The sequence below is a fragment of the Vipera berus genome, assembly GCF_964194415.1.
Source record: "Vipera berus genome assembly, chromosome: 2".
NCBI lineage: Eukaryota > Metazoa > Chordata > Lepidosauria > Squamata > Viperidae > Vipera > Vipera berus.
Window position 1 is genome coordinate 115,073,623 of NC_138203.1, and position 144,179 is coordinate 115,217,801.

At 43.5% G+C, this 144,179-nt stretch overlaps 2 protein-coding genes across 8 annotated transcripts; both read left to right on the plus strand.

Annotated features, from left to right (window-relative positions):
* Positions 1–447: 447 nt before the first annotated feature.
* Positions 448–18,245, plus strand: PGLYRP2 (peptidoglycan recognition protein 2; the record flags this gene model as incomplete). The annotated part of the gene is made up of 5 exons (XM_081316211.1): positions 448–508; positions 2,704–2,805; positions 10,692–11,588; positions 12,350–12,560; positions 17,906–18,245. 5 exons carry the CDS (start codon positions 448–450, stop codon positions 18,243–18,245), a joined length of 1,611 nt encoding a protein of 536 aa, XP_081172337.1.
* Positions 18,246–21,794: 3,549 nt separating this feature from the next.
* Positions 21,795–68,481, plus strand: RASAL3 (RAS protein activator like 3). 7 transcript variants are annotated; one of them, XM_081317905.1, is made up of 19 exons: positions 21,795–21,865; positions 23,259–23,667; positions 34,699–34,814; positions 34,953–35,031; positions 42,684–42,766; positions 43,368–43,456; positions 45,149–45,254; positions 45,768–45,866; positions 51,653–52,195; positions 52,511–52,655; positions 53,050–53,194; positions 53,757–53,993; positions 55,614–55,815; positions 57,193–57,296; positions 61,681–61,987; positions 62,370–62,492; positions 63,535–63,734; positions 64,455–64,547; positions 68,247–68,481. In XM_081317905.1, exons 2-19 carry the CDS (start codon positions 23,259–23,261, stop codon positions 68,401–68,403), a joined length of 3,237 nt encoding a protein of 1,078 aa, XP_081174031.1. In that variant the 5' UTR covers positions 21,795–21,865; the 3' UTR covers positions 68,404–68,481. The 7 variants fall into 7 exon arrangements, with proteins under 7 accessions (XP_081174031.1, XP_081174033.1, XP_081174034.1 ...); XM_081317907.1 differs by having other exon boundaries at positions 42,687–42,766; XM_081317908.1 differs by having other exon boundaries at positions 64,455–64,530; positions 65,424–68,389.
* Positions 68,482–144,179: the final 75,698 nt, after the last annotated feature.

Below are 144,179 nucleotides of genomic sequence, written 5' to 3' on the forward strand. Positions count from 1 at the left end.
GGGGCTGCTGAAGTGGTAGCTGCTGTCTCAGCGGTCTTGGCAGATATCTCCGGGACTTCAGCTTCCTATTCCCCCTCAGTGTCTCTCTGGCTGCAGCCCAAGGTATTGGTGAAGCCGCAGGGTTCAGGTTTCTCATCCCAGAGAGAGCCAAGGGTTCTTTTCATCAGGTCAATAGCTTTCTCTAGGATCCAGTTCGAGTGCTGTGTGCAATCTCCTTCATCTTTGCTAAGGCGAAGGGATCTCTCCATTTCTTGCTTCCATCCCGGTTGGTGGCTGCCTTGACTCAAGGTCACCTTCCTCGATCTCTTCTCCCACTCGTCTTTCTTTCCAATGCCCATCAACCACCAAGGTTTGTGGCTGCACATTTCCACCACTTCTTCCGAGGAGTAGGATGTCTCGGATCCCGACAGCTGGCAGGGTCCTGGCCAGAGGGAGGGCTCCCCCTTCATGGTGGGTTCTTCCTTCCCTGCCCCATTGTCCAACATTGTAGATTTTACAAAGTCCCCTGGTAAGGGTCTTCCTTTCAGGTTGTCTATTACTGCAGATCCTGTCTAATGTCAGGACCCACTTCAATCCCAGATCTTAAGAAAATAGAACTCTTGGAAACAAATTCTTCTAACAGGAACTTTTATTAAGAGTAGTTGATAGCAGGCATACTAGACAGGATCTGAGATTTCCCATGCAGAATGATAGGTTAAGGTATCCCCAAGCAAGACCCCACCTGATAGTTCATCCGGCCAGTGTGGGATGGCCAATCCCCAGGTGTTAGGTCCATCATGGGAAAAGGGTAGATAACATCGGCCCGTGTCCATATCACACAGTGATGGTTGACGGCTCTTCACACCTTCCTCTGGGATCGTAGAAACAAATCAGGCATGGAGGTTGCATTCTTTATTCCTTCCCTTGTTCTAGCTGACAGTTTAGGGAGTTTAAGTTTGGAGAGAGATATAGTGCAGGGGAGCAAGATGTTATATTGTAGCAGATAGAGGAAGCAAAGGCAATAAACCCAGGGCATGTCCCCCCTCCCGCTTGGGAGTATGGCAGAACCCAGGGAAAGGTGATATTTACTTTTGGGTTCAAGGGGATAGATAAAAATGAAATAGGAATGGGTTCTGACATCAACTCCATCTTCTGTTGTGAGATCAGCTGTAGCCTGGTTTTTTCGGCAGCTTCCCCCACCTAAACCTCAGATTGAGCCTTTGTGAGCACTTACAGTGAATCAGAAAGGAATTGAAATCCATTCCCATAAAAATAAAAAATATGAACCAGCAGTGTGCTGCAGCTGTCAAAAGAGCCAGAGCAGTCCTAGGCTGCATCAACAGAGGGGACCACCATGATACAAAAAAGATGTTGAGACTCTAGAAAGAGTGCAGAAAAGAGCAAAAAAGAGGATTAGTGGACTGCAGGTTAAAACATATGATAAACAGTTACAGGAACTATGTGTGTCTAGTCTAACTAAGAGTATTAGGGATGACATGATAGCAGTTTTCAAATATGAGGGCTGTCACAGAGAATAAGGGATTGACCTATTCTCCAAAGTAGCTGAGGATAGGACAAGAAGTAATGGATGGAAACTAATCAAGGAGAGTTCCAACCTAGAACTAAAGAGAAATTTTCTGTCAGTGATAACATTTCATCAGTGGAATAGCTTGCCTTCAGGAGTTGTGGATGCTCCATGAATGGAGGTTTTTAAGAAGAGATTGGACATCTACTTATTTGGAATGGTATAGGGTCTCCTGACTGACAGGGTTGGACTAGAAGATATCCAAATCCCTTCAAACTCTGTTATTCTGTATTCTGTATTAACTAAGGAGTGGGAGGGGTAGCTGCTTCAGTTGGTATCTAATTCTAACAAAATGATGACTTTTCTGAAGCTCATCTAATCCACATTTGGCCAATGCAGCACATGTCAGTGATGTTGAATTATATTTCCTCTGATCCCTGACAGAAAACAAAAACAAAATGAAACTCCTTTGATGATCTCAAGGGACAATGTAGATCAAAAAGTGCAAGAGGAGGATTGTTCCACAACTGGAGTAAAAATAGCTGGATGTAGTCCCCTTGTAGCTGCAAGGAACTCATCAAGGGCAATCCTGTACCCAAAGTATTACAGGAGACTAATCTGAAATCAAAGTGTATATAAGAAAAGCCAACATTTTAAAGGAAATGGCACAGCTGCTATACTAATTTAAACTGATAACTGGCACTTTGGTCACAGTTGGCACTTTAATTTGAGGAGGCAAGGCTGAATTCAGTACAGATCTCACATAGAGAAGCAAATTGTTTAATACACAGGACTAAAGTTTAGCAATGAATGAACTCCCTGGCTGTGCATATATGCACTCAGGCAGTTGCGTGGATAACTGTGTGTATGTTGCAGCAGCACAAGTTATACCCCTGTCAAGATGGGAGGGAAAGGCTGATTTCCCTGTTTTCAATATGCAGCCTGGCTCAACCAGAGACATTGGCAGACTGCACAAAGTGAATGGGAACACCACCATTTAACAAACTCTCGGGAGTTGCAGCCCAAGCAAAGAGATGAACAGTCATGGCCTACCAGCTTTCTTAGCAGATTCCCAGCATGATGTGGGGCAGAGTCCAATGATCAGGCCTTCCTGATTGGCCTTTGAGCTATCTGTGTGGCCCAGCCCCCTAGCTTTTATTTATTTGTCCTTCCTCATTTTCCTTTTCTTTGCCTTGCAGGTGCCATAATCATAAGTTTCCTTCACACCACCAACAGGATGTTCTTGATATGGCTGGGACTTGTGCCAATGATGGGTTTTTGTGTCAGCACAGCCCATGCAGGTAAGATATGAAGCAGGTCACTTTCTCTTGCAGGCAACCACCATATTTAGACTATACAGTATTTTTACTAAGCTGTTTGGATAAAAGGCAACTCTAAGTTCTATAAGGGCTTAAAGACCTGGCTCTGCCAGTTGGCCTGAAGCCCCAACTGGGGTTCCCCCTTCTGGAGGTGGCAGTTGGATTAGGAAAGACCCAATTTCTCCCCTCATGTTTTGTGTTCCTCTCCTCCCTGTTTTTAACAGTATTTATTGTTGTTATTTATTTTATCATTTTAATGTGTATTAGTTTTAATGTTTTAATGTTAATACTGTGAGTTAAGGTGGGTGAGGAACAAAGTAGCTAAGCCCTTGCTGATTGGACCCTCTTTGCTTTTAAACTGCCAGAGGCTGCTGGGAAAAGCTACAATATTGTGAGTTAAGGTGGGTGAGGAGCAAAGTAGCTAAGCCCTTGCTAAGCCTCTTTGCTTTTAAACTGCCAGAGGCTGCTGGGAAAAGCTACAATACTGTGAGTTAAGGTGGGTGAGGAGCAAAGTAGTGTCCTGTGTGCCTAACGGCGCGTGAATCACATAACTAAAAATCAAAAATAGTGGTGGTACATTCAGGGCAAGTGCATCTGAGATTCCTTTCATCTCAGCATGTCTGGCTTAGTTCAGTACAACACTTGTTTTGCAGCTGTGTTTCGCAGCACTCTTTTCAAACTGGGAAAATGTCCTATCTGTACACAAATCACTAGTCTACAAGGACAGATTGTTTATCTAGGGTCTGTAATCTGTGCTCTTCAGGCAGAAATTAGGTGTTCAGCTCAGCCCTTCTACTCTACTGAGCCTCCGCACTATCAGCCCCCTCTACCACAAAGATCCTGCAGGAGAAGGGCAGTGTGGACAACCGTGGGATCTGGCAGGGTGAGAGCTGTGAACCATAAACCCAAAGCTTTCGCTGTGTCCCTGCATAACAGATACAGTGCCCTTGCTGACCTTAATAGGGACATTAAGGAAACAGGTCAAGGTAGTTGTGATGATAACTCAAATAAGCAGGGGACCATGGTCTGAGATGAATTTGTTTTTGACAGGGAGAAATGCGAATCAGGTATTACACATCAGTCATGCAAGAAAAGAAAGGTACCCAAAAAGAGAAGCCACCTTCTGGTTGGTGATTCAAATATAAGGGATGTAAATTTAGGAAAGGATACAGAGGTTTCAAAAGGGGTCAGGTGTCTTCCAGGTGCTACTGCCAGTAGGGACAAGAAGCGTATTTTCAAAATAGTCAACAATGCCAGCAATGACTGTGATGTGGATGCTATTGTACATCTTGGCACTAACGATATGTCCCAAAAGGATGTATTCTATGTGCAGAATGATTTCCAGAGTTTGGGGCAGGAACTCAGCAGAATAGGCTGTAGGCTCACTTTTTCAGAGGTCTTACCAGTGTATAAGGAGCAAAATGGAAAAGGCCAGCGTATAGCAGAATTTAATATGTGGCTAAAGGAGTGGTGTAAAGGAGAAGGCTTTGGTTATATTAGTCACGATGTCTGTAGCTGGTCCAGTGAAAAAATGTACAAAAGAGATGGTCTGCATCCATCCAAGAAAGGGACTGAGTTACTTGGCAATAAATTCACAGCTTTTCTGGAGGAACATTTAAACTAAACAACGGGAACAGTGAGTTAATTGATACATAACATCACTGTCCCTGGCAATCTAGGAAAATAGGGGAAGTCAGGTACCACACAAGTTATGTAGCAAGTAAACACAGGGTCAGTCATAAAGGACTCAAATGTCTATACACCAATGCACAGAGTATGAACAGTAAGCAGGGTGAACTAGAAATTCAGGTAAATGAATTTCATGGGGCTGCCCTTGAGGTCCACCCGGAGACTCCAGCTGGTGCAGAATGCAGCCGCGCGAGTTGTCTTGGGAGTATCTTTCCCGATACTCCCATGTTACACCTCTGCTCCGCGAGCTGCATTGGCTACCGGTTGCTCTCCGGGTGAGGTTCAAGGTGTTAGTTATGACGTACAAAGCCCTTCATGGCATGGGTCCGGATTACCTACGGCAACACCTGCGACCGGCGTCAACGTCCCTCCGTCCAGTGCGCTCCCACAGAGAGGGCCTCCTCAGGGTGCCGCCGACCAAAGAATGCCGATTGGCGACCCCCAGGGGGAGAGCGTTCTCTGTGGGCGCGCCAGACCTTTGGAACAGCTTACTGGTTGAGCTCCGGACGGCCCCCGACCTTCGCTCCTTCCGGCGCGATCTTAAAACATTCTTTTTCGAACAAGCTGGCCTGGTCTGACGGGGTGGGGTTGGGTTTTTTAAAATTAGTTTTTAACTTAATATGTATTGATTTTATGGGCATGATGTTTAATTGGTTTTTAATGGTTTTTTAATTTTTGTATCTGATTTTTATTGTGTATTGCCCTGTTCACCGCCCTGAGTCCTTCGGGAGAAGGGCGGTATAGAAATCAAATTATTAAATTAAATTAAATTAAATGAGGGCAGATATGATATTGTTGCCATTATGGAAACATGGTGGGAGGAAACCCACAAATGGAACACACAGCTAGAGGGATTTAAATTATTTAAAAGAAACAGGCTAAACAAAAGAGGAGGTGGAGTTGCTCTATATATAAGAAATAACTTTATCTCCACAGAAATAGAGCACAACAATGATGAAAACTGTAAACTTGAATGCATTTGGGTCAATATAAAAGGTGAAAAAATGACATTGCCCAACCAAGCAGGGGAAATAGATTAACTTTTTGCTAGTCAGCTAACTAAGGTATGTAGGAAGCACATCATAATAGTAATGGGGGACTTTAATTACCCTGATATCAACTGGGAGACAAACTCTGCACCAAGTGGAAGATCAAACAGATTCCTGACAAACCTAGCAGACAACTTTCTCTCCCAAAAAGTAGAGAAGGGAACTAGGGGATTAGCCATATTGGATTTAATTCTCACTAACAGAGATGAAATGATAGAAAGTGTCAAAGCCACAGGAACCTTGGGGGGAAGTGATCATGCAATATTGGAATTCAACATTCTGGAAGCACAAGCAATAGAACACAGCCAAACTGGAGTCTTGGATTTAAAAGAGCTAATTTCAATAAACTTAGAGAGACCTTGGGAAGAATTCCATGGATGAGAATCCTAAAGGGGAAAACAACTCAAGAAGCTTGGGAAATTTTGAAAAGTGAGATAATAAAAGCCCAGTCTAGCACAATACCAACAAAGAGGAAAAATAACAGCTCTCAAAAGAAACCAGCATGGTTGCATCAAGAACTCTCTGATAAATTTAAAGATAAAAAGGACAAGTATAAGAAGTGGAAAGAGGGGCACATAACTAAGGCAGAATATCAGCAAATAGCCCGTGCCTGCAAAGATGAAGTGAGGGAAGCTAAGGCTCAAAATGAACTAAGGCTTGCGACCAAAGTCAAAAATAACAAAAAAGCTTCTTTCAACATATAAAAAACAAGAAAAAAGTTAAGGAAATGATTGGTCCATTAGTGGGGGGAAAGTTAAGATAGGCAAGTTAAGATAGGCAAGAAAATGGTAAGTGAGCACCTGTCCAGCCTAGATGAGTTCAAATCACAAGGACCAGATGGATTACACCCCAAAGTTCTCAAGGAACTGGCAGACGTGATCTCAGAACCACTGAACTATATTTTTCAAAGATCCTGGAGAACTGGGGAACTACCAGAGGACTCGAAGAGAGCTGATGTAGTTCCCATCTTCAAAAAAAGGGGGAAAAATAGATCTAGGAAATTACAGACCTATCAGCCTGACCTCAATACCTGGGAAGATTCTGGAAAAGATAATCAAACAACAAATCAGCGAATACCTAGATGCAAACAAAGTCATCACTAAAAGTCAACATGGGTTTGTCAAAAACAGATCATGCCAGACAAATCTCATTGCATTCTTTGACCAAGTGACAAAATTGGTGGAATGCTGTGGATATAATTTACTTGGACTTCAGTAAGGCATTTGATAAAGTAGATCACAACCTACTACTTGATAAGATAGAAAAATGTAGGTTAGATAGGATCACCACCAGATGGCTTCGTAGCTGGCTGATAGGCCATACTCAGCATGTGGTCCTCAATGGAACTGCATCTACATGGAAGGAAGTGTGTAGTGGGGTGTCCCAGGGCTCTGTTCTGGGCCCAGTGCTCTTCAACATCTTCATCAACGATTTGGATGAGGGGATAGATGGGGAACCCATCAAATTTTCAAACAACACCAAGCTGGCAGGAATAGCCAATACTCCACAATATAGACTTAAAATACAGGAGGATCTGGTCAGACTTGAATACTGGGCACTATCTAACAAAATGAAATTCAATGGTGAAAAAAGTAAGGTTCCACACTTAGGCAGGAAAAAATCAAATGCACAGGTATAGTATAGGTGGTACCTTGCTCAATAATAGTAACTGTGAGAGGGATCTCGGAGTCCTAGTAGACAATCACTTCAATATGAGCCAGCAGTGTGCTGGAGCTGCCAAAAAAGCCAACACAGTGCTAGGCTGCAGTAACAGAGGGATAGAACCAAGATCAAGTGAAGTACTAATACCACTTTACAATGCTTTGGTAAGGCCACACCTGGAATACTGCATCCAGTTTTGGTCACCACGATGTAAAAAAGATGTTGAGACTCTAGAAAGGGTACAGAGAAGGGCAACAAAGATGATTAGGGGGCTGGAGGCTAAAACATATAGGGAATGGTTGCTGGAATTGGATATGTGTAGTTTAACAAAGAAAAGGGTGAGGGGTGACATGATAGCAGTGTTCCAATATCTCAGGGGCTGCCACAAAGAAGAGGGAGTCAAGCTATTCTCCAAAGCACCTGAAAGCAGGACAAGAAGCAACGGATGGAAACTAGTCAAGGAGAGAAGCAACCTAGAACTAAGAAGAAACTTCCTGACAGTTAGAACAATTAACCAGTGGAACAACCTGCCTCCAGAGGTGGTAAATGCTCCAACACTGGAAGTTTTTAAGAGACTGGACAGCCATTTGCCTGAAATGGTATAGGGTTTCCTGCCTGAGCAAGGGGTTGGACTAGATGACCTCCAAGGTCCCTTCCAACCACTTCTTCTTCTTCTTCTTCTTCTTCTTCTTCTTCTTCTTCTTCTTCTTCTTCTTCTTCTTCTTCTTCTTCTTCTTCTTCTTCTTCTTCTTCTTCTTCTTCTTCTTCTTCTTTCCCAGCTATTTTTTTAATGTACTGGCCATGTAGTGCTTTGTCTTCCCATGCCTGTATTCTGTTTATTATTATTATTATTATTATTATTATTATTATTATTATTATTATTATTATTATTATTATTATTATTATTATTATTATTATTATTATGTTTGTTAGCTGTTCAATATCATCTCTGATGAAATGGGTGGCACATAAATTTAATTAAAAAACAAAGTAAATAAATAAATTTAGTTGGAAAACGGCAGAAGTAGTAGGGAGTGGGGGGGACTACAGATGAGTCCAACCATGGTTCCACATGCATATTAAGAAAATGGAAATGTATCATTTTCTTCTTTATCATTATCTATCCATTTATCAGCTTTTCCCCTCAAGATATGCTGACTCTTATATCTAAAAAAAACCCATGCTATCTAGAGAAAAGGTGTTTGTAATCAGATAGAACAACTGGATTGGGAAAGCCTGGCCTAAGCTGCCTCTTACCCTGTGGATTCAGGTCAGTCTTTCTATCCCACCCAGCAGAGGACATTTGGGAAGTTTACTGTTTTGTGATCAGCTCCTCCCTTTCCGCTAATTTAATTCCACATGGCTGAATGGAATAACAATAACCAGGGCTTTTTTTCCTCATTGAACGCTCAGAACGGAGTTCCGATACCTTTTTGGGATGGAACCTTGTAGGGTAGGCAAGGCGGTTTGTATAACGTGTGAGTTCTGGCACCTTTATCTTTTACAAAAAAGCACTGACAATAACCCATTGTTACATGGAAAAAAAGGAACTGCTGTATAGCTTACTGAGTTGATACATAAGACAATGAGCCATAAATAATGCCGCTTGGGGGGGCCCAAAAGCCCTAATAAGCAGGCATATACATAGAATGAAGGCTGCTGCTAAGCTTGTAAGCCGCCCTGAGTCTTCAGAGAAGGGTGGGGTATAAATGGAATAAAAATAAATAAAAATAAATTAAAATAAATTAAATTGAACAGGCTAGATTTGCAGAACATGCTAGGCTAAAATATGGCTGGCTGTTTTGTTGTTACTATTTGTTTTGTATATACCTTTTGTCTAGGAGCTCAAAACAGGTCTTATATGGAGGGAGGGGGTATCTCCTTTCATTTTATTGCTCATATCAACAATCCTGTAAGGTAGGTTGAATATGACTGGCCCAAAGTCCCCCAGTAAGGCTGATAAACCTTATCAGTAAAGCTAATAAACCTTGGATGTTAGATTTGTACTTTTTAACTCCTACACCATATTTAATAATAACTTAGAATACAATAGAGCTGGAAGGGACCTTGGAGGTCTTCTAGTCCAGGCCCCTGCTCAAGCAGGAGAACCTATACCATTTCAGACAAGTGACTGTCTAGCCTCTTTTTAAAAAATTCCAGTGATGGAGCGCCCACGATTTCTAGGGGCAAGCTATTCCACTGGTTGATTGTCCTCACTGTCAGAAAGTTTCTCCTTAATTCCAGGTTGCTTCTCTCTTTGATCAGTTTCCAACCATTGTTTCTTGTCCTGCCCTCTGGTGCTTTGGTGAATAACGTAACCCCCTCTTCTTAGTGGCAGCCCCTCAAATACTGGAATACTGCTATCATGTCTCCCCTATTTCTTCTTTTCTTTAGACTAGCCAAACCCAAGTCCCGCAGCCATTCTTCGTATGTTTTAGTCTCCAGGCCTTTGATCATCTTAGTTGCTCTTCTCTGAATTTTTTCCAATCTCTTAACATCTTTTTTTGTGATATGGTGACCAAAATTGGCTGCAATATTACCTTCCATAACCATGCAGTGGTTAAAACACATTTTGGGAGTGCACAGTATCCAGAAACACATTGCTTAAAAAAAAGATGTATCTCCTATGACTGGAGTATTTGATGGTTCAGATAGGTCCTACCCATAATTGGACCCCCAAAAGGATAATTCATAGTCTGGTATAATTAGGCACATGGAGTAAATTCTACTTAGTTCAATAAGATTTTTTCTCCTCCATTTAATAATACCAACTGAACCACAGAGGTTTTGAGCGAAGTAATGTAGCATAATTTGGCAATAGCCATCCAATATGTAAACAGGTTTAGGGTAAAATATCATATTGTCATTTGAGAATATGCACTACTCCTTTTTTTAAAGAAAACAAACATTTTCTTTCACAAAAAACCCATTTATGGTCTCTTGTGTGCTGAACATGTTTTGGTTTTAGCAGGTGAAGTTCAATTTATTGGTTAATTTAATCAAAGAAATGTACAACAAAGTAATTCCAGTTTGGGTGGAGAAATGTTAATTGCAGAAATGTTCATTACCAAGAACATATTTTCTTATTTTATGAAAGTGTGTGGTGGAATGGAAATTAAAGTTGGTTGCTGCCTAGGCATTAATTTTTGTCTTTCAGAGAAGTAATTTTCAGTAATTTAATCCACATGCAGACACAAATGGCTGTTTCCCAAGAAAATAATGCACTTCTTTCTATTCCACAGTCCACCATATAATCAGCCTTAGCTTCATTTTGACATAACAAAACACCTGGATCCATTTCAGATAATGCTTCCCTCTGTGTTATTGGCCAGATATTCCATCTATTTGTGCAACTACAATTTCATTCAGAATGTTCGATCCAAGAGTGCATAACCCATGTACTTTGGTTGCCCCTTCTCACTCACTGCTTGCTACTCTAATTATGATATCTCAATCCTACTGTTTCAGGCAACTTGATACTCCATATGGACACTGTGATTGAAATTCTGAACGATGTGGAATTCCACTTGAATGGGACCCCAGACCTAACTATAGCAGAGCTGTACCAGGAATTGGAGTTTTGTAATAGTAAAATTTGCCAGTTTGTTCTTGGTCCAGTGACTTCCAAGACCTTTGACTTGCCTTACCTGAGTAAGGCAAAGAGAACATTCTTAAAAAATCTAGTGAATCATACATTTGATGGCTCCCAAGTGGAACACGGGGTAGTCTTAACTCCTGATGGAACCACAGTTTCAGTTAGTCCTTTACTTGCTGGAATAGCTGCTGGATTCAAAATGAAAAATGAGTTGACTCTGTACGAGAAACCTTTGACCACTGGTCCTCCAAACAGTTCTGGAGAAGAATCACAGCTTTCTTTGGATCCCCTTATTTCCACCACTATTTCAACGGACCTTGGAATGACTTTTCTCTTCTTTTACTCTAAGCAGAGCCAGGTAGCCCTGGGACCAAATGGCTGTTGGGATAGTATCTCTGAACCCTGTACTTTTACCTTAATGGGTCCTCCCTCATATATGCCTGATGCTGTTATCAATGGTGCAATGGATGGTTTTATTTTGGGCACTTACTTGGTAGAGAAGATTGATCCACCATCCAATATCAGTGTTTTGCTGAATGACTATTATGGCTCTAAGGGCCTGGATGGGAGAGAAAAGATGCGGAGCAACTTCCGCAGAAAACTTTTTGCAGCACTGCTGAGTAAAGAAAAGCTACTGGAGCAGGTAGAAAATGCTCTGTGCCTTCTCTGGAAGATGAATGAAGCCAGCTCCCTCTTTGAAGGAATCACAGACAAGGAATTGACATTTCTGGCAAAACAAGCTGTTGATGAGTTCATGATGATGTATGTAGGTATGTTATTTGTTAGAAAAATAGACATCCTGATAGGATCATTTCATTTATTGCTGATGTTTAATCCTCTAAGTTGCTGAGATACTGCATTACTGGTAATTAGTTCAAGTGAGGACATTTATTTTACTTATTTGCAATACTTACATACTCCTTACAGTCCATTCTAAGCAAACATCTCATGACATGTGAAGTACAGTACCCGCAGTGTCAACAGACACTAGTTAAATGAACCCTCTTCTCAGCTTCATAAACCATCTATGTAGACATTGTGGAACTAATGAAAAGATCCTGGCATTCAGCCCACCCCCTGTCACAATATGCTTTTTAGGCCAATCATGCTATCCTACTATTATTTCCTGGCACAGTAACTCAGTCTAGCATATTGTGTCTCACTGAGGGTTATACAAACAATCACTTGGGGGTTTGAGGTTGGCTAATTGACAGAAGATGCTCAAGAATGTCTTCATTCTGTTGCAGGTGGAATCCCAATGGGAACTTGCAAACAGAACATGAGAGCAAGCATGTCTCTTCCTATGCATACTTATGGCATTTAGAGACACATTGTTCCTGATACTGTATATACTGCTTAGCAAGAAGGAACAGGTGCCACTGACACCTTCACTTCCCTGGATTTGTCAGGTTTCACTTTAAGCTGTCTCAAGTTTAGAAGCCAGATGTTGGGATAATGATATCCATAGTTTGACTATGTGTTGGGCCTTTTGTCCTTCAGCTCTGATGTTTTTCTGCCTACTCCCCTACAGAATGTCCTGCCATAATTCCACGGTGCATATGGGGGGCCCGTCCTTATAAAGGAACACCTACTCAACTTAAGCTGCCCTTGGGATTTGTCTACATCCACCACACCAGCACCCCTTCTAAGCCATGCCGAACCTTCTCCTCATGTGCAGCTGACATGCGAAACATGCAGCGATTCCACCAAGATGACCGTGGTTGGGATGACATTGGCTACAGGTATGAGTGTCTTTATGCAATTTATATTTCTAATTAACAAATCAGCTGGACATTTTAATAGCATTTTTATCAAATCATATTATAAAATGTATTTTATATTTAACTATTAAAAGTTGTTTACTGCATTTACAGTAGGGCAAAATGTGGGGAAGAGCAAAATTCCAATTAACCAATGGAAAAAAATCTTCCCTGTTCAAATTACATTGGGGAGCTGTACATTTGAACAAACTTTATTAGATCAAACATGAGCATAGATCAGCCATCTGCATGTTCTCTTGCATTCCTCTATCAATGTTTGGTTTGAAGCAGAAATCCTATATATTAGGTTCCTGTAGTGTATGCCTTTAAAGCATACACGGAAATGTCAGCACAGCAGGGGGCTGGACAGCTCCAGGCTATAACCGCTTTGGCAGGAAAGCCTGAATAGAGCGAGTCGTTGACAGCCCCAGGGCATGGTCAGCTCTGGCGGGAAGCCAGGGTTTAAATCCATTGGCCACCTGCACTGGTGGGAAGCCCAGGTTTAAATCTATTGGTCACCATTCACCTGGGCAGGTATAAGAGACGCCAGGTAACCCCTTTGCTCCAGCTTGATTTCTGACTCAATAAAGAAATACTACCCAGCTCAAGTGTCCGTCTCTCCGTTCAACCACGCGACATTGCACTGGCGACGAAGGTGGGATCCTGCACCGGACAACGCTAGCCGCGGACGGAATCCAATCGGCAGCCCCGGACCAAGACGCAGGACGACCGAGACGGCGGAATAGCACAACTGGGTCAGTATCCCCTTTTCAATAGCAACCGCCCAGAGGTGTGGGAAGTCTTCGTGGGGCAGCTCGAGTGCTACCTACGGGCAAACGGGGTGAAAGATGACCGGCAGAGAGCGGCGGTGCTACTCTGCAGCTGCGGCATGGAAACGTACCAGCTGGCGGTCGGTTTCTGCGCACCCGACGACATCCACTCCGTCAGGTACAACGAGTTGCTGGCAAAGCTGACCGAGCACTTCAAGCCCGAGACGTCCAAGATCGCCTGGCGGTATCGTTTCGAGAAGCGGGACCAGCGGCCGGGTGAGTCTGCCAAGCAATACATGGCCGCCCTGAGGCAGGCAGCTCACCTCTGTAATTTTGAGAATTTAGAGATCTGGCTGCGGGATTGGATCGTCTGCGGGTTGAGGGACAGGAAGCTGCGCCAGAAAATTTTTGCAAAGCAGAAACTGACCCTGAGGGATGTCCAAGAGGAATTCCTAGCCTGGGACGCAGCCGAGGAGTCCGACGTGAGGGAAGGCGGATCCGTCCACCAGCTGAGCGGTTGCGGTGACGCGGACGGGGAAGAGCTGGAAGTGGACGCCATCCACCGACAACAGCAACCCGTCAACTCCAACCGAGACAACGTGAAGGAGCTGAGACCACCTGCGGTGGACACAAGATACCAGGAGTGCAGGTGCGGAGCGAATGGCCCCCGGTCTACCCAACTCCATGGCTACAGCGCGAATTGCCCCCGGTCTACCCAGCACAGCGGCTGCGGACAACCCCTGTCTACCCAGTGTTCCGGCTGTGGCACAAACAGCTCCCGGTCTACCCGTTGTGCCAGCTGCAGAGGACAGCATCCCCGGTCTACCTGCCGTTTCAAGTCGGCCAAGTGTTGGCCGTGCGGGAAGACCGGGCACATCGCGGCGGTCTGCAGGAGCAAACAGCGGGATAGCCTGCACGAGGTGGAGGCAGAGTTCCAGTTCGCTACAGGTACCGGGGAGCGGTTGCCGGGACAAACGGTTAGCCACATGGTGGGACGGCCGAACGTTTATCTAACAGGGGCCCCTGCGGCGCTAATCCCGAAAATAAAATTGAGGGTGAAGCTGCAAGGGGTCCCCTGCACGATGGAGCTGGACTCAGGGTCAGCCGTGTCCATCATCTCCGCCAGAATGTTTAAGGAGATTTGCAAGCGGAGTGGCCAACGGGTTCCCTTGAGGCCATCCAGACTGACCCTCTCTGACTTCCAAAATTCACCCATTAACATCAGGGGGTGCTAACGCCAGTCGATGGAGCGGAATGGGAAACTCCCATCGTAACGCCGCTCAAGGCAAACGGCGAAATTAGAATTTGTGCCAACTATAAGGGGACAATCAATCGGGCTCTGAGCGCTCATTCATACCTGGTTCCTGCGGTAAACAGCATTCTGGCATCCCTGCAAGGCGGGTCGGTGTTCGCTAAACTGGATCTTGCCCAAGCTTATCAGCAGCTGCCAGTAGACCCAGGGGCTGCTAGAGCACAAACAATCATCACACACAAAGGGGCGTTCCGGGTAGACCGGTTGCAGTTCGGGGTCAGCGTGGCTCCTGGAATATTCCAGGAGGTGATGGAAAGGACCCTCAAGGGAATACCAGGGGTTTGCTCTTATTTCGATGACCTTCTGTTCGCAGCCAATTCCGAGGACGTACTGGCAGCCCGATTGAGGGCAGTACTTGAGAGGTGCAGGGGTGCAGGATTAAAGCTCAAAAGGGAGAAATGCAAGATTGGGGTAACTGAGACAGAGTTCCTGGGGTTCAGGATTGATGCTCAAGGCATCCACCCATCTGCATCCAAAGTCAGGGCAATCAAGGAAGCCCCCACTCCCCAAAACAAGTCTGAGTTGCAGGCATTCCTGGGCCTCCTCAATTTTTATCACGCATTCCTGCCACACAAGGCTACAATTGCAGAACCCCTACACAGGCTGCTTGACAAGCAAGCATCCTGGGACTGGACTGACAAACACGCTAACGCATTCAAAACACTGAAGAACCTGTTAGCAGGCAATGCCACAGTCACCCATTTCAGGGAGGACAAGCCAATCTGCCTTGCATGCGATGCATCCCCTTATGGGATTGGGGCAGTTCTCAGCCATTTAAGGGAGGATGGAACTCAGGCCCCCATCGCCTACTACTCCAGGACCCTGTCAGCTGCAGAGCAGAACTATGCCCAGATAGACAAGGAGGCACTGGCAGTGGTTGCAGGGGTAAAGAAATTTCATGACTACCTTTATGGTAGGGAATTTCTAATTTATACAGACCATAAGCCATTATTGGGGTTATTTACAACAGAGAAGCAGACACCACAGATCCTGTCACCCCAGATGTTACGCTGGTCCATATTCCAGTCTGCATACTCATGCAAACTGGTACACAGGCCGGGCAAATAGATGGGGCATGCCGATGGCCTCAGCAGACTTCCCCTAAGGGACACTGAGCCGGACCCAGCACTGGCTGGCCAAATACTGGCAATACAGGAACTGCCAGAATGCCCCCTCAACGCAAGGGACATAGCCACAGAGACCCCCAAGGACAAGGTTCTGAGCAGGGTACAATCATGGGTGAGCAGTGGGTGGCAGGACAAATCACCAGGGCAAGAGTTCACTGCTTGCTTCTCCAGAAGGCATGAACTGTCCACACACAAGGGATGTCTCTTGTGGCGAAGTAGAGTAATCATCCCCACAAGGCTCAGAGAAAGAGTCCTCCAGTCATTACACGAGGGCCACCCAGGAATAGTAAGGATGAAGGCCCTGGCAAGGAGCTACCTGTGGTGGCCAGGGTTGGACAAGGAGATAGAAGAACTAGTAGCGGGATGTTACACATGCCAGAGGACATGGCCAGAACAACCACATGTACCAGTTCACAAGTGGGAGGAAACACACTAACCATGGTCAAGGGTGCACATAGATTATGCAGGCCCATTCCAAGGACACACATTTCTGGTAGCAGTAGACAGCCATTCTAAATGGCTGGAGGTGGTACCTGTAGGCAACATGACCTCAGCAGGAACCATTCAAGCATTGAGGGGAATATTTGCTACACATGGTCTGCCTGATGTAATCGTGTCAGATAATGGAACACAATTTACCTCCTCGGATTTCCAGGTGTTCCTGAGGACCTTGGGGATTAGACACGCCACTTCAGCTCCCTTCCACCCTGCCAGTAATGGATTGGCAGAACGATTCGTGCGGACAACAAAGGATGCTCTCAAGCGCATAGTACAGGGTAATTGGAAGCAAAGACTGGCCACATTCCTCCTACACCAACATGCAACTCCCTGCACCACCACAGGCAAAAGCCCAGCGGAACTCAGATGGGGCAGACACCTCATAACAACACTGGACAGGCTTCACCCAGACAGGGTAGCAGCAGACGCCGGGACCCCCAACATCAAAACAAGTTTCAACACAGGAGATCCCATCTGGGCTAGGAATTACAGCACAGGTCACCCATGGGTTCCAGGGGAGATATTAGAGCAGACAGGACCCCTTTCTTACAGAGTAAGGGTGGAGGGGGGACTCCTTTGGAAAAGGCACCTGGATCAGCTGAGGAAAAGGGCTCCTGAGAGGGTTGTTGAGGACACACTGGGGACAAAGGAGGAAGAGCCAACACAAACACCCAGGAGAGCCACCAGAGGGGCACAGTGGCAACCCCACCCCAGACAGGAGACTGACAGCAAAGCCAGGCAAACAATAGAACCCAGCAGAACACAAAACCCAGGCACCGCAACACACACACACACACACACCACAACCCACAACAACAATCACGACAAGGAAGAGAGTCTAGTCACAGCACCACACCACCAGGGGAACCAGTCCCAAGAAGATCAAGCAGGCAGCACAAGGCTCCAAGCTACCTCGCGGACTATGTGCGTTCTTAGGGGGGTGGAGAAGCAACCAAGGAACAAGAAATGTAAACTCGTGTGTATGTAAATTTTGTGTATAGTGTAAATAAGTGTATATAGTTATAGAGACAGAATGACAGAGGGTAATTTAAAGCATACACGGAAATGTCAGCAGAGCAGGGGGCTGGACAGCTCCAGGCTATAACCGCTTTGGCGGGAAAGCCTGAATAGAGCTTTCAGCCCCAGGGCATGGTCAGCTCTGGCGGGAAGCCAGGGTTCAAATCCATTGGCCACCTGCACTGGCAGGAAGCCCAGGTTTGAATCTATTGGTCACCATTCACCTGGGCAGGTATAAAGAGACGCCAGGTAACCCCTTTGCTCCAGCTTCATTTCTGACTCAATAAAGAAATACTACCCAGCTCAAGTGTCTGTCTCTCCGTTCAACCACGCGACATTGCAGTTCCCATTTTAGCTACTCTGGAATATAAATCATATTACTTTTTATTTCTAGGCAGGCTTATTTAAATAGTATTCACTTCCACATCCTTTTGGTTTTGAAAGTATCTTTCTACTCATTCAGTAAATCTATACATCCTTACATGATTTTTATTTTTCCTAGAAGTGTTTTTAAAGTGCATTTCTCTTTATGTATGAAATAGGAAAAATTCCACAAGCTGTTTCCATTGTTTTTCGTGATACTTTTCTTCTGTTCCTGCACAGCTTTGTTTTTGGCAGTGATGGCTACCTCTACCAAGGCCGGGGCTGGCACTGGGTAGGAGCTCACACCCGGGGCTACAACAGCAAAGGGTACGGCATCAGTTTCATTGGAGACTACATGAAGGTCCTCCCAGACTCCTATGAGCTGGAGCTGATGAAGAACAACTTCATTCAGTGCTCATTGAAGGGTGCCAGACTGCAGGCCAACTACACCATCCATGGACACCGACAGATGGTGCTCACCTTATGCCCAGGAGACAGACTTTTCCAGGAGATACAAACATGGAAAGGCTTCAAAACAAGATGCTTTATAGGCAAGGATGGCAATAAGCTTTGTATCTAATATGCAGCCTGGAACTAAAGTACAAGAGACCTTTATCTCAGTACCCTTCTCACACACTAGGGGACAATCTTTCACACTAGCAATGACTCAATGGCCCAATGCAAATTCCTCAATTAAAATACAAATTCATCCATTTCCATTCTTTATTTAAATGTTTGGGGTGGGAGCTGTAATGTGAATATTCTGGGACAACAGTAGCAGGTTTGGGGTGGAGAAGGCATGAAATAAATGAAGAAATATTGCAAAAACAGCAGAAAATCCCAAATCTGGCTTAATTAAATTAAGCAGCCAGTCCTCTGAGGACCGTGATGCTTCTATACTTTTGAACCCCAATTTACAAGGATTCTCTTATCAGGAAGCAACAATCCAGAGTCTATAAAATGGTTAATTCTGGAAAAAGTTAAAATGTTAAAAGCCAACAATTACATTGAGAGAATTCCGAATAAAATAAATTTTTGCCTGTTTCGTGATTGGGACCTAGGATTTGAACACACACTTGAGTTCCTTATAAATGAGATTACTAATATATTAGCTAACATAATGTTCTTATTATTAGATGTTCATTTCCCCTCTTTATATATATAATTCAAGACGATGAGGATATTTAATACTCCTCTGTGGGAAGAATCCAGAGAAAGAACTATTTTGGGGAATATTAAAAAGGCAGAATATATTTCCCCAAAGGAATAATGGAGATCTTTAAAAAGACAGAAACCAGCCCCCAGAAATCAGCCCAGCCCCTAGGCAGAAGCCAGTTTTTAGAAATGCAAATTAAATAATCCTTTAAGAAAGGTTGGAGCCTTCCAGCTAGAAACTGAAAAAAATAGGAAGACAAAGACCCTTAAAATCTACATACCCCACACAAACTCTAAGATAGGATATAATAGGATTAACCCACCAATACCAAAAAGGGACACTCAGACTCAGGTCAAAGTACATGACACAGGAAATGCAAAGCCTCAAACAGGAAACAACCTCAAAAGCCCCAGAAGGTTTAAAAGCCCACCACTCTGCTCCATGTGGTCAGTTGTTTTTCCAGAGCCATATTTCTGTCTGGCTCTCCTCTTCAATAAACTACAACCTTCTTTCTAAAGCAGTCTCCATGCTGTTTATTTTCAGCTTGGACTGGACCCTGATGAAGATTTTTCTTTCAAGGCATCCTACTGCCTATTTTTTTCCCACAGCAACATCCCTGTGAAGTGGGCTGGGCTGAAGTAACTTCCTTGCCTAAGGCAGGCCTAGTTTCCTGGTTTCTATGCTAGCAGCTTAACCACTATACAAAATTCGTTCTTAAATATTTTAATATAATTAAAATGTATATAACAAATATATACTGCTCAAAAAAATAAAGGGAACACTTAAACTACACAATGTACTGTATTTAATAGTAGGATGTCTTATCTTGTGTTCCCTTTATTTTTTTGAGCAGTATATAATATTGTAGTATATTGTAATTATATTATTTTGAAATAATTATAATATTTTAATAAATACAATGCCTATATAAAATAAACAATCTTAATATTATTTAAATTATTTAAGACAACATTTAATTTAGTTAAATACATGTTAAGTAATGTTACACATTTAATATGACTTTTATGTGGCTTCAGATTTTGAATTGCACAAAAGTCATTCCAGAAGTACATATTCCTTCTTGGAACTGCATATAATGGATATAAATTCCCAAGCTACAGGATACATGCACTTTTGAAGCCGCCTATTTTTTTAGCCTGCCAAAAATTGTACCCTTGCCACTAATTTATCACTATCCACCATTATTTCTGTCTGAACTATACTGGTTATGACACCACCATAAGGGATTAAATCTCCCTTATATCAAACTCCTTGTGACTTATGGACAGATCCATATTGTCTCAATGAGTACAAAATGGAAATGATTTGCCACTGCTTTTTTCTAGGATTCTATGATTTCCACCCCCCTCAATCTGGCTTGCAGCCCTGGAATCTCCTTGTGGTCTCCCATCCGACCACTAAACAGATCTGACAAACTTTTCAAGATCAATCAAGACAAAACTGCTAGTGCTGCTTAGCAGAGCCACAGGATTATAGACCCTCTGTCAGGATCCCTGGCAAATGCACATGATAATAAACTCTCCTTTGTTCCCAGAGCAATCTAAGGCTGCTATTTCCTGAGTAGTCACATACAGTATATATGTATACTGTATGTATGAATGAATGTGCTCCTATGAATGTATGTGACTCCACTTCATTAAAGTACTTGCTACATCCCATCCTGCTCTCCAGACAAAATCTGTTGGTCCCCTCCACCTTCCCTCATGTAGAGCAACCAGCACAACACATCTTATTAACTTTTTGCTCAGAGATTTTTTTTTAATTTTAAGCTTACTTCAAGTACACCAGGTCAGCAATTAAATGGAATTTGCTTCTGTTACCAGGAAGCTCAGGACCTTTTATTTTAGGAATAAGCATATTTTTGTTGATGTAGTTGTTTTAAAGTCAAGATAATAAAAGTCCCAAATGGTTGTTCCCTGGCCACAGAACACATAAAATGTTCTTTGGAAATAAGAAAGAATATTATGGTGTGAATAAGCATCCACCTCTTGCAAGGCCTGTTTTCCATTGCTGACATCTCCCATGGTTCTGTGGGCTTCAGGATTGTGGGACCTTAGGCATTACCCCAGAAGCCCTTCCTGGCAACACCACTTATGGGGTTACTGACTGAAGCCAGCTTATGAATCTCCTGCTCTTGATATCATGTCATCTTCAACTCACTTTTGCCCCCAAGGCACTCATAAGTGATTTGAAAGTGACCTGCCATCGTCTTCACTTGTGCTACCTTCAAAATGCTAAGAACAAGAGAGATCACTGGTCCCACAAACACCAAACGTCTTCCCTCCCACAATCCTATACAAAAGAGAAAGAAAAGAAAAGAAATAAGACATCTGAACAGATTGCCACGTTGCTCCTGGTCCTCTGCAAAAGAGAAATATTTTGGTCTTTCTGGCTTGTCTGAATGACAGAAGAAATTATGTGAGGCTGTCAACCAGCTTTCCCCTTCCATTCCCTGTTAAAGTAGCTGAAGCTTATAAGTTGGGAGTAGGGAGAAGTTAGAGTTCCTTTTGATGGAGAAATGACACCCACCCACCCCAATTCCCTTTGAAAACCAGCTTCAGGGAGTTCTTTTTGCACAGCTGCTGAACTGCCCTAAAGAGGACAGGATGGGGCCCAGCTGTAGAACTGATCCAGGACCTGTCCAAACTTGTGTGGAATTCTTAAGTGCAATATGGTAAGACAGGCTCAACTAATTTTGTCACAGATCCACTCTGAATGGGGCTATTAAGGGAGTTCTTATGGAAGGGAGGATGGATAGGAAATGTGGCATCTGCTTTTGGGTGGCAGCAGAGCTCAACTAGGTGAGCAGTCTGGCTTAAGCATAACCAAGCAAAGGATGGCTTCAGCCACTCACACAGCACAAGGCAGCCTCGGGTTTATTCAAACAGGATGAAGTGAGATTATTATCATGTCACTGAAGATCACATGGGGATTTGCAGAGCTGAGGGAGCAGGAGAGGAAACCAGTCATTCAGAGAGATGATGAAGAAAGGCTAGGCTGAGGATGGACAGCTAGAAGCCAAGGTAATTAGAGAAAGGAGTTTGTGCCATAGCAAGGGGAGGAATCTGGGTAAAAGCTTAACACTGAAATACTAAAAACAGAATATTTCCATACTCCTTCTGATAATTAGACAGGAACATGGCAATGGTGGTAGTAGTGGCAGTGATGGTAGAGTTGGGAAATAAAAGCATGTGGGTACAAAGGGAGTGGTGGGGTTAAGCATGAGCCCAAGGGGGTAGAGTGTTAGGTTCACTGCTGTCTGCCTCTTGTCTATCTTTGTTTTATCAGAGTCTAAGTTCATTTTTACTGCTGGGGCTGCAAGATACTTTCCATTCCTCTCTATTCAGCAAGGATTAATGGCTCCCTTATTTATCAAGCAGCATAAGATCACTCTAAGAATCCCTACATAAAGATGCTGTAGATAAATCTGCTGTGCAGGCATATTTAAGCCAAATTTCCCTTTCTTTGTTCAAAAGAACCTGCTCTCATTCTCTTTCTCCTCTAAAATTTAGTTCTACTAAAGCTGGACTACTCTGCAGCACACACACACACACACATACACACGCAGACACACAAAACCAACCTAGAGATGTGGGAAACCATCACTTCCTTAGTCAGAAGAGCAGGAAATGAAATGTTGACCCACAACTTCTCTCTTCTCTGTGTTCCCCACAGCAGCGTCCCTTCTGGGCAGTTTGCACTTTTCAAGGAGGTTGGGCCATGTGACTTCACAGTGTGCAAGGGACATGTTCAGACAGGTTCTGTGGCTTGGGGAAAAGCTGGTTGATCAAGATGCACTCATTGCCATGCTCCGCCCATCATTTTTACAGTTAGGTCATGGACTTCACAGGGTTGCCAACAAGGGCAGGCTGAGTTTCTTGGGATGATCTCAAGTAAGTGGACTCCAAGACTGCCTCACATCAAGGGTCTGCAAAACTGACTTGCAAGGCATAACAGTTCTGCAGTGCAAGCTCTTTCATCACAGGAAGTGTCTGAGTCAGCTAAGAGCAATGCAGGATGTGGTGGGGCTGCTAGTTTTTTGCTTCCTGCCATGGCAGCACAAAATTATTCTTTGCAAAAAAGTGAGCAGTAGCAACCCTGCACCTTGGAGTGAGAAGGGTGGAATGGCACTGTGCTCACCTTCCCTTAGCAAGGACTATTCATTGACAGAAACTCCCCTCTTTTAAGGGCTTGAAATTGAAAGCAACTGAATCTTTCCATTGTCTGTGCAGACTGGTAACTGTTTGCTTCTGACTGCTCAGGGGAGGGATCCAAACTATGTGTCCTTGGAGAAATGGTCAAGTTGGAAGAGATAATTTTGGTTTAGAAGTATGAATGTACCTTGACTTTGGCAATGGAGGCTCTAGTACTGTTGCTTTTGTGAAATGGCTCTTCTTTCCCTTTTTTGTTTGACAGATGGCAGTTCAGCCTGAAACAGAGGGCTCATCTTTACTTAAGGCCTACCTATGGCAGACAGTACTGCCAACTGGGGTGAAGGTGCCAGAACTGGGACCTATTCACTACGGATCAGAAAGCAGCAGGCGCAGGGGCAAAATACAGAAATGGAAGCGAGTACAAAGCCAGCCTGAAAGAGAAGTCCCTGAGCCTGGCCATGACGATCTCCCACCATTGGTTTCCCAAGACAGCAGAGCAGCCACCAAGAGATCTGTCTTCCAGAGAGCTTTCTCTCTGCCAGGCAGGATGAGCAAGGCCCAAAATAGAAGCAGTAAGCTTAGCATGAGGAAGTACCTGTGCTCCATGTCTCATTGGAAGAACCAAGAGAGCCCCTCTCAAATAGTGAGGGAGACCAAGGAAACAAGCAAAGGTAAGGGAGGCTACATTGTCCTGCCAAATATTTGATGGGTCCAGCTGGGCTTCTGCATTGCTTGGGATTGGAGAGAAGGAGGCAGTGTAGAGCAGACATGTCAAACTCGCGATGTCACATGATGTCGCATGACATATCGGAACTTTTTCCCTTTGCCAGCAATAGGATGGGCACGGTTTCTCCGTGATGCTCCGGCCCACGGGCCGGCAGTTTGATACCCCTGGTGTAGAGGAATAGTTAGTAAAATTAGGTCATGATCCAAGGCCAGATGTATACTTTCTGATTTCCTCATCACCAGTACCTGCCAGCTACCATTTTCTGACTGCAGGAAAAGACAACAATGTCCTCTGTTCATTGCCATCCCTCTGTAAATGTACTCCCCATCTGTTCTTTGAAGCTCAGCTTTGAAAGTTCCGTTTTCTGTCCTAAGCGTCTTAAGCTTCATTACAATCTAGTGACATCCCCAATTAGCTACAGTGCCTGGCATACCTCCCCCCTGCAATGGCAGGTTGCTCCTCTGTATGATAATTTCATGCTGACGTGCAAAAAAAAAAGCCCTCCAGTGGCTTCTAAAGAAGCTGTTGGGTGACAAAAGGAGGATGAAGACAGCTCCTCCATAATAGTTCACAGAACATATGGTAGATGCAGTAGTAGACTGCTCAATCTGGGAAGATTCTGTGTATAGGTCTGGAAACAATAAAGAACTCAGCCTGGGTGAATCACCACATGTCATTCTTGGATTTTTGGCCTGGCATCATGTATGCAAACATCTGGGAAAGCAAAGGAAAAGAACAAGAACTTGTGAGAAGGTTATAATCCCTTAAAGGAAAAAGGGGGTTGCCTATACAGAGACCAGCCACTGAGGCTTATCTTTCCTGAACTGAAGAGCAAGAAGCAGGGGAATGACCAGCCAGGCATTGTGGCAGCCATGCAACACTGCAATCTGGACAGAAATTTGTTAAGCCAGTTTCAGGAACCCCTTAAAGCAGCCCAGAGTACAAGCACCTGCTATCTGAATTACCCTACATTTCCCCCACATATGCTCCATTCTATCTGATGCCTCTACCCCTTTACAGATCTATAGGTCTCATTCTGTGTTTTTTATCCAAAATTCATGCAGGCATGCCTAGTGCAATTTCTAGAACAGAAAAAAAGTAGCGGTGATGGTGGGCTTCACCACTGGGTTGTAGGCAGAGCAAGGAGGTCATGCTCTTGAATTGGTATGCTTCATTCATGCCACAGAATTTGGATTGCTTGAGCTAAGTTGGCACAAGCCTGAGTGAGTTATTATACAACAGATTTCAGGACTTTATTCTTGTATGTGGGATTCCTAATCCTCCATCCAATTCTTAGGGGACTATCTTCCTCTTCTGTCCAGGAATTTACCTCTCCTTGACCATTTGGGGGAATAATAATGCTTGCTTTTAGCCACATTTTAGAAAGTATTGTGCAATAAAATAGCCAATTGTTTTTCAAGCTTCTGTGCAAAAGGAAATGTTGTGGTTATTGACTAAGTAGGTAGCAAAGTTCTCTGCAAGTCGGCAGAAACCACACTTGTACTTTGTGAAAATGGAGTGTCAGGACATCTCAGTGATACGGCTCAGTTTTGATTTCTGCTTGAGCTTAACAAGAGCCACAATGAAATCTGTCCTAGTTAAATGATCAGTAGAAGAGCTATTTTTTAATTTGTCAAAAGGCATTTTCTCTTTGATACTCTGTGAACCTGCTTGTAATGTGCTGCCTGCCTGCTTCCCAGACAGTAGCCCTTTTGTGGAATGTGAAGGGGTGAAAGCTGGGTATGACAATGGGGTATGAACATGGATCAGGCTCTGTGTATTGTTAAGATGCAGCCAGGTTTGATTGCAGTGTGCTTTAGAATACATTGCTGATCTCTAGGAGTTTCTTTTTAAATCTTGGGGAACTTATGTTACATTGTGGGTACAATCTGAACAAAGTGGTAAGAACTTTTGGCAGCTATTTCTAATAAAACTAAACTTTTTTTCTTTTTTTCTTTTTTAAAAATCATTTACTAAAACTTTCTCCCTGTCCATTTCTTCTGAAACCTCAGCCTGCCATGCCCCCCCTTTGCAGCCCATTTAACAGCTGAGCTGAACATGGAAGGACTTGTTTGTCTTGTTTCTTCTTTTCTTTAGACTAGCCAGACCCAAGTCCTGCAGTCGTTCTTCATATGTTTTAGTCTCCGGGCCTTTGATCATCTTAGTTGCTCTTCTCTGATTTTTTCCCAAACTCTCAACATCTTTTTTGTGATATGGTGACCAAAATTGATTGCAGTATTTCAAATGTGGTCTTACTAGGGATTTATAAAGCGATACTAATACTTCATGTGATCTTGATTCTATGCCTCTGTTTCTACAACCCAGGATTGTATTAGCTTTTTCAGCTGCTGCTGCAAACTGTTGGTTCATGGTTAAGTGATCGTCCACTAGGACTCCAAGGTCCCTCTCACAGTTACTGATTTTAGGCCAGGTCTTGCCCAATCTGTACTTGTACTTTTAATTTTTCCTACCTAAATGTAAAACTTTGCTTTTCTCCACATTAAAATTAATTTTGTTGGATAGGGCCCATTGTTCAAGTTTGTCAAGATCTTTTTGGATCCTGAGTTTGTCTTCTGGGATGTTGGCTGTTCCTGCCAATTTGGTGTCATCTGCAAATTTGATGAGTTCCCCTTCAATTCCCTCTTCTAAGTCATTGATGAAGATATTGAAGAGTACTGGGCCTAAGACTTCCCTGGTACTCCAGGAGTTTTGAAGAATGTGGTACAATGGTTCTGAGATAATATCTGCCAGCTCTTTCAGAACTCTAGGATGTAATCTGTCAGGCCCCGGTGATTTATGTTCATCAAGGTTGGATAGGTGTTCTCTTACCATTTTCTTGCTTATTTTAATTTTTGTTTCTAATTTGTCTTTTGCAGTGGTTTTTTTGGTATGTTGGGCTATAGTTTCTTTTTGTGTGAAGAATGATGCATAGTATGATTTAAGAAGCTCTGCTTTCTCCCTGTTGCCTATTATTTCCTTGCTATCTTCTCTCTTTAGTGGACCTACAGTTTCCTTGACTTTTTTCTTGTTGGTAATATGTTGGAAGAAACTTTTTTTTATTATCCATGATTTCTGTTGCAAGTCTTTGTTCGTTCTGAGCCTTTGCTTTCCTGACTTCATCTTTGCATGTTCTGGCTGTCTGCTGATAATCGGCCATAGCTATATGCCCCTCTTTCCATTTTTGTATTTGTCCTTTTTGTCTTTCAGTTTGTCAGAGAGATCTTTGTGCAGCCATGCTGGTTGCACAAAGCATGCACAAACAACTCAAGAAGCTTGAGAAATTTTGAAAAATAAGATTATAAAAGCCCATTCTAGCACAGTACCAATGAAGAAGAAAAATAACAGCTCTCAAAAAAACCCCAGCATGACTGCATAAAGAAATCTCTGATAAATTGAAAGACAAAAAAGACAAGTATAAAAAGTGGAAAGAGGGGCACATAACTAAGGCAGAATATCAGCAAATAGCCCAAGCCTGCAAAAATGAAGTGAGGAAAGCTAAGGCTCAAAATGAACTAAGGCTTGCGACAAAAGTCAAAAATAACAAAAAAGGGCTTCTTTCAACATGTAAAAAACAAAAAAAAATTAAGGAAATGATTGGTCCATTAGTGGGAGAAAGTGGCAAGAAGATGACAAGCAACAGGGAGAAAGCAGAACTACTTAACTTGTTTTTGCATCCATCTTTACACAAAGGAAAAAACAGTCCAACTTATCTAAAACAGTACCATAAAAAACAGATTAGAAACACAAGTTAAAATAGGGATGAAAATGGTAAGTGAGCATCTGTCCAACCTAGACTAGTTCAGATCACCAGGACCAGATAGATTACACTCCAAGGTTCTGAAGGAACTGGCAGATGTGATCTCAGAACCACTGAACTCTATCTTTCAAAGATCCTGGAGCACTGGGGAACTACCAAAGGACTGGAAAAGAGCTGATGTAGTTTCCATCTTCAAAGAAGGGGAAAAATTGATCCAGGAAACTACAGACCTATCAGCCTGACCTCAATACCTGGGAAGATTCTGGAAAAGATAATTAAGCAACAAATCAGCGAACACCTACAGGCAAACAAAGTCATAACCAAAAGCCAACATGGGTTTGTCAAAAACAGATCATGCCAGACAAATCTTCTTGCATTCTTTGACCAAGTGACAAAATTAGTTGCCCACAGGAATGCTGTGGATATAATTTACTGGGACTTCAGCAAGGCATTTGATAAAGTAGATCACAGCCTACCTACTTGATAAGATAGAAAAATGTGGGTTAAGACAGCATCACCACCAGATGGATTCGTAGCTGGCTCCTCAATGGAACTGCATCTACATGGAGGGAAGTGTGTAGTGGGATGCCCCAGGACTCTGTTCTGGGCCCAGTGTTCTTCAGCAACTTCATCAATGATTTGGATGAGAGGATAGATGGGGAACTTATCAAATTTGCAGACGACATCAAGCTGGCAGGAATAGGCAACACTCCAGAAGATAGGTTTAAGATACAGAAGGATCTTGACATACTTGAACAATGGGCGCTATCTAGCATAATGAAATTCAGTGATGAAAAAAGTAAGGTTCTACATTTATTCAAGAAAAGCCAAATGCTCAGGTACAGTATAGGTGATATATTGCTCAATAGTAGTAAATGTGAGAGGGATCTCAAAGTCCCAGTGGACAATCACTTAAATATGAGCCAGCAGTATGCTGCAGCTGCCAAAAAAGTCAACACGGTGCTAAGCTGCATTAACAAAGGGATAGCATCAAGATCACGTGAAGTGTTAATACCACTTTATATCACCTTGGTGAGGCCATACTTGGAATACTGCATCCAGTTTTGGTCACCAAGGTATAAAAAAGATGTTGAGACTCTAGAAAGAGTATAGAAAAGAGCAACAAAAATTATTAGGGGACTGGAGGCTAAAACATATAAAGAACATTTGTTGGAATTGGGTACGTCTAGTTTAATGAAGAGAAGGACTAGGGGTGACATGATAGCAGTGTTGCAATATCTCAGGGGTTGCCACAAAGAAGAGGGAGTCGAGCTATTCCCCAAAGCACCTGAAGGCAGGACACAAAGTAATGGATGGAAACTAATCAAAGAGAGAAGCAACCTAGAACTAAGGAGAAATTTCCTGACAGAACAATTAATCAGTGGAACAATCTGCCTCCAGAAGTTGTGAATGCTCCAACACTGGAAGTTTCTAAAAAGAGAATGGACAAACGTTTGTCTGAAATGGTTTAGGGTTTCCTGTCCGAGCAGAAGGTTGGACTAGAAGACCTCCAATGTCCCTTCCAAGTCGATGATGATGATGATGTTACAAGGGCCCTATCATTGTTCTCTGTGTGCAACTTCCAGAGTCCTCAGCATGATAGGGCCAAAATTTTTGGACCTTTTATTTGTCAGAAAATAGAGTTCAAAGAGCAAAGTGTATTATTTAACCTTTGTATGATCTCAAGGTACTCTATTTCTTCTTAAACAAGCACAGAAGACTAGAAATGGAAAAGAAAAGAGAGCTTTGGCTTTCACCTACTTCAATAATTTCATTATTTTATTTGTTCTTCCATCTGTTAAAGAGATAAAAGTCTGCAGTATTTTTGTTTATTAATATTGGAGTTATAACACTGAAAAAAGTGAGTGTTGTATGCCCACTGCTGATTAAAAAGCAGCTTAATTGGGAAATCACAATTTTGCTATTATAAAAAAATTAAAAAAACAGAAAAAATATCCTACCAACTGTGGTATAGCTCTCAAGCCAATAAGTTGCAGTAGAAATTCAGTAGTAAATATTCTTCAAATACATATCTTTCTACTGAGTTCTAAAAAGATATTACTGTTTTTATGGTGAAATCATTGGAAGTCCCTTATTCTGATTAATTTGCATGATGTACCACAAAATAAACACACGCATACATGTGCACACTCCAGATTACTTATCCCCCAATCAGCAGTTTGTCACTGGTGGGGACAAACTGGGACTGGGGATTATGATATATTGGAGGAAAGGAGGCCAAAAAAGTATAAGGAAGGGGGAATGGAGACTGTATTCAATCCATAGATCACATTTCTTTCCCAAGTTATTCAAACTTATCGGCAATTTTCTCCTGCATGGGAAAATATTTGTGCTGCAATCTTTTAATAAAGACTGTTGCCATATCCAATAAGGTGATACCCTCCATTTTTGATGTCATTTGTTTAGCTATAAGTTTTTAAAAGTTTATTTGCATTTTTTGTGCCTTCAAGTCATTTGTTGGCAAGTTTTCAGGAACAGTTTACTGTTGTCTCTAGGGCTGAATATTTGACCCAAGATGACCGAACTGGTCTTACGTATAAAATAGGAGTAGAACTCACAGTCCCCCAATTTCTACTTGGATGCCTTAATCGCTACTTCAAACTTTATTGTTTAAACTCATCTTAATGAGTTAAATTATAAAAGATGGATTTCCCAGGTAATGGATTATGCATATACATTTTCAGTATAAATAGTAAAAAAATAAGTAAGATTAGGTTTATACAATTTGATCCCCAAACACAGACATCCTAATTATTCATTTATATCAGAGTGTAAGAGGTGGTTCAGACTTGCATGTATGATGAGTCAACTGTATCCTGTTGACTCAAATTCTTTACTAAAACTGAAAGCAATCACAGATGTAACTAAAGATACTATACAGTGTCTTTATTCAGCAACTAGCTGCTAGCCTTGTTTTCCTACAAAAGGTAGCTCAATATTTGAATCAACATTAATTTTGATTGGAAAGATAATCATATAAAAACATGAGTAGGTTTTTATGTATTATGTAAATGCTCCCGTTCCTCACTGTCTGCAGTGGTTACACAGGAAGCCCCATGCTTAGAAAGAAATGAAGGAGGCAGTCAGCTGAGCAAAGTATCACCACTCCTATGCTGCTTCTGTTGCATCTGATGGATGCTACAAAGTTGCTCTAATTAGAAAGACTTCTAAACTGTAGGCCCACTAAAGAGAGAACATGGCAAGGAAATTACAGGCAACAGGGAGAAAGCAGAGCTGCTTAACTCTAAAATCAGTTATCTCAGTTCTCAAATTTGTCAAAACTGTAGCTTTATATTACTTCCACTTCAATATTGTATGTTTCTGTCCCCAATAAAATTAAAACACCACATGTTTAGCTTCTTGGGAGCCTTTCCCAAGAAATGGTTGTAAAATAGTAAAGAAAGGATCAATAATCTCACCCAGTTCCAAACATGCTGTTTACAATGTATTAAGTAGTGCTTTTTTCTTTGTCGGTTGTAAGCAGCTAATGGCTGGCCACAAGAATGTAGCCGGTCTTTCCTCTGCCAGTTTGGGGGGCTTTCCTTGGATCGAACGGAAAGACTGCCGTCTCTCTGTGATCAACAAGGCACTACTCCTCTTCATCGCCTCTTTGGGGCAATTTTAGCCCCTTTTTAGGGCCCCCAGCAGGGCAAAATCAGGTGTGGAATGCAGAGCCCTGCCTTCCTGCATCCCGTTTGTCCATGACACAAACCCGAAGTCCCTGCTGCATCCTATCTTAATGTCATCTTTTTTCTCTGTTAAAAGTCAATGATTCCGTAAGTGGGAGCATGTGGGAAAAATCACACTAATGAAAATAACTTTAGGATTAAATTATGATTGACTTGTTTATAGAGCTTTGTAAAATCTTATTGCTGTAAAAGTCTAGGTAGGGCAGCGGTCTGCAATCTTTGCTGCTTGGGGGGCCCAGCTTGGGGGAGAGGGGAATTGGGCCACGCAAGCCACATAGAATGTTTAATTTCACACATGGAAAATAACTTATAATTATGTACATACATACATACATACATACATACATACATACATACTCCATCCTCTGGAGAGTGCTAGTAGCAAAGTAAAAAAAGTTTTTAGTAGTACATCAATACACATGCACAGAACTTCACACGTGGGGCTAGAGTATTTTAATATGGACAAGAGTAATTTAATTTAATTTAATTTAATAACATTTATATACCGCCCTTCTCCCTGAGGACTCAGGGCGGTTCACAGGGCAGAATAAAATACCAAATACAAACATTAAAAAAAGATTAAACAGTTGCCCTAGTTAAAACAATAGAAGTACAATTCTAAAAACCCCAAGATAAAATTAAGAGACCAAAGATAAAACAACCCCACCGATCCCCATCAGGCTAGGCCAGCTTGTACCTTGTATATGCCAACAGTGTGTGTGTGTGTGTGTGTAGATGCACAAAAATAAAATGCATAAAGCCCTTTTTCAGCTGCTTTTAACATTGGTTGCAGTTGGAGATAATCTGGAGGTGGTAACAGAAGCTTTCCCCACCGACTTATTGGTTTCTTCATCTGACAAGGACACGGCCAGCCCATTTTTTAAAAAAAAAATCCCATTTATATCCCGCCCTTCTCCAAAGACTCAGGGCGGCTTACAATCTAAGCACAAATCAATTTTGCTCCTGATCTCTGTTGTTACACAGCAAATACAAGTTCAGGCAAGAGTCTCCTTGGGGCCAGGAGCGTGTCAGTCACTCCTTTTCCCTCTGCTCCTCCCTGAGCTTGAGCCTGAATATCAAGCAATATCTTCTACTCTGTTTCCTTCTGGATGCTTCATCTATAAAACCCTTTGTTCCAGTCATTATGGTGTTCCAAGGGTGATGGGAGTTGTTTTCCAATGCATTTGTGTGCCAAGTTTAGAGAAAGTGCCATCCACAGAAGGGCTGCAGCACACAAGGAAGACTAAAGACATTCCAGCTTACTTTGTTCTTCTCTTCTAACCCCCACAGTTAGCTCCTCCATCTTCAATGTCTGTCCAGCACTGTGATCTTATAATGGCAAATCATAAGCGTTCTATTCTTATCAGTATCCTTTCAGCCCAGTGCATTGAGAGGCCTTGCTGCTGGCTCCAGGAGACTAGAGGTCCCTCTAGTCTAGCTCTTCCTGCTTCACTAGCCATGCATGGTTCAGTTCTGATAAACCAGACTAAATGGAGCATCATATACAAGGATGGGAAGTATGTGAGGGAAGGGGATAAAACCCCATATCCTGGGCTGGTTCTGCTTTAGAAATGCAACTTCATTTTATACCAAAACTTAATGTATCTCTGGGGCTTGTTTGCTCCTTCCTCATTTTGACTGAATGAGTCATTGACAAGCATATTGTACCCTACACCCAACATCTTTCAGTAACTCAGATTTCTTGTTTCAAGGGTGCCATCTTCTGGTTTTTTTCCAAGACAAATAAGTGACTGAAGAGCAGAACATATCCATTACCTGAACATCTGGCACATGTAAACCAAAGATCTGAAAGGGAAGAGAACAAAGATCACTTTGGCCACTGTGAAAAGGCTCCATGATGAGCTGTACAGTGTAGTTATTTATTTGAATAGAATAGAGCTGGAAGAGATCTTGGAGGTCTTCTAGTCCAGCCCCTCATTCAAGCAGGAGAATGAATAGTATCTCAGACAAGTCACTGTCTAGCCTCTTCTTAAAAATCTCCAGTGATGGAGCACCTACAATTTCTGGAGGCCAGCTGTTCCACTGGTTAATTGTCCTCACTGTCAGGAAGTTTCTCCTTAATTTTAGGTTGCTTCTTTCTTCGTTCAGTTTCCAGCCATTGTTTCTTGTCCTGCCATCTGGTGCTTTGGTGAATAACATGACCCCCTCTTCTTTGTGGCAGCCCCTCAAGTACTGGAACACTGTTATCATGTCTCCCCTATTTCTTCTTTTCTTTAGACTAGCCAAACCCAAGTCCTGAAGCCATTCTTCGTATGTTTTAGTCTCTCCCAACATCTTTGTGATATGGTGACCAAAATTGGCTGCAGTATTCCAGGTGTGGTCTTACTAGGGTTTTATAAAGCAGTACTAATACCTTGCGTGATCTTGATTCTATGCCTCTGTTTATACAACCCAGGATTGTATTAGCTTTTTTGGTGGCTGCTGCACTGTAGGCTCATGATCAAGTGATCATCCACTAGGACTCCAAGGTCCCTCTCACAGTTACTGTTTTTAAAGCCAGGTCTCGCCCAATCTGTATTTGTACCTTTGGTTTTTCCTGCCTAAATGTAAACCTTTGCTTTTCTTCACATTGAATCTCATTTTGTTGGACAGGGCCTATTGTTCAAGTTTGTCAAGATCTTTTTGGATCCTGAGTTTGTCTTCTGGGGTGTTAGCTACTCCTGCCAGTTTGGTGTCATCTGCAAATTTGATGAGTTCCCCTTCAATTCCCTCATCTAACCCATTGATGAATATATTGAAGAATACTGGGCCTAAGGCGGAACCTTGTGGTACCCCACAGCTTACTTCTCTCCATGTGGATGTAGTGCCATTGAGGATTACTCGTTGAGTACAGTTTGCCAGCCAGCTACAGATCCATCTGGTGGTGATGTTGTCTAGTCCACCTTTTTTCTAGCTTACCAAGGAGTAGGTTGTGGTCTATCTTCTCAAATGCCTTACTGAAGTCTAAGTATACTACGTTCACAGTATTTCGCTGGTCTATTAGTTTAGTCACTTTATTGAAGAATGAAATAAGATTGGTTTGTCATGATCTGTTTTTGACAAACCTGTGCTGGCTACTAATTATAACTTTGTGTGCTTCTAGTTGTTCGCAGATCTGTTTTTTGATTATCTTTTCCAGGATCTTCCCAAGTATTGATGTTACTGACTGGTCTGTATTTTCTTGGGTCTGTTTTTCCCCCACTTTCTTGAAGATGAAAACCACATCAGCCCTTTTCCAATCCTCATTTATTTCCCTGGTACTCCAGGATTTTTGAAAGATGTGGTGCAATGGTTCTGAGATAACATCTGCCAGCTCCTTCAGAACTCTGGGTTGTAAACTGTCGGGTCCTGATGATTTATATTTGTCAAAGTCAGATAGGTGTTTTAGTGGGAAGGAAAATGTGAGAAGTACTCACTCTTCTATATCATATGCTGGGGATTTGATCTTGGTAAGCTTAGAGACATATTTCTGCTCATTCACACATTATATCCATATTTCTCCCTACAGGTGATGATTCTGTTGTCCAGTTGATTCAAAGCATGAGTCCTGGTGTTCCTCCTTGGGATGTGGCTAACGTATCTCTACAGGATGGACGGCTGGTGTTGTGGGGCAGAGATGAGGAGGTGGGAGCATTTCTGTCTTTTAGAACTTAAGAAGGGGCAGGAGTGGAATCTGAGCATGCTTAGAGGTTATGTGAGGGTAGATTGATAATAATATATCAAAATAGTGGATCTGCCTAAAAGTTCTCTTTTCTATTTTAGAATCTGCTTGCAAAGTGGAAACGAACCAGCAGTTCTGTTTCAGAGAATAACTCAATATTCCGACGAGATAAGGAGAATAGTGAGTGTTGTCTCTCTCTTACATGCACACACACAAACACACACACACACACACACACACACATAGGCTAAATGTGTGACCAGATGACTGGAAATAAAGAAGGGGTGGCTGGATTTATTTTCAGCTTGTTCTCTCTCATCCACCCTATTATTGATATCAGGTATTTCTTAAGCATATTAATTATTTCCTTGGAGTTGAATGGTGGGCAGTAGGACTGCTGGGCACTGTGATGCTTTTGTCATTTTGTCTTGTCTACAAGAATGACTAGACATTTAACTGGGATTAGCACCTTAATCCACACAGCTAGTCCTTTTAGACCCTCATTTTCCCTTTCTTTTTTGATATGACAACTTACTGGGAGATAGACCCATTGGTCTTCTGGTAGATCATCATATCTCAGATGTAAATAATTTACTGGTTCTTCAAACAGGGGTTTCTTGTGGATGGGATGGCAAAAGCCAAAGTTTCCATCCAAGGCTTGGATGTTAGTAACTTGCACACCAGTTAAAAACCAAAGAGGTGGGAAATTGCAAAGGAGTTTAATGCACAGGGATTTCCATGTCTTCTAGAGGATTGAAAGATCGATATTCCTATGGCTTGAAACTTTACAAAGCAAAAAACTCTGCTATTTGACCACCCCTCTCTTCCCTCCATCTCCTACCACCAATCCAACTAGCACTCTGTGGGGTTTGATGGGATGCCTACTCCTAAGGTGCTCAGGTTTGGGTTTCATGGGGCTTAAATCTTCTGTTGGTCTCAGTGAAATCTGAGTCCTTTTCTGGAAGAATGGATAGCCCCCCAGGATTAAAGGAACCAAAGATTTAGCTACTGAGTACAAAAAGGGGAAAAGTAGACTCAAGAAACCACAAGCTAGTCAGCCTGATATTGGTACCTAAAAAATCCTAGAAAAGATAATCAAGCAATGAATTTTCAAGCACTTTGAAAGGAACAAGGCATGAGTTTGTTAAAAATAGGTTGTGCCAGATAAATCTTTCTGCTTTTGTTTACTTATTTATTTTTACAAAATGATAAGATTAGTAATCCAAGAAAATGCTGTGGATACAGCTAATCCTTACAACCATAACTGAGTCCATTCACTAATACAGATTTAATTCCTAATCCTTTATTCTTTTCTCTAACCATTGATAAAATAAGTCCCAAGTTTGATAATATTTTGTTTCTTCTTTTTCTTTCAACCTCAAAGTCAGGCTGTCCATCTCCACACATTCTAGTATTTTTTAAATTATTTCTTCATCCAATGGTATTTCTTCATTTTTCCAATATTGTGCGAATATAATTCTTGCCACTGTTATTACATGTAAAATCAATATATGCTTTGTTTATCAGTCTTTTCTGGCATTATACCTAATAAAAAAAGTTCAGGTTTAAAATCTACATGTTTTCCCAACATCTTTTCTAGCCACGTATGTATTTTTTTCCAATAACTCTTTGCTTTGGCACATCTCCACCAAACATAGCAATAAGTACTTGACGTGTTTACATTTCCAACATCTATCTGACATGTTTTTAAACATTTTTGCTAATCTTGCTGATGGCAAGTGCCATCTATAAAACATTTTATATAAGTTTTCTTTTATAAGGAGTTGACATTGTCAATTTATAATTTCTTTCCCACAAGTTTTGCCATTTTTCTAATTCTATATTATATCCAAATTTTTTTGGCCATATTATCATTGTTTCTTTAACTCGTTCGCTTTCCATTTTCAAATTCAATAGAAAATTATAAATTTTCTTAATTAATTTCTCATCAGGGATTAATAATATCAAACAAGGTTTACTCCTTATAAAATCCATACAGTTTAACATCTTTATCATATCTAACTTGCATTTGTAAGTATGCCCACCATGATAGATTTATACCCTGATTTTCCATTTCTTGTTTTGATTTTAAATTCCCTTCAGAATTTAGAATATGTATGTCCAATTTTTTTCAAAATTAACTAAATTTGGATGTACAAATGCTTCCATTGTTGAAAGCCATCCTGGAATTTTCAAGTATATTTTACATTTTATTTTTTCCTATGTTAATGATAATGTGTTTCTTATATAGTGGTTCTGAAGGTACTAATGGATTTTATTTTTCCCATACCATAAAAAGTGTGCCAACTGTAAATCATGTCCCTCCAAATAAAACAACCTTTTGTTTCTAAGAGTTATCCATTCTTTTACCTATGTTAATACCGATGCTTAATAATATAAGACCCACCCTGGCAAACCAAAACCTCCATTTTCCTTGGCTTCTTGTAACATTTTCATCTTAATTCTAGCTTTCTTTCCTTGCTAAATGAATTTCAAAATTAATGAATTTAAATCTTAAAAGAATTTTTTCTCAAGTTTTATAGGTATTGTTTGGAATAGAAACAAAAATTTTGATAATATATTCATTTTCGCTGTAGCAATTCTTCCTAACATCAACAGTTGCAGGTTTTTTCCATTTTTCCAAGTCCAGTCTTATTTGATTCAATAATTTTGTATAATTATCATCTTTTATCGTTGAACATCTTGCTGTTAAGTATATTCCCAAGTATTTAACCTTTTTAACTATTTGTAGTTCTTTTTTTCTGGCACTTGTTTTTTTTTTTTTTTTTTTGCTTATCTGAGAGATTTTTAACTATTACTTTAATTTTTTCTCTGTTTATTTTCAGTCCTGCTATTTCTCCATACTGTTCTATCTTCTCCAGTAGTTTAGGGATCGTCTCCAAAGGTTCTTCTAGAATAAATACCAAATCATCTGCAAATGCTTGCAATTTGTATATTTCACCTTTTATTTCTAGTCCTTTAATTTCTGTATCTTGTCTAATATTTCTGTTTAAAACTTCCAAAGTTAAGACAAATAACAATGGAGATAATGGACATCCTTGTCTTGTACCTTTTCTTATCTCAAAGTGCTCTGTGTAGTCTCCATTTACAATCACTTTCGCTGTTTGTTTATTATATATTGTTTTAGTCATATTTATAAAGTTTTGTCTAAAGTCCATTATTTTTAATTGTTGGATCATAAATTGCCAGGAAACATTATCAAATGCCTTTTGAGCATCTAAAAATATTAGTGCCAATTGTTTCCCTGGATGCAGTTCATAATATTCCAATATATCCATTATAACTCTTAGATTATTTTTAATTTGGCTCTTTGGTAAAAATCCATTTTGGTCTGAATGTATAAATTCAGTTAAAAATCTTTTCAGTCCCTCCATTATTATTGAAGTAAAATTTTTATAATCCACATTTAGTAATGATATTGGTCTGTAATTTTTGTATCTGTGTCAAATCTGAATCTTCTTTTGGTATTAAAGTAATATTTGCTTCCGTCCATGTATTTGGGAGCTTAGCCTCCAACAAAAGTTCATTACATACATTTTTCAATGGTACAATTAATGTATCTTGTAAACATTTATATAGCTCGACCAGTAGTCCAGCTGGTCCTGGCATTTTCTCATATATATTTTTTGTCTTCTTATAGCTGTCAATGCTGCTAACATCGAATGTTATTGCTTGACAAGAGATGAAGAAGTAGCTATTTCATATGTTAAACTTGTGTATTGGTTTAGTTTAAAAGTTGGGAGGAGGGAAGAGTAGGAATGCACTTTCAAGGCCATTTGTCTCTCTAAAGAAGATATGGTTTTGGCGGTTCTTCTAACAGAAGGGAAACTGATTCTTTAAATTAATTGGAGAATATGATTAATGACAAAATTAGAAAGGTGGAGAATTGTGTTTTAATATATTGTGCAAGGGGCGGAGATTTCAGATTCCAGCTTCCTTTGAGCAAGCATTTGCCAGTGTATTAGGCTAATAAAGGACTTTTAAGGTAAACAGAGTCACTTGAAAATTCCATACATCAGAAACTTGAAATTAGCCTCTGTTAGTTCCATTATTGTTATTTTTTCTTCTAACATAGTTTTAAAGTTTTCTGAAATTTTTGGTAATTTTTTTTCTTCCAGATATTGAATCATTTTCTCCCATGAAATTTCTTCTATATCGTACAATTTCTTATAGTATTCTTTAATTATCTTTTTTATTTCTTAATTTTTAAATTGTAAACAGCCTTTTTCATCTACTAAGTTATTTATCAGTTTTTTCTCCTTCTGTTTTTTAAGTTTGTAAGATAGCAATCTTCCTGGTTTGTTTGCATTTTCAAAAAAAAATTGTTTTGCTCTTTAAATTTGCTGTGCCAATTTTTCTGATTCCATCAAATTTAATTTATGTTTTATTGATTCCATTTGTCTTTTCAGTATTTTCTTTTGTGGATTTATTTGCAGTTCTAATTCTAATCTTTCAAATTCTTCCCTTAATAATATATATTGTTGTCTTTTTTCTTTGTTTTTTTTTGCCGTATATATTATAGCAATACCTCTAAAAATATGCTTTGGCTGTATCCCATACATTTTGTAGTGTTGTATCTTCTTTTTTGTTTTCTTTAAAGAAAAACTGCATTTCTTTTGTTACTAATTCTATAAATTCTTTTTTTAATATAGATTGATTCAAAGTCCATCTTAATTTTTTTGGTATTCCCTTCCATGACATTTTTAAAGGGTTGTGGTCTGCCCATGTACCTAATTCTATCTCAATATCCTGCATAATTGTCCTTAATTCAGGTGTTATCCAAATCATGTCAATTCTGGACCAGGATTTATGACTGTTTGAATAAAATGTGTATTGTAGTTTTTCTGGATTAGTTTCCCTCCAGACATCTTGTACCCCAGTTTCCTCTATCATATTAAAAAAAAGTCTTAGGTAATCTTTTTCTTCCACTTTTTCTTGTTTTGCTACTTTTATAATCTAATGTCCCATCCACTATTGCGTTGAAATCTCCTACTAAACAAATATTTTGATACTCCATTTCTGGGGATTTTGGTAGAATTCTTCTTGTTTATTATTTGGTGCATATATTACTACCAACAGTGTTTGTTTGTGATGTAAAAATATTTCTACCATCACAATTCTTCCTTCTTCATCTGAATAAATCACTTTAGAATCTATTGTCTCTTTAATATATACAGCTACTCCTCTTTTTTTCTGTTGTGCTGATGTGTGATAAAGTTTCCCAATTTTTGGGTATTCCAACAGTTTGTACTATTGTCTTTTTATGTGTGTCTCTTGCAAACAAATTACAGTATATCTATATTTAGTTTCTGTAGTTTTCTGAAAATTTTATTTCTTTTTGATGGGGAATTTAGTCCATTTATGTTCAGTGAAAAAATTCCATTTTCTTTCTCCATTTTAATTACATATATTTTGGTCTTGTCGATCTCATAGTCCTCTATTCTCTTGCCATTCCCTCATCCTCTTGGACAGGCTTCTCTTTCGGTTCTTGTTTATAGAGTTGTTTCCTCAGTTGTTTCTTTTGTTTGTTTCTGGCCTTTTCTCTCCTCTTGTTAATGTTGTACTCTTTCATTTAGGAATGCTTGATTTCTTTCATCAAAGTCTTGTGCCTTCCAAACTGGATCCAGTCGATATCTTGTATTATTCCAGTTGATTAGGATCCCTTCTGGCATCAGCCATCTGAGGTTTATACCTTTTGCACTTAGCTTTGTAGTTAGAAAGTGATATTGTCTTTGGGTGTCTCTTATTCTCTTAGGGATCTCCTTTAACGCCACAATTTCTTTATTCTTATATTGTAATGGTTCATCTCTGACTCTTCTCAGTATCTCATCTCTTATTGTTTTCTTTATAAATCTTACATGGACTTCTCTGGGTAGTTTATATTTCTTTGCATAGCTTGAATTCATTTGAAATATTTAATCTGTCTCCATTTGTATCTCTGCTCGGTCTGTTTTTAAAGCCTCTGCCAGTAAATTAATAATCACTTCTGCTATATCTTCTTCTCTGTCTTCAGGAATATTTTGAAAAGCTGCAAATGTTCCTTCTAAGCTTTGATTTGCTTGTTCTAATTTTTCATTTTCTTGCATTAGTGCTTCCATTTTTTGTCAATGTCATCTGATTTATTTTCCATTCTCTGAATTTTTTGTTCATTTTTAACAATCATTTGCTGATGAGCCTCAAACTGTGTCTTTATGCCCAGCATTTGTTTGTTTAATTTATCAAAGTTACTTTTTGTCTCTTCATGATTTCTCTCTATTGATACTTGAATTAATTTTAATGTAGTTTGCATCTCAGTTTGAGCAGTATTTATTTTTTCTCACTGCAACATTGTTTCAATAGATCCCTGGCTTGTTGGGCTAGATGTTCCAACTGAGGGTACCGAGGAAGTTTTTTTCATAAGTCTGGTGAAATTTGGTGCACTCATTTTTCAATTAAGTGAGTTTATAAATTCACAAGGAGAAAAAACAATTTTTTAAAAAAAAGGAAAAGTCCCTTTGGGAGAAGGGCGGTATAGAAATCTCAATAAATTAAATTAAATTAAATTAAAAGGAAAAAAGGCAACTACCTTAGGCTAAAATCCAACCATAAAATGAGCCAACTACTTTAGGCTAAATCCAGATGCTCCAATCAGTTCAAAGATGTAAAAAGCCCTCTGTCTTCAAATAATTCCTGTTTTAGTTATATCCAGGGTCAAAAGATATGATTGTGGAGAGTCTTTTCTAGTATAAGTCATATAAAGCTCTTTGTTTACACCAGGTGTTATTTCAAGGTCAAGAGCTTTTCAAGTTCTTTTAGTATTTGGTATTGCTGTAGTATATCCTTTCACCATTAGATGTCGTTATTCACTATATTGTCTATATCCAGGTTTAGAAGGTTTTTTGAAAAGTTTTCTTTTAAAGTTCTTTTAAAATTATTTCTCATAAAAATTGAATATAAAAAGATTGTCCACAAACTAGGAGGTTAAGTAGTTTTTCTTTAAGTCAGTCTGAATTCCATTTTTAAGTATTCTTTTATATTCTTTAATTTCCTTCCCCTTTTTGTAATTTCTCATCACTTTTAACTCCCTTCTTCCCTGCTCTTTCCAGGGTCTTTGCTTCAGAATTTTTTTCCGATCAGGGGATCTCTATTTCCAAGTCCATAAGGAAGAGGAATAAAACAATCTCACCCAGTTTCAGCACATTGTTGACAGTCAGATGTTCGCTGGTGCACTGTGGCTCCTCGCTTTTTTTTCCAGCTGACGATGACTTGGACTGCCTGTGCTTACAGGCAGTCTTTCTTCCATCCGTATGAAGAGGTTCCTCGGTTCGTTTGGACTGACCACCATCTGGTCCAGACTCCCAAAGCTTCCCTTCTTCTTTGTTGTCCTTCTAGGGCAACTTTCCGACCCCTTGGGGTTGCCAGACCAAATGAAATCAGACTAAGAAGCTGGAGCTCTGATTTCTTCCACACGTCTCATCATAGCATCAGACCAGAAGTCAGTAGAGTCTCAATTTATTCTCTGTAGTACCCAAGATAGGACAAAGGGTAATGGGTTGAAGCTTTAAAGAGGGAAGTTCAAATCTGAAGTAAGGAAGAATTTCCTGAGTATGAGAGCTATTAAGTAGTGGAACAATCTCTTTCCTGTAATTATAGGTGCTTTATCAATGGAGTTTTCAAGAAACGTTTAGGAAACGTCTCTGAGATGATACCAGGATTAAGAGGTTGGGATTAGAAAAGCTTCAAAAGTGCCTTTCAACTCTTTGATTCTATAATTCATTTGTCCCCCAGCTGTTTCACTGTGTTTGACTTCTATTTAATTTATTTTGTTTCAGCAGAGTTTTCCCTAGGTGGAGAGGCTTCGGAGAAAAAGGCTTCCCAGGATGCTTCTTCAGGCACACAGCTTGGCAATGTGAAGGTACAACTGGGGGGGGGAGGGCAAGAAAGTCAAGTAAAGGCAATCTCTTGATGACACCCTAGCTTCTTGGGGTTCCCCTGTGGCCCTGCTTTCCCCAGTTTAGTGTTCCCCAAGTGTTCCAGAATCTGGAATAAAAATCCTATTGTAGGAATGTTACTTCAGAGTTGTAGCAGCTTCCCATATTATTCTTGTCCTCCTTAAGTCATTGCAGATCATTCCACTGCTTCATCTCACCTCCAATTCTCAGTCATTTGTTGTCTAGCTGCATTAACTCCAAACTTCTCACATTAAAATCAAAATCAACACATGAGGCCTTGAGGGACACATATTTGGGGAGGGGTGCTGTCCTTGGCTATGATATGTTGTTTGGATCAATTGGTCTTAACTGCTTCACAAGTATCTTGCTAAGGCATAGCCCATTCATTCTTGCTCTCTGGTGTGGGAGACATTGCCTGGGTTGGCTTGGGAAAGGCTGAGAATCTTGGAAGAACCTTGGACCAAAACATCTCTAGATTTCTTTCAGCTGTGCCCCTTCAGCTTCCTACTCTTCAAGGGGTAGGAAAATCCTCATAATTATTCCTTTTTCTCTTCCTATTTCCAGGGCATGCTTTGGAGACGTTTCAGAGATCGGAAGGGATGGCTCCATCCTAAGAATGATTCCTCAGGTGAATCTGCTGTGAATGGCAATAGGTAGGCTCTAACAGGAATTCTCATTGCCTTATCTTGTGTGCCTCTTTCTGGATTCACTTTGTTTTCCTGAATATATTGGTTTAGGTGTGATGAGCTCATCCTATTCTTTATGTTTCAGCTGGAATCCTGGCAAACAGTTTAAGATATGGTCCCAAAATGTTATTTGTCTGTTCTCTGAACTTCCATTCATTTAATCCAGATTTCCCCAAACCAGGTGCTTTCTAGATGGGCCATACTTTTGGGGGAGGGGGAGAGAGAGGGGTTCGTGTGAAATGAACCAGTTGGGGGAGACTGATAGTCCAACCCAAAATTAAAGTTCTGAATATTTTATAACAGAAAAAAATATTGGAGGATTGTGCAAGAGAAAATAAAAATTTTAAGAATGAAAGCATCTTTATAATGTAGTGTGACTATTATGGCATATAAAAGGTTGCTAGGTCAATGTCTTCCTGATAGCTTAAAAGGATGCTATGTTTATTATCAACAATTTACTGCATATGGCAGTAGCAGTCACAGCTGTCCCCAGACCCCTGATATTCCAGCAGTGGAACAAAAGGCTTCTCATACCTAGCAAACAAACTGAGCACTATCCAGACATAATAAAAGTGCTGCTGGCAGAAGATTATTAGGTTCAAAATACAATTGAGAAACACTGAGAATCAGCGTTACCTCTCAAAGACTGATAAATTCCCAGGTACCCCTACACTCTCCACTATTGAATTTTTTTAAAAAGTATTTTATCCTGCAGCACTCATAGTTTCAAGAGCATATATAACTGATTGGACACATGGTATAACTCATTTTATCGTGATTTTTTTTGCCAGCATGTCTCATTCTTCCTACCTTCTGATATTTGGCCAAAAATTCAGCTATATGAAAAAACCAAAGAACTAGCTGGTAAAGGTAAAGATGCCCTTGAATCAAGCTGACTCCATTTGTGCAGTTTTGGGGGCAGCATTATGGAAGCACTTTACCATCCTAGTCCTCCAAGATATTTTTCCAATTTTCCCAGTCTAGATAATAGCCCTCACATTCCAGATGGTCAACCAAGTCATTTCTAACTTGGGCCAAACCTGCTTAGTTCTAAGAAGTTAGCTAAATGTCTCTACTTTCTAAGAAACTGTCTGGTACGGCAGTCCAGAAAGCAGGTGCACTGTTAACAAAATGGCGCTTGGAGCACAGCAAGCTTATCTGTTACTTGAGCTCTGGCTTGAGCCCAAACAATCATTTTCACAGTTTGCTTCATTTGTGACTTATCATCAGGGCCTTGTTCTGGAATACATTTCCCATTTCCTCATCCTGAATAGGCTTCTGGGTTTAAAGTCTTTGGACTTTGCTCAGGTATGTCTTCACCATTGCTTCTAAAAATGATCCTGGCAGGTCTACAAGAGAATGGGTCACTGACTCCCTGAATTCTGAAGCAAAGTCTCCTTTCCAGGATATGGGTTTGGGAAGGTTGAGGGTTGACTGTAGTAGAATTTTTGGAGTCTTTGGACAAGGCTATTCATCTTCTCATGTCTCACTCAATTCTAGTCTAATCTTAGCAGGAAAAGCAGGCCTGCAATGATTTCCTCAATTAACTGATGATCTGAAAATAATTTCTGAATAGCAGCAAGTCTTTGCAAATGCACAGGAGTTTGTGGACACATTCTATTTCTTATTCTGGCCTGGCCTTTCCGTTGCTTCCTACAGGGAGACCTTGCCTGGCCCAGCTCTCACCCTGGACTTGAGCAATGAGAAAGATGTCTTGATCAGACCACTTCATAGCAGCCTTGTGGGAGAGCAGCACTGCTTTGAGGTATAGAATAACCATATATTATTTCATAAATTGATTCAGTAATGAAATAATTCTATATTCTGCAAGTGGTCCTGGAGATTCAGCTACCTTCAGATTGAAACTCAATTTCCTGTTAATACTCCATTCATCCATAAAGTTGTTTTGGCTAGATGCAGGACTTCAGGAAGTTCTTGGCTACCATGATCTATAAAAGAGGCAGAAGGCTTAACTTATACACCCTTTGTCACAGGGCAGCTGCAGCCCAAACATTTTGCAGCCTGAGCAGCATAAACATAAGTGTCCTCTGCTCTTTGATAGTCATGGCAAACCAGCTTAGTCTGGTATCTCAAGATGAATATATTATATGAACCCCTGCCCTTTTGGCAGTCATGAATCATGCAGTGTCATAAACCCCACTTCATCTACTTACTGCTTCCTCACTTTGTTAATCCTAACAAAGGGACTGTTACCCCAGAATGAGAGAAGAGACCAGATTGGCCCAGGGCATGTCTTAACCAGAGTTCTCCTCTTTAGGTCCTGAGTGCTGGGAAACGCTACTGCTTTAGCTGTTCATCTGCTGCTGAGAGAACCCATTGGATGGAGAACTTACGTCAAGCTGTCCAGCCCAGTATGGTAAAGCAGTTATGACTTGTACTGTTCAGAAAATGGGCATATTTCTCCAAAGGAAATTTCTTTCACCAATACCACTTTCTTTCTCCCCGTATCTTCTCCTTATAAAAATCTTCCTTACTTGTCTTCTGCCATGGTCTCTGTTCTTGTCTCTGTCATTTATCCAAAGCAGAAATTCTAGTCTTTATGACCAAGAAGTCATAAAAGTTGGCAGTGCTTATAAGCACTGATAGGCCCCTCCAGTCTCTCCCACATATGTCTTCTACCCTCTGCTCTCACCACCAAATCCTTAATCTTGATCTTTCAGCTGCTTTAGACCTAATCCTGTTCATTTCTTGCCTTTTCTTTGTGAATTCACCTTTATATTTAAAAGTTTCATGTATTACCACATAGCTGTAGGAGATGACCAGGTTGAGCCCAAGGGAAGGTAAAACACATCATCGGTCTCAAGTCCCTTCATGCCCATCAGAGATCCTTGAATTCCATTGATTCTGATCTACCATTGTTAGTAGTTCAGATTCTTAGAGAGCTTTAGTGTACAATAAACTTATATATATTCATTTGAACTGTCTGGACTCCTGATTTCCTGCACTTGACAACAGTTTTCTTCAGTACTTATGGTAGAAATATGGGTTTCATAGGAATTACAGTCCAACACATCAAAAAGGTGCCACACTGGGCAAGTTTCAGCACATCTTTTTTTGGTATATATATTTTTAACAGAACATACAGTAAATCATTCAGTAATTTGTAAACAATATGTTGTCTGGGTAACATTTATAAAGCAATCTTTAACAATTGATTTCTATAATCTATATTCCATATGTTAATTTCAGTTGATTTCCCTTTTCCCCAAAGTATCCTTCTTTGCAAACATTAGATTAAAACAATTCTCATTATTTTGATAAACAATTAAGTATATAGTTTTTCCAATATTCCTATTAATCATTTTAGTTGCCTTATCATAAATCCTCTTACGTGTCTATTTCAGTTTATTTCTCCCCACCCAAATTCTAAATATTCTTACTAGTGACAGTTTTCTCAACAATTAATTACATTTACATTGGTGGATTTAATTCTATTTTTTTCCATATAAGCCCTCTCATACTTTTATATTTCTTAAGCAATGGATAAAAAAGTAGAAAGAGAAAAGAAGAGAAGAGAAAGACAAAAAAGAGGGGAAAAAAGAGAAAAAAGACAAAAAGACTGAAATACAAAAAATAACATACTACTTAAAATATGTATCCCTCCTAATTTAGGGAATGGCAGCAGGTGTAAGATCAGAGGGCCGTATCGACCTCCGGGAGGGCCTCTCCGCTATGTACAAGCGGTGAGGCGCTCCAACCCTCTGTCTTCGACCCAAGGTTCTGGGAGCGGGGATGTGCAGCCACCTGAGCTCCGGCTGGTGTACCTGAATGCCAGGTCCGTTGCTAACAAGGCTCCTCTCGTCCGGGATCTGGTCGAGGGTGAGCATGCGGACCTGGCCTGCATCACGGAAACCTGGTTGGGCCCAGAGGGTGGTACCCCCCTGGTTGATCTTTGCCCACCAGGCTTCCGGGTGCTACACCGGCCTCGGACTCAGGGTAGGGGTGGGGGAGTGGCTGTGGTTATGAGGGAGACCTTATGTCCGCAGGAGGCCACCGTTCCTCAGATAGTCGGGTGTGAATCTCTCTTATTGAGGTTTGGTCCTAGGGCGCAGTTGGGCTTGCTGCTGGTGTACCTTTCGCCTAGTCGCGCAGCAGCAGCCCTGCCTGAGCTTCTCGATATCCTCTCAGGGCTGGTGATTGAGTTTCCCAAACTTATGGTTTTGGGAGACTTCAATCTACCATCCCTGGGAGGAGCATCTGAGTTAGCTCGGGAGTTCATGGCTTCCATGACGGCCATGGACCTGACACAGGTAATTCATGGACCGACTCATGAGGGAGGCCACACCCTTGACTTGGTTTTCTTATCTGGTCGGTGGTTAGATGATCTTGGTGGGGGCTCCCCAATTGTTATGCCCCTGTCATGGACCGATCATCATCTCCTGCGGCTGGTCTTCCGTTTTGCCACTCCCCACCGTGGGGTTGTTGAGCCAACTAGATGGTTCCGCCCCAGGCGCTTAATGGACCCTGAGAGGTTCCAGGCAACACTGGGGTCCCCACCTGCCTCCTCAGCTCACAGCTCGGCAGATGCCTTAGTGGAAGCCTGGGAAAGGACGGCCACGGAGGCACTTGACCGAGTTGTACCCTTGCGGCCCCTGACCCGGCGCAGATCCCAATGGGCTCCATGGTTCTCCGCGGAGCTCTGGGAGATAAAGCGTCGGAGACGGGGCCTAGAGAGCGTTTGGAGGTCCAGCCGATCTGAATCCGACCGATTGCGACTAAGAACCCATATTAGGTCTTATCTCGCAGCGATGAGGGTGGCGAGGTCTAACTACTTCGCTGCCCTCATCGCGTCCGCAGATAATCGCCCGGCCGCCCTGTTTAGGGTGACCCGCTCCCTCCTTAATCAGGAGGTGAGTGAGGAACCCTTGCAGGGGCGTGCCGAGGAATTTAGTCAACATCTGTCGGACAAAATCGCTCGGATTCGGACCGGTTTGGACTCCGACTGGGCAGTATCGGACGATCAGGACACGAGCGGTCTTGTCAATGTCACCTGGGAGGAGTTCGATCCTGTAACTCCGGAGGAAGTGGACAAGATCATGGGGAAGCTGAGCTCCACCACATGTTTATTGGACCCGTGCCCTTCCTGGCTGGTTTATGCAGCCCGGGAGGGGACACGAGGCTGGTTCCAGGCGGTTATATCTGCCTCTCTGAGTGAGGGTAGTTTTCCCGCCGCCTTGAAAGAGGCGGTGGTAAGACCTCTCCTCAAGAAGCCTGCCTTGGACCCGGCTGTTTTGAATAACTTTCGTCCGGTCTCCAACCTTCGCTTTCTTGTGAAAGTTGTTGAGAGTGTGGTGGCGCATCAGCTCCCTCTGGTCCTGGATGAAGCGGATTATCTAGACCCGTACCAATCGGGCTTCAGGCCCGGGTACAGCATGGAGACGGCATTGGTCGCGCTGGTGAATGATCTCTGGAGGGCTCGGGACAAGGGATATTCCTCTGTCCTAGTCCTATTAGACCTCTCAGCGGCTTTCGATACCATCGACCATGGTATCCTGCTGCGGCGTCTCAGGGGATTGGGAGTGGGAGGCACGGTTCTTCAGTGGTTCTCCTCCTATCTCCTGGGACGCTCGCAGTTGGTGTTGGCAGGGGGGCAGAGGTCGACCGCGAGGCCTCTCGTTTGTGGAGTCCCTCAGGGGTCGGTCCTCTCGCCTCTCCTGTTCAACATCTACATGAAACCGCTGGGTGAGATCATTCGTGGTTTTGGAGTTGGGTATCATCAGTATGCCGATGATACCCAACTTTTCATTTCGACCCCAAACCACCCCAGTGATGCCCTCGACGTGATGTCCCGGTGCCTGGAGGCGGTCCAGGTCTGGATGGGGAGGAACAGGCTTCGACTCAACCCTGACAAGACTGAGTGGCTGTGCGTACCGGCATCTCGGGATATTCAGGATATCCCACCCCTCACTATGGGGGGTGAGTCATTACCTCCTGTAGATAGGGCTCGCAACTTGGGAGTCCTCCTAGATTCACAACTCTCCTTAGAAGACCAGATTGTAGCTGTGACTAGGGGGGCCTTCGCCCAGGTTCGCCTGGTGCGCCAGTTGCGGCCCTATCTAGACCGGGATGCCTTACGTACGGTCACTCATGCGCTCGTGACCTCTCGTCTTGATTACTGCAACGCTGTCTACATGGGGCTACCCTTGAAGACCACTCGGAGGCTCCAACTGGTACAGAATGCAGCCGCAAGAGTTGTACTGGGAGTTTCCCGATACTCCCATGTCACACCTTTGCTCCGCGAGCTGCATTGGCTACCAGTTGTCTTCCGGGTGAGGTTCAAGGTGTTGGTAATGACCTACAAAGCCCTTCATGGCATGGGTCCGGAATACCTTGGGGAGCACCTGCAGCCGGCGTCAACTTCCCTCCGCCCAGTACGCTCCCACAGAGAGGGCCTCCTCAGGGTGCCACCGGTCAAAGAATGCCGACTGGTGGCCCCCAGGGGGAGGGCGTTCTCTGTGGGTGCACCGGATTTATGGAACCATCTTCCGGTTGAGCTCCAGATGGCGCCCGATCTCCGCTCCTTCCGGCGCGATCTTAAAACCCATCTCTTTAAACAAGCTGGCCTGGCCTGATGGGACGGGGTGGGATTTTTTATTAATGAATTTTAATTTTAAATTTGTATTAATTTTATGGGCATTGTTTAATTATGTTTTAATAATTTTAATTTTTTGTATCTAGTTTTTTATGTATTGCCCTGTTCACCGCCCTGAGTCCCCTGGGAGAAGGGCGGTATATAAATTAAATTAATAAATAATAAATAAATAAATAATTTAATATATACTTATTCCCTCAATTTCTTATTCTTTTTAACCATAGCTGAGAATATATTTAATCTATATAAACTTTAAGCATTCCATTCAATAGATCTAATCATCTAATCCTTTAACTCTAATTCAAAACACTTTTTTATGCTTTTCTTATCGTCACATTTAAATAACTAAAATATTTGCTATGTTTAAATCATTTCAGCTTTTTTTTTATAGAAAGGGAAAAAAACATATTGTATTAGTTTAAAAAATCATCTCTCTAAGAGTAGTATATTCCATTCCAAGTTTTTCCATTTCTTTAGCCATATTCAAACAAATGTTTCTTTTTAAAGTATTCTCTCTGATAAGTCCCATCATCTATTTTCTTGGTTTCCATTTTAATCTTTTTTCTCTGGCCTTTGCCTTTCTTAATCATTGTATTTTGCTGCATCATTCGTTTCTCTGTAAATTATTTTTCTCATTCTTTTTCTTATCTTCAAAGTTGTTTGGATGCATTAAAATATCTCCCACTTGAATTAAATCATGATTTTTTATTTTATACAGTTCCATCTTTAAGTCTCTATCCTCAGAATTATGTTTAGTCATCTCTGCTGTATTTTCCTGAGAAATTTCTTGGAGTGAAATTAAATTGGAGATAAGTTGATTCATGCTCTCAAAGTTGTTCTGTATTTCTTTGTAGTTTAAAATCATTGTCCTTTGAAATGGTTGACGCTTATCATATATTTCCTTTTGTGAAGTATTCATTGCTTCAGGTTTGTTAGTCTCACTTTATTTACACAGCTGTACTTATTACGAACTTTGAAGGTCAGAGACAAAAACCCACCAGGAGGTATCAGCGTTTGCTCATTTTTCAGATCTTTCTAGTCTTTTTTTCTCTCTAAAGGGTAGGTTTCAGCCAAAGGGAGGGAGTAGAAACACCCTCCTCTCTTTTTTTCTGGAGATCTCTTATTTTTGGGACTTTCTTCTTCAGGAAAATAGGTAGGATAGAGAAAATTAATATTCTTACCCAGATTCAAGCATACTGTTTAAAATCAGCTTAATATAAAGCTTGTGACTTACGTTGTTTTCAGCTATGGCTAGACAATGGAATTAGCTAGCCTTTTCTTCTGTTGGTTTCTGGAAGGCTTCTCCTGGACCGTTCAGGGAGACCGCCGTCTCTCCTAAGTCCCTGGGACTTTCTTCCTTCATTCCACCTCTTTGGGGTGGGTTCTGGCCCCTTTAGGGTCCCCAACAGAAAGAAATTTCAGCCGAAGGGTTTGGCATTCCGAATCTTCTGACTGCTTCGCTGTAAACAGGAACAGGAAGTCAAGTTGTAGCACATCTTGTTTGCATCCAGTCCAAGTTCTTAACATTGTCCCATACATCCATTTTCTAGGATAACTGCCAACGGATGGAATACAGGTTAAGTCTTTGGGTATATGAAGCCCGAGACTTGTCTCCCAGGAAGCAATACTACTGTGAAATCCAATTGGATGGGGTCCCATATGCCCGCACAACAACCAAGCAAGCTAGCACCATAGGAACTCTTTTCTGGGGTGAGCACTTTAACCTCAAGACACTTCCACCAGCTGTGGAACTCCAGGTCTACCTGGTACAAGAAGAAGAAGGGCTGTGGCCAAAGGAGAGCCCCATTGCCTGTATGTCTGTTCCCCTAAAGGAGCTGGCTGCTGTGCGCCAGCCCTTGGAGAGATGGTACCCACTGGGCAAAGACAAGCCAAACATGCCCACCCTTCGACTCCGAGGACAATACTGCAATATCAGAGTGTTGCCCATCGTACAGTACAAAGAATTTGCTGAATATCTCACTTTCCACTATCGGGAATTATGTGCTTCATTGGAGCCCAGCCTTAGTGCCAGAGACAAGGAAGAGCTGATGAGTGTCCTAGTGCAAGTCTTGCAAAGCACAGGCAAAGCCAAGGTATCATTTATTTTACTAACATACAGACTGGCGTTGAGATCTTGGGAAACAACCTGATACACAGATTCATCATCGGAATTTTCTTCCTACTGCTATGCTGATTTTTCCCTCATGGGCTGTTTTATTGCTAGATCACCTGGTGTTGTGGGATTATTGTTTTAGCTGCCAAAGCAGCTCCCAGGTCCACAGGATAAAAACCTAGTATCATTTTACCCTTTCCCTAACATCCTGAATCTGGTTGAAAGTGGCCTTTAAATGTGAACACAGAACAGGATGGGATTTATCCTACTGACTCTCTTCCTATCTTTACTGCAGGATTTTCTCATTGACTTAGGCATAGCCGAGCTGGACCGTTTTGATGAACGGGAAGATTTAATTTTTCGTGAAAACACGCTAGCCACCAAGGCTATTGATGAGTACATGAAGCTGGTGGGAAGCCCGTATCTGATGGCCACATTAAGTAAGTTAATTTAGAAAGTCTGCTTTATAATACTAAGAAAAATGCACCAAGTGTTAGTGCCTATAATTGTTACATAGCACATAAGGTTAACTGTGATTCAAGATGGTAAGAGAAATTTATATCTGATAGTAACCATCTCCCACTGCTTTGGCGGTACCCTGAAAAACTAGCTAAAATCATCATTGGCATTGCTAGAATATGATTATCATCATTCCTTATGTCTTTAATAAGCAATTATAGGTTTGTCAAAGAATCTGTGTTTTTAGTTGGAGGCAAGGAACTAAATTAGAAATACCATTGTGGATTGTGACCCAGCACTGTCTCTGCCAGCAACAGAGCTGCATCTATGCCATCCCAGTCACCTAATAAAAACCTATGGGGAAATGTCTCACAGGTGACATTGTAATCCAGCCAAACATTTTGGAGAATTGCTGTGAAGTGGACCCAAGCAAATGCCCTCCCCGTGACCTGGCTGACAATCGCAACCATCTGCAGCAACTCTGTGAAGAGGTCTTCCTAAGGATTGCTATGTCCAGCAAGTGCGCACTTGAGTATCAACCAGGGTGGTCAGGTAGCTTTCTCTCCTGCCACCACTGAGGGGAGGCCAAATCTGCTTTGTAGAGGGATTTCTGGGCTTCTGATTTCTCAAATGGCTGAACCAAAGGGTCTGATCTAGAACCTTTGATGGCTCATCTAGCAAACTGTCTATAGGCCCAAATGAACTAGAAAAATGGGCTGTTCTGCTAGAATAGGTTTAGCATGTAAAGTTAAGTATAATGAGTATTCTTTTGCAGTTTACCCCTCTCTTGGTATAAGCAGCTCACCTTCACTTGAGAGTATATAAAAATGACTTTGTAATAATGTTGAATTGGCTGCAAGTGAGATCCTCCAATGTTCCTGAGCAAAGTCCCTGGGTTGGCAATAGGCAAATTGCTGTGGTTGGTCGCTCTATCCAGACCCAAGTATATCTGAAACAAAATTCAGTAAACAACCAGGCAAGGTTGTTTAGCTAGGAGACATGGCTGTAAAAACTGTCTGGTCAGTGGTCACTTTTAAGCTTTTAAGGCCTTCTTTCAGCTGTCATCTCTTTTCTCTTTGCAGCTCTTTTCCAGCTGAGCTTAGTGAGATCTTCACAGCCTGGCAAGAAGCCTGCCAGTTGCGGGGCAAGGTGGACATTGGCCAGCGACTCGTCTCTGCTTCTCTATTCTTACGCTTCCTTTGTCCAGCCATTATGTCCCCCAGCCTTTTTGGCCTCACACAGAAATACCCTGATGACACCACCTCCCGCACCCTCACCCTGGTGGCCAAGGTTATTCAGAACCTGGCTAATTTCACCACGTAAGTAACCACGTCCCTGGTTCAGAATTCTAGACACTTGACCTCAGGTGTACCTGGGGCTTCAAAAAAAAAAAAAGATTGGACGGCCATTTCTCCAAGATGGAAGAATGTCTCCTACCCTGGGCAGGGGATTGTACTAGAAGACCACCAAGTTCCTTCCAGTTTTTTGATTCTATGATTCTAGTCTGTCCCATGAAAAGGAGTGCATTTATAATCAGAGCAATGACATTATGTGCTTCTGTGAGCCCCTGCAGAAGGTGCAAAACACAGAACAGATTTTGAAAAGGCATCTGAAGCAACAGACTTTTCAACTATGGAACTATGCAAAAGCAAAAAAAATATTATTATTGTTTAACATAATGTATAACATAACATGAGGTTTGAAAACCTCATAACTAATATCAGTCCAAGATGTTAGAAAAACATTTTTTAAAGTGAGGATGTAGGGAAAATAATCACAAGAAGAATGATACTTCTATTTTTTTTCTCTCCTTTTAATGAATTGACAATCAGTATTTTGAGGTCTCCTACATGTTAATAATGATATAATGTATAATAATTTAAATCTGATTACCTGGACCTCTGCACAACTATGTTAAAGTGTTCCTAGCTCCATATGATTGATTTGGAATTACAGTCATAATGATATTTTTTCTTCCAGGTGATTCAAATCAATAGCCATTATTGGCTTCATTGTCCACGAGTCATAATTTCTCTGCTGTCTTTTAAATCTATACAATTCTAGAGCACCTGCTTCATCTACAATTGTAGAATAGGAAAAGCATAGAACTAGAAAAACAGACCTACTACATTTGTGCCTTGCTTAGGGGTTTCCCATCAACCTCTGGTTGGCACAGCACAGCATTAAAAATGTGCTGAATAGCTGGGATGTTTGTTTAATCTAGCTGGGTTCTTCTTAGGCTTGTAATGGCTTTATGGGGAACTAGATTGGGGGTGGGTGGGTTCAAATGCTTTCAGCCACAGAAACTATTTTTTTAAAAAAAAATCCCAGAATTTGAATGGAATTTCCCACTTCCATGAAACCTTCAGATTCTGCAAAACACAGCTTCAAAAACCTTGGGTTATTATTTAAACTTACTTTGCTGATTAAGTACACAGAAAGAAGCTGTTTAGATAATGATTCTATGGCCATCATAATGCCTTGGAAAATGAGAGAAAACCTATGAGCCTTTCTGTAAAACCTTACTTGTTGTATCCAAGGCCTTCAAATGTTTTTATGGCATTTAAGGCTGGCTCTGGGCTCTCAAACTTAACTATATAGGATATTTTTCCCTGGCATCTATGCTGCAAGGCACCACCTGCTCAAGAAAAGGCAGGAATCAAATTGAAAGAACAGGGAAGATCTCATGCTGCAGTTATTGGACCAGAAGGCAAGAGCTGAGCAGCTTTATATTAGCCAGTTGCACTGCATTAGCAGCCTGAGGGACAGGGGAATCCACTGAGTTTCCCAGCCCAGAAGATTAAATGGATTGTTTCAACAGGAATTGTGTAAGTCCTCCATCTGGTCACAAGTACCAGCAGCAAAAAGGATGGATCTCTGATCTACAGGGCTCAGCCATACCTCTCCATTACAGTAATATGGTATTTCATTTCCCATAGGTTTGGGGAAAAGGAGGCCTATATGAGTTTCATGAATGAGTTTCTTGAGCACAACTGGGATACCATGAAATCATTTCTCAGCCGTGTTTCAAGCCCTGGTAGTACCATAGCATTGAGTGCCTATAATGACTCAATTGACCTGGCCCTGGAATTGTCCATCCTTCACTCCCTGCTCTGCAACATATTCTCTACTCTGGAACAGGTATCAGCTACTCTTGAGGGGAGGGGGGAATTCTTATGATAAACTAGCCTGCCCTGTAGAGGCAAGGTGCCACACAAGCCTTTTTGTATCATCCACAATGGTTGGAACCTGTTTATGTGTGAAAACAACACAGAAAATGGTGCTTCTGTGGACTTTTTATTTGAAACTGAAAAAAATGAAACTTTGATTTTAGTTTTTGATGATTAAAATGATTTTGTTATTATAGAAATGGCTTGAAATATTGTGAAATGCAAAGCAAATAGTTGAGATCACAATTTGTATTTTACTGCACCAAAAAGTCAGAAATGACTACCATTTTTTCTCTTTGCATTTCTCTTTTTCTCTTACTTCTCTAACTTTTGTCTTTTTCTGTATTTTTAATCTTATAGTGAAACTTAATAAAATCTATAAAATAAAAAGACAGAAACAGATGTTAAAATTTAGGGATCAGTAAAATTTAGGGATCAGGCCACCAATTATTGTCTCAAATCAAAGTCTTCTGGGATTGGTTTTAAGCCCTTGTTGTCTGCATGTTGCACACCAAGAACTTTACTCCATTCACTAATTGTAATTGCAAATGAGATCAAAGGAAGGGAAAACAAAAGGCCCAATAGTGAAGTTAGGAACACAGGATACATAGGACAAGAAAAGGTTAATGTTTGGCTGTGTCTGCACAATATGCTTAATTGGATAAAGGGTGACTTAGCATGTTGGGAAAACATCAGGTCAGCATCAAGTTACAGAGGATTCATACAACAGCCTTGGAACCTAAACTAACCTCTTCCAGCCAGCCATGTCATGCAAACTTAGCGTAGAGGATAACTGAAAATGAGCCCTACAAAAAATCCTTCTCTATAGCTTTGGGACCGTTCCAGGGATTCCATTTCTCTCTTATCTGAATGTGGTTCTCGAAGGGAGGAAAGTGGGTAGATGTGGGTAACTCTCATTAACTGCCCTCTTCAGTAATGCTGACTGTTAGGCCTCTAAGATTTTTTTCAAGTATTTTTTTAAATCAACAATTAACAGTTTTCTAGCCACTTTTATAGCAGCTAGTAGACTGCCAAAGATGGCTCTTCTTCATCTGAATAGGAGATAGATCTGTTTGCAGTTGAAGTCAACTGTGAGGAGAGAGTGTAATAAGGTTTGCAAGGGAGAGAGAAAGAGGCCATTCTGCAGGCAAATTGTCCAAGACAGGAGATAGTTTTTAAAGTAAGTTCAAGTTTGTATGTGAATTTAAATATATAGTATAAGAAATAAGTACATGTATAAATGCAAGGGACAGAAAACAGATCGGCCTTTGGCCAGACTGAAAGCAATTTCTACCATCGGTCTGGCCAAGTTCTTTATGCAGACCCTTTCTGCTCTTCTACTTACAAGGAGATCCAGGAGAAACTGCAGCCTCTACCAGCAATCCTGCAGGCCATCCAAGACGGAACCCCTGTGCCAGTCTCCATTCTTCTTGGGCCTCACATGGAGGAGAGGTAATGAATGACAGTGCCAAAAGTGACGTGTGGCCCTTGGGGGTTGACAAGGAGTGTTTTATCCCCTCTTTTTATCCCTTTGGGGAGGGGCTGCCCTTTAGCCTCCAACTGCTTACTTCTTGATTCTATGGTTATGGCCACTTTGTAGCACTAATGGAGAATGGAGCTTACTTATCACTAGTTCAGACCTGTTCCCCTATGCCCTCCTCTGTGCTTGTTAGCCCAACCTTTCACAAAACAAACAAACCCCAACACCCCCCCCCACTAGAGTTATATTCAAAATTAGCCTATTTTTTCACTACAAATGTGGTGTAGCCAAGTAATTTCTTGTTTGGTAACTTGAAAGAAGGCAAATTCACTGCTCAAAGTACTTGTCTAACATCTGTCAGACCTGCCCCAGTCTGATATCCTAGGGAAGTAAAACTCTCAACTCCATTTGGTTAAAGTGAAAAGGCACTATTAATGTGCTTAACCATTCAATTTTGGAGGGAGGAAAGTTTGCATGCAACTAAATACTGAAGATTTCTTCAGTGTTTATGAGAGTTTAAAATGTCCTTAATTTAAAAATGTTGTTCCCCCTCAGTCATGAGTGGCTTGGGTGGCTTCAGGTGCAAAGTGAACAGAATTTCCAATTTTAGTACACTACAATGGAAAATTGGGTAAATGTGCCTAAGGGATTTTAGCACTTGGAGTTCAACTGTGACCAGGTTGATGATCTTTTTGATGGGGAAAGGGCCAACGTACTTAGGTTTTTTTGGAAGGCTGTCTGGACTGCAGGTATTTTGTGGAGAGGTGGGCAACCCAGTCCTTTAACGATGTAATATGAGGGGGGATAACCAAGGGTAGTTCAGGCATGAGCACAAAGTCTTGTCCCATAGCCACCTTGAAATGGGTAAACCCAGTGCTGCTATGTATGGAGTTATTATAGGCCACTTCAGCGAATGGGAGGAGGTCTGTCCAATTGTCCTGCTGGTAATTTATATAACATCTCAGGTATTGTTCTAGAACCCCATTCTTATGTTCATACGCCCCATTTGTTTCCAGCTGATGACTGGAACTAAGCTCTTGGAATGTCCCAAGATTTTTAAAAATCTCTTGCCAGAATTTGGAAGGTAATTGCACTCTGCAATCAGAAATTATTCATCACAGAGCACCATGGAGCCTATAGACATGGTAGATGAACAACTTAGTTAAGGTGCGGGTGGAAGGATTTTTTTGGCAAGGCACAAAATGCACTTGTTTAGAAAACAAATCAGTGATCACCCAGATTACAGTATTTCCTGATCTTTCTGGTAGTTCTACTATGATGTTCATAGAAATTTCCTTCTAGCGGGTGTTAAGCTCTGTCACCAGCTGGAGGAGTCCTGGTGGTTTCCCCTGCCACTGCTTGGTTGACGCATAAAGTGGGCAGCTGGCCACATAACTTTGAATGTCTTTTTTAAGCAACAGCCATCAAAAGTGGTGCTTCATTAAGTGTAATGTTTTTACAAAGCCAAAATGTCCTGTGGTTTTTGAGTCATGGCTCTTCTCCAGGATTAGTAATCTTTGGCTTTCAGGAACATACAGCTTGGTCCCCAGCCAGGCTAGACCCTCTTCCATTTTACATTCATTTTTGTGAGCTTGAAACCACTAGTCCCCCTCTAATGCTGCCTTTAGGTTCTCTGCTATGCCTTCCCCAATCTGGGGTTCTTTTTTGCCTATGCTCGGGTGATGACTGGTGCCACAAGCTGGCAGGATGGAATAACTGGTCTGACTATTTCCTGCTTGGAGCTGTTGTATTGAGGCATCCTGGTTAGTGTATCAGCTAAGAATTTTTTTTCCCCTGGGAGGTAGCAGAGAGTGAAGTTAAATCAATTAAAGTACTAAACCCACCAGACTTGTTTGGGCAATAATTTCTGAGGTGTTTTTAGGGCTTCTAGTTTTTTATGGTCAGTACACACCTCGAAAGGGGTCTTGCTCCCTTCCAGGAAATACCTCCATGTTAAGAATGCCTAGTATACAGCATAAGCCTCCTTCTCCCAAACCGCCCATTGCCGCTAAGTGTCAGTCAGTTTTATGGAAGTGTATGCACATGGTTGTAGAGACCCCTGGCTGTTCCTTTCTAAAAGAACTGCCCCCGCTGCCACATTGCTAGCATCCGCTGAATAATAAATGGGGCATTGGCACTGGTTCAGCAGCAAACAACCATTTGAGTTTTTCAAATGCTGCATGGCATTCCATTGTCCACTTCAGTGGCTGGCTAGGTTTGGGTTTCCCCTTCCCTTTTGATTTTTAGCAAGCTGGTGATGGGGAGGGCGGGCTGGGCAAATAAAGGGATAAATTGGTGGTAAAAGTTAATGAACTCCCAAAAGCTTTGCAATTGCTTTCTGGTGAGGGATGGAGCCCACTCTAACACCACCCTCAGGGTCCATCCCTCATGGGAGATGCGGTAGCCCAAGTAATCAATTTTACTCTGGTGGAACTTGCATTTTGAAAGTTTAGCATATACTGGGCAGGCCAAAGTTTTTTAAGGACTGCATGAAGATAGCAGGGGCCCCCTGTAGTCTGAAGGGGAGGACCCTGAATTGGAAACACCCTGAGGGGCAGTTAAAAGCTGTCTTCCATTTGTCTCCCTCTTTGATCTGAAATTGGTAATAGGCTCTCTACAAGTCCAACTTAGTAAAGATCTTCCCTTTGGCCAAATGAGCTAATATGTCTTTCATTAGGGGCAGTGGGAAGACATTTTCCACACACAAACCATTTAGCCATCTATAATCTATGTATAGACGTAGGAACCCATCCTTTTCTGGAACAGTATCTGGGTGGCCACCCTGGGTCGGGCCAGCTGGATGAACCCCTGCTTTGGTTTTTTGTGTCACTGAGAACAATTTGGGTTTGGATAGTTTAGTCCCCAGCAGGATCTCTATGGAGCAGTCCATTGGCAGGTGAACCCTTCTCACTAAACATGTCCCACAAGTCCTGGTACTCCAATGGAATTTGGGGATTGGCCTTCTTCTGCTCTTGCATTTCAGACCCCTCCTCTTGCATTGCAGCCACCACGTCCTCCTTTTATGAAAGGAAATTGGGACGGGTATAGATAGTTGAGGAAGAACAGAGTGTTTTGGAATCTGGTTCATGCTGGCATGCTGACATCTTCACTCTACCCTGAGAGTGGAATTTCCCCAGCCCAAACACCTCAGTGTTTCCCAAAGCATCTTGCCGGTGTCAGATTGGCTACACATGGATGGACCATGGGGGGACGGCTAGGAGGGACTAAGGGGTTAGTTCTGTATTGGTAGGTGGGAACTTTATTGTCCATTTGTTTCCCCTCTGTTCCCCAATTGATGGCAGAATGATAGATGGCAGGCAACATGTGGAGAGAGAGTAAACCAAGCTTGGGGGTCCATCATTTCCTTTCCTTATTTGTCCATATTAAAACTATAAAGACAAGACCACTCTTGAACCTGATTACTATAGCAGAATAGGGCTTTGCTGGCAAGATAGCAGATTTTATGTTGGCATATTTTTCTGCCAGCTAAAGGACTGGTATGTCAGGACCCACTTCAATCCCACATCTTAAGAAAGCAGAACTCTTGGAAACAAATTCTTCCAAAAGGAACTTTTATTAAGAGTAGTTGATAGTAGGCATAATAGACAGGATCTCAGATTTCCCGCACAAAGCGATAGGTTAAGGTATCCCCAAGTGAGACCCCACCCCATAGTCTGCCCGGCTGGTATGGGATGGCCAATCCCCAGGTGTTAGGTCCATCGTGGGAAAAGGGGAGATAACATTGGCCCATCTCCAGCTCACGCAGCGATGGTCGGCGGCTTCTTCACACCTTCCTCTGAGACCATACAAATAAACCAGGCACTGAGGTTACATTCCTTATTTCCTCCCTTGTTCTAGCTGATAGTTTAGGGAGATAAAGTTCAGAGAGAGAGATAGTGCAGGAAGCAAATTGTTACATTGTAGCAGTAGAGAACACAGAGGCAATAAATGAAGCAAAAGGTTACATTGTAGCGGTTAGAGGAAGCAGAGGAAATAACCCCGCAGGCACATCCCCCCTCCCCCTTGGGAGTATGGCAGAACCCAGGGAAAAGTGAAATTTGATTTTGGGTCACAGGGGATAGATAGAAATGAAATAGGAATGGGTTCTGACATTTGATTGCACTTTAATGTGGCCAACTGGCTGTGTCCATAATTTGATAGCACACAGAAATTGCCCTAAAAATATTCTGGTTTAAGAAAATGGGATGGAGAAGCCATAATGCAGAATGTGAGAAAGGTATGCGTAGATATGAGCCAAGTTTAGACCTGAAGACATAATCTGGATTTGAGATTGTCAGTATTGCTCTGTATTACTTTGTCTTTTGCACAGCTGACTCCTCATTTTTTATGTTTCAGACACACTGAGAAAGAGAAACTAGGGTTTGTGCCACCACGGGATCTGGGAAAATACAGTCCTCTGATCAAGAGCCAGTCCATGACCAGCATCCAAAAGAACAGAGGCAAGGAAGAAGCCCTGATTCCTTTACATCAGACCAAAACCAGGAGAAAAGTGCAGCGTACTCAGAGTGTCCCAACCCACACCAAGGCATCTCGACATCTCCACAAGCAGAGTAGCATAGAGCACGTGGTTGACAATCAGGACAGCAGCCCTCAGCCTTATGACTCCGCTCTATGCAATGGTGGCGGCCACAAGGCTTCCCAGGTAAGTCGAGTTTTAGAACAGGTTGCTCAGCAACTATATTAAATTGTGGACTTGATGGCCCACAAATCCCTTTAGTTCAGTTTCAATTTCCTGGCAAGCTGTTGATATAACAGAAAAGAAAAGCTTTTCCACAAGAGGACTGGGCAATCTCTCTCTCTCCAGTACTACAGAGAAGACATGTTCAAGTCCACCTTTCAGACTTTCTCAACATTTCTCCATCTGAGCTCTGAAACCTGGGAGGTTTTCTTATGTTCCTCCCAGTTTTCCAGCATGGAGGCTCTGCTTAAAGGGTATTTTGTATTGCAAGTGGATTATAGTATTTCCATGTGTCTGTAATTGTTCTCTGATTCTTGGTCTCTTCAAACATGTTCTTCTGCTTTAGGGATGCTCAAAGCTCCATCCTTCTGTATCGCTGCCCCAGAAACCATCAGTCCCTTGGTTACGACATTCAGAGGATGCATCAGCAATGCAAAATTGCGTATACTCCATGCAACCCCTGGAACAGGTATAGAAGGATTGTCCTCAGAGGAACACCCACATGCTTAGCTGTCTGTTAATCTATTCTTAATTAAAAATCCACCCCAAAAAAGGATGGAAAAGAATGTGTGCCATTGAAAGTTGCATACATGCATCTAGCAAAAGTAACTTTTTAAAAAAGTGATGATATGATTCCAGAAATATAATGAATGACCACCATTTATTTATTTATTAATCCAATTGTTATAGCCACACATCTCACCTATATCACTCTGGGTGGCTTATCCTCATTGGGGATGCTTGGCCAATGAGTCTTAGATTTGATAGGTCAATAGGCACATGTTACAAAAGAAGTTTCAGAAATGGAATTCTGTTGCATGTTAATTTTCCTGAAAGAGATTGCATTAGAAGCCAAGCTGTGCCTTCATAGGTGAATAACTGAGACCCCTGCACAAAATGGGCAGTTAACATGTTGCACTGGACAATACAGAGAACAGCCTCAGACACACTTCTGCTTTGGGGATCATACTTTTAGCTGTTTATATTTCCCAGTTCTTCCCCTATAGTTTTGTAATGGAGGAAGAAGTGAAACTCATATTTTCCTGTTGTTAGGAATCGTAGCAATTACAAACTTAGGTTCAAAGCATATCTAGAGGGAGCCATTCTAATTTACTAGGGAAACTTCACACAAAAGCAACGTCTAGAATTTTACACTGCAAATATTTCCCCTAATCGGGGAAAGATGAAACTAGGAAAGAAAATCCTCAAAACTGCAATTTTATAGTGAGTCAGCACAGTCTAAATACGTAGCTCCAGCAAAGTGTATTACTGAAGTAATCTTGTCAACTGAATCCAGTACTTTCTCAAGACTTCTTAAGACATAACTGGAGTCTTCTCCAATTATGATGAGAAGAGACTAAAACATCCCCTTATCCAGCTTTTCTCTGCTCCTGCATAGCTTTCCCTCATTCTCTAATCTTGAGCCCTTGCTTAGTTTTCAGCCCAGGGTTGCTCTAAGGTTCATTACTGACCCCTTCCTCTATCGTTCCCTCCCTCCCCCCCTCCCTCAGTATGTAAGGAAGATGGAAGTGCTGCAAATGAAGCTGAGTTCAGCCAGAGACAAACAGCAGCTCCTGGAGGAGAAGGTGAAGTCACTGTCTGCTCAGAATCAAGCACTGCTGCAGGAGCAGGGCAGATTTCAAGAACGAGAAGAGATTCTTGGCAAGAGGCTAGAGGAAATGGAACATGGCCTGGTAAAACTCAGCAGCAGGTAGGAGAAGCCAGCAACAGGAGGCAGAGGCACATCCTGTCAAATGTGGTGATGGGGAGGGGGAGCTGATAGCCCGCTTAGGAATTTTCATTCCATTCAATGTCTAAGTTCCAGTTTATTAGGCAATACAAATCCCATGGCAGGGGATAAGGAAGGGAACAGTCCAAGTTCCCTGTTCTGGGAATCCAGCAGGGCATAGTTGGTGTTCAACCCATTTATGCCAAGGAGCCTATTAGGAAGTAAAAACCTAATGGGGTGATGAAACGAAGTAGACACCCATGGCCTGATCTTTCCTGCCATTTCCCATGGCAAGGCCAGCAGGTCTGAGCTACAATCCACTGCTGAAGTCTTCTGCTGGGTTGAAAAACAAACAAACATGGCAGTACAGTCCTTGCAGTGGAAAACACAGTTTGATGAAGTATATTGTTGGCTGTGCCACTAAGAATAATTCTCATGTAGACTGAACATCTGCAAGGTTTCAGATTGTGGAAAAGGTATCATTTATACAGAAAGTGAAAAGGCTAATGTGAACCTCTTTGTTGTTCTAACTTTGATTTGCTCTCAGTTTGCTTTTTTACTCTCTCTTTTATCATCCTTCAAACTGTTGCCAGGGGATTCTTGAGGGTCAGTGGCTAACTAGCAGGGAATATGGAGAAGGGTTGAAACCACAACCCATCTGAGGTGAGATCTGAAGGAGACTTGACTGCTGTGTTTCTCCAGGGTGTCCTGCATAGAGGCCAGCTGGAAGAAGGATCATGAAAAGCTGCAAGTGAGTGAGGAGAAGACCAAACAGCTGGTAAGAGCCTTCCAGAGGTAATGTGTAGTTAAGGAGAGAAAAGGGAAGAAGGATCTTTGTTCAACAGGGATAGTAAGAAGGGCAGGCAGAAAGTTACTCCAGAAATAACAGTATCATTATTTGTAAAGGAACACATCTTATTTCATTAAGATGAGAGAAGTTATTAGGTGAGACCAGAGACATCCACAAGTATGTGTAACAAAAAAGGCAAAATAGCATGTGCAACTGAAGAATCAGTCCTACCTCTTTTATATATGCTCAATTGAAGCCACCATTTTGACTTTTTTGTCCCTTTTCCCTTCTTCCCAGATGTTCCTGGTTGGGATAGATAAGTATTTTTATCCATTTGAATTTTTATATGAGCTCCATGTTCCATTTTGTTGAAGCAAGCTGTTTGTATTCCCGATGAATGGTGTCCAACCTATGCAAAGGCTGTTGAAAGTATTGTATAAATAACAGAAGGTTCTGAATTATGAACAATAAGTAGAACAACCAGCACAGAGCTAGCTTACATCCCACCTGGATAGCAGAGGTGTGGAAGCAGTATCAAAAAAAAGAGAAGATGGCAGTCAGGGCAAACAATGCAAGCCCCACACCTTTTGTACATGCATTGACACTGCATGCAGATACAAGAGGGGTGGGGTTTGCACTGTGGCATCCACCATGTTGCTTCTTTTGACTTTCCCTTGGCAGATGCCATTATGCATTCCAGGGAGAATTTCAGTAGGACAGTGCTTCTTGCTTGAGTTTGTACTTGACTTCTTCCTATCATGAACTACTACTGTAAGCCTCTTATGCTCACAGAGGTGGCAACCCTATTTCCTGGGGATTAATTTGCTTTAGATTAAAAAGTGGTGTGGCATAACTGACTCTCTCCAGCATGTGTCTTGCAGGAGCAGCAACTCTCCAGAATGGAAAGGGACCATGACCAGTTTTTCCGTGCTGTTAAGCAGATGCTGGGTTATCGAGATAACCAACCACATTATGGCAACAACTCTCAGGGCTTGTGTGGATAATAAGATTGAGAATGGGAAAGCCACATTTCCTATACAGCTCTTGCATGAAATCCAGAGAAGAGGATGGAAAATTGTGTCTTTCACTGACAAGCACAGTATCGTGTTAAGAGTTCTCAATGGTATTCAGCCATTGCTGCAGCTTCCAATCCATCCCCACCTGAGAGTTTATTCACATATATTCCATCCTTTGGCTTAAAGTTATCCCATTTACCATTTCCTGGGTACATATCCTCACTGCAGAGCTGCCTTGGCTTGAAAATGTTTTTTCCTGAGAAAATGGAAGAAAATCTTCCTTCCAGCCTGTGCATTTTTATCTGAAGTGACTTCAGCAATAGTTGGGGGAAGAGATGCCTTCCATTGGTCTTGTCAAGTTCAACATCTCTTACCATTTCCACTCCTCACATGCTTTTCTCTTGCATAGACCATTGGTTGGACAAAGTATATTACCAGCTTGCAGTCCAGAGCTCTGCTGCTAATGAGATCCCCCTCGCCAAATAGCCCAATAAACTGCCTGAAAAGCAACACTACCAGCCTCCATCCTGAGGTTTGGTGAAAGGCAAACTTTGGGGCAGTGGCTCTTCTATCAGCATATGTTCCTCTTGTAGGGAGGAAGCACATCTACTGTGGCTATGCAGATGAGCCCTGAAATTGCATCCCTGTTTCTGTTGCCTGTGTCAACCTCCAGCTACATGCCTTATTGTTTTCATCTTGTCAGCCTGAATCTGCGGCTTCTATACCTAAGGGCATATATAACCTGCAATACAAAAGCCAGTCTTGCAAATTTGGGGCAATAATTGCTTCTATGCCCAGAAAAATCTTAAGCAAACATGAAAGAAACATGTCTTGTGGGGTTTTTTTTCTTGCTTTATCTATAAAAGGTACAAAGCACTGCCTTCTTCCATCAGAAAATTCTGATAATTTCTTTATCTTGCCTTTGAGACCCATCTGAGCCAGGTGATGTGAGGGGTGGGGCTTATTAAAATGGCATTAGCCACCCTGGGATGTCCAGTACCTCCCATTATGGTCTACTACCATCCTGCTGCACCATGTGTTAAAGAATAAGGTTCTTCATCCTTGTCCCAAGCAGGCTGTTCACTTGGCTGATGGATGTGGCCAGTTGGCCCCAGGGCAAGTACTAACCATTTCTGAGATTAAGAATGTGCAGTGTTGTCTTCCATCTGCTCTCTTCCCTCTAGGAAGGCCACCTCCACCTGTTCTTTTTCTGCTATGTGTCACAAAGTAGCTTTTTCTCACTTGTGCTAGTTTTACCTACATTTGCTTTTTTTTAAAAAAATGTCTCCATTAATAGACTCCCAAGAAATAGGCATTTGGCATTTGGATGGCATTTGGGAAATAAGGTCCCTAGACAGGAAAAGAACAAACTGCTCCATTAGCTGAGCTGTCTCTGAATCACCCTTCCCCAGTGGTAGTTCTTGTCTTCCCACCTTTTAGTCTACCAGCCAACCTGGAGGCGTCACACTTGATGAAGGGGCCACAGTAGCAGTCGTGGGATTCAGCCGGTTCACACCACTTTGGAAGAACTGGTAACTAATTTTTTTGTTGCCCAGGCCCAGAATGGACTTCCAGAAATGTCATCCACACAGAGAACTGGTTGTTCACATATTTGAATCCCACCACTGCACAATGGAATTATTCAGGAGACCTCTTCAGAACTGAATCATCCTGCCAGAGCTAGCTTTCCCACTCAGGTTCTCTTTCAAAAAATTAAAAGCCAAGCATTTATCAAATTTCCAACTTTTCCAGATTTTCTATGCAGGGAATAATGGAAATAGCTCTGGGCAAGATATTTGGATAGATGTTTCTATAGCTAGTCTCCAGAAGAACGATATCTCTTTCTTTCTCATACCATTTTGAAATGAGGCAAGGCAGTGGCTTCTTTATCATAAGTTATGTTGCCGTGCAGTCAAGTATGACTGGCTCACAATTCTGTTATATCATCATATTGCTCGCTAAATAGTGATGCACTTGTTGGGCATTAGATGGGATCCTTGTATATCCAGGACTAGACCCTTTTAAAAAGACTGCCAGTTCTTTTTTTATTTCAAGCAAGTTTGGTGCTTTGTGGAAAAAGTGCCAGATCTATATTTAAGAAACAAGATAAGCACTCTGGAGGACCTACTATTCCTGTGCTGCGGGGAGAAGGCTGACTTGAAACATAAGAGCCAAGTTCTTCTACTTGCCAGAAACTTGTTCTGTCACGGGTTAGTGCATTATGGGTTTTGAGCAAGAGATTTTGTATGCCCCTCCTGCAGACTGTTTGGATTGCCTTGGGAGGGGCAATGCCATTTTGCCTACTTGGTGGAGTATTTCCAAATGTTGCCAGCCACTGCCATTCACTGCTACCTTATAGATCCTCCCCTGTCAGAACCCATTCCGATCTCATTTCTATCTATCCCCTCTGACCCAAAATCAAATCTCACCTTTCCCTGGGTTCTGTCATACTCCCAAGGGGGAGAGGGGATGTGGCTGCAGGTTTATTGCCTCTGCTTCTTCTATCCACTACAATGTAACATTTTGCTTTCGTTTATTGCCTCTGCTTCCTCTATCTGCTACAATGTAACATTTTGCTTTCCTGCATTATATTTCTCTCTGAACTTTTATCTCCCTAAACTGTTGGCTAGAGCAAGGGAGGGAATAAGGAATGTAACCTCTGTGCCTGGTTTATTTCTATGCTCTCAGAGGAAGGTGTGAAGAGCTGCCCGACCATCGCTGTGTGAACCAGAGATGGGCCGATGTTATCTCCCCTTTTCCCATGATGGACCTAACACCTGGGGATTGGCCATCCCACACTGGCCAGACAAACTATGGGGTGGGGTTTTGCTCGGGGATACCTTAACCTATTGCTCTGCATGGGAAATCTCAAATCCTATCTATTATGCCTGCTATCAACCATTTTTAATAAAAGTTCCTGTTGGAAGAATTTGCTTCCAAGAGTTCTGCTTTCTTAAGATGTGGGATTGAAGTGGGTCCTGACATCCCCTCTCATTTCATCCTCTGGCCATCCTCCGCATATGTGACCTGTCAGCTAAGCTGTTTTTGGATACAAATTTAGTATTCTTTTAAAAAATTGCTAGATCTTGGTCCAAAAATAAACCAACATCTTTAAGCAACTAGAAAGGTGGCAAATTTCTCTGTTCCAGGCAGCCACCTACTCTCATCCAAACTCACCCCACTGAAGTTAAGGAGAAGTATCGGTGGAAGGTTTTCTCCTACCGTGTGACCCTTTGGCGGGAGGGGAAACAAAGTCACAGAAAACTACAAGTCATTTCCCTTAATTTGTTCCACATTCAGTGTGTAGGGACAGCACTACTCACCAGCAGGCAGGACAGAGGTTGAACAATCAAGACAACAAAAAAATAGACTGGAAAATAACATTTGATGGAAAGCTGTGAGGAAAACTTGCAACAAATGCCAAAAATAACCAAAAAAAAGTTTATTTCAGTATGTAAGGGAACAAGAACATTTCCTTTCCAGATCAAGGAAATGATCAGTCCACTAATAAAAGATGACAAGAAAGTGACGGGCAACAGGGAGAAAGTGGAACAACTTAATTACTTCTTTTCATAAAATGAAAAAAATAGTCCAACCTATCAAAAGCAGCAAAAAACAGGGAGACAAAACAGGAATGCAGGTAAAAATAGGCTTAAAAAATTGGTAAGAGAACCCTGCCCGCTCTGGATGAGTTCGAATTTCTGGGACTGGAGGGATTGTGTGCCGGGGTTCTGAAGGAGCCGGCAGATGTGATCTCAGAAGTGCCAAACATAAACCTTTCAAAGCTCCTGAGGGAAAGGTGAATTGCCAGAAGATGGAAAGAGCTGATGTGATTCCAAAAAGGGTGAAAAGTGGATCTAGGAAAATGCAGACCAATCAGCATATATCAATACCTGGGAAAATTCTGGAAAAGTTAATCAAGCAGCAAATTTGTGAGCAGCTAAAAATGAACATAGCAATTACTAGAAGCCAGGATGGATTTGTTAAAAATAGATCAGACAAACCTTATTGCCTTTTTTGATAAAGTGACTGTCAGATGCCCAGCTAGCAAATCCAAGAAAGGAACTCCTGAGACAGTGTTCTTCAGAAAAGTAATAGTTTTATTGAATACATCATATTGGCACAAAAAAAGAGCAAAACCAGCTTTGAAATTCCCAATCAAAGGCCCGTATAATTAATCATGAATTCCCCCTTTGGCCTCTCCCCCTTTGTCCATTGTGTTGTCCAATCACCTACTCTCCATTTGTCATGGGAACTGTCTGGGTCATACAAACACCTGCACAGCGGGTCTTTGAAGCGGGGAGCAGGGCCTCCCAATCTGCAGACAGATTCTTGGCATTCCATTCACACCCCAGACATTTCAACCACCCCTGTCCAGAATGTTAAGTTGAGAATGGAGAAGAAACTCGGTGAAAAGTTAATCACTCTCGACAGTGAATTAGTTGATCAGGGAAATGCTGTGTGCAACGTCGCATGGTCACACAGAGAGACGGACACTTGAGCTGGGTAGTACTTCTTTATTTGTGGTCCGGCATGAAGCTGGGGACAAAGGGGTTTTTCTGGCGTTTCTTTTTTTTATTGAAAAGTTTTAACATACATTTTATCTTTAACAATCCCCCCTCCCCCTCCCGTACCCATCCCTCCCTACCCCTCCCCCCCTACCCCCCGACTTCCCAGAGCTAAGTACAAGGTATAGAAACAAAAAAAACAATCATGAACATCCATATGCTAACAACCATAAACTCTAAAATCTGTCACTCTCTAGCTCCTATAGGATAACTACAAACACTATTACTATTAAATATAAAAAAAAGAAAAAAGAAAAACAAAAGGAAGACTTATTCAAATGATACATAAAACTTTTTAGTCCCATATTTGTTCTGGATATACTCAATCCATTTTCTCCACTCCATAATATAACGTTCTTGCGAGTGATCTTTCAAATAAGCCGAGATCTTTGCCATCTCTGCCAGGTCAGAAACCTTTAAAGTCCATTCTTCTATAGTTGGCAGTTCCTCCTTCTTCCAATATTGACCTATTAAGAGTCTTGCTGCCGTAATTAAATTCAACATCAGCTTAGTGTCCACAACCGTAGCATCTGTAATTATACCTAACAAAAAAAGTTGCGGACAAAACTTTATCCTTTGCTTGAAAATCTTCTGCATGTTCCACCAAATTTTTATCCAAAAGGCCTGAACGTTTTTACAAGTCCACCATATGTGAAAATATGTTGCATCTTCATCGCCACACCTCCAGCACTTGGGCTGATAATTCGGATACATACTTGCAAGCTTTTTAGGATCTAGATGCCATCTATAAAACATTTTATAAAAGTTCTCTCTTAAGTTTTGAGCTTGTGTAAATTTTACGTTCCTCACCCAAATCTTTTCCCACATGTCCATTGTAATAACTTCTTGGATGTTTTGGGCCCATTTTATCATACAATCTTTAACAAATTCTGTTTCTGAGTCAATTTCTATCAATGCAAGATATATCCGTTTAATATGTGCTGGACCCTGATTTCTAATTTGCTTTATCAGATTTTCATCAGTCATTGTAAAACCAGTTTTCTGATCTTCTTTCCACCTGGCCCGTAGCTGAATATATTGAAACCAAGTTTGAACAATCTTCTCATCTCGCAAGAGGCTGTATGGTTTCAGACACCAGATATTTCTTTCCAAACTTAAAATCTCCTTATACGTACTCACATCATGTTTAAAACCAACATTTATATTTTCTATTGCGTGTTTTGGGATTGCCCACAATGGTATCTTACAATCTAACTTATGTCTATACTTCTTCCAAACTCTCAACAATGCCTGTCTTAAAATATGCACTTTAAACACATTATCTACCTTCTTATCATACAACAAATATGCATGCCAGCCAAACAACAAGTCGTGGCCCTCAAGATTTAATAATCTCTCTTGTGTCAAGTTAATCCAATCACTTATTCCTGCTAACGCAGCAGCTTCATAATATAATTTAAGATTGGGCATTTTAAGACCACCTCTTTCACGAGTATCCTGCATAATCTTAAGTTTAACTCGTGGCCTTTTCCCTGCCCAAACAAATTTATTGATACCTCGCTGCCATTCCTCCAGATTAGAATCTTTCTTAAGAACCGGTATCATTTGAAATAAGAATAAAAATTTAGGCAGGACATTCATTTTCACTGCTGCGATTCGCCCCAACAAAGACAATTGCAATTTTTCCCAGCTCTCCATTTCTTTTTGAATTTTTCCCCATAATCCTTCATAGTTATTTTTATATAACTTTGTATTAGAGGGTGACAAAAACACCCCCAAATATTTGACCCTCCTAACAATCTCAAATCCAGTTAGTCCTTCTAAAAGAGCCTTTTGCGATACTGTCATATTTTTGGCCAGAATTTTAGTTTTTTGTGCATTAACTTTAAATCCAGAAACCTTCCCATATTGCATTATTATCTCCATCAGGTCCACAACAGAGTTCTCCGGCTGGGTCACCGTAACAACCAGATCATCTGCGAACGCTCTCAATCTATAATCCTGATCTCTAATTTGTATATCCTTAATTCTTTCCGAATTCCGTATTTTTACCAATAATATCTCCCATGTTAACACAAATAACAAAGGCGATAACGGACACCCTTGCCTTGTGCCCTTCTCAATATTACAAACTTCAGTCAAGCTATTGTTAACTATTATTCGGGCAGTTTGTTTTTGATATAATGCCCTAATTGGTTGCAAAAATTTATCCCCAAAATTCATTTTATCTAAAACTTTCATCAAAAATTGCCAATTCAATTGAACAAAAGCTTTTTCAGCATCTAAAAAGATTAGCGCCGCAGGGATCTGGTTATTCCTTTCCAAAAACTCTAACACATCAACTATATGCCTCACATTATTTTTCATTTGCCTACCACTGATAAACCCAGTTTGATCCCCATGAATCACCTGTTGCAGAACCCTCATCAGTCTATTAGCCAACACCTTAGCAAATATCTTATAATCTGTATTTAAAAGTGATATCGGTCTATAATTTTTTACTTGAGTAGCATCTTGATCTTCCTTCGGAATCAAAGAAATAAAAGTAGTTCTCCAAGACGGAGGCACCTTTCCCCCTCTCTGAATTATCTGAAACAGTTCCTTTAATGGCTTTATCAACTCCATTTGTAAATTTTTGTAATAAACCGCAGTCAAACCATCCGTACCTGGTGCTTTATCCAACTTCAATTCCTTAATTGCTGTAAGAATTTCTTCTTCTGTTATCAATTGGTTAATCTCCTCTTTTTGTGCCTGCGTAAGAACCGGGATGCTAGCATTCTCCAAATATACATCAATATCTTTTTCATTAATCTTCTCCTTAGCATATAACTTAGAATAAAAGTCCAGAAAGGCTTCCTTAATAAGATCCTGTTGAAACACAACCTTTCCCTTATGTTCAATTTTGTCTATATTAGAAGCCCTTTGCTTTTTCCTAAGTCTATAAGCTAGCCATCTACCTGGCTTATTAGCATTGCAAAAAGTATTATGCCTAGCAAACCACAAATTGGTTGCCACTTGGTCAGCCATTAATTTGTCAAATTGTCCTCTTAATAGCTTAATAACCTCCTTAGTCTTCACATCCAATGTGTTCAAAATCAAGGCCTTTTCTTTTTCCCTAATTTCGTTCTCCAATTCTTTCCTTCTGGCTTCCAAAGTACGTCTGTGTTTATTATTCATATATATCAACACCCCTCTCATATAGGCCTTGCTAGCATCCAAAACCATGTCCATAGAAGTATCCTTATTCATATTAATTTCAAAAAAATCCTTCATCCGCTGTTTACATTCTTCCACATTTCTCTGATTTCTAAACAAGTTTTCATTTACGCGCCACGAGCGCCTATCTCTATTGTCCTTATTGATCTCTAACCAAACTGGACTATGGTCAGAGATAGCTCTTGCACAGATCTTTACCTTCTCAATCCTAGAAAAAAAGTCATTAGTCAGCAAAATAAAATCAATCCTGGAAAAAGATTGATGTCTATCAGAAAAAAAAGTATAATCCTTTTCATGCAGGTGAGTGTCACGCCAAATATCTCGCAGTTCCAAATCGTCCTTCATTTCAAAAAAAGATTTAGGCAATCTGGCATGACTCGGAGCACGCTTAAAAGAACCAGCCTTATCCATCTGTACATCCAAAACACCATTCCAGTCCCCCATAAAAATAAACGATTTGTAATCCAATTGAGTAAGCTTTCTATGAAGTGAACTAAAAAAATCAGCTTGCTGTTGATACGGGGCATACAGTCCAACTAAAAGCGTTTTTTTGCCTTCTAGCAAAAAATCTATCATAACGTATCTTCCATGCTTATCTGCTTCAATTAATTCCGCTGTTAAAGCGCTTTTAACATAAACAACCACTCCATTTTTCTTATTCATCGCAGAGGCAACAAATTGCGTGCCCAACCTTGAGTTCGATAAATACTTTTGGTCCATAACCCTAATATGCGTTTCTTGCAAACATATAACATCAATCTTGAATTGTTTTAAATATTGAAAAACTTTCTTTCTCTTCTGTGGTGAATTTAGTCCATTAACATTCCAGGTTAGAAATTTAGTCGCCATGCGTGGCATCCCGAAGCTGTTGGAGCACATCTTTAATAGCCCCTCTGTCTCCTTTGGGCCGCGCTCCTCCCACTGCTTCACTGTAAGTACGCTTTGAAAGTTCCATAAACTTCTGCTGGTCTTGCTCTTGTATTTGTTTTGCCCGTTTTAAAGCGGCACGCGTCACCCTCTGCTCTCCAGCAACATCCGACGAGGGTATAATTTGATCCCCTCCAGCACCATTCTCCTCTTTCTGTCCACCTTCGGCCTCTTGGGGTTTCCCTTCTCCAAATCCCTTTGCAGCTTCCAGAAGTGATAGTGGGGTCGCTTTTAAAACATTATTGTAGAAATCACGCGCCTGTGTCACAGTAACCAGACGGTATCTTTTACCTTCATGCATCACCACCAATCCGACAGGAATCTCCCATCTAAACTTTATTTCACGTTGCTTAAGTTCTTGCACAAGAAATGCAAAATCCTTCCTTCTCCTTAAAATCTTTGGAGGAATTTCTTTTAAAACCAAAACTTGTTGGTCAGCAATCACAACTTTAGTATCATAAGCGGCTTGAATAACTTCATCTCTGGTTTCTCTCTTTATAAAATAAACCACCACATCTCTAGGTAGCTTTCTCTGTCTAGCAATCCATGAGTTTACACAAAAAACTTTATCCATGCATCCCTTTATTTCAGATGCTGGCTGACCCAATACTTCTTCCAAAGCCTCAGAAATCAGCTGCTTTAGGTCTTCTTTAGGATTCTCTTTTAAGCCCCTGATTCTAATAGCATGCTGCATCTGATGATACTGGACAAGACTCAATTCTCCGTCCATTTTATCCCTTAAATCTTCATTCTCCAGTACCTTTACTTCTAATGTAGCATTCTTTTGACTCAGATCCTCCACTTTTTCGTCCAAACTTTGCACACATTCAGCCACGCTTTCCACTGTAGACAAAATGTCTACCCTCATCGCACTAAACTTCTCTTCTATCCTCTCCTCCAATTTCTCCAATTTCTCCTCCACCTTTGCCAACTTGTCACCCAGCATTTCTGATATCACCTGGGATTGTTTTTCCAAGGCATCTTGTAAATCCTTCGATGTCAATGCAGCAGGAGGAAGCAAAGCTTGCAACGATGTCTGTTGCACCGGGGAAGTTCCCGCACTCCGAAGAGTTTTTGAGGGAGGTTTAGCCGCCATCTTTTCACTTTCACTTGTTGCGCACTTTCACTTTAAGTTTATAAAGTCCATTAAGCTAGAAAGTAAGAATAAAAGTCCTCTTCACCTTGACCTCCTGTACCGCTCTGCCTGCTCCTTTTTATTCCAAGGTCTTTCCTTCTGGCAGGGGTGGTCGCAAACGCCTGGTTCTGCTCCAAAAATCCCGGAGCAGAGACGCTGAACAGCTGGGAGCAACCCAGGCTACGGGGGAGTTCAATCCTTCAGCCGCCCAAGCTTTAAGCTCAGGCGGCCCCGGAGAACTCAACCCCTACCTGGGGCCTCACCCCCTCCTCTTCTCCGAGGAGGGGGCTTCAAATCCACCCGAACAGCTGATCGGCGCTGTTTCGGGTGAAAACAACTCAGCTGAGCAGCGGGCAGCCCGAAACGGCTGTCTCCGGCGCCGCGCCACCACCGGAAGTCTGGCGTTTCTTATACCTGCCCAGGTGAATGGTGACCAATAGATTTGACCCTGGGCTTCCCACCAGTGCAGGTGGCCAATAGGTTTAAACCCTGGCTTCCCGCCAGGGCTGACCATGCCTGGGCTGTCAATGACTCACTCTGTTCAGGCTTTCCCGCCTAAGCAGTTATCGCCTGGAGCTGTCCAGCCCCCTGCTGTGCTGGTATTTCCTGTGTATGCTTAGCAGCATACACTACACCCCTTCCCCCATAGTGAGGACTTTCCTCTGTCAAACCGTCTCCATACTATATACACTTATTTACACCGTACATTTTTACATACATATGGTTACAACTGATACAACTTGATTGTTCTGCCACCCCCCTACGAACGCACATAATCTGCAAGGTAGCTTGGTGCCTTGTGTGGCCTGCTTGACCTTCTTGGTACTGGTTCTCCAGGTGGTGTGGTGATATGACTATGTTCTCCTTCTCGTTGCTCCTGTTGTGGAAGGTTGTTGTGTGTCTCTGTGTGTGATTTGCTGAGTTCTGTTGATTGCCTGGTTTCTCTGTCAGTCTCCTGCCTGGGCAGAGGTTGCCAATGGGCCTCTCCAGCCACCCTCCTAGGTGAATGTGTTTGTGTTGGCTCTTGTGTTGGCTCTTCCTCCTCAGCCCCCAGTGTGTCCTCTACCAACCTTTCAGGAGCCCTTTTCCTCAGCTGGTCCAGGTGCCTCTTCCAAAGGAGTCCCCCCTCCACCCTTACTCTGTAGGACAGGGGTCCTGTTTGTTCTAATATTTCCCCTGGCACCCATGGATGACCCGTGCTGTAGTTCCTAGCCCAGATGAGGTCTCCTGAGTTGAAATGTGTTTTGATGTTGGGAGCCCCGGTGTCTGCGGCTACCCTGTCTGGGTGGAGCCTGTCTAATGTTGTTATGAGGCGTCTCCCCCATCTGAGTTCTGCTGGACTTTTGCCTGTGGCAGTGCAAGGTGTTGCATGTTGGTGAAGGAGGAATGTGGCTAGTCTTTGCTTCCAATTTCCCTGCACTATGCGCTTGAGAGCATCTTTTGTTGTCCTCACGAATCGTTCTGCCAATCCGTTACTGGCAGGGTGGAAGGGAGACGAGGTGGCGTGTCTAATCCCCAAGGTCCTCAGGAACACCTGGAAATCCGAGGAAGTAAATTGTGTTCCATTATCTGACACGATTACATCAGGCAACCCATGTGTGGCAAACATCCCCCTCAATGCTTGAATGGTTTCTGCTGAGGTCATATTGCTTACAGGCACTACCTCTAGCCATTTGGAATGACTGTCTACAGCTACCAGAAATGTGTGACCTTGGAAGGGGCCAGCATAGTCTATATGTACCCTGGACCAGGGTGAGTGTGTTTCCTCCCACTTGTGGACTGGTGCATGTGGTTGTTCTGGCCGTGTCCTCTGGCATGTGTAACACCCCACTACCCGTGCTTCTATCTCCTTGTCCAACCCTGGCCACCACAGGTAGCTCCTTGCCAGGGCCTTCATTCTTACTATCCCTGGATGTCCTTCGTGTAATGACTGGAGAACCCTTTCCCTGAGCCTTGTGGGAATTATGACTCTATTTCCCCACAAGAGGCATCCTTTGTATGTGGACAATTCATGCCTTCTGGAAAAGTAAGCAGTGAACTCTTGCCCTGGCGATTTGTCTTGCCACCCACTGCTCACCCATGATTGTACCCTGCTCAGAACCTTGTCCTTTGGGGTCTCTGTGGCTATGTCCCTCGCGTTGAGGGGGCATTCTGGCAGTTCCTGAATTGCCAGTATTTGAGCAGCCGGTGCTGGATCCGGCTCACTGTCCATCAGGGGAAGTCTGCTGAGGCCATCAGCTTGCCCCATCTCCTTCCCTGGCCTGTGTATCAGCTTGCAAGAATATGCAGAGAGAAATATTGACCACCTTAACATTCTAGGTGACAAAATCTGAGGAGTTTGCTTCTCTGTTGTGAATAATCCTAATAGTGGTTTATGGTCTGTGAAGATTAAGAATTCCCTACCATAAAGGTAATCATGAAATTTCTTTACTCCAGCAACCACTGCCAGTGCCTCCTTGTCTATCTGGGCGTAATTCCGCTCTGCAGCTGACAGGGTCCTGGAATAATAGGCGATGGGAGCCTGTGTTCCATCTTCCCTTAGATGGCTGAGCACTGCTCCAATTCCATAAGGGGATGCATCGCACGCAAGACAGATTGGTTGGTCCTCCCTGAAATGGGTGACTGTGGCATTGCTTGCTAACATGTTCTTTAGTGTTTGAAACGCTGTGGCATGTTTGTCAGTCCAGTTCCAGGGTGCTTGCTTGTCAAGCAGCCTGTGTAGGGGTTCTGCAATTGTGGCTTTGTGTGGCAGGAATGCGTGGTAAAAATTGAGGAGCCCCAAGAATGCCTGCAGTTCAGGCTTGTTTTTGGGAGCAGGGGCTTCTTTGATTGCCCTAACCTTTGATGCAGACGGGTGGATGCCTTGAGCATCTATTCTGAACCCCAGGAATTCTGTCTCAGTTACCCCAATCTTGCATTTCTCCCTTTTGAGCTTCAACCCTGCCCCCCTGAACCTCTCAAGGACTGCCTTCAAACGGGCTGCTAGTACGTCTGTGGAGCTAGCTGCGATCAGGACGTCGTCAAAATAAGGACAGACCCCTGGTATTCCCTTGAGAGTCTTTTCCATCACCTCCTGAAAAATTCCAGGCGCTACGCTAACCCCGAACTGCAACCGGTCTACCCGGAACGCTCCCTTGTGAGTGATGATCGTTTGCACTCTAGCAGCCCCTGGGTCTACTGGCAGTTGCTGATAAGCTTGAGCGAGGTCCAATTTAGCAAACACCGACCCGCCTTGTAGGGACGCTAGGATACTGCTGACCGCAGGGACCGGATAGGAGTGGGCACTTAAAGCTTGGTTAATGGTCCCTTTATAATCAGCGCAAATCCGAATTTCCCCATTTGCTTTGAGCGGTGTTACGATGGGAGTTTCCCATTCCGCTCCATCGACTGGTGTTAACACCCCCTGGTCTACCAGCTTATCCAATTCCCGCTCTATCTTCTGCTTTAGCGCGAACGGAACTCGCCTCGCCTTCATCCTTACGGGTTGCACCTGGGGGTCTAGCCTAAATGAGATCGGGGGACCCGTGTTCCTTCCCAACTGCCCATTGAACACGTCCGCAAATTCCTTGCAGACAGCTTCGAGGGAAAAACGGCTCTGCGTCTGGTGAATCCCTGTGATTCCGATGCCCAGCGCGTTGAACCACCCTAACCCCACAAGGCTAGTCCGCTGGCCCTCGACGACCAGCACACTTAATTTTCCCTCGAAACCCTTGTATTGAACCCTCACCAACGCCTCCCCCCGGACTTTAATCGGTGAATTTTGGAAATCGGAGAGGGTCAGTCTGCATGGCCTCAAGGGAACCCGCTGGCCGCTCCGCTTGCAAATTTCATTAAACATTCTTGTGGAGATGATGGACACGGCTGACCCTGAGTCCAACTCCATCATGCAGGGGACCCCTTGCAGCCTCACCCTCAGTTTTATTTTCGGGGTTAACGCCGCAGGAGCCCCTGTTAGAAAAACGCCCGGCCGTCCCGCCGTGTGACTCACAGTCAGTCCCGGCGACCGCTTCCCGGTACCTGTAGCGTACTGGAACTCGGCTTCCACCTCATGCAGGCTGTCCCACTGCTTGCTCCTGCAGACCGCCGCGATGTGCCCTGTTTTTCCGCACGACCGACACTTTGCTGACTTGAATCGGCAGGTAGACCGGGGATGCTGTCCTCCGCAGCTCACGCAACGGGTAGACCGGGAGCTGTTCATGCCGCCGCCGGAGCACTAGGTAGACTAGGGTTGTCCGCAGCTGCTGTTCTGGGTAGACCGGGGCCCGCAACCGCAATGCTGGGTAGACCAAGAGCGATTCACACTGTGGCCGTGGAGCTGGGTAGACCGGGGACCGTTCGCTCCGCATCTTTACTCCTGGGCTCTCTCGTCCGCCGTGGCTGGTCTTGGTTCCCTCACGTTGTCTCGGTTGGGATTAAAGGGTCGCTGTGGCCTGTTGATGGCGTCCACTTCCAGCTCTGCCTCCTCTGCGTCGCTGTACCCTCTCAGCTGGTGGATGGATCCGCCTTCCCTCGCATCGGGCCCCTCAGCCGCGTCCCAGGCTAGGAATTCTTCTTGGACATCCCTCAGGGTCAGTTTCTGTTTGGCAAAAATTTTCTGACGCAGCTTCCTGTCCCTCAACCCACAGACAATCCGATCCCGCAGTCAGATTTCTAAGTTTTCAAAGTTGCAGAGGTGAGCTGCCTGCCTCAGGGCTGCCATGTATTGTTTGGCAGACTCACCTGGCCGCTGGTCCCGCTTCTCGAACCGATACCGCCAGGCGATCTCGGACATCTCGGGCTTGAAATGGCGTCCACTTCCAGCTCTGCCTCTTCTGTGTCGCTGTACCCTCTCAGCTGGTGGATGGATCCGCCTTCCCTCACATCGGACCCCTCAGCCGCGTCCCAGGCTAGGAATTCTTCTTGGACATCCCTCAGGGTCAGTTTCTGTTTGGCAAAAATTTTCTGACGCAGCTTCCTGTCCCTCAACCCACAGACAATCCGATCCCGCAGTCGGATTTCTAAGTTTTCAAAGTTGCAGAGGCGAGCTGCCTGCCTCAGGGCTGCCATGTATTGTTTGGCAGACTCACCTGGCCGCTGGTCCCGCTTCTCGAACCGATACCGCCAGGCGATCTCGGACATCTCGGGCTTGAAATGTTCGGTCAACTTCGCCAGCAACCCGTTGTACCCGACGGAGTGGATGTCATCGGGAGCGCAGAGACCGACTGCCAGCTGATACGTTTCTGTGCCGCAGCTGCAGAGTAGCACCGCCGCTCTCTGCCGGTCTTCCTTCACCCCATTCGCTCGTAGGTAGCATTCAAGCTGCCCCACGAACGCGTCCCACTCCTCAGGGCGGCCGCTATTGAAAATGGGATACTGACCCAGTTGTGTCATCCTGCCGTCTCGGTCGTCCTGCGTCTGGATCCGGGGCTGCCGATTGGATTCCTTCCGCGGCTAGCGTTGTCCGGTGCAGGATCCCACCTTCGTCGCCAGTGCAACGTCGCATGGTCACACAGAGAGACGGACACTTGAGCTGGGTAGTACTTCTTTATTTGTGGTCCGGCATGAAGCTGGGGACAAAGGGGTTTTTCTGGCATTTCTTATACCTGCCCAGGTGAATGGTGACCAATAGATTTGATCCTGGGCTTCCCACCAGTGCAGGTGGCCAATAGGTTTAAACCCTGGCTTCCCGCCAGGGCTGACCATGCCTGGGCTGTCAATGACTCACTCTGTTCAGGCTTTCCCGCCTAAGCAGTTATCGCCTGGAGCTGTCCAGCCCCCTGCTCTGCTGGTATTTCCTGTGTATGCTTAGCAGCATACACTACACTGTGGATAGAACTGAACAGAATAACAGAGTTAGAAGGGACCTTAGAGATCTTCTAGTCCAACCCCTGCTCAAGCAGGAGACCCTATATCATTTCAGACAAATGGCTGTCCAGTCTCTTTTTAAAAGCTTCCAGTGATGGAGTACCCACAGCTTCTGAAGGCAAGCTGCTCCAATGGTTAATTATTTTTACTGTCAGGAAATTTCTCCTTAGTTCTAGGTTGCTTCTCTCCTTGATTAGTTTCCATCTTGTCCTGCCTTCAGATGCTTTGAAAAATAGGATGACCCCATCTTCTTTGTGGCAGCCCCTCAAATATTGCAACACTGCTATCAAGTTACATCTAGTCCTTCTTTTCATTAGCCTAGACATGCCCAATTCCTGCAATCATTTTTCATTTGCCCTTCAATCATCTTTGTTGCTCTTCTCTACACTCTTTTCAGAGTCTCAACACCTTTTTTTATTTAAAAAGTTTTACAATACATTTTGACTTTAATCCCCCCCTCCCCCACCCCTATCCAACCCTCCCTATCCCTCTCCCCCATTCCCTCCTCCCCCCCCGACTTCCCAGAGCTAAATACAGGGTATAAAATCGAAAAACAAACGTAAACACCCCTATGTTACCAACAATAAACTATAAATTCTATCTCCCTCTAGCTCACATAAAATGAATACAAACAATATTAATATTACAAATAAAGTAAAAAAGAAAAAAAGGAAAACAGAAAAAGAACTTTACTCAGAATAAATTTTCTTAATCCCAGTCCTTATTCATATTAATTTCAAAAAAAAAAGAAAAGAAAAAAAAACTTTCACCTGCTATTTGCATTCTCCCACCTTTCTCTAATTTCCAAACAAATTCTCAGTTACGCACCAAAAGCGCCTATCTCTGTTAACCTAATAATCTCCGACCAAACTAAACTATGATCAAAAATAGTTCTTGCATGTATCACGCCAAATGTCTCGCAGTTCCTAATCATCCTTGAGTTCAAATAAAAAGAGTATAAAAAGAAGGTTTAGGCAGTCTCTAAGACAACTTATTGTTAATTAGGAGCTTGCATACCCATTCTTAGTTCAACACATACTTTAAGTCCATAACCCTAATATACTTTTCTAGCAAGCAAATAACATCAATCTTAAATTGTGTAAAATATTAAAAAAAACCTTTCTTTCTCCTCTATAATAATTTTACTCCATTGACATTCTAATTTAAAAATTTAATCAGCAATCTTAACGCCCCAAAACTTTTGGAGCACATCTGTCATGACCCCCAAAACTTCTTTAGACCGGTCCCCTCCCCCATCTTCACTATAAGCACGCTTTGGAGATTCCATAACTTTCTGCTGGTCTTGCTCTTGCTCTCGTCTCGCTCTTCTTAGGGCGGCACGCGTCATTTTCTGGCCTCCTGCAGCATCCGATGAGACTGTGACTTGATCCCCTCCAACACCATTGTCCTCTGTCTGTCTATCTGCAACATCTTGAAGCTTTCCCACTCCGTATCCTTTTGCAGCTTCCAAAAATGATAGGGGGGTTGCTTTTAACACATTACTATAAAAATCACGTGCCTGAGCCACAGTAACCAAACGATATCTTTTAGCTTCGTGCGTCGCCACCAATCCAACTGGAATCTCCCATCTAAACTTAATATCACGTTTCTTAAGTTCCTGTACTAGAAATGCAAAATCTTTCCTTCTCCTTAGGATCTTCGGAGGGATCTCTTTTAAAACCAAAACTTCTTGCTCAGCCACTATCAATTTAGTATCATAAGCAGCTTGAATGACTTCATCTCTAATTACTCTCTTTGTAAAGTAGACCACCACATCTCTGGGTAACTTCCTCTGTCTTGCAATCCATGAATTTACACGAAAAACTTTGTCCATATTTCCCTCAATTTCAGATGCTGGCTGGCCCAGTACCCCTTCCAGAGCCTCAGAGATCAGCTGCTTTAAATCTTCTTTACCATTCTCCTTTAAACCCCTGATTCTAATAGCATACTGCATCTGATGATACTGAACAAGGCTCAATTCTCCGTCCATTTTATCCCTTATATTTTCATTTTCTAATACCTTTGCTTCTAATATAGAGTTCTTTTGACTGAGATCCTCCACTTTTACATCCAGCTGTTGCACACATTCAGCTACGGATTCAACCATAGACAAGATGTCCACCCTCATTGCTCTCAACTTCTCTTCCATCTTCTTCTCCAATTTCTCCATTTTCTCCTCCATTTTCTCCTCCAGCTTTTTCAACTTTTCATCCATCATATCAGACATCAATTGTGCATGCTTTCCAAGAGCATCTTGTAAATCCTTAAGCGTCAATACCGGGGGAGATGCAGGAGGAAACAAAGCTTGCAATGAGGTCTCTTGCACCAGGGAAGACCCCGCATTCCGAAGAGCTTTAGAAGTTTTAGCCACCATCTTCCCCCACTTTCACTTATTGCGCACTTTCACTTTAAAGCTATAAAATCCATTGAGCTAGAGAGTAAAAATAAAGAGTCCACTTCACCTTGACCTCCTGTACCGCTCTGCCTGCATCTTGATAATCAAAAGTATTTCCTTTTGGCAGGGGTGGTTGCTAACGCCTGGCTCTGCTCCAAAAATCCCAGAGCACAGGCGCTGCGCAGCTCGGAGCAACCCAGGCTTCGGGGGGGCTCATCCTTCAGCCGCCCAAGCTCTCAGCTCAGGCGGCCCCGGAGAGCTCAACCCCTACCTGGGGCCTCACCCCCTCCTCTTCTCCTGAGGAGGGGGCTTCAAATCCATCTAAACAGCTGATCGGCGCTGTTTACGATGGAAAAACACAGCTGCGGAGCGGGCAGCCCGAAAACGGCTGTCTTCGGCGTCGCGTCGCCACCGGACGTCCCAGAGTCTCAACACCTTTTTTATATTGTGATGACTAAAATTGGATGCAGTATTCCAAGTGTGGTCTTACCAATGCCTTATAAAGCAGTACTAACACTTCACATGATATTGATTTTATTCCTCTGCATTAGATTGCATTGGGTTTTTGGTGGCTGCAGTACATTACTGGCTTATATTTAAGTGATTGTCCACTAGGACACCAAGATCACTCTTGCAGTTACTGCTATTGAATCAGGTTTCACCTAATCTGTACCTGCACATTTCTTTTTTCTTGCCTACCTTACTTGCTAACTTATTTTTCTCTACATTGGATTCCTCATTGAGTGGACAGGTGTTCTCTTACTGTTTTCTTGTCTATTTTAATTTACATTCCTAGTCTATTTTTTACAGTTCTGTTTTTGTTAGGTTGGGCTATTTTTTTGTGTGTTCGGACACAAATAAATGCAAGGAAAGAATTAAACAGCTCTGCTTTCTCCCCACTGCCAGTCACTGTTTCTTTGACTTTTTTCTTTTTTTATGTTGAAAGAAACAGACTTTATTATTATTATTATTGACATTTGTTGGAAGTCTTACTTCATTTTGAGCCTTAGCTTTCCTGACTGCATCTTTGCAGATTTGGGCTATATGTTGGTATTCTGCCTTAATTATGCTTCCTGTTTCCATTTTTTTTTATAATTCTTTTTTCTTTCAGTTTATCAGAGAGTTCTTTTGTGCAACCATGCTGGTTTCATCTTGAATGTCTTATTTTTCTTTTTATTGTTCTGGACTGGACTTTTATAATCCTATTTTTCAGAGTTTCCCAAGCTTCTTGAGTTGTTTTCCCCTTATCCATGGAATCCTTCCTAAGCTCTCTCTAAGTTTGTTGAAATCAGCTCTTTTAAAGATTAAGACACTGGTTTGATCATGTTCTATTGCTTGTGTCTGCATTATGTTGAATTCTAATACGACATGGTCAGTCTTGCCCAAAGTTCCTGTAATTTCAACCCCCTCACTTCTTCTCTGTTAGTAAGAATTTGGTCCAGTATACCTGTCCCTCTAGTTCCCTTCTCTACCTTTTGGATGACAAAATTGTCAACTACATTGGTCAGGAACCTGTTCGATCTCCCACTTGATGCAGAGTTTGTCTCCCAATTGATGTCAGGGTAGTTAAACTTCCCCTTTACTACTGTTGTGTGTTCCTACATACATTTATTAACTAATTAGCAAAAATTCATCTATTTCTTATACTTTTAGGTGGCCTGTAATATATACCTAGGAGGCTTTCATCCTTGGTTTTGTGTACTTCTGTAAAAATGTAGCAATCACTTATGTATAATGTAACTCCATCTCCTCTTTTGTTAGGTCTGGGGGTTTTTTGAACATTTTATTCTTCCATCAGTACATTCCAGTCATGAGTTTCATCCCACCAAGTTTCAGTAATGGCAACTACTGTATATCATACCTGCCCTTGTGTACTAGTACTTCAAGTTCACCCTTTTTGTTTCCAAAACTTTGAGTGTTAGATTATAGGCATCTAAATCCTATATGGCCAACCCTGGATATGCTCCCTACATCTCCTAGCTTGTATGTTAGTTTTTCTTCTTTCCCATCACTCTCTACCTCTTTGTTTGATTGGTGGTCTTGGGTTTTATGCTTGGGATTAGGTCCTAAAGATCCTAAAGATGGGTCATCCTCTCCTCTCAGTTTTAGTTTTAGTTTGAAACCCTTCAGATAAGCTAATATACTAATATCACAAAACTGCATCTTAGGCCCAGTACTCTTGAAATCTTCATTAATGACTTAGATGAGGGAATAGAAGGGGAACTCTCGATATGGTTTTTGTTATCTGCTTAAGTCAAAGGCAGACACTTTCCAACAATTTGCAAACTGGCTGAAGTTTGTCGAGAGGAAAACAAAGAGAAAGGTTCAGTGCATAATTACTGATAATGGCACTGAATTTACAAACGCTTTGTTGATATGCTAGAATCAGCTGGCATTGAGCATAAATGTTCAGCCCCTTATAGGCCTCAACATAATGCATTTGTTGAGAGATGTTGGCAAACGTTACAAGCCATGATGAAAACCATGTTAAAAGATTCTGGCTTAACAGATAGACTGTGGGGGGAGGCAGCAAAATGTGCAAACCATGTTCTGAATGTAGTTGTTAATACTTCTACCGGTAAAATACCATACACAATATGGCATGGTAGAAAACCAAACCTTGATTATCTGCATACGTTTGGCGCCCCAGCTTGGGTCCACATTCCTGCACAACTCAGGAATAAAGGCCAACATAGAGCTAGGCAATTATACTTCATAGGTTACGAAGCTAATCACAGATCCTATCGTTTCTGGGAACAAGGCACACCTACTGTATATAATAGTGCAAGTGCCAAATTCCTTGAGGACGTTGGTTGGGATAGGTTAGAACAAGAAACTGTTAATACTGATCCTCCAGTGTTTGAGGACTCCCATGATAAGATACCTAGAGATGATAATACATCTCCTGTAAATATAAAAGCTGAAGAGGAGATAGGGGAGATAAAAAATGAATCAGAGGAAGGAGAGGACTCAGAAATTCAAAGCCCTGTAATTCCTTGGCGTTCAACGTGCATCAGACGTCCACCTGATCGCTATGAAGCCAGTGTAATATGTCAAGTTAGTTTAGAACCTTCTAACTATGATGAGATCAGGATGTATCCTGAAAAGGAAAGGCATCATGGAAAGCTGCAATGAACAGGGAGTTGAAGTCTTTGCAGGATCTTAAGGTCTATGAGAAAGCAAAACGGCCACCTGGTGAGCAAGCTATAGGTTGCAAATGGATATATAAAATAAAGAAGGGTGTAGATGGGACTGTAACCCATAACGCACGTTTGGTTGCACAAGGTTTTGCCCAAACTACTGAGGATTATGATGAGGTGTTTGCACCCAGTCTGAGGGCAACTACTTTAAGAGCAGCTTTAGTATGGGCGGCTAAAAACCAATATATGGTGAACCATGTAGATGTTGAAACTGCATATCTGCATGCTCCATTGCAACATACTATTTATTTAAGAATTCCACCAGGATTGACCAATGATAGAAACCATGATTTTTGGGAATTAAAGAAAAGCCTCTATGGATTGAAACAATCAGGCTATGAGTGGAATAAATGTATAGTTAATGAGTTGAGTGCATTAGGTTTTGTAGCCAGTAATGCTGATCCTTGTTTGTTTAGAAGAGAACACAACGGAGCATTATCTTTTCTTTTATTATTCACAGATGATATTGCAATAATAACAAAAACTGAGTTAGAAGCACAAACTATCATTTCAAGATTGCAAAATAAATTCACAATTAGAAATCTTGGGAAAATAAGCCACTATTTGGGGTTAGATATTGTGAAAACGAATAGGGGTTTTAAGATTTTGCAAGCCAGTAAAATATCTCAGTTATTAAAGAGATACAATATGGAAATGTGTAAACCAGCAAAAACTCCGATGGCTATGGATTTTAAGGACACTAATGTTGAGAGTCCTGTATTTGATAAGACTATGTACCAATCTTTGATAGGAAGTCTTATGTATCTAAGTAATTGGACTAGACCTGATATTTCTTACTGTGTAAACCAATTAGCTAGGTACAACAATAATCCAACTGTTAGACACTGGCAAGCAGCTAAACGAGTATTAAGGTATTTGAAGCAGACTATTCACTACTCGTTATATTTAGAGCCAAATCGTGAGTTAATCCTTACTGCATATGCAGATGCGAGTTTTGCCTCTGATACAAGCACTCATAAATCTACTTCACGGTTGGCTATAATGTTGGGTGATTCTTTGATTGGACGGAAGTCCATTAGACAAAAACACATAAGCCTGTCTACAATGGAGGCTGAATTTTCATGTCTATCAGTGTTATGTACAGAACTGCTAGTGTACAAACAATTATTGTTAGATATGGGTTTAAATGTAAAGGATCCATTTATTGTATATGAGGACAATCAGGCTGTGATAAAGATGGCTAAAAATGCTGCAGTAAGAACAAGATCCAAACATACTGATCTTCGTTATTTAAATGTCAGACAATGTATCAAAGATAAATTAATACAGCTAGAGTATTGTTCATCTGATGTAAATATTGCAGACCATTTTATGAAGGTACAAAGTGCTGTGAAACACAATGCAAATTGTGAAAGAATGTGCATAAGATTGTAAGAGTTATATATTATTCTACCCAAAGGGGAGAATGTTAGGCATATGGTGTTAGCCTACAATGTTGGGTTGAAAATATATTAACCGTGATGTTATGTCTTTAAGATGTTAATTGGCCAATGGGTGTGTAAGTGTTCTCATGGCCATAAGAGGGAGCTAGTAACGTAGCTTCTTTCTCTCTCTGAATTCACTGCTCTCTACTGTTACTGTTTTTGCTCTGTTACTGTGAACTGTGTATTGACCTCTGGACTGGTAAGAAGACATTGTATTTTGGATTACTTCTTGGACTGTTGCTATTGTGAATGACCTGGACTGTTTATTTTTGACTGTGCATTTTTGTTCTTACACCACCTCAAAAGTAAACAACTTTTTGCTTTTACAACTCAGTGTACTCTTGTGTTTACTGTGTGACTCTTACTACTCTCAGTACCCTTCCTTGTCTGTGCAACTCCTTGGTAGCACAAGGAGACCTCTGCACAACAAATTCCTTAACAACTGCAATCAATTTTGGTCACCATAGTACAAAAAAGATGTTGAGACCTTGGGAAAAGTTCAGAGAAAAGCAACTAAGATGATCCAAGGACTGGAGGCTAAAACATATGAAGAATGGCTGCAGGACATGAGTTTGGCTAGTCTAAAAAAAAGAAGAAATAGGGGTGACATGATAGCAGTATTCCAGTATTTGAGAGGCTGTCACAAAGAACAGGGGGGCAAATTATTCTCCAAAGCACCAGAGGGCAGGACAAGAAACAATGGTTAGAAACTGATCAAAGAGAGAAGCAACCTGGAATAAAGGAGAAACGTCCTAATAGTGAGGACAATTAACCAGTGGAACAGCTTGCCTTCAGAAATCGTGGGTGCTCCATCACTGGAGATTTTTAAAAAGAGACTAGACAGTCACTTGTCTGAGATGGTATAGGTTCTTCTGCTTGAGCAAGTGGCTGGACTAGAAGACCTCCAAGGTCCCTCCCAGCTCTATTCTATTCTATTCTATTCTATTCTATTCTATTCTATTCTATTCTATTCTATTCTATTCTATTCTATTCTATTCTATTCTATTTATTTATTTATTTATTTTATTACATTTATATACCGCCCTTTCCCGAGGGACTCAGGGTGGTTTACAGGGTAATTAAAAACCAAAAATACAAAAGTTAAAAACCAAATTTAAAAAAAGATTAAATTTATCCCTGTATAAATAAAACCCCAATTAAAATAAATTAGTCCTCAGCCTGGGCCAGAGAGCTCGAAGAGCCAGGTCTTCAGGCCCCAGTGGAACGAACGGAGGTCGGGGGCAGTCCTCAGCTCCACTGGCAGCTGGTTCCAAAAGGCAGGTGCCCCCACAGAGAAGGCCCTATCCCTGGGTGTTACCCACCGGCAATCTCTTACCGGTGGCACCCTGAGCAGACCCTCCCTGTGGGAGCGCACTGGACGGAGGGAACTTGATGCCGGCAGCAGGTGTTCCCTCAGATATCCCGGACCCAAGCCATGTAGGGCTTTATAGGTCATCACCAGCACCTTGAATTTCACCTGGAGGGCAACTGGAAGCCAATGCAGCTCGCGGAGTAGAGGTGTTACGTGGGAGTATCGGGAGACCCCCATCACAACTTGCGCGGCCGCATTCTGCACCAGTTGAAGCCTCCGAGTGGTCCTCAAGGGCAGCCCCATGTAGAGAGCGTTGCAGTAGTCCAAACGGGAGGTCACGAGCGCATGAGTGACTGTGCGTAGGGCATCTCGGTCCAGATAGGGTCGCAACTGGCGCACCAAGCGAACCTGGGCAAAAGCCCCCCTGGTCACGGCTCCTATATGGTCTTCAAAATTCAGTTGTGAATCCAGGAGGATGCCCAAGTTGCGAGCCCTATCAACGAGGGGTAACACCTCACCCCCCATTGTTAGAGATGGAATAGTCTGGTTAACCCGAGATGCCGATACGCACAGCCACTCAGTCTTGGTGGGATTGAGACGAAGCCTGTTTCTCCCCATCCAGACCTGGACCGCCTCCAGGCACCGGGACATCACGGCGAGGGCATCGCTGGGGTGGTTCGGGGTGGAAAGAAAAAGTTGGGTATCATCAGCGTACTGATGATACCCCACCCCGAAACCATGAATGATCTCACCCAGCGGCTTCATATAGATGTTGAACAGGAGGGGTGAGAGAACCGACCCCTGAGGAACTCCACAAATGAGAGGCCTCGGGGCGGATCTCTGCCCTCCCGCCAACACCGACTGCAAGCGGCCCAGGAGATAGGAGGAGAACCACCGTAAAACGGTGCCTCCCACTCCCAACCCCCTGAGACGCTGCAGCAGGATACCATGGTCGATGGTATCAAAAGCCGCTGAGAGATCTAATAGGACCAGGACACAGGAGCAACCCCTGTCCCTAGCCCTCCAGAGATCATTCACCAGCGCGACCAATGCCGTCTCCGTGCTGTATCCGGGTCTGAAACCCAATTGGTACGGGTCCAGATAATCAGTTTCCTCCAGGAACAGAGGGAGCTGATGCGCCACCACACTCTCAACAACCTTCGCCAAAAAGCGAAGGTTGGAGACTGGACGATAGTTATTTAAAACAGCCGGGTCCAAAGCAGGCTTCTTGAGGAGGGGTCTCACCACCGCCTCCTTCAAGGCGGCAGGGAAGACACCCTCCTTCAAAGAAGCAGTTATTACTGCATGGAACCAGCCTCGTGTCCCCTCCCGGGCCGCATAAGCTAGCCAGGAGGGGCACGGATCCAACAAACAGGTGGTGGTGCTCAGCCTCCCCATGATCCTATCCACATCATCAGGGGAAACAGGGTCGAACTCAGTCCAGATAACATGCTCAAGACCGTCCGATTCCTCCACATCAGACTCTGCCCAGTCAGAGTCCAGACCGGTCCGGATCTGAGCGATTTTGTCCGCAAGATGATGACTAAACTCCTCGGCTCGTCCCCGCAAGGGATCCTCCCTCACCTCCTGATTAAGGAGGGAGCGAGTTACCCTAAACAGGGCGGCCGGGCGATTATCTGCGGACGCAATAAGGGCAGCAAAGTAGTTAGACTTCGCCGTCCTTATCGCCGCAAGATAAGACCGTATAAAGGTTCTTAACTGCAATTGGTCAGATTCGGATTGGCTGGACCTCCAACCGCTCTCTAGACCTCGTCTCCCACGCTTCATCTCCTGGAGCTCCACAGAGAACCATGGAGCCCAGCGGGATCTGCGCCGGGTCAGAGGTCGCAAGGGTACAACGCAGTCAAGTGCCCCGGCGGCCACCCTTTCCCAGGCATCCACCAGAGCATCGACTGGGCTGTGGGTAAGGGTGATGGGTATAGGCCCAAGCGCCCTCTGGAACCGTTCCGGGTCCATTAGGCGCCTGGGGTGGAACCACCTGGTCGGTTCCGCAGCCCAGCAGTGGGGGGTGGCATAACGGAAAACCAGCCGCAGGAGGTAATGATCTGACCATGACAGGGGGGTAGTGATTGGTTAACCCCCTCCCAGATCATCCAACCACTGTCCAGATAGGAACACCAGGTCGAGAGTATGATCCCCCACATGAGTCGGGCCCTCAATAACCTGGGTCATGCCCATGGCCATCATGGAGGCCATGAACTCCCGAGCTAACTCAGACGACCCTCCCAGTGACGGCAGGTTGAAGTCACCCAGGACTATAAGCCTGGGGAACTCCACCGCCAGCCCTGAGAGAGTGTCGAGCAGCTCGGGCAGGGCTGTCGCCACACAGCCGGGCGCCAGGTATGTGAGCAACAAGCCCAACTGAGCCCGAGGACCACATCTCAGGAGGAGGGATTCACTCCCGGCCATCTGGACAATGGTGGCCTCCCGCGGGCACAGAGTCTCCCGAACAACCACTGCCACCCCACCACCCCTGCCCTGAGCCCGTGGCTGTTGTAGCACCCAGAAACCTGGAGGGCATAACTCAGTCAGAGGCACCCCTCCCTCCGAGCCCAACCAAGTTTCCGTAATGCACACCAGATCCGCACATTCCTCCTCGATCAGATCATGAATGAGGGGAGCTTTGTTAATGACGGATCTGGCGTTAAAATAGACCAGCCTGAGCTCAGGGACCTGATCACCCTCATCCCCGGGTAAGAGGGTGCTTATTGGAGGGTCGGAGCGTGCCACCGCTCGAAGATAGCGGGGGCGCAATCCCGGGTGTTGATATGGCCCTCCGGGGGCGCAATCTCCAGGTGTTGATATGGCATTCTATTCTATTCTATTCTATTCTATTCTATTCTATTCTATTCTATTCTATTCTATTCTATTCTATTCTATTCTAAATATAGTGCACTTGGACTTCAGTAAGGCATTTGATAAAGTAGACAATAGTCTACTTCTGCATAAGATAGAAAATGTGGGTTAGACAGCATCACCAGATAGATTTGTAGTTGTCTGATCAACTGCGTTCAGCATGTAATCCTCAATAAAACTATAGGTAGATGGCCAGATTTCTCCAGTGCTTAAACATGCAGTAGGGTATCTCAAGTGCTCTTCAACATCTTCATAAATGATCTAGATGAGGGGATAAAAGGGGAACTCATCAAATTTGCAGATGACACTAAACTGGGGGTAATTGCTAACACTTTGGAAGATAGACTAAGTAGTGTAGTTCTCCTGCTTGAGCAGGGGGCTGGACTAGAAGACCTCCAAGGTCCCTTCCAGCTCTATTCTATTCTATTCTAGTATTCAGAAGGACTTTGACAGACTTGAACAGACTTGGCCCTATCCAAGAAGCAGTTCAGTGGTGAGAAAAGTAAGCTCCTGCACTTAGGCAGGAAAACCTCCTGAGGCTGGTTTTTCGTCATGCCACCCCCCGCCGCTGGGCGGCGGAACCGACCAGGTGGTTCTGCCCCAGGCGCCTAATGGACCCGGATCGATTCCAGAGGGCGCTTGGGCCTATACCTATCACCCTTACCCACAGCCCAGTCGATGCTCTGGTGGAGGCCTGGGAAACAGCTGCCACCAGGGCACTTGACGGCGTTGTACCCATGCGACCTCTGACCCGGCGCAGATCCCGTTGGGCCCCATGGTTCTCTGTGGAACTCCGGGAGATGAAGCATCGGAGACGAGGTCTAGAGAGCAGTTGGAGATCCAGCCGATCCGAATCCGACCGATTGCAGTTAAGAACCTTTATAAGGTCTTATCTTGCGGCGATAAGGACGGCGAAGTCTAACTACTTTGCCGCCCTTATCGCGTCCGCAGATAATCGCCCGGCCGCCCTGTTTAGGGTGACTCGCTCCCTCCTTAACCAGGAGGTGAGAGAGGATCCCTTGCAGGGACGAGCCGAGGAGTTTAGTCATCATCTGGCGGACAAAATCGCTCGGATCCGGACCGGCCTGGACTCTGACTGGGCAGAGTCTGATGTGGAGGAATCAGGCGGTCTTGAGCACGTTATCTGGACTGAGTTCGACCCTGTTTCCCCTGATGATGTGGACAGGATCATGGGGAGACTGAGCACCACCACCTGTTTGTTGGATCCGTGCCCCTCCTGGCTAGCTTATGCGGCTCGGGAGGGAACACGAGGCTGGTTCCATGCAGTAATAACTGCTTCTCTGAAGGAGGGTGTCTTCCCTGCCGCCTTGAAGGAGGCGGTGGTGAGACCCCTTCTCAAGAAGCCTGCTTTGGACCCGGCTGCTTTAGACAACTACCGTCCAGTCTCCAACCTTCGCTTTCTGGCGAAGGTTGTTGAGAGTGTGGTGGCGCATCAGCTCCCTCTGTTCCTGGAGGAAACTGATTATCTGGACCCGTACCAATCGGGTTTCAGGCCCGGACACAGCACGGAGACGGCATTGGTCGCGCTGGTGAATGATCTCTGGAGGGCAAGGGACAGGGGGTGCTCCTCTGTCCTGGTCCTATTAGATCTCTCAGCGGCTTTCGATACCATCGACCATGGTATCCTGCTGCGGCGTCTCAGGGGGTTGGGAGTGGGAGGCACCGTTTTACGGTGGTTCTCCTCCTACCTCCAGGGCCGCTCGCAGTCGGTGTTGACGGGAGGGCAGAGATCCGCCCCGAGGCCTCTCATTTGTGGAGTCCCTCAGGGGTTGGTTCTCTCGCCTCTCCTGTTCAACATCTATATGAAGCCGCTGGGCGAGATCATTCGTGGCTTCGGGGTGGGGTATCACCAGTACGCTGATGATACCCAACTTTTTCTTTCCACCCCGAACCAACCCAGCGATGCCCTCTCTGTGATGTCCCGGTGCCTGGAGGCGGTTCAGGTCTGGATGGGGAGAAACAGGCTTCGTCTCAATCCCGCCAAGACTGAGTGGCTGTGCATATCGGCATCTCGGGTTAACCAAGTTATTCCACCTCTAACGATGGGGGGTGAGGTGTTACCCCCCGTTGATAGGGCTCGCAACTTGGGCGTCCTCCTGGACTCACGGCTCAATTTTGAAGATCACATAGGAGCCGTGACCAGGGGGGCTTTTGCACAGGTTCGCCTGGTGCGCCAGTTGCGTCCCTATCTGGACCGAGACGCCCTACGCACAGTTACTCATGCGCTTGTGACCTCCCGTTTGGACTACTGTAACGCTCTCTACATGGGGCTGCCCTTGAAGACCACTCGGAGGCTTCAACTGGTGCAGAATGCGGCCGCGCGAGTTGTAATGGGGGTCTCCCGATACTCCCATGTAACACCTCTACTCCGCGAGCTGCATTGGCTTCCGGTTGCCCTCCGGGTGAAATTCAAGGTGCTGGTTATCACCTATAAAGCCCTACATGGCCTGGGTCCGGGGTATTTGAGGGAACACCTGCTGCCGTCATCAAACGCCCTTCTCCCAGTGCGCTCCCACAGGGAGGGTCTGCTCAGGGTCCCGCCGGTAAGAGATTGCCGGCGGGTGACACCCAGGGATAGGGCCTTCTCAGTGGGGGCGCCTGCCCTCTGGAACCAGCTGCCGGTGGAGCTGAGGACTGCTCCCGACCTCCGATCATTCCGCCGGGGCCTGAAGACCTGGCTCTTCGAGCTCTCGGGCCCAGACTGAGGAGAAATTTTAATTTGGGGTTCTTTTTAATCGACTACAGGGTCAATTTAATATTTTTTAATTTGGTTCTTAATTTTTGTATTTTGGATTTTTAATTCCCTGTAAACCGCCCTGAGTCCTCAGGGAATAGGGCGGTATATAAATATAACTAAATAAAATAAATAAATAAAAACCAAATAATCTTGGTGCTCTAGTAGACCATTATGTATAAGGCAGCAGTGTGCTGCAGCTGCCAAAATATCCCCCCCAAGCAGCCATGATTCCCCCTTCCCAGTCAGCCAGCCACCATCCCCTGACCTACTCCTTGCCTGGCCAGCCAACTGGCACAAACCCTCACCACTCGTATCCTCGGCGGCAGCAGCCTAATGAACCTGAGCAAGCTGCTGGCGGCGCTGGCCCGAGGCATGGGGGGAGGGGGAGGGGAAGGCAGGCAATGCAGCAGCTTGGATACCTTGGCTCTGTCCAAATTGAAAGCAGAGGCACAGCAGTGGGATTGGTCTCAAACAATAAGAACCAGGTGTGTTGCTCGCTTGTGTGCACCTGCCTTATTGAGAGCAATCCTGCTGCTGCACCTCCACTTTCTTCAACTCAGATAGAGCCGAGGAGCCTCTGGCTGCTTGAGTGGGGAAAACGAGCTTTGCTGCTGCTGCTGGGCCACACCTGGGCTACGCCCTGCTGCTGCCTCCCATACTCCACCTTCGCCACTGGGTGTGAGCAGCGGTGGGGCATTCCATCCTGGGGGGAAAGCAGCGGTGGCCTAACCCTAACCCACACCCTGCTCCCTCCCTCACCTTGCCTCACCCTGCAGGACGAGTCTCCTGCCCACTGCCCCACCCACCAGAGACCCTCTGGATCTCCCCCAACCTTGCCTGGCCCCCACAGGCATTGCTCCCCAGGAGGAACATTGAGGTAGGCACTCCCACCCTGGCCATGCCCACCCAGTCTGCCATGACCACTGTAGCCATGCCTACCCAGTGGGCCACACCCACCCAGTACCCGGCGATACATAACTGGGTTTTGGGTTGCAGTTTGGGCACTCGGTCTCTAAAAGGTTTGCCATCACTGGGCTAGCTTATAGTATTATGGAAAAGTAAAAAGTTGAGGTTTGATGTTAATGCTTCATTCTACTGCAAGAAAGGAAATTGGAAGTCAGTGCCTTTTCTTTTTTCCTTCTCTCCCTCATTTCCCCACTTTTCCTCCCCACTGTGTCCTACTATTTGCTTTTGTATTTTTGTATTTTATTCTATAATCTAACAAAAAGTTACAAACCGTAAAAAAAAAGAAAAGGAAAAAAGTATCAGTTTTAATTTCTTTGGTGGCGGTTCCTTTGCTGAATCACTTTCCCTTTGCACTGACAAATTATGACAAATGTATCCATATTTATTAATATGCATCACTACCTTGGCGGTCTCCCTCTCCTGTCTCTTTTTCCTCCCTGCCTGCTAGCTCTCCTTTCACAGCTTCTTCTCTGTCCCCTCTCTTTCCCTGTTATCTTTTTTCCCCTCTCCTACCAAAACCACCTCCTTTTATATCCTCTCCTCTCTTGCCCCCTCCTTCTTTTCTCTTCAGTGCACCTCCAGCTGATTCCTCTCCTCAAGGCTGTGGTTCTCTGTCTCTCTTTCTCCATCCACTTGTCTTTCCCTGTTGTCTTTTTTTCCCTCTCCCTTTTCTCCCTCCTCCTTTTATATCCTCTTCTCTCTCCCCCTCTCCACCTTTTCTCTTTGGTGCACTTCCCACGATATGCTGCTTCTGGAAGTACCAATTAGCTGGAGCCCGGTGCTGATCCTGGGCCTTTTGCTGAGCCCCAACAGCATTGCAGCTCCAGCTGTTACTACCTCAGGTTTCTGCAGCACTGCCGCCACTTCAACTCATTCTTATCCCCCACTACACTTGTCTAGGATGGTTGTATACCACCTGCCAGGTGCCAAAGTACCATCTGTCAAACTTCCAATGGACGAACTCTTCAAAGAAATCTGAGGCATTGTTTACATTAAAAGTCTTTATTAGAGCTACATAACATCAGCAATACTTGGTTAAATCTGGATTCCCCTCCCCTGAGTACAATAATATTAAAGCATAGTTCCCTCCTTTAGTTAACCATCATAAATCACATTCTCCAATTAGTTTGAAAGATAAGTTTTCCCTCCTTAGCTTAACCCGCCAATTCTTATCACCTCTTATTACATACAACTTTGAAAGTGCTCTGCTGCAATGTTATGTCTAACTAATCCCCCATGCATATTCTCCCTTCCTCCTCCCATCTTCATCTAACTCTAACTCTAAAAGTGATACACAATTGTTACTACAACCTTGTGCCTACACCTATAAGAATTTATTATTCTTATTATTATTTTAATCCAATTTATATCCCGCCCTTATCCGAAGACTCAGGGCGGCTTACACTCTAAGCACAAATCAATGTGCTTAGCAATAGCCTTCATTCTATGTATATGCCTGCTTATTAGGGCTTTTGCCCCCCCAAGCAGCATTATTACAAAGTCAGCTTATTGCCCCCAACAATCACGGAAGGCAAGAGGAGATGGACAGTCTGGGAGAAGGAGGCTTTACCAATTACGTGGGGGCTATTAAACTGGCGACACTATTTAGAAGGAAGCAAGGTGCCATTTGAAGTATGGACAGATCACAAAAATTTAGAGGCACTAAAAACTCCCCGCAAATTGTCGCCAAAGCAAGTGCAATGGGCAGAGTACTTTAACTGTTTTAACTTTACTTTAAAGTACATACCGGGAAGAAAAAACTTCCTAGCTGATGCACTATCCCAACTGCCACAGTACAAAAGTGAACACGAAGAGGTCTACGAAGCAATTATCCCCAGTTCATAACCTGCAGCACAACTCACACCTTGCAGAACCCCTAATCCTGATGACCCGGGAGTGAAGAAGATAAAACGAGAGCTCCTTACCGATCAATGGTTCAAAGATAATTAAAGCTCCCTAACATGCAGGGATGGTTTGGCATACATGGGGTAAAAATTGTATCTACCTGAAACCCTCCATCTCTATGCTCTCAGACACAGCCATGATGTAAAACAGGCTGGACACTTCGGATATTTAAAAACTCTACACCTCATCTGCTGGCAATTTTGGTGGCTGGGGCTAAAACGAGATGTGGAAAATTATGTCAAGAGTTGTACCGTATGTGCCACCATGAAAAGAATTCCAGGGAAAACCCCTGGGCTACTGCAGTCGGTAGCAGACCCTTCTCATTCATGGGAAGATTATAGCTATGGACCTCATTGTACACTTACCCAACAGTAGAGGAAATACTGTCATCTGGACTGTGATAGATCTGTTTTCAGAGCAGGCTCACTTTATTGCCTGTAAAGGACTCCCATCTGCACAACGACTGACTAAATTGTTCCTGAAACATATCTACCGACTGCATGGGCCTAAGCGAATAATTTCAGATAGAGAAGTGCAGTTCACAGGGAAAATTTGGAGGAATTTCCTTAAATTAATTGGATCATCTCAAGGCTTATCATCTGCTTTTCATCCAGCTACCAATGGGGCTGCAGAATCCGCTAACAAAATGGTGGAGCAATACCTCAGATGCTATGTTTTCTACCAACAGACAAACTGGACTGACCTCCTCCCTTTTGCCGAGGTGGCCTACAATAATTCTGTTCACAGCAGCACTGGCTACACACCTTTCAGAGTAGCCACAGGAAAAGAGTTCAGCCCCATGCCTGACTACCCTCAGGTGTCCTCCATTTCCCAGACACTTGACCAATGGGTGCAGGGGTGGGAAGAGGTTTGGAGAAACACAAAAATGGCATTAAAAAAGACTTCTGAAACTTATAAAAAACAGGCTGATAAAAAGAGCGTTCCACAATGAACATTCCAAGTTGGGGAAAAGGTTTATCTGTCAACTAAATATTTATGTCTCAAATTACCCAGCAAGAAATTGGGACTGAAATACTTGGGGCCTTTCCCCATTGTGAAAATCATCAATCCGGTCACAGTAAAATGGAAACTCCCCAGACCTTTGGGGAAATTTCCATTGTAGCTTACTGAAACCTTTTCGGGCCTCCACTTTAAGACCTTCCCCTAAGAAATCACCTGGACCTCTCATAGTAGCGGGTCAGACCCATTATGAAGTGAAACGTATTCTTGACTCTAGAATCTTTAAGGGAAAATTGCAGTACCTAGAACAATGGAAGGGATACCCATTGTCTGAAGCCATTTGGGTAAAATCTACCGATGTGAAAGCTGACCGACTTATCAAAACATTTTATGAGAAACACCCCAACAAACCAAAAGCCAGCTCCTAACTTGCATTTTTAAAATTTTAATTTTATTGTTATTAGGAATTGTGGGCCTGTACTAATTTAATTCCATTTTATTTTTTGTACTGTTTTAATTGCCCTGTGAACCGCCCTGAGTCCTTCGGGAATAGGGCGGTATATAAATTCAACTAATAATAAATAAATTTGTTTACATTACAGGATCTGTTCTTTTTTTTATTGAAAAGTTTTACTGTACATTTTTAAATACAAAACCCCTCCCCTCCCCCTCCCCTCTCCCCAAACCTCCCCAACTCTCCCCTCCCCTCCCCCCCTCCCCGACTTCCCAGAGCTAAATACAGGGTATAAAAATACAAACAAACATAATCTAAAATATGCAAACAACAATAAAATATTAAATTCTATCGCACTTTAACTCTTAATAAAATAACTACAAGCTAGTTATACATCATATAAATCCACTACTTATTCAAATGCTAAGTGAAACTTTTTAGTCCCATATTTATTCTGGATGTAATCAATCCATCTTCTCCACTCCACAATATATCTCTGTTGCGATTGGACTTTCAAATACGCTGAAATCTTTGCCATTTCCGCCAAATTGGAAACTTTTAAAGTCCATTCTTCTATAGTCGGGAGTTCTTCCTTCTTCCAATATTGCGCTACCAAAAGTCTCACTGCCGTAATTAAATTCAACATCAGCTTAGTGTCCACAACGGTAGTATCTATGATAATGCCCAATAAAAACAATTGCGGACAAAACTTTATCCTTTTCTTGAATGTTTTTTGCATATTCCACCAAATTTTAATCCAAAATGCTTTAACGCTTTTACAAGTCCACCATATATGAAAATACGTTGCATCCTCACAGCCACACCTCCAACATTTGGGCTGGCAGTTCGGATACATGCTTGCTAGTTTTTTAGGATCTAAATGCCACCTATAAAACATTTTATAAAAATTCTCTCTTAAATTTTGGGCCTGTGTAAATTTTACATTTCTCACCCAAATCTTTTCCCAAGTATCCATTGTAATAACTTCTTGAAAATTCTGAGCCCATTTTATCATGCAGTCTTTAACAAGTTCCATCTCTGAATCAATTTCTATCAATGCAAGATATATCCTTTTTATATGAGCTTGACCTTGATCTCTAATTTGCTTTACCAAATTTTCATCAGTCATCAAAAAACCAGTTTTCTGGTCCTCTTTCCACCTAGCCTGTAATTGCCCATACTGAAACCAAGTTTGTACTATCTTTTCTTCTTTTAAAATGTTATATGACTTTAATTGCCATACATTCCTTTCCAAACTTAAAATTTCCTTATATGTAGTCACATCATGTTTGAATCCCACATTTATATTTTCTATTGCGTGTTTAGGTATTGCCCAAATAGGTATCTTATAATTTAACTTGTGTCTGTACTTTTTCCAAACTCGCAACAGAGCAAACCTTAAAATATGTATCTTAAACACATTATCCACCTTCTTATCATACAATAAATATGCATGCCATCCAAATAACAAATCATGACCCTCAAGATTTAATAATCTTGCTCGTGTTAAATTAAACCAGTCACTTATCGCTGACAAAGCATCAGCTTCATAATATAATTTAAAACTAGGCATTTTAAGACCACCTCTTTCACGCGTATCTTGCATTATCTTAAATTTAACTCGTGGCTTTTTCCCTGCCCAAACAAATTTATTAATTCCTTTTTGCCATTCCTCCAAATTTAAATCCTTTTTAAGTATAGGTATCATTTGAAATAAAAATAAAAATTTTGGCAAAACATTCATTTTCACTGCTGTAATTCTTCCCAATAAGGATAATTGTAATTTTTTCCAACTATCTAATTCTTTTTGTACTTTTCCCCATAACATTTCATAATTATTTTTATATAACTTCACATTTGAGGCTGACAAATATATCCCCAAATATTTAATCCTTTTAACTATTTCAAATCCCGTTAGCTCTTCTAAAACAGCCTTTTGTGATACTGTCATGTTTTTAGACAACATTTTAGTTTTTTGTATATTGATCTTAAATCCAGAAACCTTCCCATATTGCATTATTATCTCCATCAATTCTACAACTGAATAATCAGGCTGAGTCACTGTAACAACCAGATCATCTGCGAATGCCCTCAATCTATAATCCTGATCTCTAATTCGAATTCCCTTAATTTTATCCGAGTCACATATTTTAATCAGTAATATTTCCAATGTTAAGACAAATAATAGAGGTGACAACGGGCACCCCTGCCTTGTGCCTTTTTCAATATTACATACTTCAGGATCTGTTCTTTTTGTAAGGGGGGCCGGATGTCAATGCTGCAAACATTGACATGTTTATGCAGTGACAATATAAGAGACAGCCTTTTGTTTAAACTGCTTTGCTTTGAATCTTGAAGAGAGGGAAATTTCAAACGGCTATTTTGAGAAGATAAGATTAGCTGTGCACAAAAGGGCAAGTGAAACTTCATATGTAAAACTAATTGGTGAACGTGATTTATGATGTGTAATTAGGGGAGGGAGATTGTGCAGGACTTGATGTATTAAGGGAAGGAAAGGTCAGATTCTGGCATCCCTCCATGAGTGCCAATGTTTCGTTTCATTACTAAGACTTTTTAGATAAATAATGCCTGCAATTTGTTTGAACTGTCTCATTTATCAGAACCATGACAGATAGTGCATCAGCTACGAAGTTTTTCCCTCCCAGTATGTACTTTAGAGTGTAGTTGAAATGGTTAAAGTACTGTGCCCATCGCACTTGCTTTGGGGAAAATTTGCGGGGAGTTTTTAGTGCCTCTAGATTTTTGTGATCTGTCCATACTTCAAAAGGCACCTTGCTCCCTTCTAGATAGTTTCGCCAGTTTAATAGCCCCCATCTAATTACGAAGGCCTCCTTTGCCCAGACTGCCCATCTCCTCTTGCTTCCAGTAAATTTCTTAGAGGTGTAGGCACAGGGTTGCTAGACCCCACTTTTATTCTTTTGGAGTAATACAGCCCTGACTGGTGTCGGCTTGAATTACAAAGGGCTCCCCAAGGCAGGGGTGTTTTAGGACCGGTTCAGCTGCAAATTGTCTTTTTAAATTCTCAAAAGCTGTTTGGCAACTCATAGTCCATGCTAGTGGTTGGCCCGGTTGTGGATTCCCCCTTCCTTTACCTGTTTTGAGTAGTTCTGTAAGGGAAAGAGCAATCTCGACAAATGAGGGAATAAATTGACGGTAGAGGTTGGCAAACCCTAGGAAGCTCTGGAGCTGTTTGCGAGTCTTTGGGGGTTGCCATTCAATTATGGATTTCACTTTAGCTGGGTCCATTTCAACACCCTCATTGGAAATTCTATAACCAAGATAATCTAATCGGGTCTGGTTAAATTCACATTTTTATAACTTGACATACAATTTGGCCTTCAACAATTTCTTTAGCACTTCTCTCACCAGCTTTATATGATCAGTTATATTTGTACTGTATATTAGAAAGTCATCAAGATACACCCAAACCCCTTTGTATAGGTGATCATGTAGGACCTCATTAATCAACTGCATGAATACGGCTGTGGCCCCTTGTAGCCCGAATGGCATTACTCTGAATTGATACTTCTCCATGGGAGAGTTGAAGGCAGTTTTCCATTCGTTTTCCATTCGTCTCCCTCTTTTATTTTCTCAGGTCTAATTTATTGAAGACACTTCCTTTAGCCAGGTGGGTTAGTAAATCTTTCAGGAGGGGGAGGGGATATTTATTTTCCACACTCACCATGTTAAACCTTTATAATCTATGCAAAGACAAAGTGACCCATCTTTTTTTCCCTTTAAACAGTACATGGGCTCCCACAGCAGACTTGGCCCATTCAATGAACCCTCTCGCTAGGTTTTTGTTCATGTAGCGCTGCCTCTCCTCCATTTCAATGGGGGACATAGCGTACATTTTTGGCCATGGGAGTTTGGCTCCTGGCAGTAGTTTGATAGCACAATCATTGGGTCTGTGAGGGGGCAGGGCATCGCATTCTTTTTCACTGAATGCCTCTGTTAGGTCCAGGTACTCTCTGGGGATAAGTGGCTTGCCTGGTAGCTGTGAGGTGGGCTAAATTTTCCTGTAATGTCTATAGAATCAATGGGATTGGGCCCTATAGATAGTCTCACAGTTCTCATTCCTTTCTCCTACCAGGTAAATGGCTTCCATTTTTCCAAACATGCTAATCCTAGGATCACAGCCACAGTCATTTTTGGAGCCACCAGGAAGCAAATTAACTTCCAGTGCTCGCCTATTTCTAGGCATAGGAGCTCAGTTAATTGCATGACTAAAGTCCCTCCCATCAAGGAGCCATCGGCTTGCTCAAACCTCACAGGTTTGAAGAGCAGTTTAGTTCGTGTGCCCAGTGTCAGGGCAAATGACAGGCTAATGATGCATCGGGAGCAGCCAGAATCGACTAGTACTTTTAAGTCTACTTATGCCCCTAATTTAGGGATTATGAGTGTGGCAGGCAGTAAAAAAGGTGGAACGTGTCAACTCACCATCGGGTCGTTCTCCCCTTTGTTGTTACTGTTGAAGGTGGGTAGAGTGGGGGTGGGTCCAGTCTGAGGTCCGGCGTCCTCCTGAGTGGAGGATTTGATCTGGGCAACAGGCTCCTGGGTTACGCAGTTGGACTTCTCTCTCGGTGACTGCTGTGCAGGTCTCCTCCTTGCTGCTGCTTCCAGTCTACTCTGCTGTTGTGGGTAGTGGACTGGACAGTTCGCTGCTCGATGTCCCTGCTGTCCGCATCAGAAACACTTGATTGGTGGGCCTGTAGGTGGCCTGGGTCTTTTGGCAGTAGCAGTAGTTGGAGGTTTTTGGGGTGGTGGTTGCCGTTTGGGTTGTTCTGGCTTTGGTACGGCATCAGGTGGGAGAGGCTTCTTATAGTGGGGGAGCTGAACATCTAATCTTACTGCTGCCTGGTATCATTCTTGCAGCTGGGCCAGTACAGCTCATTAAATGCAGGCCTGAGATAGGTGGTCATCCAATCCTTCTCTGAAATGATGGACTATGGATTGCTCAGGCCATCTCTCTATCCGACCGGCTCTCTTGTGAAATTCTTGCACATACTCCAGGGCAGGCCGGCCAGCTTGTTTTACTTTATGGATTTGTTCTTCTACTTTGAGGGCAATGGATGGGTCCTCAAATCTTTCAACCCTAGGAGGAAGAGGTGGGGGTCCTCCAACTCAGGGGCTTGCTCATTATATAAATTGTTTAACCATTCGGATGCTTCTTCCTCTAGGCCGGACACAATAACATCGACCATAGCACCTGGATCCAGGTAAAAATAGGCCCAGCAATTCAAATGAGAGCGTACTTGGTTGAGGGAAAAAATCAGTTTCTCTGGGTCCCCATTGAAGGTTGCTCTGAAAGGTGGGGCCATCATTGGTTGCTGGGGCCCCCACTGTGGCTGTTGCACTCCCAGTTGTCTCTGGCCCCATCCTGGCTGTTGATTCAATGGCTGCTGGGCCCCCCACTGCAGCTGTTGCACCCCCAGTTGTCAGTGGCCCTATCCTGGCTGTTGATTCAACAGCTGCTGGGCCCCCCACTGCAGCTGTTGCACCCCCAGTTGTCAGTGGCCCTATCCTGGCTGTTGATTCAACAGCTGCTGGGCCCCCCACTGTGGCTGTTGCACCCCCAGTTGTGGGTGACCACATTGGTGCTGCTGTATGCCCAGGGGTTGCATGTTCAGCCCCTGCTGCTGCCCCCCTTGCTGTGGTTGAATTACCAGCAATATTTGTCTCTCAAGGTCTTCTGAGGGGAGGCTGCTGTTGCCTTCCCTGCTGATGGCCAGCAGGAAGTCATGGCACCATCTGCTGCTGTAGGCCCCTGAATGGATGTTGCATAGGTGGGGGCTGCTGTTGTCTTCTCTGCTGTTGGTCTGCAGGGAATTGTGGCGCCCTCTGTTGCTGATCTACTACGAATTGTGTTAGCCTCAATTGCTGTGGCGCCTCCCTCAATTGCGGGCTCCTCAGTGGTTGCTTGATGCTCGGGGGTGGTGACCAGCCTCCATGGAGTTGTCATTCTCCAACTAGCTGTTGTTCTCCTGGCTTCTGCATCACCCCAAGCTGTTGCAAGGGCTCTATTAGCTGATTTAGGCCAAGAGGTTGTTGCCCTTCCATCTGTCGGGGTTGCCATATTTCCCACTTCTGTGGGGGTCATAGGCTGGGACTCTCTTCATCTGTGGGACTGGAGGCCCTAGCAGGGGACTCCAGGGGTTGGAGGGCTGTTAGATCTGTGAAAGGGGGGCTGGGGGCCTCTCTCGGCAAAAGCTGCTCTGTGCTCCTCACTTCTAGCTTTTCAAACCTTTCTGCTAGATAGTCAATTGATTGGCTATGGGCTGCAGACAGATATTTCCATTCACTGGAATATTCAGTCTCAGATGGCCTGGCAGCTCCTCACCAGTCTGGGGAATGCGATTCATGGGACTCTCTTTGTTGTCGCTCCACCCCATCTGCCTTTGAAGCCCTTGGGGATGGCAAGGCTGCTTCGAGGCGTCTGGAGTCTCTGCTGGGCTTAATCCATTCTGACGAACAGACCAATTCTCCTGGTTGTTTGGGTTTAGCTCCCAGCTGGGAGGATTGCTAAATCTCTTTTCCTACCGGCTTCTTCACTGGCACTTTCCCCCCCCCCCCGGGGGGTAGCTGCTGCTGCTGGGGAGCTGGCTTCAGGCAATTTCTCCTCCTCCATGATGGAATTTTCCCCGACACTTTGCCAGCCTGTCTCCCAGGTTTGGAGACAGTGACGGTGGTTTAGGACCCCCTAATTAGTTTGTAAAGTTGGTGGATTTTGGCTTGATGTCAAGCTTCCGACGGACAAACTCTTAAAAGAACTCTGAGGCATTGTTTACCTTAAAAGTTTTTATTAGAGCTACATAACATAGGCAATACTTGATTAAAGCTCAAATCTGGTTTCCCCTCCCCTGAGCACAATAATATTAAAGCATAGTTCCCTCCTTTAGGTAACTGTCATAAATCACATTCTCTAATTAGTTTGAAAGGTAAGTTTTCCCTTCTTAGCTTAACCCACCAATTCTTATTGCCTCTTATTACATACAACCTTGAAAGTGCTCTGCTGCTATGTTATTATATCTAACTAATCCCCATGCATATTCTTCCTTCCCCCTCCCATCTTCATCTGACTCTAACTCTAAAAGTGATACACAAGTAGAAATATAAAATAGCTGCTTCTTCATCTTTTGTCAAAGCAAGAACATCCGATGTTAGCAGCATTGACATCATCGGTATACTATATTATATAGTATAATATCTTCCCAGAATTGTTGCCACTTTAATATCTTTTCCAAGTTTGGAACTGTTGTTTGTTTTAGTAGTGGAATATAGAATATGAAGGGTAATGTTTCTCAACCTTATCAACTTTAAGGCTGCTGAGGAATTCTGGGAATTGAAATCCACACACTCAAAGTTGCTAAGGTTGAGAAACTTTGATCTACAGGCTCAGGCATGAATGTTCAGCACAATGTTCATAAACAAAAATAAAATAGCATATATTGTTTGTAGTATGAAAGGAGACTCACACGAATCTTGAGCAGCTGTGTTCTTTATTGGTTAACATTCACTCATATATGTATGTCTTAAACAATAGCTTTAGCAGTTAAACATTAACAGTTTACATGCCATCCCGAAACTGGTTGTTTTTCCTTATCTATTGCTTATCCCTTTCAATTAACACAAGGATTAATATATGTTCCAGTTTCCTGCATTCCATAAGCTTATCTTTCTAATTTAAGATCTTGTTTTTCGCATGTTATCTCAAGCGCACTCTGTACACTTCCTCTGTAGTCCCTCCCTTCTCACACAGATACTCGTGTTGAGCTGCAGGTAGTGGTTTGTTTAACATATCAGCAATTTGATCATGTGTAGGCACATAATGCAGTTTCACAAAACCTTGTTTAACTACTTGTCTTATGTTTTGATAACGGATGTCAATGTGTCTGGACCTGGAACCTGTAAATTGATTCTCGGATATGTAAACCACAGATTCGTTGTTTTCCATCACAGTGATCGGTCTAATTGGAGGTGTCCAGATATCTGTGACTAAAGCATCAAACCAGGTTAAGGAATTGCATGCATCAGAAACACAAGCATACTCAGCTTCTGTAGAGGAACAAGAAACAAAAGTCTGTTTACGCACATGCCAGTAAACAGGACATCCGTTTAGAAACATCATATAACCTGAAGTGCTTTTCCGTGATTTCTTATCACTTGCCCAATCTGAATCTGCATAACAACATAACTCTGCATAGTCAGTATGTGTAGGTTCTAACAATAACTTCATTTCTTTGGTATGTTTTAGGTATCTCAATAATTTCTTAACACATGTCCAATGAAACTGTTTTGCTTTGCCTACTTGTCGTGATAGGAGATTAACACTAAGTGCAATGTCGGGTCTAGTCCAACTACTGATATACAGCAGCGACCCAATGACTGAGCGATAAAGTGTTTGATCTTCAAACTCAGGACTTGCTTCATGTGCCAGGTTGTGAAAATCGGTTTGCATGGGTATACTCACTGGTTTAGCATCCTCCATGTTGCAGTGATGCAATAGTTGTTCAATCTTATCTTCTTGTGTGAGGCTAAACCCCTTCTGGGTTTTGGCAACTTGAACACCCAAATAAGTGTTAATAGATCCTAAAGACTTCAATGTGAAAAACTGCTGTAAAGCATTAGCAAAAATCTCACTCATCTGCTTATTTGGCCCAATATAAACAATATCATCAACATAAACAAGAATTATTTCATACCCATTATCAGATCTTTTCATGAACACGCATTCATCTGTTGCGGACTTAATAAAGCCCATTGAATTTAGTTTGTCAGAAAGACATAATTACCACATTAAACCAGACTGTTTCAGACCATAAAGACTTTTGAGTAGAAACCAGGTAACCCCTTCTTGTTGTCGAAAACCTGGAGGACCTTTCACATAGATGTCTTCATCTAGATCAGCGTGTAGATAAGCCGTTTCAACATTGAACTGGAAAACCTCTAAACCAAGGATAGTTGCAGTGGCTAAGGCAATTTTCACGCTCTCAGTCCGCACTGTGGGTGAGTATGTATTTGTATAGTCCTCAGGATAATGTTGTGTGAAACCCTGGGCTACAAGTCTGGCCTTGTACAATGACTCACCATTTGGCTTCTTTTTAATTCTGTAGACCCATCGAGTGCCAATAACTTTCTTGTTTGCTGGAGGACTTACAGGTGTAAACACTCGAAGTTTCTTTAGACTGTCCATTTCAGCCTGCATTGCCTCATGCCATTTATCTTGCTCTGCTTCAGGAAGATGTTTGATTTGTGTGAACTTCTCAGGTGGAAATGTAACATTACAAATCAATGGTAAAGGTGCTTCTGTTACTTGCCACGAATATCGTTTTGGAGGAATCCCCTTTGTGGCCCTCTTGGAACGTCCATTCTTCTTCTGTGTCGTCCTCGTCTTCATCATCATCACCAGCAGCAGCATCGGCAGCTTGCAAAGATGGACCAGTAGGTTGAGAAGAACTCGTGGAAGGAACAACCTCCTGTGGATCTTGATCATCAGGCTGTGAGACATTGCCAGCATCATCTCTAGGAAAATAAACTCCAGGATCATTAGAATGAATCCTGGACCAGTCAGCATCTTCCTCAAAAGCAGCAGATTGTGAAATCACTATTACATGATAAGAGTCAATATATTTGCTCCATTTTGAATTATCATCAATACCCATAAATCTCATTCTTTTTGCTACAGGACCCCCTTTCTTTCTTTGGGCCAAGGGAATATTCACCATAGCATACGAACCAAAAATATGGAGATGTGAGAGGTCAGGCTTGTGTCCATATAACATGAAATAAGGGGTCTGATTTATTACACTACTCCAAGTACAGTTGATGATATGATTAACGTATTTAATAGCTTCACCCCAGTATGGGAGACTGAGGTTAGCATCTTCAAGTAGGCAACGCATCATGGTTTGCAGAACCCCATTTTTGCGTTCTGTCACTCCATTTTCCGCTGGAGTGTAAGGAGCCAAAGTTTGATGTACTATCCCATTCTTACGCATCCAGTCCTGGAAACGCTGAGACATGAATTCAGCGCCGCAATCACTCTGGATTCTGGTGATGTTGACTTTGAATTCGGTGTAGACAAGATTGGCAAAGTCTTTAAAGATCTGAAAAGTCTCAGATTTTTCTCTCATAGGAAATACATATCCATATATGCAGGCATTTGCAGATGATATGGTCTTCGTTTTGGAAAACCCTCTGGAATCCAGCACGGAATTACTAAAAAGGATTGAGGAATTTGGAAACGTGGCTGGTCTACAAGTAAATAAAGATAAGATGAATATATTGACGAAAAATCTTTCAAATAGAAGTAAACAGATGCTAGAGGACACTACAGGGTTTAAAATCGTGAAGGTCAAATATTTAGGAATCTGGTTGACCGGAAAATGTTCAAGTATTAGGGAGGATAATTATTCTAAATTACTGATACAAACAAAAATGGACCTGGGAAAATGGGGTAGGATACAGTTGTTATTATTAGGAAGGGTAGCCACGGTGAAATCTTATGTTTTGCCGAAATGGAATTTTCTTTTCCAGACAGCACCAGTTAAACTTTCACTGAAATTCTTAAATGAGTTAGAGGGGGTAGTTTCTAGATTCGTATGGCAGGGGAAACGGCCCAGGATTGGGAAAGAAATGATGCAAGAAATTAAGGAAAGAGGGGGCCTTGGCCTACCGAACTGGGAACTTTACTATCAGGCTGCCCTCTTAGTTTGGGGCAAGGAATGGATAAGTTTAAGGAATAATCAATTGTTGAGTCTGGAAGGATTTGATTTGCTGCAGGGATGGCATGCAGCTCTTTGGTGGGAAGGTACTCCTCCAAGCAAACAGTTTACTCGCCACTACATAAGGGATGTTAGATGTTTAGTGCCAGCCATTGGCAGTTCCCCAAAAGGGTCATCAGATGGAGGCAAAGAGGTTTCTTTGCTTCCACTGATGAGCCAAGGGTCCCAGACCCACAGCCCCATTGGCGAGAGAGTTTTATGGTCAAGGAGGGGCCAAGACCCCCCATAAATACCTCTGCACGAGGGGCTGCTCTTTGTTCTCCAGTTCTATCTCTACTCCTAACCTCTATTTTAGTCATGTAATCCTAGCTTGTTTTGTTTTATTTTATTTCTCTCTCACATGCAGGCATGAATGCTTTCATGCCAAGTATTTCTTTCTCTTTGATCTATCATGAATAAAACTAATATGATTGCATCTCTGCGTTCTGCCTTTGCTTGGGAGCTCCTTTAACGATTCATTGTGAGTCCACCTCACAAGTTGGTAGTCAGAGGATGGTTTAAAGGAAAGCTTCCAAGCCAGCCAGGAACTAACCAATAAGATGTCTGGAGGACCCGGCTCCAATCCATTTATAACAGATGGCAGGACTTCTACTATCGTGACCAGGAGTCATCGATCGAAGACAGCCTCCCTGCCTACATCCAAGACTTCAGTCCCTGAAGCAACCTCAGCTGCAGATGAAAGCACAAATGGCCTTCATCCCGTCAGAGGATCCAGCAGAGCGTCTAGGACCCCTTCACATGCCTCTCTACAACTGAACGCCACAGAGGAGAGCATAGAAGGATTACAGACTGTCCAAGGCTGCTCAGATGCTGCAGAGACGGACCTGGCTGAGACCAAACGCCGCGTGAGTAAACTGACTGCACAGGAACGTGAAGAGCTGCTTAAAGAGATCCTTGCAATGCAGGAGGAGGGAGGGGCAGCCCAGGGAACAGCTCAGAAAGCCTTAGAACCCCTGGTGAGCCTCTCCCTAGAGACCACGAGGCCCCCAAATATGGCGCCCGCCTCCCTTAGTGACCCCGGGACCCCAAGGCTTTTGGCGCGAACCCGCCCCCCCAGCTGTGAGCTACAGCTTCCTGGGGCAAGCGGAAACAAGATGGCTCCGCCCACGTGGTCTGGCACAGGAAACAAGATGGCGGCCCCCACTAAATCTAACAAAGACTTGATTTCTTTAAGTCTGGAAAGCCAGCACTCCCTGGCATCCAACCAAAATAGCCAGCAATCCCTGGCATACAGCAGAAATGACATGCAATTCCTGACACCCGACCAAGACAGCATGCATATTCCCGATTTCTCCCCCCCACAAAGCCTAAAGTGCTATGATGGCGTTGAGATCTGCCCAGCCGATACTGATACAAATACAAATGCAATTAAAACGGCCATCCAAGTCCTGACTACGGCCCTGGGGGCCAAGCAGACGTCGGGGGTGCCCACCCACCCCCCAAGGCCTCCCATCCTCTCCCCAGGGCCCAACTGCCAGGGGGAATCCAGCCTGCAGCCTCCCAACAATCAACCCCCGCGGCCTCCCACCTTCTCTTCAGGTCTTCAGGACCAGCAATGGGCTCCTCAGGGTAATGATGAAAATCCATGTGCTTGCAGCAACAAGAAAGGGATGCCGGCCGGCAAATCTGGGCTCCGCCCCCCCAATGCCTCATGGGAAGAAGGGAGAAACCCTGAACAACGCCCTCCCCCGGGTCACATGGTTTCCGGGCACGCCCACCTGGAGTCAATAAGTAATCAAGAAGGATTCACTTCAGGAGTAAGCATTTTTCCGCTTCCTTTTACATCAATGGACGTGTCAGATTTCTTTGAATATGGGTCTGAGTTTCTAGCCACAGACCTTCCTAGAGATTTTAAAAAACTACAGCTGGGAGGGGAGAATTATAGCAGTTGGAGTAAAGATATACAGCTATATCTCTTAAAGAATGGGATTTTACAAATGGTTCGGAAACCCCCCCCTCCCCCATGGGGACGTCAAGAAGAGCTGCGACACTTGCAGGCTTATTCTGCTCTACTCAGTTCTCTGGACAATAACTTGTTCCCTAGCATTCCAGCTGGTCTCAGAGCTGCTGAGGTCTGGAAACTGTTATTCAAACTATTTAACAGCGATACCATTGGTTCCATCACCAGACTTACAACTGAGCTTTATACAACCAAACTGAAGTTTGGTGCCAGCATGCCTGAACATCTTGCAAAATTAAAGGCACTCAGGGCAGAATTGATTTCCAGAGATTTTCCTGTGTCTGATGTGAGCATGCTCTCCATAATTTTTACTTCTTTAGACAGGAGTTGGAGCAATTTCATTGTTTCACTTGAAGCGGTCAAGAGGGAAGACATAAATCTGTCCTACCTCACAGGGAGACTGATCGAAGAAGATCGGAGAAGGAGAGATGCTGGAGAATATGCTAGAGTCACTACTCAGCAAGCCAGAAGGGGGCGCCACAACTCAGAGCAAATTAATGCTCTGCTTAAATGTTTCATCTGTGGCTCTGAGGAGCACCTCAAGAAAGACTGCCCCCATCAATATCAAGCCCCCAAACGTGGTCCCAATCAAGTAAGAGGCAAAGGGGGAGGAAGGGGGCGTGGCAGGGGCAAGGGAAATTCACTGCATACTTGTTCCCTCACCCCCACAACAAAGGCTGATAGCTCCACTGACTTATGGTTGCTGGACTCTGGAGCTTCTTCTCACATTACTAATATGAGTCAAGGTTTTAAAAGGTTAAAGAAAATTAACTCATCTGTCAAGGTTGCAAATGGAGATACTGCTTCAATTATTGGTGAGGGGTTTGTTTCTGTACCTGGGCTTGGCAAAGTTGAGGGTGTCTTGCACGCGCCTTCCATAGCCAACAACCTTTTGAGCATCACCAAATTGTGTGACGATGACAAAGTGGAAGTCTTATTTCGCAAGGGGGGAGGTCATGTCACCCGGGACCAGAAGGTCATTGGAAATATTACCATAATAAATGGCTTACCATATTTTTCTCCCAAGCCACCACAGCCTGCCCCAAGGCTTTCCAAGGGCAGTGTGGGCAAGGAGCCTGAATCTCAGCAGGCACCTACAGTACCACTCAAAGCAACCAGAGCCAAGAGAGTGTCAATGGGGAAGCCAATTCACGATAAGTGCGCCCACTTATTGCACAGAAGGCTGGGTCATGCAAGCTTCCCTGTAGTTAAAAAGATGGGAGAATTTGCTGAGGGAGTCCAGCTCAAGGACTGTGACGTGTTTCTGGACTGTGCCATTTGCAAGAAAACAAAGAGGAAGGCTGCTCCTATATCAAAGGTGTCATTACGCAAGACTCAATATCCATACCAACTAGTACATGTTGACCTAGTTGGGCCTTTTACACCTTCCCTAGGAAAGAAAAGATATTTTCTCACTGCTGTTGATGATTTTTCACGTTACGGTCACGTATATACCCTCACAGAAAAATCTGAAGCCTTTGATGCCATAAAGTCACTGTACAACTTCGTAGAGACCCAGTACAAGACCAAGATCGCACAATTGCAGAGCGATCGTGGGGCTGAGTTCATGTCTCAGAAGTTCCAGGACTGGGTAAGGCGTAAGGGCATCCGCCATTTCCTAACTGCACCGTTCACCCCTTCGCAGAATGGTGTAGCTGAGAAAAGGAATGGAATCCTGCAGACCATGATGCGTAGTCTGATTGCAGACGCGGGTGTCGCAGAATCATACTGGGGGGAGGCAATTCATTATGCCAATTACACCTTAAACCGCACCTGGAGCAGTGTTGTAAACCAGACCCCATATTTCCTGGTTCACGGTAGGCAACCAAATCTGGCACATTTGCGCGTGTTTGGCTCCTATGCATGGGTACACATCCCCAAGCAGCTGCGGAAGAAGGGGAGATCTGTTTCCCAGAGACTAAGGTTCTTGGGCTATGCTCCTGGCTCCAAGGCCTATCATTTCCTGGGAGAAGGGGGCAGGCCTGTGACTTCCCAATCTGCCTCTTTCGAAGAGGACTCCAATTGGACTCAGATCCACTCAAATGATCTGAGCCCATATGCCAACCGACCCAGCAAGGACACCCCGACTGCGACATCACCAGAGGCGACCTCGTACCCTGCCACCGACAAAAGTGAGGAACAAGACGAAGATGCGCCCAGTCCCATGGAGGAAGACACACCGTCTTCACCCCCAGCGACACCTCAGAGACCCGCGGAAGAAAAGAGCGGTGAGTGGCAGAAGGTAAGGAGGTCAAAGCGGTCCAACAAGGGGGTCCCACCAAAGAGAATTGACATTGGCCACATCGCGTCTGTCAACAGCGTTGTGGTCACCCCAAAATCCTTCTCTGACATCCAGGAGCTGCCCATCGAGGAGCAGGAGAGATGGCAGCTCGCGATGGAGAAGGAAATGCAGAGCTTAAAACAACTTAAGGTCTTCACCCCCCAGCAACCTCCAAAGGAGAGGAAAGTCATTGGCACAAGGTGGGTTTACAAGGCCAAACCACTTGCCAATGGTCTCTACCTGTATAAGGCCCGTTTGGTAGCCCAGGGCTTCGCTCATCGTTATATGGAGGACTACTCGGAGACTTACTCTCCAACCGTCCGGGCAGAGAGCGTCAAGGCCGCCCTCGTGACTGCAGCCGCTCTGGGAGAAGAAGTCTTCCAATTTGACATCCAGACGGCTTACCTCCACGCCAACTTGGACCGGCAGATCTACCTGAAGGCTTTTCCTGGCTACCAGCAAGAAGGGGGAAATACATGGTTGCTTCACAAAGGGTTATATGGTCTTAAGCAGTCAGGGAAATTATGGTATGACTGTCTTAGAAAGAGTTTAGAACGAGTTGGTTTCTCAGAATCTCATGCAGATCAATGTGTTTTCACACGCAATTCCAAGGGAACCACAGAACGGGTGTTAGTTTATGTGGACGACCTATTATATGTAGGGCCTAACAAGGAAAGGTGTGATGAATTTGCCAAGGCCCTGGAAGAAAAGTTTACTCTGAAGTCTTTGGGGCGGGTTGACAAGTACTTGGGTGTGCATATTTTGGCCACTAAAGGGGGGTTCGCTCTATCTCAAAAAGAAAAGATAGAGGAATTACTGGCCAAATGCAAAATGACAGAATCCAATCCTACGCATAGCCCAATGCAAAGCGACTTTTACAACCACACCCATAAGGACGGTCCTGAGTTCACAGATAACACGCTCTACAGATCTGTGATTGGCTCCTTGCTATACATCAGCAATTGGAGCAGACCTGACATAGCTTTAGCTGTGAATCTATTGTCCAGGCACGTGGAACACCCAAAGGAATTCCACTGGACTGCTGTCAAAAGGGTGCTCAGATACCTAAAGGGCACAGCTGATGCTCTTCTCATGCTAGAACCAGAGAAGGGGAAGACGGCCCAGCTCTCCGCTTACTCAGACGCAGACTGGGCTGGCGACTCCAAAAGTAGACGGAGCACTTCTGGTTTCCTCATATTGCTAAATGGCTGCCCAATACATTGGCATGTTAGGCAGCAAAAATTTATTTCTTGCTCCACGGCCGAGGCTGAATTTGCTAGTCTGTCAGACACGGCCAATGATTTGACTTGGTTCAATGAGCTGATAACAAACATCTGGGCATCTCCCCCTCTGCCCATCCAAATTCTAGAGGACAACACTGCTGCAATTGCAATCTCGGAGGCTTATGCAGTAGGCTCCAGATCTCGCCATATAGACATACGCTATAAAAATGTCAGGCACCTTGCGAAAGAGGGTTTTATACATGTTGAGCACTGTAATACAGCTGACCAGATAGCTGATCTGTTTACCAAGCCTGTTCCCGTTGACCGGCACAACCTTCTGTGTAAGCGTTTGTGTTTGGCCTTCTGAATGTTTTTCATGCATGTCCATGACACCTGCTCACCCCTTACATGCATTCACTGGTCCCTGTCATTGGCTGGCAAGAAGGGGAATTGTTAGATGTTTAGTGCCAGCCATTGGCAGTTCCCCAAAAGGGTCATCAGATGGAGGCAAAGAGGTTTCTTTGCTTCCACTGATGAGCCAAGGGTCCCAGACCCACAGCCCCATTGGCGAGAGAGTTTTATGGTCAAGGAGGGGCCAAGACCCCCCATAAATACCTCTGCACGAGGGGCTGCTCTTTGTTCTCCAGTTCTATCTCTACTCCTAACCTCTATTTTAGTCATGTAATCCTAGCTTGTTTTGTTTTATTTTATTTCTCTCTCACATGCAGGCATGAATGCTTTCATGCCAAGTATTTCTTTCTCTTTGATCTATCATGAATAAAACTAATATGATTGCATCTCTGCGTTCTGCCTTTGCTTGGGAGCTCCTTTAACGATTCATTGTGAGTCCACCTCAACAAGGGATATACTGATTCGGAATTGGGATAAGATAAGGGCTAAGTACTCTGCGCAAATTCCGTGTTGGTTATCAACCTTGGAAGCCTTGACCCATCCAGCCCTACTCAAGAAGGGAAGAAGACCAACTTACAAAGAACTTTTAGATAGTGGGGGAGAACTCAAAACACGACAAGATCTGGCTCAGCAAGGGTTTCAACTGGAGTGGTGGGCCTACCTGCAGATCCAATCAAGGTATAAGAAGGATAAGGAAGGAAGGGGTATTTATCTGAATCTGCAGGAATTAGATAAGATTCTGCTGGGTCCGGAGAAAGGGATGATATCTAAGTGCTATAAATTGCTGCTAACTAGGGTAGTAGGGGAGGAGGTGGTAAAAGACATGATGATTGCCTGGGGGAAGAATTTTGGTTATGCACTTCCACTTGAGAAATGGGAAGAGATTTGGTGGACTAATATGAGGCTGGTGGTTTCCACGTCATATAAGGAGAACATATACAAAATGCTTTATAGATGGCATCTCCCTCCGGCCAGACTTTCCAAAATGTTCCCCGGATTGTCAGCCGATTGTTGGAAGTGTGGTAAAGGGATTGGCACATACTATCACTTATGGTGGACATGTCCGGAAGTGGTTAGATATTGGATGAGGATCCAAAAATGGATAGAGGAAATCACAGGGTGTTTAGTTGATCTTAAACCAGAGACGTATCTGCTTGGCTCCAGGCCTGGAAATATTAAGAAGGATATATGGTATTTGGTTTTACATATCTTAATGGCGGCAAGGATGGGGTATGCTCAATTTTGGAAGGCAAATCATACCCCGCCGGATGAAGTTATAATTAGGAGAATACCGTATTTTCCGGTGTATAAGACGACTGGGCGTATAAGACGACCTCCTACATTTCCTGTTAAATTATAGGGTTTGGGCTATACTCGCCATATAAGACTACCCCTCTTGCAACGCACACCAAATAAAAATTAAAAAACATCAGATTTGATTTTAATATGGTAATTTTAATTCAAATGCTTATGACATGCAGGTGCTTAGTAGGAAAACTATCACTTATAAACATAAGGCTGTTTGTCATCAAACATGTAAACATAAAACAGTGCAAGTAGATTAAACTATAATAATAATAATAATAATAATAATAATAATAATAATAATAATAATAATAATAATAAGAAGAAGAAGAAGAAGAAGAAGAAGAAGAAGAAGAAGATGAAGAAGAAGAAGAAGAAGATGAAGAAGAAGAAGAAGAAGATGAAGAAGAAGAAGAAGAAGAAGAAGAAGAAGAAGAAGAAGAAGAAGAAGAAGAAGAAGAAGAAGAAGAAGAAGAAGAAGTTGGAGGGGACCTTAGAGGTCATCTAGTCCAACCCCCTGCTAAGGCAGGAAACCCTATACCATTTCAGACAAATGGCTGTCCAGTCTCTTCTTAAAAACTTCCAGTGTTGGAGCATTCACCACTTCTGGAGGCAGGTTGTTCCACTGGTTAATTGTTCTAACTGTCAGGAAGTTTCTCCTTAGTTCTAGGTTGCTTCTCTCCTTGATTAGTTTCCATCCATTACTTCTTGTCTTGCTTTCAGGTGCTTTGGAGAATAGCTTGACTCCCTCTTCTTTGTGGCAGCCCCTGATTCCAGCAACCATTCCCTATTTTCCTAATTCACTTTTTCACTTTTCCTAATTCACTCTAAAGCTTTCCCTGCGCAGAGCCTTAAGTAACACAAGCTGCCTGCAATTAGTGCAGGTTCGCATCCCACCAGGCTCAAGGTTAACTCAGCTTTCCATCCTTCCAAGGTAGGTAAAATGAGGACCCAGATTGTTGGGGGCAATAAGCTGACTTTGTAATAATGCTGCTTGGGGGGGGGGGGTGAAAGCCCTAATAAACAGGCATATACACAGAATGAAGGCTATTGTGGCGGGTGACCAGAGATCGACCCCGAGGCCTCTCATTTATGGAGTTCCTCAGGGGTCGGTCCTCTCACCTCTCCTGTTTAACATCTATATGAAGCCGCTAGGTGAGATCATCTGTGGTTTTGGAGTGGGATGTCATCAGTATGCTGATGACACCCAGCTTTTCATCTCGACCCCAAACCACATCAGTGATGCCCTCGACGTGATGTCCCGTTGCCTGGAAGCGGTCCGGGAATGGATGGGGAGGAACAGGCTTCAACTCAACCCGGACAAGACTGAATGGCTGTACATACCGGCATGTCAGGATATTCAGATTATTCCATCTCTTAATATCGGGGGTGAGTTATTACCCCCCGTAGATAAGGCTCGCAATCTGGGTGTCCTCTTAGATTCACAGCTCTCCTTAGAAGATCATATAGGAGCTGTGACTAGAGGGGCCTTCGCCCAGGTTCGTCTGGTGCACCAGCTGCGACCCTATCTGGACCTGGATGCCTTGCGTACAGTCACCCATGCACTTGTGACCTCTCGCCTTGACTACTGCAACGCTCTTTACATGGGGCTGCCCTTGAGAACCACTCGGAAGCTTCAGCTGGTGCAGAGTGCAGCTGCACGAGTGCTTTTGGGGGTCTCCCGATACTCCCATATTACACCTCTGCTCTGTGAGCTGCACTGGCTTCCAGTTGCCTTCCGGGTGAAATTCAAGGTGCTAGTGATGACATACAAAGCCCTACATGGCATGGGTCCGGACTACCTACGGGAGCACCTACTGCCAGCGTCAACATCCCTCCGTCCTGTGCGCTCCCACAGAGAGGGCCTCCTCAGGGTGCCACCGGTCAGAGAATGTCGGCTGGTGACCCCCAGGGGGAGAGCATTCTCGGTGGGTGCGCCAATCCTTTGGAACCGCTTACCAGATGAAATCCGGATGGCCCCCGACCTTCGCTCCTTCCGGCGTGATCTAAAAACTTATCTATTCCAACAAGCCGGCCTGGCCTGATGGATTTGGGTTTTAAAATTTTCTCACTTTATTGCTTTATTGTATTCTTACTTTATTGCTCTGTACACCGCCCTGAGTCCTCCAGGAGAAGGGCGGTATATAAAACAAACAAACAAACAAACAAACAAACAAACAAATAAATAAATAAATAAATAAATAAATATTGCTAAGCACATTGATTTGTGCTTTAAATTGTAAGCCACCCTGAGTCTTCGGAGAAGGGCAGGATATAAATGGGATTTAAAAAAAAAAAAGACCAAATGGGAGATCCGCTCCAGGTTTTCCAGCCAGCCCGCCCAGTTCCTGAGTGAAATGTGTCCTTAGAGCTAAGCCGCTGCTCTGGATGCTGCCTTCCCCACCTGCCTTTCAAGTTGGGATATACTACAACTGCTCTTCAACTTTAGAAGAAAAGACGCCCAGACCCCAGCCTGTAAAAAATCACAGACTGCAGCTTCTTCTCCAATTGGTCCCGCTTTCCCTGCGCAGACTAAATGGGAGATCCGCTCCAGGTTTTCCAGCCAGCCCTGTCCCTAAATTTTCAGCACCCGGCGTATAAGACGACCCCTGACTTTTGAGAAGATTTTCATGGGTTAAAAAGTAGTCTTATATGCCGGAAACTATGGTACTTGATTGTGCAGAAGCAGACACATTGACCAAGAAGTTGAAGGGTAAAGAAGAGACACCAGCATTTCTATCATGGAATAAATGGTATATTTGGATGGATAAAAGATTAAAGAAATGAGGGTGGCTTGGAGGTTGGTCAAAAATGAAGTGATATAGTCTTTGTTAATGAATAAGCTTTGGAGTTGGATGGTTATAAGACACTTAATGAGTGGAATATAATTGTTAGTTTAGAAGTAGATATAATGTAAAATTTTTGAAATGGTTTTCAATTTTTTTATTTCTTCATTTTTTGTATATTGCAAATGTTTTTTTGTCTTTGTTGGTGTATGGTGTATTTTTAACATGAAATGTAAATAAAGATTTATATTTTTAAAAAAAAGATTGGCAACGTCTTTAAAGATCTGAAAAGTCTCAGATTTTTCTCTCATAGGAAATACATATCCATATCTAGAGTAATTATCAATAATTGTCAAGAAATATCTTTTACCACCAATTGTTGGTGTAAAAGGACCCACTATGTCAGTGTGTACCAAATAAAAAATGCGTGTTGACAGGCATGTAGCGCGTTTTGGAATTGCTGCTGCTTTGGATTTGGCTTTCTTGCAGACAGCACAGTCCAAGAACACCTTACACCCCTTTAGATCCAAACCTCTAGCGAACTATGGCATCTTCTTCAGAACACAGAAACTGGCATGACCCAATCTTCTATGCCACTTATGGATACACCTGGAATGCAAAGGTTTACCTGTTAGTGAATTCTCAACATTAGCAAGTTTATTAGGAACCCCAGGCTTGCCATCAGCAACCTGTGTCTTATTTGTTCTCCTGTTAGCTTTAGGAGCCTTTGGAGTAGCAACAGGATCTCTCTCTGGGACATCTCTCACTGTGCCTGTGCTCTCCCTTTTTGGAGTTTGTATACTTGCTGCTCTTGCGGTTTAGACTTTGGCTTTATATAATAAACACCACCAATCAACATGGTTTCAGCAACAATATCTCCATCTTTAACTACATAACTTGCTTTTTCAAGGTGATGGACCTGAAATTTAGAAACCCTAGACAAATGACTCTGACTGAGCAAATTACTATTGGCAGACGGAACGTAGTAAACATCGGGAATGGATGCACTGAGCTCTTCAATATAAACAGTTCCTTTTCCCATGACCTGAACAGGATGATTGGAAAAAGGGTAAAGTTCATGAAATTCAGGATCAGGCTCGTGCATCTCTGTGTACAGCTCTTTTCTGTAGGTAACATGTAATGCTGCTCCACTGTCCAAAGTCCAAAGAAATCGTCTGTCGTACTCTGGTTGAGGCTGTGGATCATTGGTTATAACCAATGTGGCAAGTGGAGCTTGCGGATCACGCCTGGGACCACGACCATGACCTTGTCGTCTGCCTCTACCTCTGCCTCCTCTGGAATCTGTTCCTATGGGCTGGTACATAACGGGCACTGGAAATCGTTGGGGACAATCCTGGGTGGCATGTCCCACATGATTGCAGATGTAGCATCTTGGCATCCTTGGAACGTAGGCCCTTCCACAGAAGGGATGCCTCACTGGAGCTTTTGATGCAGGTGGTTCCCTTAAATGTGACACAGCTTGCATAAGTGCCTCTTCTTCAGTTAAAATCCTGCATACATGATCCACTGTGCATTGAGCAATAGGCACTTGATTAATCTTAGTAATTGCATCCTTCCACTCGTAATTCAATGAATTGATGATAATGCTGATCATTTGAAAATCATCAATAGGATAACCTTTTTCACCCAGCTCTTTTCTAATTCCTTTCATTTTAATCAAATGTTCTCCGATACGTTCACCAGGTTTTAATCGGGAACCATGGAACTCAGACAAAAGTAAACATGTTGACTCAATTGATGTAGGCCGATAACATGTCTCTAATTGAGTCCAAATTTGTTGGGCAGTTGCATCTTGTGAAAATGTGAGCTGCAGCTCAGTGTCCATTGACATCAATAATGTTGTACATGCTTTATTATCCAAGTCCCATATGTCAGGAGTCCATGGCTGGACAGGAGGATTAAACACCATCATGTGAGTACCTTCTCTGCGTAGCAATAGGCCAACTTCACTGACCCATGCCCTGTAATTCTGTCCTGACCACTTTAATTTTAGGTCACCAGCCAGTGGTACAATAGAGGGTGTCTGTTGAGGAACATGCAGTTGATGTACATGCTGTGCAGATTGTGCAATCCGACCATAACCTGTAGGGGGCATCAGTGGCTTCTGTGCCTGTGCCCGGACATGCGGCAGTTGCATTGGAGCTGCCTGTGGTACAGGTGCTGGCTGTGACTGTATTTGAGCCGCCAGTCCACCCTGGCCAACAGGAGGTGCTGGCACTGGGGCTGGTGCATTAGCATGACCTGTAGAAGGCACTGGCCTTCGCAATTGAGAACCCAGTGGCAATTGCATGTGGGTTACATATGGCTGTGCTCTGTCAGGTAGAGGGACTTGCATAGAAGCAATATTAACAGGAATACTAGCACCATCAGGGGTGGAGCCTCAGGTAACTGTAGAAACTTTGCATCTCTGAGCAATGATTGCTGCATGAACATTTGTGAGAGTGAGAGCTCCAGGCTTTGCAATTCATGTCTTAATGCAGCTTCACCAGCAGATGGTGCTCTAATTTTAGATTCAGGCATCATAGTGACTCTGTGTGTAGACATTCAAGACTGCCCATAGTTATGTGTCTGTGACATAGGAGCTTCCTGTTCCCATTCGTCTGACATGACACTCAATGGTGGGTGTGGCTTTGGCTTTGGAGAAGAAGGAGGAGGTGAAGGCAACATGGCTGACACTGGCCTTTGAATCATTGATACATATTCTTTTGCCTGATGCAATCACTTTTCAAAAACACTAATTTGTTCACAGTAGCCTTGCACAGCCCTCTCTCGCATAGTTGGCTCAGGGCTTGGAGGAGCATGAGGAATGTTCTCCAGCCTGACTTTAGGTTTCGCTCCAAGCCTTTGGAATTCATCATGAGCCCCTGGATTATGAACATTTTCAAGGGTAGCTGCCAGGGAGCTTGGAAAAGCAGAAAAAAAGAGTGACTGACCTTGCATCGTCAACAGGAGCAGGTGCATCTTCTCCAAGGCATGTGGCTGAAGTGATCAGAGTCTGTAAACTCAAAGGAAGATGCCCCAGTGATGGGCCCCGAGCCTCCCTTTTTATCCGTGCTTTCCTTCCCGACATGTTTCAGCAGTTAATCACAGCTTCCTCAGTCGCCAGAACTAACTAACTGATAACAGTCTCAGAAACATGCATCGTCTAAAACATAAATCAAACCATTCTCTGCAACCAATGTCAAGGAATAATTCTTCCTATCAGAGGGTGATGGACCGTGCTTCAGATGATGCATTATGTGTGTGGGTGAAAGAAAATAAAACCCAACGCATATTCTATTAAAAACCTTTAATCACAAAAGAAATATATATATATATAAACAAAGAAAGCTAACCAACTACATCCTTTCTCATCAGACAGTAAAAGAAAAGTGAAGACAAAAACTAGAAAAAAGTTTTACGCTTGCGCGCACAGCAAAGCTAACTCATAACATAGCTAGACCACATGACATTCACTATGGTTACCAGATAGGTTATCAACACAGGTGCAGAGCAGAAAGAAAAGTACAGTTAGAAATGAGCTTGTCGGATGAACTAAAAAAAATGTGCAGTTACAGTGGTGCCCCATGCAATCTGTAAATATGCTGCAAGAAACGTTTCGCTAAGGCTTTTGCAGTGGGGATGTTTTGGCAAGGGATGAAGTGCACCTGTTTTGAAAATAAGTCCATGACTGTCCAGATTACAGTGTTCTCATTGCTTTCTGGTAATTCCAGTATAAAATCCATGGCTATCTCTTTCCATGGGGCTGAGGGGTTCACCACTGGTTGTAACACTCCGGGTGACTTCTCTTGCAGCTTCTTAGATGTCGCACAAGTTTGGCAGCTGGCCATGTAGCTTTCTATGTCCTTTTTCATGGATGGCCACCAAAATTGCCTTTTAGTTATGTGTAGGGTTTTTACAAACCCAAAATGTCCTGCTGATTTTGTATCATGGCACAACTGCATGAAATTGATCATCTGGGTGGCAGGTATATATAACTTCTCACCCACCCAGGGTAGTCCATCTTTGATTGTGCACATATGTCTGTTTTTCTGCAACCATTCATCACTTTCCAAAGACTTTCAGAATTCTATTCCAGTTTGGCTATCCACCTGTGGCTTTATTTTAGCTTGGGACCTGGTGGTTACTGGTGCTGCCAGTTGTTGTTCGGGCATAAGTGGTTTAGAGTCAGTGGCCCGTGTGCTGTTATATTGGGGCATGCAAGATAATGCATCCACCAGGAAATTCTTCCCCCCTGGTAAGTGTTTGAGAGTGAAAAGGAATCAGTGAAAATGTTGGGACCACCGGGCTTGCTTAGGAGTGAGTTTCCTGGGTGTTTTTAGAGCTTCCAAATTTTTGTGGTCTCTCCAGACCTGGAAGCAGATTTTATTTCCTTCAAGGAAAGGATGCCATGTAAGTAATGACCACCTCGCATCTTAAGCCTCCTTTTCCCACACAGCCCAATGTTGTTCTGTCTCCATGAGTTTCCTGGACGTATATGCACATGGTTGCTATGCCCGCTCATCATTTTCCTGTAATACTACAGCTCCCACTGCCACATCACTCACATCTGCCTGTATTACAAAAGGTTTATCGGTATCTGGGTGTCTCAGTACAGGTTCGGCAGAAAAAAGCCTCTTTAGCCTCTCAAATGCTGCTTGACATTCCATTGTCCACTTCAGGGGTTGGCTGGGTTTCACTGGAGAACCCCCCCTCGTTTTCAATAAGTTTGTGAGGGGCAGGGCTATTTGGGCAAACAAAGGGATGAATTGGCAGTAGAAGTTTGCAAACCCCAGGAAACTTTGCAATTGCTTCCTTGTGCAGGGAGGTGCCCATTCTAATACTGTCCTGACTTTCTCGGGGTCCATTTTGATGCCCTGTGGGGATATGCAATATCCCAGATAGTCTATTCTTTCCTGGTCGAATTCACATTTCAATAATTTTGCATATAGGTGGGCAGCCAGCAATTTTTTCAGAACTACTCTGACTAGGTTAATATGTTCCTCTTTGGTCTCAGTGAAGATAAGAATGTCATCTAGGTAAACCAGGACCCCCTTATATAGGTGCTCTCTTAGCACTTCATTAATTAATTACATAAAAACTGTGGGGACCCCTTGCAGTCCAAGTGGCAGGACTTTGAACTGGTAGCAACCCATTAGGCAATTGAACGCAGTCTTCCATTCATCTGTTGTGACTCAGGGCCAGCCTGTGGGTCCGACAGCCGGGTCCGATGTATCGGAGGACTCAGATGTGGGGGAGGAGGGAAACGAACCGGCTGATGATGATTTGGAGACTTTGCAGAGTCCTCAGCCGGGAACCTCTGCTCAGCTGTGTGAGCCCGAGAGTGCGGAGGATGATGACCCACAGCTGGCCCTGTTCAAGGACGCCCGACGCAGGAGGCAGTCGAGCAGGGACAAACAAAGGAAGGCTATGGGACTCCTTGGGAGGAGGCACAGGGAGACCACGCCCTGAGCTCTCTATAAAAGGAGTGTTTGGGGAGGGGCTGGTTGCTGAAAGCAACTCTTTTGCTTGAGAAGATAAGCTCTTGTGTGTTTACTATTAAATCTTGGCAGAAGCCTTTTAGCCTTGGACGCTTTCCAGTCTCTTCTTTTGATTAGGGGTGCGAGAAGAGGGCTGGTTCAGAACATCATCCCCTTCCTTAATCCTAATGCAGTAGTATGCTTCTCTTAGGTCTAGTTTGGTAAAAATCCTTCCTTTTGATAGGTGGGATAGCATATCCTTCATTAGGGGTAGGGGATACAGATTACATTCGCTAATTGTGTTAAGGGCCCTATAATCCATGCACAAATGCATAGTGCCATCCTTCTCCCTGAACAGGAGTGGGGTGGCCACTTTGGGTTTGGCAGGCTCCCCCTTTCTAGGTTTTTTTTTTATGAATCTTTCCATTTCTGCCATTTTTTGCGGCTCATGGAGTACAGCCTGTGCTTTGGGAGTTTTGCCCCGGGTTTGAATTCTATAGCACAGTCTGTGGGTTGGTGAGGGGGAAGCTCATCTGTCCGTTCCTCACTGAAAACGTCAGCAAGGTCCTGGTATTCTTCCGGTATTTATGGTAACCCTTTCTCTTCCCCCACTAATGCTGTCTCCTCTCTTCAGGTTGGGGGGGTGTTTTGGGGTTTTAAGCTCCTATGCTGTCCTCCAATTTACCCAGGGGTTCCATTTCTTCAGCCATTCCAGCCCTAAAATCATTGGGCATTCCATGCCTGGGGTCACTACAAATGTTATGTCTTCCTCATGGGTCCCCAGGGACAGGTGAACTGGTAATGTGGCTAGGGTAGCTGGTACTCCCCCTGCTATGGACCCCTCTAGCTGGCCAAATGAGTTTGGTTGCTTTAGACTTCCAGTTCCTGTTTCTCAGCGGAGGAGTTGGAGAATTCAAAACGTCGGATCCTCTGGCTGAAATTTCTTTTTGTTGGGGACCTTAAGGGGCCAGAATCCACCCTGAAGGGGTGGAATGAAGGAAGGAAATCCCAGGGACTTAGGAGAGATGGCAGTCTCTCCGAACAGTCCAGGAGAAGCCTCCCAGAAACCAATGGAAGAAAAGGCTGGATAACGCCATGTCCAATCATAGCTGAATCAATGGAAGTCATAAGCAATTAAACTAAGCAAAATAATAAACAGCATGCTTGAATCTGGGTAAGAATACTGATTTTCTCTATCCTACCTACTTTCCTGAAGAAGAAAATCCCCAAAATAAGAGAAGAAGGAAAGGGGGAGGAGGACTTTGCTCCCTTTCAGTTGGGCGGCGACACTTACCCTTTAGAGAAAGAAAACAACTAGAAAGACATGAAAAGTGAGCAAATGCTGACACTTGCTGGTGGATGAGGATTTTTTTTCTTTTCTTTTTTTTCCCTTTGAACTTTTAAGCTTTCAGAAAATGCACCTGTTTTAAACAAAGATAACACAGCTGAAGCAATGAATACTTTACAAAAGGAAACATGTGATGAGTGACAACAATTTCAAAGGACAATGACTTTAAACTACATAGAAATTCAGAATAACTTTGAGAGTATGAATCAACTCATTTTCAACTTAATTTCACTCCAAGAAATTCCTCAGGAAAATACAGTAGAGATGACTGAACAAGATTCTGAAGACAGAGACTCAAAGAAGGAACCTTATAAAATGTTCGTTTCAAAAAAGGAAGTGTATGATAAGCAGCAAAAATTTCAAAGGACAATGACCTTAAATTACAAGGAAATGCAGAAGAACTTTGACAGCATGAATCAACTTATTCTCAACTTAATTTCACTTCAAGAACTCTCTCAGGAAAATATAGCAGAGATGATTAAATATAATTTTGAGGATAGAGACTTGAAGATGGTATCATATAAAATAAAAAATTATGATTTAATTCAATTGGGAAATATTTTAATACATCTAAACAACTTTGAAGATAAGGAAAAGAATGAGAAAAAATTCCCTTTAGGGAAACAAATGATGATGAAACATCAGGAAAAAGATGGAGTGTATCAGAAAGAATACTTCAAAAAGAAACATTTGTTTGAATATGGCTAAGAAATGGGAAAATTTTGAAATATACTACTCTTAGAGGGAAATTTTTTCTTCTTTTTCTTCCTCCAAATTAATATAATTGTGTTTTTTTTCCTATTCTTCTGAGTTGAATTGATTTAAACAAAAGTAAACGTTTTAGCTACTTAAATGTGATGATAAGAAAAATATAAAAAATGTGTTTTGAATGAGATTTAAAGGATTAGATGATTAGAACTATTGAATGGAATGTTCAAAGTTTAAATAGACTAAATACATTCTTAGCTATGGTTAAAAAGAATGAGAAATTGAGGGAATAAATATATATTAAATTAGGAGAAATACATATTTTCATATGTTATCCTTTGTAGTCTAGTACTTAAATCCACTAATGTAAATATAGTTGAATGTTGAACTGATTGTTATTTGTAAGAACACTTAGAATTTGGAGGGAGAAATAAGCTGCTCTTCTTTCTTTTTTTGTTTCTTTTTATTATTATTTTTACTTATTGATTGGAAAATATAAAAATATGAGAGGGTATGGAAAAAACAGAATGACATCCACCAAGGTAAATATAGTTAAGTGTTAAAAAGGGGAGAAATAAGCTGAAATAAACATGGTGACAGGATTTATGATAAGGCAACTAAAATGATACACAGGATTATTGAAACTATATATTGAACTGTTGTTAAGCAAATAAAACTGTCTTATTGTAATGTTTTGCAAAGAAAGATACGTTGGGGAAAGGGGAAATCAAATAATTAACATATGGAATATAGATTATAGAAATTAATTGTTAAGGGCTGTCTTATAAATGCTACCCAGACAACATTCTGTTCTATAATGATTTATGTTATGTTAAAAAATTCTAATAAAATATTTACAAAAAAAAAAGAGATTGGTTGCTTTAGTTTCCTCACAGGAATGCCCAAATTTCCCACCAGCATCGGGCTGATGAGGCAGCAGGTGCAGCCAGAGTCTATTAGGGCTTTTACTTTGACGGCTTCAGGCATGGAGGAAGCTAATATAGTCACTGTCTTAAGGATGGGTGGAATGGATCCACTTACCAAGGTTTCTTCCTCTGAGCTGTCTTTGGAGGTGTCCACTGCCCCTGCAGTGTAGGCGGGAATCCCCTCCCAGTCCTTGGCAGGGGTTGGGGACTCTACAGCCTCTGTCCCCCTCATGGCAGGTTCTTTTAGGTTGCCTTGGGACTTCCCTGATCTCCTGGATGGTGATGGCTCTGATTTGCACTGAGGGGCTTTTGAGTGGCATTCTGTGGCATGGTGGCCCTATCTCCTGCATTTGAAACAGCCTGTTGATTTCTTAGCCGTAGTTGGTGGTTTTGCTGGCTTGCGTGTTTGCTCGGGCGGCAGGTGGGCCTATGGTTTCCCTCAGCAGTGCCTCTTCAGTAGGTCTATCTCCACCTCCTCTGCCAGGACATACCAGTCATTGAGGTGGTGTGGGTCTCCTCGAGGCAGGAAAGCATCATACAAGTTGTAGTTTAGCCCATCTTTGAAATGGCTAAGGAGGATGTCTTCCGGCCAGTTCAGCTTATTGGCAATGGCTCAGAATTCTTGGGTATATTCAGCCACTGGCTGTCTGCCCTGCCTCACCATTTTGATTCTCTCCGGGGCCTTACAATCAGCCAAAGGGTCCTCAAATCACCTCCTCAAGGATGACATGAACTGGTTGAAGTCATTGAGTTCTGGGGCATTGGAGTCATGCAGGTTCACCACCCAGTCTGCAGCCGGTCCATCCAGGGCAGATTGCACGATGTGGATGCGGGCTTTGTCACTGGGGATGTCCCATCTGTATTCTTCCATATAACTGAGGAATTGAGTTAGGAAAAAACCCAAGCATGGTGGCTCCCCCCTGAATTTCACTTCCAGGGGCAGTAGTCTTTGAATGGATTGGTGCCTATGCCGCGAGTGGTATTGCCTCCCATACTGATACCCATCTGCGCTTCGGCAGGGAGTGGGTGCTGCTGAGGTGGCAGCTGTTGGTTCAGTGGACAGCCCCGGTGCTTCAGGTTCTGGATCCCCCCACTGTCTCTCCAGCTGTGGCCCCAGGTGCTGCTGGGCTGCGGTATTCAGGTTTCTCCTCTCTTAGTGAGCCAAGGGTTTTCTTCATCAGGTCAATAGCTTTCTCTAGGATCCATTCTGCATGTGGTGCATAACTCCCATCCTCTTCACTGATGTGCTGGGAGCTCTCCATCTCTTGCTTCCATTCAGGTTGGTGGCCACCCTGCCTCAGGGTCACTTTCCTTGATGCCTTTTCCCATTCGCTTTTCCTTCCAATGCCCATCGACCACCGCGGTTTGCGGTCGTGAATCTCCACCACCTCTTCCCCAGAGGAATATGATGCTTCAGCTTCCGATAGTTGGTGGGATTTTGGTTGGGCATAAAGTTCCCTTTCCATGGGGCTTCCCTCCTTCCTTGCCTCGTTGTTAGACATTGTATTTTTTGCAGAGTCCCCCAGTAAGTTTCTTCCTTCCAGGTTGACTCTTAATGCAGATCCTGTCTAATGTCAGAACCCACTCTGATCCACATCTTAAGAAAGAAAAACTCTTGGAGACAAGATTGTCCAAGCAGGAACTTTTACTAAGACATAGATGACAGAGGGTATAATAGACAGGATCTAAAAACTTTCTCACAGATTGATATTTTTAAAGTGTCCCTGAGCAAAACCCCACCCCTCAGTCCATTTGGTCAGTCCCGGATCAGTCAAGATTCAGGTATCAAACCCCTCATGGGAAAGGGAGAACCATCAGTCCATTTGCAACATAATTACTTCCTTCCCTTCACATTCCATCCGGAGATACAAGCCAGAATGCCCTCCCCCCTTTCTTAGTTGCTCATAGATCAGAGAGAGAGGATTCCTTTCATTGATCTTTTTGCGATGGCCAACAGGCAGGCTAGATAAACAAAGTTACATCTAAGGGGAGGAAATGGAGGCAATAAACTCCCCTGTCTTATTCCCTTTCCTCCTTGGGAATGGCAGAATCCAGTAAGGGGGGATGAGATTTGGGTTTGCACAGAGAGGGAGTTAGAAATGAAATATAAATGGATTCTGACACATACTTTACTCTGTCATTGGCTATTAACTAAGAGGAAACAGACAAGTGTTACAAGACACCTTTCAAAGTTTCCAAATCTAGTTTGGGGCTAGAGTGGAATGATGGTGGTTCGAGAAGTCCATGTTCTCTTGTAAAAGTCACTTTTGAATTAAGGTTCCTCATAAGTTTTTCACATGTATCCCTGCTGTGGCTTGCTGGCACTGCTATTCACAAGCTCCTTGGCAGCATATCTGCAGTGACAACATGAGCCTTTTTAATACAATACCAAAACAGGACCTTTCATATTTTACTAGGAAGTCCTCACCTTAAGAATATTTCAGGGGACATTATATATACAGATGTATAGTTTGTAAAATCTACTTACAAACAAGTTGCTTTCCAAGAGGTTGACCATAAGTCCATTTTATTCATATGTCCAACCATGTAAAAAAATGCACAGCCATGTAAAAAAACATGCACAAAAACAAGCCTACTTGGTAATATAAGCTCATCCAGCAGAGTCCAAAATGGCATATGTTCAGCCTCCCAATCTGCAACAATGGTGCCCAAATGTATGTATCTGCATGTTGTAAACTAACCCTTTCCTGCCTTCTGGGACCTTATAAGTTGGAATTTGCGGACAGGTTTATTTGTACTGGTGAAAGTTCATAACTTGAAAGTTCATAAATACAGGACTGTTGATATAAAATTATGTTACAGTAACAGACTCTAAATATTATAGTACATTTACCATCTAAAGGTAATGTACAATAAAAGGCCGAAGGACAAAAATATTATGAGATGGTATTGTAGCAGTTTTTTATTAACATTAGTGAATTGCTATGGTGTATTTTCTGCACAATTGTAATTTTTCCACTTCTTTGCATTGTTTACTCCTCCTTCACAAATGCCCTATTCCTGTGGTGGTGAACCTATGGCACACGTGACTTCCAGCCCTGTGCCGTTTCTCCTTTGCAATCCGCCACCACCACGTGCAAGGAAACAAAGGAAGTTTTTTTCGGGGGGGAGTCAATCAATCAATTCCAAATTCTCATGAAAGATCGCGAAGTTGGGATTGATTGATTGACCTTTTTTCCCCAAAAAAATCTTCCTTTGTTTCCTTGCACGCGACGGTGCACAGGGCTGGAAGTCAGGTAAGGAAAGAAAGACAATTTCTGGGAGGAGTGAGGATTTCTTTCCTTAGCTGCCCCACTTGTTTCGAGGCCACTTTACGCTCAGATGCGTTGCTCTTGCCAATGACCCGACCACCCACTTCAGTGCCCTCCCTCCCCGAGCCTCCGGCACTCCACCTGCTGCTTTGGTGGAGAAGAGAACTTTGCATTCTGCCTACAGAGCCACCAAAGTTGTAGCTGAATGGGCAGGTGAGGGAGAAACCTGCCTCACTTGTTCCACAGCCGCTTTCAGGCCAAGCTGCATTGCAGCAGCATTGGGTGCAATACGCGAGGTGGCCACAGCAAAACTGGTCATTTGCCACCTCCTGCCCAATGCTGCTTTCATGTATACCAGTTCCTTACCTCTGTCCAGTTTGTTCCGTGGCCTCATGGGTGCAACGCGTGAGGCGGCAAACAGCCACGTCGTGCTGAAACCAAGGAGCTGACAGGCTGTGGCTACTGACGGACACAGTTGGCCCCCATGTGCTCGCTGTGTGCGGGGGGTGATGGTGTCAGGCAGCAGCCACCTTGGCCCCTGCCTCACCTTGCCTTGTTTTGCAGCAATGGCATCCCTGCCCTGCCCCCTGCCTTGCCTCACCTCACCCCGCAGGATGAGCCTCCTGCCCACTGTCCCATCTGCCAGAGACCCCTGGATCTCCCCCAACCCTGCCTGGCCCCCAAAGACATCCCTCCCCACGAGCAACATTGAGGTGGCTACGCCCTCCCTGGCCGCGCCCACCCTGTCTGCTGTGACCACCTCAGCCACGCCCACCCAATTGGCCAGGCCCACCCAATTGGCCACACCCACCCAATGGGCCACACCCACCCAATTGGCCATGCCCAACTGGCACCCACCGATACATAAGTGGGTTGCAGTTTGGGCACTCAGTCTCTAAAAGGTTCGCCATCACTGCCCTATTCCAATACTTTATGACTGTATTGTCATACAGTTGTGCAAGAATGTATTTATGTGTATGTGTGTTTATGTATATGTATACACACCCACCCACACACCATATCTTCAAGGAAATGTTGACTTCAGGCAATTGCCTGAACTAGTCCCTACAATTTTCTTGGCAATATTTTTCAAAAGTGTTTCCCCCTTGTCTTCTTCTTCCTAGAGTGGAGAGTGACTGGCCCAAGGTCATCCAATTGGCTTTGTGCCTAAGGTGGGACTGAAATTCAGGGTCTTCTGGTTTCTAGCCTGGTGCCTCAACCAGTGCACCAGTCTCGTTCTCTCCCTATGTGAGGAGTGGCAATAGATATATGCAATGCTTCTGAGATCACATCTTCCAGCTCCTTCAGAACTCTGGGATGTAATCCATTACATCCTGGTGATTTGAATTCATCTAGAGTGGACAGGTGTTCTCTTACAAATTTTTTTGCTTATTTTAATTTGTATTTCTAGTCTGTGTTTTATGGTTATGTTTTTGGTAGATTGGGCTATATTTTCTTTTTGCATGAAGACAGATGCAAAGAAAGAATTAAGCAGTTCTGCTTTCTCTGTACTACCTGTTACTTTCTTATCATTTCCTCCTATAAGTGGACCGATTGTTTCCTTAACTTTTGTTTGTTTGTTAAATGTTGAAAGAAACTTTTATTACTATTATTACAAGGGCAATTTGGAAATAAACCTCCATTTAGTTATCAATGACAGACACTTCCAGATACAGAACTTTTATTATACACATTAGAAAACTACAACATTACATTACTTTTCAACATAATCACCATTCAAATTGAGACACTTGTCATAACATCTTACAAGATTTGAAATTCCTTAGTAGCAGTCGCTCAGCACCAAATGTGGACTATGGGGGGGTGATTAAAAACATCCCAATGGAACTCCTTCAAAGTTCTTGGGTACATCTAGCAGTGTGCAGGGGAACCAACACCACACCAGATGTCAACATGCCCCAATGGTTGTTATAGATGGCTTGTCTGAGATTTCGTAACATTTCACAGTAGATGTCTGGATTGATGGTTGAACCACACTCCATGAACTTCACTAGCAGTACTCCTTTGACACCTTCACATTTGGTGGAATTTTCTATGGTGCCACTTTCAGGTGCTACTAAGGAATTTCAAATCTTGTAAGACATTTTTTTTAATTTTAATCCCATTTATATCCCACCCTTCTCCGAAGACTCAGGGCGGCTTACAATTTAAGCACAAACCAATGTGCTTAGCAATAGCCTTCATTCTATGTATATGCCTGCTTATTAGGGCTTTCGTGCCCCCCCCCCAGCGGCATTATTACAAAGTCAGCTTATTGTCCCCAACAATCTGGGTCCTCATTATGACAAGTGCCTCAATTTGAATGGCGATTATGTCAAAAAGTAATGTAATGTTGTAGTTTTCTAATGTGTATAATAAAAGTTCTGTATCTGCGAGTGTCTGTCATTGATAACCAAACAGAAGTTTATTTTCAAATTGTCCTTGTATTGTTGACATTGTTGCAAGCCTTATTTCATTCTGAGCCTCAGCTCTCCTGACTTCAACTTTGCAGATTTGGGCTATCTGTTGGTATTCTGCCTTGGTTATGTGTCCCTCTTTCTATTTTCTGTACTTATCTTTTTGTCTTTCAGTTTATCAGAGAGTTCTTTATGCAATCATGCTGTTTTCTTTTTGGATTTCCTGTTTTTCTTTTTCAGTGGTATTGTGCTGGAGTTTCTCAAGCTTCTTGAGTTGTTTTCCCTTTTAATATTTTCATCAAAGAAACTTTCCCAAACTCTCTCTGAGTTTGTTAAAATCAGCTTTTTAAAGTTTAAGAGTCTGGTACTATTATATTCTATTGCTTGTGTTGGCATTGTTGAATTTCAATAAGACATGGTCACTCTCACCCAAAGTTCCTGTAATTTCAACTCTATCACTTTCTCTCTGTTAGTAAGAATTAAGTCCAGTATGGCTTAATTCTAGTTCCCTCCTCCACCTTTTGGATGACAAAATTTTAGATAGATTGGTCAGGAACCAGTTTGATTGTTCACTTGATGCAGAATTAGTCTTCAAGTAGATGTCAGGGTAATTAAAGTCCCCCATTACTTTAGTGTCTTTAGTGTATTTAGTGTCTTTCCTAAATATATTTGTTACAGGTAGTGTCATGGTTCAGACTAATGAGACAGATCAAAGAACATTCAGGCATTGTTTATTCTAAAAAGTCTATAATAATGAGAACGAAGCATTGGCACTCATGGATGGATGCCAAAATCTGAATTCTCCTCCCCTGAACACGTATCAAACACAATTCCCTCCCTTAATTTAAACATCATAAATCACATTCTTCAATTAGTTTAACATGCAAAGCTTCTCTTCCATTCTATTTCACACCATTCCTTATCTTATTAAAAAAACAACTGGGGTAGCATTCTCCTCCCCACCCCAGCTTCATTTTTGAAAAGCAAAACAGTTTAAAGGGAAAGGCTGCCTCTTACATTGTCAAGCCAAAAACGTCCAATGTTTGCAGCATTGACAGGTAGTCCTCGAGTTACGAATGGAATGGAGCCTGCCCATTCCATTCATAACTCAAAAATTTGTGGGAATGAATCTTGTACCTCAAACATTAAGATCGTTAAGATACACATGGCTTGTTAAATGCACATGTGATATCTCAGGGTGGGGAAGACCATAGGGGTCATAGTGATGGAACAGGCCATCAAGGCCTCCCCAATCCACTAAGTTACCTCATGCTTCTCCCTCCCTTCTTGCCACGCTGGACTCATTTATCCTGAAAAGATTTGTCTCCTCTCTGCCACGGTTCCTACTTTTGAGGGGCATGAGAGTACCATAATATTGCATGAGTTCAGGCACTGATCCTCTTTTGCAGAGAATAGGTGCCAGAACTCTCGTGCTATTTATGGTGCCTGCCTCCTGCTGCCCCCCAACTCTGGAGCCATACGGCCACTGCCCCCAGAACAGAAATTGGGGGAGGCTTCTGCATGCCTCTGGAGTTTGGATCCAAGCCTCAGAGGACTGCTCCAAGCACCCAGAATGGAGATTGGGGGAGGCTTCTGCATGTCTCCAGAAGTTGGATCTGCCCAGAACAGAGCCTCCGGAGGTTGGATCCAGGCCTCAGACGACTGCTCCAAGCCATTTGTGCCCACAACAGAGATTGGGGGAGGCTTCTGATGCCTCTGGAGGTTGGATCCAGCCTTGGAGAACTGCTCCAAGCTGCTGTCACCTGGAACACAGCGTCCAGAGGTTGGATCCAGGCCTCAGAGGACTGCTCCAAGCCATTTGCGCCTACAACAAAGATTGGGAGAGGCTTTTGCATGCCTCTGGAGGTTGAATCTGCCTGGAACAGAGCCTCTGGAGGTTGGATCCAAGCCTCAGATCCAAGCTGTTTCTGCCCGGAATGGAGATCAGGGGAAGCTACTGCATGCCTCCTGAGGTTGTATCTGCCTGGAACAGAGCCTCCGGAGGTTGGATCCAAGCCTCAGAGGACTGCTCCAAGCTGCTGCCACCCAGAACAGAGCCTCCGGAGGTTGGATCAAGGCCTCAAAGGACTGGTCCAAGCCATTTGTGCATAGAACAGAGATCAGGGGAGGCTTCTGCATGCCTCTGGAGGTCAGATCCAGGCCTTGGAGGCCTCTTCCAAGCAATTGCTGCCCAGAATGAAGATCAGAGAAGGGAAACTTACAATAGATTTTTTTTAAAAAAAAATCATAAGATTAAAAACATAAAAGCAGGGACTTTTTTCTCATAGAATGCTCAGAACGGCGTTCTGGCACCTTTTTTGCACACACACACACACACACACACACACACACACACACACACACACACACACACACAAAACAGCTTTTGCACAAGCTGTGCTACTCCCTCTATTGGCTCTCCAAAGCCTATTGGCTTTGAAAAGCCAATAAGAATTGCTGCTGAGCACGCCAAAAGACCTGGCCGGCAAATGTTGCACCGGAAAGTTGTCTGCAGTGAAAGCGAGTAGGCAGGAACTTTGCATCCCTCCCTGCTACCCAACTACACCATCTCAACTAGGTAAGCAAGAGAGGACAAGGAGTGGGAGGTGGGTTCTGCAGAGTCCATGTCCATGTCCTTGTGCTCACCTGTGTCAGCCAGGCTGGTGGCCTACCCAGTGCTGGACCTGCACCACTGTCGCCTCGCCCTGTGCGCCTAAGTGGCCACCCTGAAGTACCCGGCCCACACCACCTTCGCTGCCCATTCTGCACAGCCCCACTGTGTAGAGTGGGCCCCGCTGCTCCCACAGCACCAGCCACAGCAGCTCTGGCCCCACGGGGCAGCCCACCGCCAACACCCGCCATGTTCCCCCCTCTCAGTCTGCCTAGCAAGCCATGCTAGAGACCACCCCACCCTGAGGACCAGTCCCAGGGCCTACAAAGAAGCAAGCAGCACCAGGCAATGTGAGACATGAGCTGCAAAGTCTTCTCACCAGGTTGAAGGTCGGAAAGCTCGAAGAATTCGATGTCATGCACCTGGAGAGATGGTCGTCCTACGTTTCAAGAGTGGAGAACTACCTCTGAGCAAATCAAGTTGCTAAGCACATTGATTTGTGCTTCTTAGATTGTAAGCTGCCCTGAGTCTTCGGAGAAGGGTCACACTGGCACAGCTGGAGTCCGTTACTTACACGGACCTGAAAAAACGGCTTGGCGACCATTTCTAACCAAAGCTGTTGGTGATAGCATGGAGGCATACTTTCGAACAGTGAGTACAACAACCCGGCGAGATGGCAACAGAGTTCATCGCGGCGTTGAGATAAGCTTCATGCCTTTGTCAGTTCATGGACTTGGAAGAAAGGCTTTGGGATCGTCTCATCTGTGGACTTAGGAGTAGAGAGCTCCAACAAAAACTTTTTGCGAAGGAGACTTTCTCACTCCAAGAAGCCTTAAAAGACGTTATGGCAAACAAAGCTGCCAGTGGGGCCGTGAAGGTGTTGCAGCCTGCCCAAAAGCACTCCACACAAAGAAGCCATCCACCATGAGGACACCGAGCAAAGAGAAGACATCGACTCCGACCACGAAGTCAACAAGATTAATGACACCAAGACAAGGAACAGAAGTCCCTTTACAAGGCAGTTCCCTTCCTTTGATGTTTGGGATGTGGAGCCGCCACCAATGAGCAGACTGTCGATTCAGGACAGCCATGTGTCAGGCCTGTGGAAAATTTGGCCACATCACAGCCATCTGTAGAGGTCATCAGAAGGACCGCCAACTGGACGAACCATTCAGGAGAGGTACCGGGGCCCCGGGGCAGCATAGAGTAGGGTTCTGCTCCAGCTGCAGAAGTGTTTGCCACACAGGAGCTTGACGCCCCCTTAAACAAAAACTTCAGCTTCAAGGCGAGCTGCAAGGCATTTCTTGCAGGATGAAACTGGACACTTGTTCAGCTGTATCCATTATTTCACTTGAGACTTTCCGGTTCATGTGCAGCCGCAGCAAGAGATGGGCCAAGCTTAGGCCATCTGACATCATTCTAACTGACTTCCAGAATTCCTGAGTAGCTGTCAAGGGAGAGGCCACTTTGGCCATGAAATTCAAGGGTTTTTTGGGGCTCCTAGATGTAATTGTGGTGGAGGGCCAGAGAACAAGCCTAATAGGGCTTCATAGGTTTGATGCACTGGGCATTCAAGTAACCAGGATCCACAGGACTCAAGCGGCGAACTTGGTGTCAGTATGCGAGGAATTCGCAGATGCTTTTGACACAAGCCTGGGAGAGTACAAGGGCCTTCTGATAGCCTTTAAGCTTGATCCTGCCATAACGCCCATTAGGATTAAGCCCCATCGAGTGCCTTTTGCACTAAAACACAAAACTGATGCAGAGCTGGACAAGCTAGTCAGTCAGGGGGTATTACAGCCCATAGATGGGGGTGAATGGGAAACTCCCATTGTCACACCACTTAAGGCAGACATGTCAAACACAAGGCCCGGGGGCCGGATCCGGCCCGCGAAGTGGTTTCATGTGGCCTGCGAAGCCATCCTGGAAACAGTGAGGGAATGGCCCCCACTGCCTTGGCCCTGGCCCAGAGACCCTCCTTCTGCCAGAGACCCTCAGATCTGTCCCACTCCTGCCCAGGCCCCCATAGACACCCTTGATGCGTAGGTCATACGCACTCTAGCACGCCCACCCTGGCCATACCCACCCGGCCCCTTGAGGGCAACCGCAATGCTGATGCGGCCCTCAATGAAATTGAGTTTGACACCCCTGACTTAAGGCCAATGGGGAGATCAGGATTTGCACTGATTACAAGTGCACCATTAACCGGGCACTGCAGCAGCATGCGTACCCGGTGCCAGTCGTTAGCTACATTTTGGCATCGCTGCAAGGGGGTACTGTGTTTGCTAAGTTAGATTTGGCACAGGCCTATCAGCAATTACCAGTGGATGAGGCCACAATGGCTGCACAAACAATTGTGACACATAGGGGGGCTTTTCAGGTCAAGCACCTCCAATTTGGGGTTAGCGTAGCCCCGGGAATCTTCCAGGGAATCTTCCAGGGAGTCACTTAAGGGTATTCCGGGGGTCTGCCCCTATTTTGATGATGTACTCATTGCCAGTGAGTCCACTGAGGTGCTAGCAAGGCAGCTCAAAGCCGTCCTTCAGCAGTTCCACACAGAGGGACTCTAGCTGAAGAGGGACAAGTGTAAAATTGGGGTCCCTTCCACTGAATTCTTGGGGTTCCATATTGATGCTGAAGGCATCCATCCTGCAGAGTCCAAGCTGAAGGCAATTCTGCTGGCACCAAGCCCCAGATCCAAAGGAGAGCTCCAGACATTCCTAGGTCTTCTGAATTTTTACCATGCATTCCTTCCTAACAAGGCTGCGGTGGCAGAGCCATTACACTGGCTCTTAGACAAGAACACCCCGTGGAAGTGGACCAAGGTTCAGGAAAATAGTTTTAAGGCAGTAAAATCACTACTGTCTGCAAATTCAGTGCTTACGCACTTTAATGAAAACTTTCCAGTCTGTATTGCATGTGATGCATCCCCTTAAGGGGTGGAGGCAGTACTAAGTCATTTGTCAGATGATAGGACTCAATTCCCCATTGCTTATTATTCAAGGACATTGTCCTCGGCTGAGCACAATTATGCTCTGATTGACAAAGAGGCTCTGGCCATCGTGGCCGGGGTTAAGAAATTCCACAATTATTTGTACGGCCAGAAATTCATGGTCTTCACTGACTACAAGCCATTGTTGGGGTTATTTACCATAGAGAGGCAGATGCCTCAAATACTTTCCCCCAGAATGTTTAGGTGGTCCATTTTTATGTCAGCTTACAGCTACAGGCTGGTTCACAAACCTGGCAAAGACATGGCCCATGCAGATGACCTTAGCAGGTTGCCATTGCCACACATGGAACCAGCTCCAGCTCCAGCAGCTCACATCTTGTCAATTCAAGATTTGCTGGGGATGTAGCTGTGGAAACTGCCGCAGACAAAATTTTAAGCAGGGTGTTGTCATGGGTTCACACAGGGTGGCTGGAAAATAGCCCGGGACCAGTTCCAGAGCTACTTCAGACATAGATATGAGATGTCAGCTCACAAAGGCTGCATTCTTTGGAGACCAGGGTTATTGTCCCCAGTTCATTAAGACACCATGTGCTCCAGTCTCTGCATGAGGGCCATCCGGGCATAGTCTGGATGAAGGCACTGGCACGGAGCTACCTTTGGTGGCCAGGGTTAGATAAGGCTATTGAGGCCCAAGTACACGGGTGTTACACGTGTCAACAGTCCAGACCAGAGATGCTGCAGGCCCCTGTCCACCGATGGGAGGAGACTCATACACTGTGGTCAAGGATTCACATTGACTTCGCTGGGCCCTTTCAGGGACAGCTGGTTTTGATAGTGGTTGACAGCCACTCTAAATGGTTGGAAGTAATTCCTGTATCTACTATGACTACTGCTAGGACCATCCAGGTGCTTAGAAAGCTTTTTGCCACACATGGGCTGCTGGACGTCTTAGTCTTAGACAATGGGGCCCAGTTCACAGCAGCAGAATTTCAGGCCTTCTTGAGGGCTAATCTCATAAGGCATGCAACGTTGGCTCCCTTTCAGCCCTTGACTAATGGGCAGGCTGAACGCATGGTGCGTACCACGAAAGAGTCACTAAAGCGCATTGTTTCTGGGGATTGGCACCATAGGCTGGCTGATTTCTTGCTTTGCCAGCACACTACACTTTGCACAGCAATGGGAGAAAGCCCAGCAGAGCTTCACTGCGGAAGAAGATTAATGACAAAACTGGACAGGTTGCATCCTGACCAGCAGACACCGCAGCAGACACCGCATGCCTAAAGGCACCAAGGGAGTTGCAAGTGGGTGATGGGGTGTGGGCCCAGAACTATGGGCATGGGAACCTGTGGGTGCCAGGTAAAATTGTTAAGGTCTCGGGACCCCTTTCTTATGAGGTGGTCCTGGATGGAAGGCGAGTTGTTTGCCGACATATTGATCAGCTGTGAAGGCGTTTTGCAGAACAGCCACTAAACAAGGACCTCACGGCAGGTCAACAACAAGAGCCAGCAGCTGGCAGCCTAAAAAAGCAGTTCACATGCTCTGAGGCCTCATTCAGGCACTACAACAGGGAGGTGGTCATAGATGGATACAGTCCAGGAGTGCAAGCTGGGTCTCCTGACGGGGAAGGTCAAACTGAACAAGGCAGCAGCTCCGCTGACACAGCTACCTCATTGGACTATGGTTTGGGCCAACCAGGAATGGCCAGCCAAAGGAACTCAAGTCAATCCAACTCACGTGAACCCAAGAGTCCTAGCCTAGCCAGCCCAGTGGGCAAGCTGGTAGACCAGGAGTTGCCTGGATTCCCCAGGTGTTCTGAACAGTCATGTAGACTACCACAATATCTACAAGGTTATATTCTTAAATAATGTGTGTACATTCTAGGGGGGAGGGGTGTAATCTATTGGGATTTTTACTTGTACTAATTCACTGTTTGAATGCTGCTTAAAGGTTGCTCAATGGTGTGTCTGTGTAACGGTCACTGACTAAGCCAGACTTGTTGTCTCCAAGAAGATCATTGGTTGATTTGTGGTGGGAACAGTTTCCTTTAAACCTATTGGCTGTCACCTAGTGGCCCACCATATAAGTAGCTGTGCAGCAGTCACAGCTTCCATTCTGTTCCTGTGTGCCTCAATAAAGCATGTTTGCAACCTTCCGTCACGCTTATTGCCTGCAAAGAATTGGCTACACAACAGTTTACATCTGCATTTCTACAGATGTAGAAATGATTTCTGCTTGGGGAAGAGAGACTTGGGGATATTAAGAAAAAACCTAGGCATGCTTTTCTGCCTCTTTAAGATCCTTTGAGGAAATATATTTTTCTGCTCTTTTAATATTTTCTTCTCTGGGTGGGCTGACTTCCCACACTAGAAAAGAACCCAGATTAAGGTCTGTCCTCTTTTGAAAGTAAAACCACAATACTGTACAATATTCATAGGCTATTACAAAAATACAGTAAAGATTTCCCCTGTTCAGTAGTGTCTGACTTTAGGGTGCAGTGATCATTTCTGTTTCCTGGCCGAGGGAGCCAACATTGTCTTGCTGTGCAGGTTCTGAGGTTTTGCTTGATAAAAAAAATACAGGAAACCAGAAGTTGCCTTTAAGCTTTATGTCTTTATTCAGCTGAACAAAGATGGGCTTTTCCAAAAGAGAGAAAAAGCTCCAAATATCAGAAAAGCCTTATTTTTATACCTTCTTTGATTACATAAGCAATTCACCCAGCAAAGCTGACACACATGATAAAGACTTTTGCCCTTTAAGGCTGGCACACTGTAGATAAGAAGGAAGCAGAAGTAGCTAAAAATGTTCCCTTTTGGGTGTTCCCCCAAGACACCATATGTTCCCTTTTGGGTGGTTTAGGTGTTTCAGTAAGATACCATATGTTCCCCAGTGAGTTAAGATATTGGGTGTTTCATTTGTTGTCCTTTTATGACCTTGCATTCATGGTTCTGCAAGTGTCCAAAGATAGTGGGGCCATCTGCATGTATTCACAATTGATACTGTCCCCTAAGTCTGGGTCAACAGTCTGAAGACATTTCTGTGGTCATGTGGCCAGCATGATTGTAAGCTGATGCACACAGAACTTTCCCACTGAAGTGGTACCTATTTTTCTACATAAGCATTTGCGTGCTTTCAAACTGCTAAATGGGCTGGAGCTGGAGCAAGAATGGGAGCTCACCCTATCATGTGGCACTCAAGTCTCAAACCCTGGTTGTTCCAGCTGACAAGCTCAGTGTCTTTGATTGCTGAGCCACTGAAAGACTCCACACAGATTGGGTTGTGCCTATTTTAACACAGCCTTGGCTGAATCTTTGTAGCTGAAGGTCATTAGAGCATAAGAGAACTCAACTTAATATTAATCAAGGCCACAAAAAAGCAGGGTGATTTTGCAAGCCTGCAAAGAAAATGGGGTTGACTTTTTGTCTGTGAATTGAAAAAGGAAGCAATCTCTTTTTTCAATGTTGTATCCTCTGTGAATTGAAAAAAGGGTGAAGATTCTTGTGGTATTTTAAATGCTGACAGATGCCTGGCACCAGAATCTGGGGGACTGTTTTTTTCTATGAACTTTTAAATGAAACTGAAACAAAGAAAAGCAAAGAAAAAATGAAGACCACGATACCATTGTCTTAACCTGTATATGCTGTATATTGTTACAAGTTGTAACAATAATATTATAGAATAGGGAGAGCCTGAAAACAATTTGGCAGTATGGAGTTTGTTTGTTAGCTATTGCTGGGGATCTATGCAGCTATTATAGCCACTCCACCATGGATTAATACTACAAAGCAACTGAATACTTAAATATTGTGTGTCTTTTAATAAATACACCAGGTAGATCTCTCTCTCTTTAATTCATAGGATCCCAAAATGTTGGTTAAAGAATAGGCAGTCTTCAACTTATGACTGTAATTGAGCCTGCAGTTTCAGTTGTAAGTCATGATGGTATAAAGCAACTGTACTATTGATCATTCAGAAGTGGCAAGATAATTCAAGAAAGTCTACCAGCCTATCATCATTGGTGAGCACTACTTAAATTGGAATATAAATATCTAAAAATATTACACAGATTTACAATAGAGATCACTAAGTGTCAGCCTTTTGAGGAAACCAAAATTATGAATGTGATAGATAAGTGAATGGTCTTCAAAATTTAATATTGAAAGAGAAATTTAAAATTGAATTTGCTGCAGTGGAAACTTGATGAGTGGAGAAACA

What these genes read in the sequence shown, in the direction of transcription:
- RASAL3 (XM_081317905.1), top strand. Translation starts at nt 23,259, where the DNA reads ATGGCAGTTCAGCCTGAAACAGAGGGCTCATCTTTACTTAAGGCCTAC. An exon ending in GGGCCTCACATGGAGGAGAG is followed by an intron (nt 57,297 to 61,680) that starts GTAATGAATGAC and finishes TTTATGTTTCAG; the next exon opens with ACACACTGAGAAAGAGAAAC. An exon ending in CTGGTAAGAGCCTTCCAGAG is followed by an intron (nt 64,548 to 68,246) that starts GTAATGTGTAGT and finishes CTATGCTCTCAG; the next exon opens with AGGAAGGTGTGAAGAGCTGC.